Source organism: Electrona antarctica (assembly GCF_951216825.1).
Source record: "Electrona antarctica genome assembly, chromosome: 2".
Lineage (NCBI taxonomy): Eukaryota > Metazoa > Chordata > Actinopteri > Myctophiformes > Myctophidae > Electrona > Electrona antarctica.
In genome coordinates, this window is record NC_136807.1 from 18,762,352 (window position 1) to 18,906,530 (window position 144,179).

Below are 144,179 nucleotides of genomic sequence, written 5' to 3' on the forward strand. Positions count from 1 at the left end.
CCCAAACTGCACCAAATCAATGTGTCATCATGATACACATACAGTACTTACTCACCCACAGATGCTAGACACAGATAGACTTGGGTCTATCTGTGTGTGTGTGTGTGTGTGTGTGTGTGTGTGTGTGTGTGTGTGTGTGTGTGTGTGTGTGTGTGTGTGTGTGTGTGTGTGTGCGCGCACACATGCATACTCAAAAGCGAAGACAAACACAAAACGTTTGACAGAGCGCACTATCCATTTAAAGATGACTGACTGACAACATTAAATTTCAATTTCAGGTTTCATTCATTCTTTTATGACTTTATCCCAAGACCCTCGTTGTGAGACAAAGTAAATGAGCCTTTAGAATGAAAGTCGCAGAGACATGAAAAGAGGAACTGGGACGAGTGAAGCATGATGGTAGATGGTGGTAGATTACTGGCCATCATCAGGGAGGGGAGGATTACTGCATGTGTATAATATGGGACCTTGGGATATTGGATCAGATGATTCATAATCATATTTTGTGACTCAGACGCTCCTTAGAGACCTTCAGGGCCTCTCCTCTCTGCCCCTGTTGAGTAGTCTCCACTATCTTCTCTCTCTCTCTCTCTCTGCTGGGAGTGCCCTGTGCCGGTCATGTGTGAGGCATCTAGGGATAAAGAACAGAGCTCCACTTCAGTCTCTCATTGCTTGTGTGTGTGCCAGGTCATGCAAGAACAGTGAGTGCTTCTGGTGACTTGGAAAGGCATCGATAAACCATACAAAGACATACACTGCCTTATTTAGAGTCACAGTTAGAGAAATGTTGTGTCACAAGACATCCTGTGCACAGACTTTCCAAAGGACTCTCCATTAGTGAGAGTGAATCAGCATTCTAACACAAACATTAGGCTACTAACGTTGATCCCCAGGGTCATTAAACAGTGAGATAGGTATAGCCTTGAATGGTCAATTCCTCCTTGGGTGAGATATTTAGCTCCCAAGTGAAGCTAGACTGGGGGGTGAATCAGTATTCAGAATGGCTGTGTCACTTCCTGACAAGAGGTTCAAAGTAAAGTGTAATTATTATGTTTCACTTAAAAAATTATACCCGTGTGAAGTGAGGGGTGCTCTTATGATCGTACATCATCCATTCATTGTCAATGGGAATTTTGTATATGACAAAAATAGCCGATTTGCTCATCCACATATGACGTAAATTCTCCATTCATTGTCAATGGGAATTTAATGTGCGCCCCTCAAAAGTATGTTATATATTATTATGCCGTTGTTGTTTTATTGAATTATTGTGGAAGTGCAGTAATACTGATCATGATGGGGCATTATTGAGTAACATTTCAAACCGAATTATACCTCACAATTCAGCTGGAACTTTTCACTGGTTTTCTTATCATCCTGTCAGAGATGTTCTGCCTCTATCAAACATAGAAGGGAGGATATCAAAACACATCTCCCAGATTCTAGTGGTCAGTGATTCTAAAGTTATTTGGCATTTTAACCTGTTTCCGACCCAATCTGAGGTATTCTCAGGCACCATCTAACCCCTGTGGTTTTATGGGCAGACAGCCACTGGAAAGGAAAATATTTGTTCCTGTTGTTCTCTGCCTGGGTGTTCCACTATCAAAATTATTTCAGTGAGAGAGGGGAGGCCAGGCCCTATTGGTTGTCATTTTCTTTTCCCACAGGAGCACCTTCTTGTCGGCTGCTCTGGTGTGTGTAGGTGGTCCTTCACATGCTCCTCTTCAGCTGCATTACATTATTAGTACCAGTTGCTCTGCTTGTCGTAATCATGTAGCCTGCAGGAAGGGGTATTTTGTCTTTATTATTATAATGACGAGTTAATGGAATTTTATTGCGGGACATGGTAGCCCAGCGGATAATGGTGCCTTAACATGCTTTTCTGTGCCTGATTATGATACATTCTCCAACATGCATTCGACGGACAGTGTTGTGTTGTCACAACAAGTCACAAGTTTGTTTTGCAGGCGACATGGCAACACATGTCCTTAAGACGTCAGCTGTGGATTTGATTTGAAGCACTGGCAGCGCATTAGCAGTAACAAAACATAACATTCCAGAACACAAAAGCAGGAAGACTGGGATTGTTAGACTGCGTTGAGTGGTAATAGGCCTACCAACTATAATAAATGACTGAGCTATGGAGACGTGGCACTGGTGTGTGTGTGTGTGTGTGTGTGTGTGTGTGTGTGTGTGTGTGTGTGTGTGTGTGTGCGTGCGTGCGTGCGTGCGTGCGTGCGTGCACGTGCGTGCGTGCCTTGCGTGTGCGCGTGCGTGCGTGTGTGTGTGTGCGTGTGTGTTCTTTGATAAAACATGCCAAGGTCATCCAGCCAATGTGGTATCCAAAAACATGGGGGTGTGAGAGGGGGAATGGTTTTGGTATTCCACTCAGTATGGATAAACCTGCCTTTCCTGTAATAGGAACTGTTAGACAGAAGAGAATATTGTAGCCTGGAACACGCTATTTAAATTTGGCATTTCTTATAGCTGGAGTATGCTGGAGCAGATTACTATTAACTATTGTCCAAAATCTGAAAGGGCTGCTGAAACATTTTCCATAGAGATGTCCCAGAGCGCATCACTGCTCTAACAGCAATTCTGTTTTATTTCTGTGTTATTATTATTGTCTCCTCCAGGCCGAAGGCATGGGGAGAGAGTATGTTTTGCACTCCGTCTGTGAGTCCGTCCGTGTGTCCGTCTGTCCGTCTGTGAACAGCTAATCTCTGGCACTGTTCGCTTGATCGCAGCCATACTCTGCACACACACTCCCTGAATGCCAGAGCTGAACCTCTGCCCCAAAGTTTTCACATTGGCCTGTTATAGCGCCACCAGGAGGACACATTTCTTGACAGTACACCTACATATTTTGAACAAACATTACGCAAATTGGTACACAGTCTCTCCAGAGCCATTCAACTAAACAGGTCTTTCAGATTTTTCAGACTCCATCCTGATTGGCTAAGATTGGCTTCCAAAGTTCGCAGGAGTGCTCCGTTTCAAACAAAATGCTGCAAATCATGAACACATTGTGTGATTTCCGTGAAATATTACACGCACATTCCCACTAGGCCGAGGAAGAAATGCCACTTGAATATTTTCAACTCAGCCTCATGGTGGTGCTATAACTGGCCGATTTGTGTTTTTACCTATAACTGCACCGATCTGTGTATATGCACACTCCCTAGAGGCCAAGGAAAAACCTTTGCCTGGAATTTTTCACATGCTCTTTATAGCGCCACCAGGAGGCCGACATATGTAAAACACATTTTCTAATATTACTCCTTCAGATTTTATCCAAATTTCACGCAAATCGGTACACATGCTCTCCATAGTCATGTGATCGTTTGATTTCTCATAATTATCCATCCTGATTGGCTACGATTTGCTTCTAAAGGTTTCAGGAGTAGCCCGTTTTGTACCCGTTTTGTACAAATCGCAGCGTCCGATTGCGGTGAAACTGTGCATGCCTATTCCCACTAGGCTGAGGAAGAAATGCCACTTGACAGTTTTCAAATCAGCCTCATGGTGGCACTACAACAGGCCAAGTCGCGTCACACACACACTCCCCCCCCAAATAAACATGTTTATATTACTCCTAAACATTTTGCCAAACATCACACACACTCCTGGTGGAGACCTGTGCCCAGAAGGGCACTTTTTCTAGTTTTTCTCTTTTTACGTTACATGTTGCCCAAATTCCTAACAGAAACGTTTCCATTTAGGTCTATTTGTACACTCTCAGAATTAAATGATTGTGCATGTATAAACCATACCCTTAAGACTGCATTAAACAACACTTAAACAACACATTGTAATCGAACCAAACAGTAGGCATAGCATGGCATAGGCTCAGTCTAACTCTGAGAACAGGTGGAGAGTGTATGTTAGCTCTGCCGGGATATCAAAGACTGGATCAATATTATTCAAGTTCAGGATGTATCAGATTTCAAGCAGTGGGATAACCTTAGCGTTGGAACCACAATAATGTTCCTGACCCTGGACCTTTTCATTTGAGTGGACACTTCATTCCCTCTGCAGTTTACTTGTGACCATGCTTTGGTTTGTTTGGGATGTAACCCCATCCCGAAGGAGGACATGATGTGTGTCACGCCTCCGCTGACTCCTCTCCTAGAGCCTGCCCCCCAAACAAACAGATATTAATACGCCAATCATTCCCAAGACCCCTTCCTCCGGTGTTTCCGCTGAGGTTGAGAGACCCTGACTCATAGGAGGATATCAGCTACTCCCAGGCAGCTTCTCCAGTCCACCACGAGACATGACCTGCCTGTGACTTTTACATGATTAGAGCGATGACAGAATCCCTTTTGTATGTTGGTTCACACATGACCATGCCCCCCGCCTGCAGATACTCTAATGCGCCGATCATGGGCTACACTTCTGTTAGCTTCTATATAAGGCTGTGTGGGTCTGTGTGACACCTCAGTGATCTGGATTGCATTAGCATCAACATTGACTTATAAGGAGGAGCGTGCCGTGCAGGGGGGTATGTGTATGGTCTTAATGGGAAACATTGTGACTCACCCTCATAAACATTTTTTTTTATATTTACAGAAGGTGACAGTGACGCACACTCCTGCTGAAGTACGGTAGGCCTACATTCTTATGAAAGCTCTACATAGCCATGCTGTACGCTGGCCTCTGCTGCAGTCTGGACAGGACATAGAACACAATATGTCAGGAAATACTTAGTTGTTCGATAGGGTAGAAATAATGAAACCTTTATCAGCATGGAACAACTGCAATATTTAAATGTTGTGGACTATATATCGAATGACACTGCATCATTGGAAAAATGAAAATGAAAGGAATATTTATGTAATACATGTGCTTCCTGTCCATGTTGCAGGCAGGAAGACACAGCCTGGTAAACAAATGCCTTTGGAAAACAAAGGAAATTGGCAGAGCATAATTATGGTAGATAGCAAGACAACATTGTTTTTTTAAACATTCCTGTGCTAGCGCAAAGTTTGCTAATGCAATCTACAAAATAAAAGTGATAATTCATAATCATAATGAAGCTTTCTTTTGGAAAAGAGGAGCTGGGCACATTCAATTCGTCTTGTTCCATCAATCTCTGCTAGGATCTTCTTTGTCAATGGAGTGATGAGAGTGTGCACAATAGTGTTGTGTCTGCTAGTGCCATCCGCCGTTAATAACAAAGAGATTTAGATGTCACAGCTGGTCTAGTGACTTACACGCCAACTTACACCAGCTTCAAAGATTGTATGAGGGGATTCAGAGATATGATGCAATGAGTATTTTTCTTCATGTCACATTTTTGTTGAAAAAAAATGAAACAAAAAAGAATAAAACAACTGTATGGACAGTAAGGTTGTAAATGTGTGAAGATATTTGCACATTTACAAAGCTCTATTAATCTGATCTTTAGTCTTAAACTACAAATTCTACAAACTTACAGTATATTTGGCATTTTTCGTTCCCCTTCATGGAGTGAAATTGTCACTACAGCAGTGCAGTGAACGCGGATCGAATGTGTATAATTACATACGTACATGCACATGCACATGTGTGCACATGTGTGCATGTTTGTGAGAATGAAACAATACCCTCAGGCTATGCAGTGGTCACACTGATTCACTGCCCTCTCCTGCTGTACCCCCAGATACACGCTTTACAACTGCATTCCTTCACTGCAAGGCCTCGCACACCAGCAGCCCCACAGCACAGCCGCCCCAATAAGAAAACACACAAGGGGGTCAGGGGGCGCACATTATTCTGAGAGACAAATAGGCCATGCAAATAAAACATGACACCCGTACCATGGAGGATGAGAATGGGGACGTGTCTTTTTCAATTGAACCATCAACCAATCAGCTTGTTCAAATGTTTTCAACTTTTTTTTTTCTTCCATAGGCTCTTTGTGAGATATTTAGTTCATTCATAGTTGGTTTAACATCTTATATCCCTTAGCTTCATCTGATTGTGATTAATTATCTGATATCTATATTACTTTTATATTGAAGTGAATGTACTTATTTACCCATATTGAATCTTAAAGGTATATTCAGTGATTTCACTTAATTCAAATATCACTTATTTTTTTGTTTTGTTGTGATAATCCTCAATACTATAGAGTGTGCTGACCATATAAGGAGTTCCTCCCTGTCCCCAGTTAACCCCTGGGGGTCAAAAAACCTTAGGTTTCGTTTTTGTCTAGGTGGCCCATGATCAGTCATGATAGAGAGGGGCCTTCCACCAATCATGATCGAGCGGGGGTGGACCTTGGTGTGTGTGCTGTTGGCCTGTCGTGTCCCCCCCCACTGTAGTATATGTGCACATCTTGTTACCGGGGCGGACCGGGGGTTTTTCCAAATCACCCAAATCACTGAATGCTCCTTTAAGTCCAATGTTCATCTTTATATTTATATTTAGAGAACGTACTGTGTAAATATGTCCTCATACTACGTTGTTAATCAAAATTTGTGTCATTACACAAAGTTTGTGAAACATCAAACGCGTCTTTAAAAGAGACAGGGGTGAGAGTGTGTGTGATCCACATTGTGAAGGCTCACAGACACATTGTAAATGCAGACAGGTCAGGGTTGGTATTAGGAGATAGTTATGTGTTATGGGATGTGGAATGTCTCTGGCAGAGTTTGTACCCCCCATCAGCACACACACTGCTGCTTTACTGCTCTGCTCCCTCAGACAGATTAGCGGATGTGCATAAAACTCAACTGCTCATTTTCAGATGGTTTGTGGCCACTTTAACAAGGTAATTGAACAATGGACACTCTTAGGATCATGTTGCTGCTCGCCCACATCGCCTGAAGTTCATGGGGGGTTCCACAATAAAATCTCATTCTCAACAATAAGAGATGGCGACGAAATACAGAAGGACCATGCTTGTGTTAGTATTAAGGGGAGGATTTTGCCTTGTAAGGAGTCCTCCAGAGACGATCGAGTCCCCTGTCTAAAACAATGGTATGATTCACTCAACCTCTACGTTGCTAAGAGAATGTGTTGAAAACAAGGGACAGCCAAACTCAGGAGTTCCACTCCTTCATGACAAATCTGTCGTCCAGTATTAAACGTACCAGAGAGATCAACAACACAACACGCCACCACCCTTCCTCTTTCTACTGTACATGCACAAAGTTACAGGGAGAAGTGGACTGGTATTTGTGCTGAGAGAGAGAGAGAGAGAGAGAGAGAGAGAGAGTGTGTGTGAGAGAGAGAGGAGATAGAGAGAGAGAGAGAGAGAGAGAGAGAGAGAGAGAGAGAGAGAGAGAGAGAGAGTGTGTGTGTGTGTGTGTGTGTGTGTGTGTGTGAGAGAGAGAGAGAGAGAGAGAGAGAGAGAGAGAGAGAGAGAGAGAGAGAGATTTGTTTACACCACATATTGGTATATACAGAGCAACTAACTTTAATTCAATTACATTTGAATAAATTGCTGCTACTTGTCACAAAGATTTTATAAGTTGCAATTTATCACAGCTCTGTTTACACTTTTATTTTATTCCTATATTTATTCAATATTTATTTGTACATACATTGTTTTGTTTTGATTGTTTTGTTTGTTTGCTTTGGCAATAAAGGTATGCTTTCTCATGTCAATAAAGCTCCTTTGAATTGAATTGAGAGAGAGAGAGACAGAGAGAGAGAGAGAGAGAGAGAGAGAGAGAGAAAGAAAGAAAGAAAGAAAGAAAGAAAGAAAGAAAGAAAGAAAGAAAGAAAGAAAGAAAGAATGCGTGAGAGAAGTTATGTGCATGTGTGCACAGTAGTCTGAAGTGCAGGAAGCCCAGGCAGGACTTTACATTGGAGGAATTTCCTGTCAGTTAGATGTGTATCACGACATCACAACAGTGGAAGAGAGAGAGAGAGAGAGAGAGAGAGAGAGAGGATGAAGGGTAGAAAAGCAGGGAGAAGTGGAAAACATGGAGAGAGTGACAGGGATACATAATATAAGGAGGAAGGAAGGAAGGAAGGCCAACTCTGTGTGCTTAAAATGTATTTTGATACAGGTTTTAAAGCTTAAGCTTTAGAGATCAAGACCAGGTCCTGCAATGTTAAGGCCTATAGGCTACAGTAGTGAATTCCTCTCAAGTACTTTTATTTGCGCAACTAATCGGTTTTTCATGGTGTTGCAGACCTTTATCAAAAGCAACACTTGAAATTATGATAGAATAGCACAAACAAGGGACGAAATTAATTTCGCTCCTATGCCACCAAAATGTGGAACGCACTACCAACAGTCATTAAGACATGCGAATCCCTTGACTCCTTCAAATCCGCTCCCAAAGGGCACTATGGACGGCTGCAATTCGAAACTGGCCCCCGTAGAATCCCCCACCCACCCCTTTTTCCCCTCACTGTTTTGATTGATTGATTGAAGTATTTATTAACAGTTTGCAGAATTACAGTACATTTCAAGCACAACTCAATACAAAAACTGTTAACTGTGAGTGGACGACACCATAAAAGCATTACACTTGTTTACAATAGGGCCCACCGTTTTCAATTCATCAAAAATATTTACAGACGTACAAATATACACTTCTATATAGCCAAAAACAGGAGCCAAAAACTCTTTCTCCTAGTATAATCTTAATACCTGATGATCATGTTTTAGGGAGTAAAAATCACTGCATAACCTCTTTAAGAGTCAAAGGTTTGGGAAGTATTAACCATCCTACAGTATATGACAAAGTAGCTAAAATAGCTAATCAACAAGCATATACAATGTGACGTGTTGTGAGATGGTATAGATCTCCCATGTTCGCTCATTTCAAATAATGATATGTAGGGACGCCAGGTTGAAAGTGGTTAAAATTATAATATTATAGTTGATAATACAAATGTTGGGGGGCAGAGTGACAATAATCAATAACTCCTCCATAGAATTTGTCACGCTGCCAGCGATTTTTAAGTCAATGACTAGAAGTTTCCGCAGTTGTCTCAATGAAAAGGGTTCACATCATTTAACAACATATAACTGCATATAACTGTGCCAAGATAATAATAATAGTGACTGCAGGCCTTATGGTTGTGCTATTAATAATGTGTCCCAGTATATGGAAAGACACGTGCTCAGTTGCCCAAAAGAGTGTGTATGTCTGAGTGTGTATTGTAGCAGTGTGTACATGTGTGTGTTCATAACTTTGTTACTGTGTGTTTGTAAGCCCTCATATACTGTATGTATGTGCGTCCTGTATACGGTAAGTGCAAGTGCAAGTGTGTCAGAGCTATATTTGTAGAAAGGTGGCCAGCTGTTTATAGTCTTGTGAAGTGTCCTAGAAGTGTTTTGTTGCACTCCATATCTGTTGCCATAGTGGCCCTGCAGTGATGTCAATGCACAGGCATTGGAATATCCACACCCACTTTTCAACGGAAATCACAGTTGGGGGGAAATGGAAAATACCGTTCAGTTATCCACTCCCCATCATGCATCATCAAAAAGGGAACAGCATCCAACTTCGTGTAACAAAAATGCTAACGGTACAAATGTGTACACATTATTCCGAAGCCAATTCTTTTGAGGTTTTGGTTTTGGTTCATGTCTGCATGTACTGTGTGTATGTGCAAGGTTTACAAACAAATACAGGCTCTTTTCAATCAAAGACAGGCATGCTGACAGTGAGGCCTTGGACCTAGCACATAGATGAGGCTTCCAAGTTGGCAAGTCCTGGCTTAATAGGTTATCATTTTTGCATTTGGTATAGCATACCGTACGTGTATGTGTGTATGGGGGGGCATACGTTAGTCCGACGTACCAATAGTCCGACATACGTGGCCGGTTAAGACTCACGACTCCGACATACGTGGCGGGTTAAGACACATGCGGCTCATGGCTACTGGATGCTAGGAGAGATATTGTATGTGTGACCTGACCTCCACAGGAAGCAGAAAAGGCCCATAGAAAACTGTTGAGTGATAATATAGTGTCATATCAATTTCATCGACAGTATACCTAAGTATTTCACTCGCCCCCTGTAGACTGACCTCAACTAATTTTCTCATGAGGTCATGAGTCTGTGCATAGCTGAATATGATGACTAACTATGACCACCGCCAGGCTTTGGACTATCCAGACACACAAATCAAAATGACATCCAGTACCAAATTAAAATGAATCAATGTGTTTGTGGCAGGTGGAGGCACAATAATTGCAGAAGGATTAAAAATGTTTTGAAAGGTTGGTAAGCAAGCAAAACAAATTTCAGTGGGAAAGTTTGGACCCAAAATAATTTAGATGGTGACAAGGTCTTGGAATGGCAACCACCCTGTAAACTCTAGGTTTATTTCTTCTGCAAGCTTATCATGTGCTCCTAAAAACAGAGTGAGAGTAGTAGAGGAGGGCTTTGAACCATTACGTTGACCCCAACAGCTGTGGACTGGCCCCTGGGCAGTCTTCAGAAAATGACCCTCCTTCTTCTCTATTGGGCACAGAGCAGTTATAAATATGAGCAACACTTGACAGTAAAAGATACTAATGCCTGATTTAAACTTGGTTGCGCACCATGCCATGCACCAAAAATGGCAGATCGACAACTTAGCTCACAACGCAAGCTTGTAGATCAGCTATTTTTGGTGCGCTACACAGTGTGCAACCAAGCATAAATCAACCTTATGTTGCTATACTGCCACCCAGCCACATTTGGCCCTGGTGCTCAATCCTCTGGGCTTGAAGTGAATCAGCTAAATCAACAGCCACTAATTCCAGCAAGCCTGGATCACTTTATTAAAGGTCTCACTTCAGTGTGAGGCTGCTTCTTGCAGCCTAACCACTTTCCAACTGCGTGGGTCTCGTGTGACTCAGAAGCATATATACTAAATCTTCCCACACCCCATTGGCATCAGAGAACATCATATTTCAGAATCAGATCAACATTGTAATTAGTAGGGCACACATGGATCACACATTGAGCCAGTCTCACGCTATGAAATAAAGGTGTATTTAGTGGGGATTTACATAATACTTAAGTAATTATTCTGTTTTCACACAGTAGTACATTAGGCAGATTTGGGTTATTTGACCAGTATAATTGCCTTTGTTTCGCTTTTCCCAGTTTCTGACAAAAATCACTGAAATGATGTACCCAAAATGATGCCGCAAAATAGCAATGCTCTGTTATAGTATACAATGCTGTCATATCCATTATCCGCAGAGGTCAGAGGAAGTATAGTAGCTACTTACTAAAAATACTTTGTTCCTTTATTTAAGTACTTTGTACATTACGTGACATGTTTTTGTGTCTAATTTAATTTACTATACTACAATTTTAAAGAAGATATAATTGTTTTACCCCAATACATTTGCTTACTCGCACATTACTAATCTAATGAAAATAGTGAAAAAGTAATGAATGCTGACAGCATGCCCATACCTATTGCTATACCAAGGAAGATGGCATCACTCATTACTGCACCATAATACAGTATTATCATCTTAGATGAGTAACCTATGTAGTATCATATTACAATTTATTAAAGCGAGGAGGAATTCACAAATTGAGTTGAAAGTTGAAATGTTGTCTTTATGTGCAATGAGGGAATGACTTTTCAGCATTCTCAAATTTTCTCTAAAATCTGTCAAATGGTCATCAGTCCTCTATATTTGAAGATCTGAACACATTCACCTGTAAGATGACAGAATAAACATAAAGCTCAGTGAGAGAGAAAAGTACGCATTACATGATAGTTATATTTTAAGCATACTTTTGATACGCAAATACATTCAGAAACGAATGACATCATGGATGGGGATTCCAAGCTTCTAAAACTACAGCCTTGCTCTTCCTGGAAATTCCACAAAAAAAAGGTTTGAATTAAATCTTGTTTGAATTGACCAAACATGGCTGATGATGTCATTGGTAAAGCAGGTTTGTGAACTGTCAATAGCAATCCTCTGAGACACTAGGGTGAGTAGACAGAAATGGTACACATTTAATGAGCCATAGAGAAGACTAATAATTATATGGAGATAGGTTGAAAATGGGTAGCCTATTGTAAGACTTTGCTGAATTGGTATTTTAATGGGAGACTTTCACTTTTACTATGAGTATTCAATTGTGACTGTGAGATAGGCATATATATCTCTCCTGTGTGGCTTAGGTAGTTAATTTCCCCCCATACCACCACAGTGGTGGCATTCATTGAGGATCATGTCATTATTGTCAAACATATAGCCTACTTTTAAACAATCTACATTCCAGATTTATTTATCTACAAACATGTTAGCCTATCCATTGATTGTCTGACAGCAAATTCATGTTGAAACTGTCAACATAGCAACGAGATTAGCATCCAACACTTGAGATTCATTGTTCATTTGGTTAATCATGTTCGCATCAGATAAGCATCTCTCTCTCTCTCTCTCTCTCTCCCTCTCCCCCCCTCTCTCTCTCTCTCTCTCTCTCTCTCTCTCTCTCAGATTTCCGCTGCCGAAAAGGATTACAGGGACCGTCCAGACCAGGACCACACTAGTACCACCAGACCAGATTGGCAGAGGTTTGTTCTCAGATAGTAGCGGCTGAGAAGTAGAGCTGAGAAGAGTTCTCTCCGAACTTTTTGTGAATTACAGGCTCCACCTCCCCAAAAGTTTGTCACGAGTCAAGGAACTCCCTAGTCGTCCCGTCAATTAGGTGAGGAGAGGGAGAGAGAGTAGTGAAGGAGAGAGAAGTGAACTGAAGAAGAGAGAGGTCCGAGGAGGACGCCGAGAGAAGCTGACGGAGCATTTATGAGATACTACCCGGCTAGAGTTACAGGGATGCAGTTTAGATAGACTTAACCGCTATTTCAGGGGCTGTTTGGATTTGAAAGCGCTGAAGTTGGGACATTTTTGGCCTTTCAAACAAACTTTAGTGGATTTATTTATTCCTAAAATGGGGATGAAAGGATTTCGCACCAAAACGCCGGGGACAGCCGTCGTTCTTATCCGCATGCTTCTTTGTAGTATTGGGGTTCTTCTACTCCGATGTTCTCAGCCATTCTGCGAAGCGTTCAACTTGGACGTGGAGAACCCCGCAGTTTATAGCGGACCAAACGGGAGTTACTTCGGATATGCAGTGGAATTTTACTTGGCCGATTCTGCTAGGTGAGTTGGTTTTTCGAGACATATCTTATTTTGCAAGATGTTGCAACCCTAAGATGACATGTAAATAAGCAACGCCAGCAGTATGGAGGTTTGTTTATATATATAATGTTTTGGGTACGTCAAAGAGAGCCTTATTGTGTTCCTGTATCGCGCACTGAAACTATTTTTGTTACAGAACCCCCAAATGTTAGAAATCAGGGGTTACGTTCGCGAACATTACTTTCATGAGGCCTCGACACAGAGCCTACATTTTGTACATCATTTTGGAGACTTTTACGCACGCGCGCAGCTTCCATCCAATTATTATTTTAATTGAATATGTACTGAGGAATTCCATCCATGACCTTAAGTGTGGTTACAGATACATCTGCTGTGTTAAGCCCTGAGCATGTCATTAGAAAAGAGTAGCCATTTCATCATGGAAAACGCATTAACTCAGACGCAAAAGGAAAATAAACCCTTTTTGATACAATCATCCTCAAATTCTAAGCCAGTTTCTGGCATTTTAATTAAATTCTGACCTTTGAATCTGTCTTCAGGTTGAAATGTCCCGCAAAACCAATTACACATAGCCTGTAACAATCACATCTTATTGGTGTGAAACCCTCCACAGTGCAGGCTACATGAGATGCTTGACACATAGCAGGAATGTGATTTCTCAGTCTGTGTTGCAAACATGCTGTGACTATCAGCATTCTATCAGTAGGGTAGTAGTACCCCTGTAGAGCTGCTGAGACACTGAGAGTATTCTGTCTTGCATATTATGGGCGTCTCAGCCTTGCAGTAGGCAGTATAATCTGCCACACAGCAGTATAAATGCCCTGCTGTGACGTGGTCTGTGGCGAATACATCAGTATGATGATCCAAGGCAGGCACCCAGAGTGGTCTGGCACAATATCATGTCCAGGAGGAGCTGGTCTGGTCCTTGTATCAGAGAAGCTGCCACAGGAGTGAGTGGTGTGCTGGCCTGGCCAATATGGGTCGTTGCTCTGTCAGTCGGTGTGTTTTTATGAACAACAAATTTGGCTCCAAGAGGGATCTTTGTAGTTGAGTGGGTAGCCAGCATCTAGTTTCCTGGTGTTCCTTCTCCAGGCGGCAGACAAACTCACTCAGACATTGGGGGGAACTCCCCTCTCCTTGCCTCTTTGCTTTCTCTTTTTAAAGGGCTGCAGCTCTTGGTCTGTATTTTTGATTTAGGCTGTGATGTTAGCAGACACTGGAGTCAGAGGAGAGTGTGTTAAGACTAGCCCCTCACTTCCTATGTATGCTGATGTCATTCTGCCTTTTCTTTTAAACCCCTCCATCCACCATACTTCCCCCACTGTCTAGTCTAGACTCCCTCCCCTTCGTCTCCCCCCTTTCTACAGTATGTATGTCCAGGAGTACATCTCTCCGATGACTTCATCTGAACTTTTACCAGCTGAGACACAATGCTTATGGAGAGGATGAGACAATGGGTTGTGTGTGTAGATATTCCAACCCGTCCAGTCCTCTGCGATTTCCCTGTGGATGTTGTGGATGTTTTCAAAAGTTGAATGCCAAGCCAAGCGACATGTGAGAGCGGGCTTATAAGCTGCCAGCCCACCACTGGATCTATTCACTTGTTGCGTCTGAGAACTTGGCATGTCAATATGTGTGGTGTGTGCACCAACACGTCATCACTATCATCCACGTCTTGGAGACACGGGGGAGTGCAAGAGACTCTGGAATCCAAGGAGGTGGGGTAGTCCAGAGAGGGAGTTCCTTCTTCAAAGAACAGCTACACGGTCAAATCCGGAGTGTTCATGTAACCCTGAAAGGTTGAGATAAAAAGTTGATGAACACTAAATGTTACTGTGTATGACTAGGTGGGGAAATCATTCTTCTCTATAGTTTATAGTCTGTTAAATTGCTGTCATGTTTCAGCTGCATTATGACAATGAATGATGGAAGATGAGTATATATATATATATTGACCTCCCCATATCATGCCCTCTAGCACAAAGGCTCACGTTGTTCTTCTTTGACTGATGGCACTGATCCATGACAATGAGTTTATATATAGTCTGTGTGTGTGTCTGTCATGCCCCCTTGGCTGAGAGTAATAGAATTAAATGTGGACACTCGGGGCAGACCACCGTAGAGAAACGCCTGAGGATAGGATCTATCTATGAACTGTGTGTGACAGCTCCAGACACACACATGAACTTAGAGTTCAAATGCATGTTCTTGTGCATGGTGTGGATCCAAGCATGCTCACGTTGCATTTGTGCGATCATGTGGATAGTACTTGTGTATGGTAGATGTGGGAGTGTGTCAGAAAGAGAGTCTCCCTCCCTGTGCAGGTTAAGGTTGGCAAGTAACGGTTTAAACTAAAGCCGATAGCGGCCTATTATCAGTCCACATCCCATCATGCTTGGGCAGGTCTGCTCTTCTCACACACATAATCAGTAACTCATTCCTATTTGACTTTACCCCGTGCCAGGCAGGGATCAGGGAGTGGATCACACTGAGATAGACGGGGTCTAAGGTCACGGTCTGTAAATAAAAACAGACTCTGGGTCTGGTAAGGGCCGGGGGTGGTTGGAAAGACCCAAGAGGATTTTGGAGCTGGTCCATACGTCTACGTAATGATGACGTTAACAACTGGATGGCTCATAGCCTCATACGTAGTTGGACTTCTGTTCTTTGTCAGGGAGGCTGAGCACCTCCTCATGGAAAATGAACACTGAGGATTTGACTGTACGCATCCTCCCATCGGAGCTCCTCCAGTGGGACCTGCCATTATCTTCTATACATCATTGAATATGAATACGAGGTCATCATCAAATACCTCTGGGTGTTTGTAATGGAGGGTGGCTTTTCCACTGCTGCTGATGGAGATGGTAATGTGTTCCATCGAGCACGTGTTCTTCTGAGTGGTGTGTGGGTGCCGTTCTGCATTAGCTCATGTGACGAGTGCATACTACATGAGGTCACCTCGTCCATGTTGGTCACTCTCCCGGAGTTTACGCCCTCAAACAGGGTTGCCGTTAAAATAAATATTGACCTGGGCCTGGACCGGCCTGATCTTCTTTTTTGGCTACCAACGCAGAATTGTTTTCCCTACGTCTAATGCCGCAGTCCCTCAGGTGGCATTCATTGAGGATCATGTCATTATTGTCAAACATATAGCCTACTTTTAAACAATCTACATTCCAGATTTATTTATCTACAAACATGTTAGCCTATCCATTGATTGTCTGACAGCAAATTCATGTTGAAACTGTCAACATAGCAACGAGATTAGCATCCAACACTTGAGATTCATTGTTCATTTGGTTAATCATGTTCGCATCAGATAAGCATCTCTCTCTCTCTCTCTCTCTCTCCCTCTCCCCCCCTCTCTCTCTCTCTCTCTCTCTCTCTCTCTCTCTCAGATTTCCGCTGCCGAAAAGGATTACAGGGACCGTCCAGACCAGGACCACACTAGTACCACCAGACCAGATTGGCAGAGGTTTGTTCTCAGATAGTAGCGGCTGAGAAGTAGAGCTGAGAAGAGTTCTCTCCGAACTTTTTGTGAATTACAGGCTCCACCTCCCCAAAAGTTTGTCACGAGTCAAGGAACTCCCTAGTCGTCCCGTCAATTAGGTGAGGAGAGGGAGAGAGAGTAGTGAAGGAGAGAGAAGTGAACTGAAGAAGAGAGAGGTCCGAGGAGGACGCCGAGAGAAGCTGACGGAGCATTTATGAGATACTACCCGGCTAGAGTTACAGGGATGCAGTTTAGATAGACTTAACCGCTATTTCAGGGGCTGTTTGGATTTGAAATCGCTGAAGTTGGGACATTTTTGGCCTTTCAAACAAACTTTAGTGGATTTATTTATTCCTAAAATGGGGATGAAAGGATTTCGCACCAAAACGCCGGGGACAGCCGTCGTTCTTATCCGCATGCTTCTTTGTAGTATTGGGGTTCTTCTACTCCGATGTTCTCAGCCATTCTGCGAAGCGTTCAACTTGGACGTGGAGAACCCCGCAGTTTATAGCGGACCAAACGGGAGTTACTTCGGATATGCAGTGGAATTTTACTTGGCCGATTCTGCTAGGTGAGTTGGTTTTTCGAGACATATCTTATTTTGCAAGATGTTGCAACCCTAAGGTGACATGTAAATAAGCAACGCCAGCAGTATGGAGGTTTGTTTATATATATAATGTTTTGGGTACGTCCAAGAGAGCCTTATTGTGTTCCTGTATCGCGCACTGAAACTATTTTTGTTACAGAACCCCCAAATGTTAAAAATCAGGGGTTACGTTCGCGAACATTACTTTCATGAGGCCTCGACACAGAGCCTACATTTTGTACATCATTTTGGAGACTTTTACGCACGCGCGCAGCTTCCATCCAATTATTATTTTAATTGAATATGTACTGAGGAATTCCATGACCTTAAGTGTGGTTACAGATACATCTGCTGTGTTAAGCCCTGAGCATGTCATTAGAAAAGAGTAGCCATTTCATCATGGAAAACGCATTAACTCAGACGCAAAAGGAAAATAAACCCTTTTTGATACAATCATCCTCAAATTCTAAGCCAGTTTCTGGCATTTTAATTAAATTCTGACCTTTGAATCTGTCTTCAGGTTGAAATGTCCCGCAAAACCAATTACACATAGCCTGTAACAATCACATCTTATTGGTGTGAAACCCTCCACAGTGCAGGCTACATGAGATGCTTGACACATAGCAGGAATGTGATTTCTCAGTCTGTGTTGCAAACATGCTGTGACTATCAGCATTCTATCAGTAGGGTAGTAGTACCCCTGTAGAGCTGCTGAGACACTGAGAGTATTCTGTCTTGCATATTATGGGCGTCTCAGCCTTGCAGTAGGCAGTATAATCTGCCACACAGCAGTATAAATGCCCTGCTGTGACGTGGTCTGTGGCGAATACATCAGTATGATGATCCAAGGCAGGCACCCAGAGTGGTCTGGCACAATATCATGTCCAGGAGGAGCTGGTCTGGTCCTTGTATCAGAGAAGCTGCCACAGGAGTGAATGGTGTGCTGGCCTGGCCAATATGGGTCGTTGCTCTGTCAGTCGGTGTGTTTTTATGAACAACAAATTTGGCTCCAAGAGGGATCTTTGTAGCTGAGTGGGTAGCCAGCATCTAGTTTCCTGGTGTTCCTTCTCCAGGCGGCAGACAAACTCACTCAGACATTGGGGGGAACTCCCCTCTCCTTGCCTCTTTGCTTTCTCTTTTTAAAGGGCTGCAGCTCTTGGTCTGTATTTTTGATTTAGGCTGTGATGTTAGCAGACACTGGAGTCAGAGGAGAGTGTGTTAAGACTAGCCCCTCACTTCCTATGTATGCTGATGTCATTCTGCCTTTTCTTTTAAACCCCTCCATCCACCATACTTCCCCCACTGTCTAGTCTAGACTCCCTCCCCTTCGTCTCCCCCCTTTCTACAGTATGTATGTCCAGGAGTACATCTCTCCGATGACTTCATCTGAACTTTTACCAGCTGAGACACAATGCTTATGGAGAGGATGAGACAATGGGTTGTGTGTGTAGATATTCCAACCCGTCCAGTCCTCTGCGATTTCCCTGTGGATGTTGTGGATGTTTTCAAAAGTTGAATGCCAAGCCAAGCGACATGTGAGAGCGGGCTTATAAGCTGCCAGCCCACCACTGGATCTATTCACTTGTTGCGTCTGAGAACTTGGCATGTCAATATGTGTGGTGTGTGCACCAACACGTCATCACTATCATCCACGTCTTGGAGACACGGGGGAGTGCAAGAGACTCTGGAATCCAAGGAGGTGGGGTAGTCCAGAGAGGGAGTTCCTTCTTCAAAGAACAGCTACACGGTCAAATCCGGAGTGTTCATGTAACCCTGAAAGGTTGAGATAAAAAGTTGATGAACACTAAATGTTACTGTGTATGACTAGGTGGGGAAATCATTCTTCTCTATAGTTTATAGTCTGTTAAATTGCTGTCATGTTTCAGCTGCATTATGACAATGAATGATGGAAGATGAGTATATATATATATTGACCTCCCCATATCATGCCCTCTAGCACAAAGGCTCACGTTGTTCTTCTTTGACTGATGGCACTGATCCATGACAATGAGTTTATATATAGTCTGTGTGTGTGTCTGTCATGCCCCCTTGGCTGAGAGTAATAGAATTAAATGTGGACACTCGGGGCAGACCACCGTAGAGAAACGCCTGAGGATAGGATCTATCTATGAACTGTGTGTGACAGCTCCAGACACACACATGAACTTAGAGTTCAAATGCATGTTCTTGTGCATGGTGTGGATCCAAGCATGCTCACGTTGCATTTGTGCGATCATGTGGATAGTACTTGTGTATGGTAGATGTGGGAGTGTGTCAGAAAGAGAGTCTCCCTCCCTGTGCAGGTTAAGGTTGGCAAGTAACGGTTTAAACTAAAGCCGATAGCGGCCTATTATCAGTCCACATCCCATCATGCTTGGGCAGGTCTGCTCTTCTCACACACATAATCAGTAACTCATTCCTATTTGACTTTACCCCGTGCCAGGCAGGGATCAGGGAGTGGATCACACTGAGATAGACGGGGTCTAAGGTCACGGTCTGTAAATAAAAACAGACTCTGGGTCTGGTAAGGGCCGGGGGTGGTTGGAAAGACCCAAGAGGATTTTGGAGCTGGTCCATACGTCTACGTAATGATGACGTTAACAACTGGATGGCTCATAGCCTCATACGTAGTTGGACTTCTGTTCTTTGTCAGGGAGGCTGAGCACCTCCTCATGGAAAATGAACACTGAGGATTTGACTGTACGCATCCTCCCATCGGAGCTCCTCCAGTGGGACCTGCCATTATCTTCTATACATCATTGAATATGAATACGAGGTCATCATCAAATACCTCTGGGTGTTTGTAATGGAGGGTGGCTTTTCCACTGCTGCTGATGGAGATGGTAATGTGTTCCATCGAGCACGTGTTCTTCTGAGTGGGGTGTGGGTGCCGTTCTGCATTAGCTCATGTGACGAGTGCATACTACATGAGGTCACCTCGTCCATGTTGGTCACTCTCCCGGAGTTTACGCCCTCAAACAGGGTTGCCGTTAAAATAAATATTGACCTGGGCCTGGACCGGCCTGATCTTCTTTTTTGGCTACCAACGCAGAATTGTTTTCCCTACGTCTAATGCCGCAGTCCCTCTCCATATATGATCAGGCAGTTTTCTGTTATTGTTTTCATTGCTGTCCTTTTCGTATGGACCTGTTTATAAATCAGACTAGTGGGTGTTTGGTTTTCAGAAATGGAGCTTGTATATTTGGACTTCCAGGCTATTCTTCATCCAGGTTCTCAGCTATCGTGGCCCGTTAACAGCCTTCCACTGGACAATGGAGCTCTTTGTCCGGCACCAGAAATCGTTTGCTGTTCCCATTGCAAGAACTTTCCATGTGACCCATTTCTTATTTATTTATTGGCATTTTGCATAGTTATTCTTTAGTAGAGCTAGTAGCTATGTATGCCCCTATACTTCCTATAGGCTAAGCTAGTAGGTTCAGGTTGGTAAGCTGAGTAGACTGCTGTTTGAAAGGTTAATAGGAATATGCTGTGGCCCGGTGACACAAACTGCAGCAGTCTGTCTCTCACATTAAGTGCCCTTCCACTTTTATTGGTCTGATGGTTATAAGGGGGTTTACATAATGAGCCTGTGTGTGTTTCAGTGGAAAAAGATGTCAGTATGACGGTGGGTTTAAAGGGCCCTCAGACCCTGTGTCAGGTCTGCTGTGTGGGGCTGGGAATGCCCCCTGGGTATCACGTCTACTTTGGATTGGTTCGTGTCATTGTGCTGACGCATGCTTTTGTAAGATGTAATCTCTGACCAGCATCAAGCCTCTGGTTTGTTTTAACCCCTGGGGCTGGGCCCATAATGACTAATTTCTTTGGTAGCGTTATAAAGGCCATAGGCCAAAAAGTGACTTACTGAGACAAAGAATGACACACTGTCACCGGCTATTCATGAAATTCCAACAATATTCAGAATGGGGCGATGGGATACAACATTCTGAAGTGTGTGTGTGTGTGTGTGTGTGTGTGTGTGTGTGTGTGTGTGTGTGTGTGTGTGTGTGTGTGTGTGTGTGTGTGTGTGTGTGTGTGTGTGTGTGTGTGTGTGTGTGTGTGTGTGTGTGTGTGTGTGTGTGTGTGTGTGTGTGTGTGTGTGTGTGTGTGTGTGTGTGTGTGTGTGTGTGTGTGTGTGTGTGTGTGTGTGTGTGTGTGTGTGTGTGTGTGTGTGTGTGTGTGTGTGGTTTACAATTGACGGCCAAGCTACACCAGGATTTTCTCGCACAAAACGCGCACGTTTACACAAAACGCGCACGTTTACCCTAAACGCGTGCGTTGAATTTAGGTCCAGTCCTATTTTAAAAAACGCACGCGCGGGGTTCGCGTTTAGGGTAAACGCGCAAGAAAAGCCTCGTGTAGCAAGCATATCATATTTAGCAGACGCTCTTAATCCAGAGCGATTTACATTAAGCAATGACAAAAAAAGCATGGCATACATCACATATATAAAAATAGTTATCATGAAACATGCGTAAGATAAGAACGTAACAGTGGAGTATCTATGTAAACTATACATACTATATTATGCTATGACTATGACTACATAAAATGCAATTCTAGTGCTGTCTGCGTAACATGCTATAAGTCTGTTTAAAATACTATCTAAGTCTACATAAAGTGCTAGGGCAAGTGCTACGGGCCATGGTGGCCATGGTGGAGTCTGAAGGGGTGGGTTTTCAGACTACGGCGGAAGTAGTCAGTTGTTGGTGTAGAGACAGAGCTCTAACAGCTGCAGTGATTGGGAGTGATTAGAGAGAGAGGTGGGTTTGTGAAACCCTCCTGTTCACCCCCACATTCCCAAAACAGCCTCTCTATCCAGAGGTGTGAAGACCTGGACCCCCTGAGGTGGCATTGTGGAGAGGTGTTGAACCGTCAGCAGTTAAACTCCCCATCGTGAGGTTTTTGGGGTCAGTGAATTACAAGGCTATGTGTGTAGTTGAGGGGCGGGGGTAGGCGGCAATATGGTATCAGAAAATACACAGCCCGAAACCTCAGCTTGTGTTGATTTTTGAAGCTGCAAGGCATCTACAATTACCCACTTACCACTTGTGAAACCCTTCTCGGTGCAAAATGACATGGTTGGTGGTTTTGCATAAAGAGTAGCTGGCGTTCACAGTACAATTGGCAGTAAGGAGGCACCCGAATCAAGATTAAAAAATAAGTAGTCCATTGTTTCTATACATCATTGCACATGTCATGTAATAATAACGGTTACTAATTAACTTTACATAGTGAAAGAGTGACTGCAACATTTGTCAACAATGTTGACACAGCTACCAGTTTAGTTTAGTGGGCCCAAGCCCAGCACAGGTGTACAACAAATTGCGTAGCCTAAACGAAAACATGTGAAATGCCTCTTATGTCACTGTTTTTCTACCTTGCAATTTGCAGGCCACATGTTACCAGAGAACTTTTATTATCCTTTGAAATTGTTGAGGAAATGCTTTCGTGCTGCTATCTGTATCTGGTGCTTAACAGGCCAGACTGTTTATCATCTTTTGATGATGAGCCAAATATGTGGAACTGTCTATAAATTCTACTACGATGTGTGCATCTTTTAAGCGCATGGACCTGGGCTTTTGTCTGGACCTAGTTCAGACATGGATGGCTTTGGAAGAGCGCTAGTCCAGCATACAAATCCTTTCTCCAGCTCTGTGACTTGTACCAGCTGATTGTAAAATATGTGGCCTCAGCACAGTATAGTTTCTGTAGCCAGTGCACGCTACCCCAGCAGGCACTGCTACTCTCATCATTCTCTGAGGCGCGTGTGTGTGTGTGTGTGTGTGTACTTGATCGTTGAGTAGTCAACCAGCCATAAGGCAGCGGTAAGGACTCAAACAGCTCCTGTCTGGCCTTGACTCTGAGAGGATGCTAGACTAGCCTCATGGCTCCGTGCTGTCTAGAATAAGTCATCACTTAACTGCTAGTACGACTCATTTCTCATGGGTTCAGTTCCTCCAAAGTGACAATGTAAACTTACAGTAGACACTCTATTTTAAGTTGCATGACATCATATGGCATACAGTAGGTGAATTGGACTGAAGGATGTCCGTCACCAGGGTTGATGTTATGATTCCTCTTGGTGGCAAAGAGTTTTTTTTTAGAATGTCATTTGATTGCTTAAGCTTCAAATGAAGCAAGCCAGTCTTTGGTTAGAGTTAGGCTGGTGTTTACGCGTTCCTCTCTTGCAGCCCAAATCAATTACAGTAGTTTTAATTAACAGTAAATCATGAGATGCGTGTTGAGATTGTTAGTGGTTGGCAAATGGCAGCTGATTGGGGTGGTGGAAATGACTATGGCAGACTAATGTTTCAGTTCCACCCATCTGTTCACCAGTAAATTGCTCAAGGCTCTTTCCTACTAAATTGTTTTGTAATTTGTTTGCAGCAACACAAAAATGAATATAGATTATTTTTTTGGTTTTTATAAACCAGATGCCAAGTCATTCCAGTGAGGAATGTGTGTTTGCTGTGATGGCGCTTTTATTGCCCAACAACTGCAATGCTGTGTCACGTCTTGTCGCTGTTCTATCCGGATTCCAGGGCTATATCTTGGACAGAAGAAGCCCCCTGGGGCCTTTCTGTATGAAGTTGGCATGTCCTTGCCCTCAACACCAGTTTGCAGTTTCCTCATGCGCCATAGAACTTCATTACATTGATAGAACTCACTGCCATTGACCAAGACAGGCATGTTTAGGACATGGTACATACTACCATTGCCAAAGACATGCATGTTGCATGTTGTGGACATAGTACTACTCTCTGCTATTGACCAATACATACAGTACATACTGTACATGCTGGGGACACTGTAGTCGGTGCCCTTGGCCTTGACCACTGGTCTTCGAGCTGGTGTTGATCAGTGGCTAATGGCTATAGCCAGGCAAATGAAAACAACACAAAACGATTGTGCCAAAAATGTACTGCAACCGACGTGATTTAACCAAATGCTTACACTGACGAAGGCTGGATAGCCGAAACGTTGTCAATTTTTGTAAATTAATAAAAAGAGTTAAAACGTACTCTTGCCACTGTGTACTCTTGCCCTGTATCTTTGTTTATATGATGTTGACCTAAATTCTAAGAGGATAGCGCACCTATCTAGCGCAGGAAGTCGCGCAGGAAGTCGTGGTGGTTACAAGAAAAGTCATTAACAAAATGCTTATAAATTGCTCAACAGAACAGAGTAAACTTGAAAAATAAACCATGGGCCTTGCAAAAACGGTTTGTGAAATTATATGGTATTCTAGTAGACCACCACCTTTCAAGATGCCAGTGCCCGTAAAAAAAAACTAGAGAAACAGCACACACTGCAAAATCCTGTAACTGAGTGTACTGTAACCAAATGGACCCTTACGAATAAATTTGTTTATATTTGGACACGCACAACATGTATGTTTGTATCTCGGTGACCTTCCTCACACTGCCTCAGGAGCCAGTGGGTGCAGTTGACTTTTGGCAGGCGTTCTTTCTTCGGCACAATGCCGGCATCCTGGCATGGCTTCCCCGTTGACTGTGATCCCTATCAGTGCCACAATGGTGTTGACTCTTTGCCTCTCACTCCCACTCTCAGCAGAGTGTCTTCTACCTCAGAGACACATTAGTGCTGCTTGCAGATAAGTCCATAAGTACGTTGTTGAATGAAGCAGCTGACAATAGCTGGCCTGGTCCCCTATCATTCCCTGTTTGCACACCCATTCCATGGGGCAGTCAGCCTCCTTTACGTGAAACCATTCTCAGTCCTGCAATCTGTCGAATACAGTTAAGTCCTTAACAGCTACATCTTTAAGTGCATAGTTGGCAGAGGAGGTGGGGGGAGATTTGCCATTTAGAACCAGACTGATCATCACAGATAAAGGCCCATTAACTACTAATTCTTCCTTGTTTACAGTGCTTTAAGATTAGGGGGGGGGGGGGGGGGGGGTGTGTGTGTCTGTGTGTCTGTGTCTGTGTGTGTCTGTGTGTCTGTGTGACTGACTGACTGACTGACTGACTGACTGACTGACTGACAGACATGAAGCTTCATACCAATTTGCTGATTAAAGAAAGTCCCCCTCCCCACCCCGACATTTATGTCCTTTCAATTTCTGCCATAGCGATTTACAATTGATCCCATAGCCAGAACTGATATGCACATTGTGATTGGCTTCCATTACCAATGTATTTGACTACCTGCACTGCAAGTGCATAGTACTGTCCTATTGGTATTTGCGTGAGTGAAGGTTTATAACCACAATTTGTTTCTTTCCCATATAAACATCAGATTCACTATCCTCTTGAGTTGAGTTGGCGTGGAAACTTTCGCAATGTTATTGCTAAAAAAGAGCATTTAAAAAATCTCAAAACACACTGGTCAAGATGGGATTGTTTATCTCTTGCAGTTTATCCTTGGAATTTATCTTGGAACAGGCCATCTTTGTTTCCTCAGAAAACCCCTGAATGTTAGCAGCCACAGTCGTGCTGCCATATTGACCACGGAGCTTGTCCAGAGCAGACGAGCACAACATTGTGGTCTATTATCAGTGTCCATTCACTGCACTGGAGTTCAGATGTTAAATATTTTATCAGTCTGTTATGGTTTTGTATGTGAAAGAAAGATGGCAGAGAAATCCCCAGCTGTTCTCATCGTGAGAATCCGTGACAAGCTGGCTTCACTGGGATTTACATTATTCTACAGAGCAGAGCTCTGGTCGTCCTCTGGGACATCCCCTCCATCTGCACACATGGCAGTAAAGTGCTCTCTTCTTTATTTCTCTCTTCTTGCCAGAGGGATATGTTGACTTTTGTCCTTTCCAAAATAGAGTTTAGTGTTTCTTTCACACTTCGACTATAGCCTCTGTTTCATGCCTTTTCTTATTACAGAAGTGTGTTTTCAGGACCATATGCATTTGTACAGGATTATATAGGTGTAAGGTGTTGTCATTGCAGATAAAAAATGTCTTGCTCCTTGTGGGCCTCAGGACTGCTTCTTTTTCTTTGTGTTCAAGTATTTGTTTTTGGCCTTTTTATGATTTATTCTTATATATTCATTTGAATTCTCCAAATGGGAGAGTGCAGAGAGACAGGAAACCAAGATGAGATGAGATGAGAGAGGAAAGACATGGCATGGCAAGGATATGGCTGCACAGGAGTCGGATTCTAACTTGGGTCCACACGGCTCCAAGGAGCATTATGGGGTGTGCACTGATGGGCCGAGCCTCCAGGCACCCTGGTTAAAAGTTTTTTTTGCCCGTAGCATCTCTTTATAGACCCTGCTGAGCAGTTATCCTTGGGGGTGAGATGCTAATTTTAGCTGACGTATAAACTTCCACGCACTACTGGAAGATCTGGGGCAGGAAAGGGTGTGCACTTCCTGTTTGGGATGCCCCCAGCGTCCCGTCTACAGTCTGTGCCCCCATTCCGCTTCCTTCCACAGCACCATACCCATTCCTGTGATGTTAGGACGATATTAGAATGCCTCACTTGTACACCATTGACAAAGCATAAATCAGACTTAAGTGAGTCTGCAATGAGGTAATGGCTGAACTGTCTACTTCAGACAGATTGACTATTGGAAAGAAAAGCGTTCCAACTTTACCATGCCCAGGTCTCCGTTGTCCCCCATCCCAACCACTCCTTCTCTCCATTCATCATCTCCCTCAATTCATCGTCTTCCCCCATGTGCTGTCTGTCTCCTCTGTCTATCTTCCTACCTGTTCTTGGACCAGGCCAGTCACCCGTAAGCCCATGTGTTCCCGTCACGGCTGCCAAATCGGTTGGCCGTTTTTACAGTGGAGCTTCAGCAGGATGAATGTTTAGTATTGCGTGTCCTTCGGGAGACAGACAGACACACACACACACACACACACACACACACACACACACACACACACACACACACACACACACACACACACACACACACACACACACACACACACACACACACAGCTGTAGAAACAACAGTGTGACTCCACTTAGACCACCTGCTTTTTTGTTTTCCCATCAAATTTGCCCCATGGGGTGTGTGTGTGTGTGTGTGTGTGCACGCACGCGCATGTGTGTGTGTAGGTGTGTGCACGTGAGTGTGCCTGTGTGATGTGCTTACACACAGGTCTGCATCAGCCTCTCTGTGCTGTAGGTTCCTTTCGCAACGTTTTATGCGTGCATCAGTGGTAGCAGCAGTTGCTCTCAGGTCCAGTGGATTATGTAACGCCGTAAAGGAAACCTTTTCAACAGGTTTCAACACTTAGTCTGCATACAGCGGCGCATTAAGCAGTAAAACTTGTGTTCTGCACAATGTTCAAAACTGTCGAGTCTAGTGGGAGGTCTGGAATGCATTCTTTAATTGATGCCAGACCAAGATCTAATTTTGACCAACCTTATCGTTGGACAGATAAGTAATTCAGATTTATAAGGATGTTGCGGTTTGGATGATTGGATCATGTGACATTCTGGTTCTCTCTTCCTCCCAGTGTGAGCGTGGTCATCGGGGCGCCCAAGGCCAACACCAGCCAGCTGAAAATCACAGAGGGAGGGTCTGTCTTCTACTGCCCGTGGGGCCCTGAACGATCAGACTGCCACAGTATTGAGTTTGACCCTGAAGGTAAACCTCATCACTGACACAACCATATCTGTATGTGTTTCCTTTTTTATCATTTGTGTTTTTCACTGCAGGTGAGGTAGAAGTCTCAACGTAATATTATTATGCGTTTATGTTATGCACAGGACTGCTGAAATACACTGAGATTAGAATTGCGATATATCCAACAAATATTTTGATCCTCTTAGCTAAGTCACACATTTAGCATGTGGACATTAATAGTGTGCTATCCACCCCCCTTTTCAGGTTACATGACATTCATCACTACCCTCTTATTGCCTTGGCTGGTGACTCGAGAGCTTCAGGGAAGTAGGGATGGAGTCTTAAGAACTGTTGAGCCGGTCGAGCTTTGCTGCTTCTCCAAACACTTGTTAAGCCAGTAGTCCATTTCCTTTGTGCTGGTGTTAGTGGTGTAGTCAGCAGTAAGCAGTAAGGATCCTTTGTGCTGGTGTAGTCAGCAGTAAGGATCGGACGTCACCGTTCCACTCCACTGAACTGTTGCTGGCTATGCTAGTTCCTGGAAAAGTCATTCCTGTTCCTTTTTGCCTCCTTTGGGTTGAAAAGGATAATGGAGTGTCTTTAACAGTATTCCTTCCTGCCTCGAGGTCATGTTTGTGCTGTCCTGTCCCCAAAGGGCAAGAGAGAGAGATAAGCGTCCGATAAACAAATAGGTCAAACAAAGACTCATGTCTCAGTTGTAGGACAACGGAAACAGACACCACCAGTCTTAACAACAGGGCTTCTATCAGTATGCAGTCAGACTTGGGTAATTGGTTCTGGAAAGAAAGGATGCAATCTTTTACTATGATCAGTGTTTTGGTCAAAGGTCAAAGGCCCCACTGATGGAACTGATGGTATTTAGGGATAAGGTATAAATGTAAATGTATTTTTAGAGTTTTATGAGGTTTTATGTCATGCACAGAACACACACAAACACCCAGACTATTCCTAACACATGTAGTAGGACAGCAAGCGTGTGTGCTCTGCTCTCGACTTAGCAGGGGACTCTTGGCGTCTTTCCTGGGAAATCAAAGCTTCACTCCTTGGGCCAACTCAAGATTTACAGTCTATAATGCACAATAGGGGAGAAATATTCCACTGAGTCTTTCACAAGCCTCGTTTAACAGCCCCTTTGTGCAGTATTCCACCACCGGTTGCCTTGCGCTCATTTATTTTTCTACCCGATTTTCCCCTGCAACAGAAAATGTGCTGCACATCCTTGGGTGCTGGCGTAATGCCATGGTGAGTGATGTCATCCCGCGCCAGTGGGGTCTCAGGGTGAAGGATAGTCCCATGAGTTGTCAGCGTGTCCTTAATTTTTTTCTTCATTGGGGCTTTGAAGGCACAAAGAAGTGTTACACGAGAGCCAGATTCAGCCATCTGGACCATAGCAGAACTGCTATACCAGAGCTTGATACATTCTGTTCAATCTGTTGTTATCCACATCTAATATAGCCTATACTTCATAGTATGACACATGCCGGAAATAGTACATTGTGACATGTTGTGAGCTTGTAGTTTGGCTATTGTCAGCAAGTGACAACGCTGAATGACAGAGTATAAATGAAGCATATTATCTGTGCCATTGAGACATTAAATGGGATGCCTGTGGACATTCATTCCTATAGAATTCCTTTTTCAAAAGAATCTAAAAAAAGAAAAAATCTCATAAATCTGCAGTTTTTTCTGGTCAAATAAAGAACAGATGATAAGATGTTGTAGTCTCATAACATTATGCTTAGTGATGCTTATCTCTTCCTTACACTGCAAACTTGTCTTTACTCTTACTTCAACTCTGGGAGTGTAAAAATGTACTCTTATGCACCGAACGCACCAAGAAAGTGTAAGCACAAGTGCTTTATTGGGCAAGCAGGTTTGAGTGTGGCTGTTCTTGTGACTGTGGTCAACTGGTCACCCAATGTATTTCTATTTCCCCGCTCAGAGCAGGAAAAAAATCTTCATGTGCGAGATCGGAGCGTCCGTGCGTGTATGCTTGCGTGCCTGCTGGGTTTTGTGCGTTACAGGGTCAGGCACTTAGAAAGTACAGTGACTTTTCTCTTGTACTTCAGTATTGGTGCCCAGCTCTCCACCACCAGTGTGTCCCCTGCTATCTCTAGAGTGTGGGTGAGGTCTAACCCAGAGGCCATGGGCCCTCTTAATTAGCCTAACTAATTGGGTCAAAGTGGTTCGAGAACCCTCCTCCTCCTACCAACTTCCTCTTCCACTGAGATAAGCGCTTGTCTGGATCCGAGCAAAGAAGAAGGGGAGAGAGGGCAGAGGGGAGGGAGGGTCATACAGGGCGAGGGAAGGAAGGAAGGGATCGAGATTCGAGAATGGAGGGAGAAACCAGAGCTCTGGTTCTCTATTCTGTTGCCCTCTCATAACCCCCCCCCCCTCAACCCCAGCACTCCCACAGGGGCAGCTGATGTGATGAGTGAATTTGGCCATTTGTCTTCTAAGCTATTGACGCACGCATGCACGCACGCACACACACACACACACACACACACACACAGGCTCTAAATGCACTAATGGCTATCCTCTCACACACAGTTCAAAGGGTAGAGGGGGGGGGGGGGGGGGGTATACGGACCCACCGCAGGCCCCCCACACCACTCTGGTGTCCCGGGAGAGACGTGACCAGGCACCATGTCACATCAGCACGCTGCTCTAGCCAGCTTCCCAGGAGGACCTGAGATGACACGTTATTGTGACAACGTCTCTGGGTTTCTTTCTTTATCTGAATCGGACCCCTGTCGGATCTACTTCAGTCACTTGCTCTCGTTGGCCCTAATGCATGAACACCGATGAACTGAGTGATGGGTGGGAGCTGTGTGTGTGCGTCACTGATGTAACATTTCATACCGGGCACCTGCTCGGTACAAGCAGCTTCAGTTAGACACATTGGAAGTTATAGTCTACCTCTCTTTCACTGAACCCCTTTTCAGGTTCAACCTGGCATCTCTATTTTGGGCATGTCCCAAAATAGAGATGCCAGTTGTTCACAAAATAGCAGATCTAAATATTGTCTGTCGTATGACAAATTAAGTAAGGGGTGACATGGCACATGGGAGCAAAATACCTTCTTGAGTGTTTCCCTGGTTTGACTCCCGGATGGCTCGACTGTGTCATTCCCCTGCTGTCTGTAAGCCTTTCCTGACAATCTCTCACTGGTGTTATCGAAATAAAGCAGAAATGAAAAAAAAGAAAAAAGAAAAAAAAGAACATTCTTAAAAATGTTATCAGCAATGAACAGCATTTCTCATTCACATTCCCATCAGATTTTCCCACTGAATATGGGATTTGACCCCTACCCTCCAGCCACAGCTAGGCATGCTTATCTAGCGTCTTAGCTGCTGCCGTTGAATGTCAATCAATTATATAGAATACGAAGCATAACAGGAAACTGACATAGATATGCTTCCCATCTTTCGGCGTGACAGCTTCTCCTCAAGATGTCAATAGATAGTTTTACAATTTGAGACCGATACCTTTTAATCTGTTCCAATCCTGGTTGCTGTTGTGACATCACCTCAAACCTGCGCATGGCCCTCTCAACGTGTCCAAAATCCCCAGAGTAGCACTGTGTTCCCTTATCCAAACAATGGCTCCCGAGTTATGAAAATATGAAGGCAGGTATGGTGTAGGAACAAGGTTCTGTACAGTTATTGTAGATTAGTTAAAGCAACAAGCTCCTAAAGACGCTGTTTGATGTGCAGGTCATGTTAATGCTGGTACAGCTAAAGCATATCTCTTCACACATGGCCTGTTGCAGACATGTAATGGGGCGGGGGCTGGGCTGGGGGAGGTCAGCAGCCGGCCTTGCCCCACGGTGAGTAATGTTGCATGGAAAAGCCTGGTGATGGACATGGAGCAGAACTACTGTTAGGTTATTAAGGAGACATAATCCCACCGCTTACCTACTGTTAGGGGAGAGAAAGAGAGAGATGCCAGAAAAGGGACAGAATGATGGCGCATAGAAAGTTGAAGAAAGAAATTGAGAGGCGAGTGTAGAGCGATAGAGATTGAGAGAGGGGAAGCATGTGCTTGAACAAAGATGACTGTGGGGTTGCTATGAGGAAGCCAGGCCAGAGAGTGTGTGTTTTCATTGGACGCCAGCCCCCTTTTCTGTTTCTTTCTTTCCACCAAGACATGGAGCAGCCCCTCAGCCCCAGCTCCAGGCTGCCTAGTTGGCTGAGAAGTGGAGAGGAAAAGGGTAGGAGAGGCAGCGTCAGGATATAGAAGGAGCTGACACACAGCCTGCTTTCCTCACATCCACATAGGTCAAGATCTCTCACACAGAGACGGCTTGTTGCTGCTCTGTTGCAACTTTTTTTTTCTTTTTCTTTCTCTGACGAAATATATAGCAGGAAATAAGTCTGGGAGTATTTTAAATGATAGGGTGATCAGTTGTCAGCACGTCCCCCTGAATAAGGTCATTCTGTTCTGATCAACAAACCCTCGAGGTATCGGACATCACCTTGCCGGAAGCTGGGTTTGTTACTTTGAACCTCGTCCTCCTCGCCATGGCAACGCAGATGTTGCATCTGTCTCCCAATATAGTTTGTAGATCGGACTAATTTGACCATCTGTCGTGTCACCTGCTGCTGTCGCAAAGCTCAAGTGGGAGATCGGGGTTACTGGCCAGGTGGCCAAACAGAGCCTTGGGTCAACAAGGCTAAGCCAGGCTAGTACAGTCCAGACATCAGGCCACACTAAGGGAACGACCTCATGTTGACATCTGAACAGTGGCTGAGAAACCATTTCTGTTCTCTTCAAATTCTCGCCCGATCGTTATTACATGAAAAATAATGTAACTGGAGTCTGGAGGCCTGTTTTCTGCCAAACGGGGCAGATGTTTTCAAGAGCCTGGGAGACTGACGGGGGAGGGGGATGATTAGTCGCCGGGGTCCAAGTTGAAGACATACATGTTTTGTCAAAATACTGTCACTCAGTGTTGTTTTTCTCTTGCCTTCCTCCCAGGGGACCGCAATGTCTCGCTCAATGACACAGACTATCAAGCGGAATTCAAGTCTCACCAATGGTTTGGCGCCACTGTGCGTTCCCACGGCGACACCATTCTGGTAAGGTGACCCTCTGAGAGACTGGGGTCCTGTGGGTGGTGGGGGTGGGTGGGTGGGGGCATAAAGAGACTTGCCTTTCAGGTTTGCTCCATTGCAATGGTGCCCTCCCCTGTTATGATTTGTTTTCCTCTCTGAAAGCCACCCACATCATGTGGCCATGAGAAACTTGTGCTTGCTTCTTTTATAGCAGAAAATGTTGTGATGTCATAGAGGGATGTGAAATGAATGTGCTTCGGTCAAAGGTCACAGTCAATAGTGTTGTAGTGATTCACCAGTTTTCACTTCCACTCTCGCTTCACTAACTGAGAAGTGCAGTTCTGTGGCCCCCCCTGTTACATCAAAGTTGAACCGCCTGTAGCTGTGTCTCATTGTATGGTATATGTTGTGACCTGGGTTGAGTTAGGTGGTTGCCCTGCTCCAGATGTACCATCGACCTCAGCCTGGATCTCCTCCTGAGTTCAGCGGGGTGTTGTTACAACTGGAAAAACATCATCCACCTATTCTCTCCCCTGTCCACCTCATACCTCCTACTCCCATTCCCGCTGGTTCCTTCCCACATAAGCCCCTGCCCTCCCTCCTTTTCAGGCTTGTGCCCCTCTCTACTCCTGGCGAACCAAACAGGACACGCCCCATTCGGATGCCACGGGAACCTGCTACCTCTCTGTCCATAACTTCACAAAGTTTGTGGAGTACGCTCCCTGCCGCACAGGTAACTACTGCAACTCTTCGAAGTTGTCCGTCTGGCTTTTGGTTGTTTTGTTTTTATCATGCTCTCTAGCCTGAAGGGTCTAATGTGGCATTTAACATGACAGCTGTCCATTCCACTGGAAGTTTGGCGTGTGTTCAAATGCTGCACCCATGGGGCAAGACGAAGGGGATGATATAGTATCGAGTAACAGCGACTAACAGTTTCCAGAAACATCTTGTAGACAGCCTATAGAAACATACTCCGGCCCTCCCAGTTATCGGTAATCAATTATGTCACTTTATATAGACCGAGGCATTCCCTGCTGTGACATTAGACAGATGTTGACATTATCTGCAACACTGCTGAGCCGGCACCTGCATATTTATTGGACCATAGGTGACTTATCTGCATCAAATGAATTTTAAGAGGTGCTGTTACCCATTCATGAGTCATGCATGAGAATTGAAATAAGTTATTGTTCTATAAAGTCAGCCTGTCAGGGATTATGGGCAGTCTGTCATGTTGTGGGCATTGAACAACAGTTTCATGAAACACTAATGATTTATGAACTCTTTCCTCTCTGTGTTACAGAGTTATTCGGGAGGGCGGGACAAGGCTATTGTCAGGGAGGATTCAGCGCTGACTTCACTAAGGTAAAACAGTTTTTCTTCTGGAACTTTAAGCGGTTTCTTAAAATTATATTTTCTCTTCATTGCCATCAATACCTAAATTCAATCTTATAGGATGGCAAGGTGGTCTTGGGAGGACCTGGCAGCTACTATTGGCAAGGTATGCACAACATAAAAATCTGGACTACTGTCAGAAACCATAGTGATCATAATCACTTATTACATATTTTTGTCTTGGTACATTCTCAATGATATCTCTTGTTTTTTCCCTGAAGGTCAAATCATCTCTGCAGCCAAGGAGGAGATTATAAAAGCGTACTACCCAGGCTACCTATTGCAGTCTGTGACAGGCCAGGCCGAGACCACACAGGCTCCAGTCAAATATGACGATAGCTACCGAGGTATGAACAGTTTGCTGACTCAGACAATGCTAAAATATATAACAACGCCTCAGCAACCTAAACCTATTACCTGTTCTTTGCTGCAGGCTACTCTGTTGCAGTCGGGGAGTTCAGCGGAGATCAGGACGAAGGTAAGGCAAACATGCAGGCCATACATCTGCACTGCAGACTTTATTATGTGCACACACACACACACACACACACACACACACACACACACACACACACACACGTGTTCGGCAATAATAGCTATGTGTTGCATTGAAAGCGTAGCTATTTTTGGCAAACGTTCCTCCCAGAATAGGGATGCTGGGGGTGGTTAACAAAAGTGACATTTTAAGTTTTATTGCGATTAATATCATTGATCACAATTATTTTTACCACAATAATCGTGATATGTAATTATCAGATCGTCCTATCACACACACACACACACACACACACACACACACACACACACACACACACACACACACACACACACACACACAGCAATCTAATGTTTATTTTATTACACCTGAAATGAACTTGAACTGAACTCCTGCAATATTTTCCTTTACTGCTGAGCTAGAAACGTGATTTCTGGAATTCCGAGTTCCAGACTGTTTTGACCTGTGCGATATTTCCCCTACTAAATCTCTGCTCCGTTTCTCTCTCAGATTTTGTGGCCGGGGTCCCAAAGGGAGTCATGCTTTACGGTTTGGTAAGAAAGCCACATCGTTGCTCATAACTCAAACTAATTGAGAAGTTTAGTGGACAAATGCAGCATGAAATGGAAAGAATAAATACAGTCCTTTGTAATATTTGTTGAGAATAGCAATCACATAGCAGTCATTTTTCTTACGTCATACCCACCCGAGCATGATGTAAGAGCAGAACGGCCACCGTATGAATATGGTCAATGAGAGATTATGCTGAAGTCGAATTACAGTATATTACTGAGGTACTTTTCAGAACTCATCATTGTTCGTTGTATGCTGCAGTTGGTTGGTTCTCATTGACATCTCGCAGGCTGCATCATTGGTACATTTTCATTTATAAAGCCATTCTTGGTGATCTTCCCCCTTACATTTCCTCCAAATTTAATTTGGTAAGAAATGGTCTAAATCTCAGATCAAATGCCTGGCTACGGTGTGTAGTGGTCTAAATCTCAGATCAAATGCCTGGCTACGGTGTGTAGTGGTCTAAATCTCAGATGAAATGCCTGGCTACGGTGTGTAGTGCCAGCCTTCAAATCTGAGGGGGGTAAAAAGTGTCTTGCTTTCTTTGGCCCCTGGTCGTGGAATGACCTGCAGCTCACACTAAAATTGGCCTTGAAAGTTCCTTTGAGAAGTTTCAAAAAGATCATCTTAAATGCACAGTCCAACACCTGCACATGTTTGGATGTGTACTAGCCTTTGCATAGGCCCATATATTTATTGTTAGTCATTTATTGTTAGTGTACCATTGTTGGAAATGTGTTGTATACTTTGTATAGGTTTCTTGAGGTATTTCATGGATTTATTATTTGGCTGTTGAGTAAATTTGACGATGTAGCATTGAAGTGTAATTTTGTTTCTGCCTCTTGGCCAGTTCCCACTTGCAAAAGAGACTCAGTCTCGATTTGTTTTTACTGGTTAAATAAAGGTTAAATAAAAAATTAAAATAAAGGTTTTCACCATATGTGTCTGTTGTCTCACAGGTGTCTATTCTCAACGGCACTGATCTGAAGTCCATGATTAATTACACTGGTGAGCAGGTGAGTCAAACAGGTCACACATCTACTACTATCCAAAGTGTTTCCAAGGCCCAGTACACGCGTGTTACGATAAGTTGGTTTCTCATGAGAACTCATCATTTGTTGAATTAACACAAGCAGAAATACTGTAATTCCCTTTACCATATTACACCCATATTCAAGATGTTTTGTGATATACCGTAAAGCTCAATTATGGAAGAAAAGTACAGAGGCAATTTGTATAAATGGTTCTGGGAGTGGAGCGAGCGTGCTGGTTTTAACAATGCAGATTGGTTCAGCTGAATAAATAAAATTATGCATGTCTATGTGCTTTCCTCCTAAGTCTGGGAATTCAGGCTGCTTCTGCATCCTCTGTTCTGCAGGCTCTAGTTTTATGTCTGCTAATTGTAACAATGGAATGAACAGAGCTGTAACAGGCCAGCATCAAATTAAGACCCCATGCTCCAGAACTGAATTATTCACCCGGCCCATTTTAAAAGCCTTAAACGGAGGGGCATGCAGTGCACAAGATTTTCCTTTTTTAATACAAGCAATGGATCAGAATCATAGACGAGCTAGAGTTTTACGGTCGCGTGACAAAGAGCAAATGAAACTTTGATTGATGCTTTTAGTTGATATGAATTTCAATGATGACAGTCATGTTAATGTGAGCGACAATGGTGTTTTCACAGATGGGATCATATTTTGGCTACGCTGTGGCGACAACCGACATTAACAGCGATGGGTGAGTAGGAGGCTTTTTATTTCTCTCTCTCGTTCTCTCCACTGGTACTCTGTCTCTCTCACTTTTACTCTGTCACTGGTATCCGTCTCTCCTGGCTCCTCTCGGCTGGCACCAGGTAGCTGCGTCGAATGTTATCGACCCATAATCACCAGATGTTCTTATCAAGACCATGCAATGGAGCCAGTATGGACATTTCCTACATATTGATAGTGTTGTTGTTTTCAGCCATTGTCCGACGTCGCATTTGGCATGTTGTCCGACTACGTACTTACCCTAACCTAAGTCTTAATTTCAGTAAACATAAAGCGAAGTTGTTTTATAGTGCAGTTTCACTATGTTTTCACGTCGGCGGCAGTCATTTCACTTCCGCGTTTCCTAGTCGCCTACTCGCGGTAGGCAGTATCTAGGGAATGTACATACTGGCTCCATTGCATGGTCTTGATAAGAACATACTGGTGATTATGGGTTGATAACATTCGAAGCAGGTGCACCAGGAACATTTAAGCCATTGTGAAGTTTTGGGTCTCAAACATTTATTTGTGTTACCCCCCCCACCCCTACACCCATGTCTTCAGGCTGGCTGACCTTCTAGTGGGGGCTCCCATGTTCATGCTGAGGGGCTCCGGTGGGCGTCTGGAAGAGATGGGCCGGGTTTATGTCTACATGCAACGTGGCCCCCTGAACCTGGAGTCCAGCCTACCTCACCTGACAGGCACTGAGGCGTATGGGAGGTTTGGTAGCACCATCGCACCACTGGGAGACCTGAACCAGGACGGCTTCAATGGTACGAAACAGTGCTGTGGAATGGGACAAGAAATATTCACTTTTTACCCGTTTTATTCATGGAGAATATTCTAAAGCATGATATACTCTGTTGTACATTTGTGTCCCATGCCGCAAATAGTAGATCAAACTTCTCATGAGGCATTTTAAGTCGGTCGATCTGCTATTTTTGGCGCAAGACACTGTTATGTGACCAAGTATAAATCAGGCTTAACTGTACTCTACTTCTGTAGATGTAGCCATCAGCTGTCCATTTGGAGGTGAGAACCAGCAGGGGTTGGTCTTCATCTATAATGGCTACTCGGGCGGACTCAGGGACACACCGTCTCAGGTGATTGCAGGCCAGTGGGCTTCAGGGGTCATTCCTGCCAGCTTTGGATTTGCTCTCAGAGGAACCAAGGACCTGGACATGAATGGGTACCCAGGTGAGCAGGTCTTTAGAAGATGCCTATTTTGTCTTTTATCCTTTAATATCTGAATTCTTCAATAGCTAATTTTGTCTCTTTTACTCATTTCCTTAGATCTCATTGTTGGTGCTTTTGGTGTTGACAAGGCGGTCCTCTATAGGTATGTTCTTCTGAAATGTTCACATTCACAATTATTCAGTATTCATAAAATGAACATTCTTTTGCTCTGCTGGCCGTACAATTTTAAAGTGATGATGTGACCTCAGTACATGTTCTGTTCTGTTACCCACAGATCCCGCCCAATAGTAAACACCAGCGCCTCCCTGCAGGTTTACCCCACTATGATCAATCCTGAGGAGAAGACGTGCGTGGTCAACAACGACAACGCCAGCATTCCAGTTTCCTGGTGAGTGTCCAGGGATTCCTTTCCTACACTCTAGTACAGGGGTTCTCAACGTTTTTGGCCGGGGACCCCCGGAAATGCTTTGGCAATGTCTCGGGACCCCCGCCCCGCCCCCTCCCGACCCCCAATATAAATTGACTGCTACAATAACCTTAACCCATTTTGGGCGGGAACCCCTTTTGGTGTTTTAAGCATGATGTTATACTTTAGCTATTGAAAAATAGCAGATCTACAAGCTCATAGCACGCCACCGAGTGGCGCGCTACGAGCTTGTAGGTCTGCTATGAAAATAATTTGGGGACCCCCTAAAATAATTTGGCGACCCTCCGAGGGGTCGCGACCCACGGGTTGAGAACCCCTGCTCTAGTACAGTGGTCCCCAAACCCTTTAGGTCAAGACCCAAAAGAGAGTCTATATGTTTGCCTGGCACCCAAACTAGTGAAAATAGCAGATCTACAAGCTCACAACACGTCGCTTCGCGCCGCGTTGTGAGCTTCAGCTATTTTCATTACTTCTTAGACATTTGTTTTCTAATTTATGGAATTCCTGTAATTTTTATTTTATTACTTCACGAAATTACTGAAAAAAATAAAAGGACCCATAAAAATGTTTGCGTAACCCACAAAGGGGTCAGTGCTCTAGTAGCTGAGGCTCTCGAGTCTGATTTATGCTTTGTCGTACGATTGTGTCACGACTCACGACACGTGCTGAAAGTAGGCTTGTTTCAATTAGCAAGTAGCAATTTCTGATGTGGCACTCTGGCGCGCAACAAAGTATAAATTAAGCTTGTCATGCTATAGCGTGACAGCATATGTTCTGGTGCAAGTACCTGATTGTCTTTGGGTGCATTCAGAACAGTCTCTCTTCTCTATTGCTTTTCTTTATCCAGCACCTGTGTGTGCATTCTGTTGGACTTCATGTTCTGGGACCCACCTAACAGCAGAACAGCATGGGGTTCCCTGAGTCTCGCACGCATAAACCGCTCGATCCTAAGATCAACAGACACGTTACTTGTTCATTCTTTTGCAGGCGGTCAGGTCTTATCTGCCGACCTATTTTCACAGCGGGAAAGGAGCAATGAAATAACGCACTGAATAACGCCATTGTCAGCATTATTTTTTTGCCCTGCTGGAAATGTGCACAGTGTTCATTTTGCAGCAACACTGAACAGGGAAAGGAAACAGACTCGGCCCGGTCTATATGGTTGACACCATGCTTGTGCGTCTGCTTCCCCCCCCCCCCCCCCCCCCCCCCCCCCCACACACACACACACACACACACACGCATCTATCCAGGTCCCCAGTCCATAAAGGAAACTCTTGTATACACACATGTGTCTTGATTACGCTATGTTGCCTGGTGATGGGGTGGGGGGGTTGAAAGGAGGAAGGGAAGGAAGGAGGAGCCAGAAGGTTCTGCAGTTGCTTTGAATGAGATATTGTTTGGTTGGTGGAACACAGCTGGAAAACATCAGGCCACGCAGATGTGCGTGTGTGGATGTGTGTGTGTACATGCACATGCATACTCATACCTAAACGGACACAGGAGCACATAGACACACACTGCAAACTGTGTTTATTCAACTTGAATTAACACTCCTGATTTTACTATGCAACACTAGATAATATGACCCATCCATGCACGTGAACTTATTGCTACTCCTTCCAAAGAAGTCCTCCATTTGCCCTTTTGTCTTTCTTTGTTTTTCACTTCCTCTTTTCCTGATTTTCCTTCAGAAGAATTTTAATTCCCCCCCCCCCCTTTCTTTCTGTCCACGATTTCCTCTCTCATTTTGGAGTGCGGGTTCCCTTAGTGAAGGGGTTTGTTTTGGGGTGGTGTGGGGGTGGGGTTGCTGTCTCATGGACAGCGTGTTGTATGGCTGATGTCATGGGAGAGAGAGCTACAGGCCGGCCGGCCTTCGCTGAAACGCGAGACGTCGCCCAATTTCACCCTTCTTAAACATTCCTTTGTTTAGAGTGGAGTGGGCTGGGCTTTAGTGGGAGATACACCAATTTATCGGCCTGGCCAGCCGGAGAGCTGGCAGAGGCCAGTATATCTCTATAGAGCTAGCAGAGGCCAGTATATCGCTGCCACATTCCGACGTTACAGTTTCAAAATTGGTCGCCGTTTTCCCATTACGCCACATGTCTTGTTATGCCAGGCATGTAAACGAGCCTGCACTGACATCATTCATGGTGTGAGGAGGGGCTGTGTTGGTGTATTGGGGGAGAAATGGAGAATGAATTGAATTGGGTTTGAGAGGGGGAAAGTCGGAGTCGAGCATAATTTATGACATTTCTTTAAAGATTTATTTTTGGGCTTTATGCCCAAAAGTGACACAGCAAAAGCTGTCGGGATTGGGACTCGAACCCACGACACGCTGACGCTGTCAGGGCACATTGTAGCCTAGGTGCCTGGACCACTACGCCTGTGGTTCAGGCCATTTATGCCCATCTTTAACTGCTTTTCAAGCTAAAATGACGCATGGTCCGAAATCCCTTATTTCATCGTGTCTCGTCTCTTCTGTCCAACAACAGCGTCAACCTGAGTTTCTGCCTGTCTGCAGAGGGGAAGTTCCTACCAGACTACCTTGGTGAGCCTTTTTTCTTTGTTTTTTTTATTTCCACATCTGCTCTGTATTACATACAGGAGAACTTGTCACATGGTCACAAAACGGCAATTTATAAACCTGTAGCAACGTGTATTAAAGCAGAGGCCCTCCTGGATAGGTGACGTAGCTTTTGGACTGCGTTGTGAGGGATCGAGTGCAGTGCTCCTAAGTCCTGATATCTGCTCTGATTCACCAGGCCCCTATCAATCCTAAAGTCATTTCATTTAATTACTCCTCTTATATGCCTGCCATTATGTTTCAGCTACATTGATTGCATTGTCTGTTTGATTCAGAGTAGCTGCGGAGGTCTTTACAAAACCCTGTCATTATGTGACTGGAGCACATTTATCATGCCATGAATGCTCATTTGTGTGTGTGTGTGTGTGTGTGTGTGTGTGTGTGTGTGTGTGTGTGTGTGTGTGTGTGTGTGTGTGCACGTGCACGTGCGTACTGTGTTCCAGACTTCCAGGTGGAGGTGCAGCTGGATAGTCATAAACCTAAACAGAAGGGTGCAGTGAAGAGAGCTCTGTTCTTGGACACCCAGCAGCCGTCGTTCCAGCAGAGCGTGAGGCTGTACCATGGAGAGAAATCATGTCAGGAACTCAAGATCTACCTACGGGTGCGTCTTTAGTCTTTCATAATAGCTTCCCTCATCCTTTGACATGTTGTACATGACAACATGTACGATCTACATTGGCACAGTTATTTTAGGCAAGCAAAGACAATTCCTAGAAGTAATGGACCACAATGATGATTTTTCTACTGATGATCTACTGGGCTGGTAAAAAAAATAAAAGGTAATTAAAGCTCTAAAAGAAATTGTCCAATCTAGATGGTAGAGTATGTTAATACAATGTAACTTGTACAATCAGGGTGGTTGTATTTGGTCTCTCTGCTCTTCTATTGAGACATTTAGATCCTGTGTCTAGGTTGGATACGACCTTTGACACAGTCCTGTTTTTGGTTTGACACAAATGAATGACACAAATTGAAATTCTCCCCTGGGTATTAGCCCAGTGGTACAAAATTCAGCACGCGCACAGGAGACCTGTGTTCAAATCCGGGGTAGAAACGGAAAGTTACATGGTGCAGCTTTAATAAACTCTGTGTTTGTGTGTCTGTGGTTAACTACAGGAGGACAAGGAGTTCAGGGACAAGCTCTCTGCCATTTATGTTGCATTGAACTTCAGCCTGGATCCCAATGCTGCAGTTGACTCCCATGGCCTGCGGCCCATCCTCAACTACCAGACCACCAGCCTCCTTGAGCAGAAGGTACTTTGAGTATGATATGAGAGAAGAATGGCCGCCGTATGAATATGGTTAATGTGCGAGAGGTGCTGAGACTGTGAGTTACACTATATTCGCCCTGTACTGTGCTGAGGGTAATGATAATCACCGTTGGCCAACCACCGCCCAATCATCGACTGCTCCGCTGGGATGGGGTCCAGAGTGTCTGGAAAGCCGTTTTCGACACGAAAATGTGAGGCATGTGTATAGAGTGGAGAGCATTCTTTGACTGCCCTGCTAGGAATTGCTCTCGAGCGGGTTCGGCTGCGTAACAGTTCGCAGGAGGCTCGTTCCAGAGTGGCCCAGACGAGGAGGGTTAGTATATATTTCTGGGTGGGGCACAGGCAGGCCATTTACCCATCTGGTTGAGATTTGTTGGCATTTGTCCAGTTTTCCTCTGGTAGTGAGCGGGGGGGGGGGGCTGGCTCAACGTGTGGGCCTCCGTTCAGCTGTGGCGCAGCATGCACCATATGTGAGTTCAACAATAACCACTGGATCGGAGTACTTTGGGAAAGGCAACGAGGTTAGTTTGCCCCCCTCCCCCTCCTTTGCTCACTGTTCAGTTTCTCTCCTATATTTCTGTCGTTTTCCTGTAGGATCTGGCCTGAACCCTGTCATTGGTGTCCCCTCAGAAATATCAAAGCTGGTGTATTGCTGATCCAAGGCCTTGAGACCCTGAGCTAAAAATGTAGTCCCAAGTTGAAACCTGGAAAAACCATTGCCGTTTATTTCTGAACATCATTGAAGGGGGAACCCCCCCAGTTGTATATTTGAGTATACAGAAGATTGGGTGCAGTGCAAAGCTGCCAACATATTTGGCAGTGCAAATGTAACTGTGTAAACAGAGAAGGGTAGCCTTGATCAGATCCGGGAAGCTTTTTTGATTCCTTCATATCACTGAAAATGTGTGGTGGGCCTTGCAGCGAAAGTTCTCACACCCTCCGGTGTTGAGTGGCAATGAGAGATCATTGATGCAATTCAGCACAGTTGTTGCCCTCTCTTAATATAATGCACTCCACATGTCGCTGCAAGAGAGCAGAAATATTCTGACAGCTCCATAAAATTCCATGCTGAGAAACTCGGGAGTAAAATTCCTTGCACGGCCAATGAGCCAGCCAAGGCATACATTTAATACGAAAAAACAGGAACGCTCACACTTTTGTTCACCATCGATAACTGGTAAAAGGGCTGACATTATTGCACAATGACCACATTGTTCTTCAAATGAATGCAATGTGCGTATGACTTTGATTAATTGATTCCTGGTGCGACGTCATTAGTTTTTCATAACGCTAGCATGTGCAAGCAGCACATGCTAGCGTTCAGCCTTCTCCTTGTCCATATTTATCTAGTTGTTTGTTGATGTTTAACCAGAGCGACGGCCCAACGACTCTCGTTTCCCATTCACCCAGCAGCGGTCCTGCCTGTGGACCAGTACGGTTTATGGAGTGGAGTTAGCATCGCGGTTACCATGGTGTCCATAATTAGAGCCCATGGAGGTTGTAATAACAGAGGAGGTGCTTGGCTCTCTCTAATCTCCTCCTTCATTTCTATTTATTATCGTCGTCGTCATCGTCGCACCGTGTCACAATCGCACCAGGAAGCAATTTAACCGCTCCGCAGGGCTTTCCCTGCCGCGGCCCTGCCACACGTTCAGCGGTCATCTCCACCCCCTCGTCACTCCCACCCCCATTCTGTTACAGATATTCTATGTCTCAGTAGGTAGGTGCCCCTCATGACTTCAGGCTTCTCCCTCTCCATAAGATCACTATGCCGCTGTGGTCGGCTGGGTGCTGTAGCATGTGGTGGACGTGTGGCTTGCCGCACGGCACAACTGATGTGGACGTCGGCGAGCTGGGCTGGTGGCTTTGTGGCCAGCTCCATGACAGCCTCAGGCTGTATCTCTGGGCCTTACGACGGAGATACACACCCCTCATTTTCCTCTCTGTCCTCTTTTATGACACACTTAGAAAGCACGAGTGTGTGTCTGTGAGTGTGAGTGTGTAGGTAAATCTGGGTCAAGGCAGTACGTCTGTCTGTCATCAGCTCACTGAGTCAATCATTGTACCTCTGAGCAATAAGAGCGTTGTTAACCGTGGAGGTGTACATGTCTGATGTGCAGTGATGACACCTTGTTAAAATGGAACAGGGGAGAGGAGATGGAATGTATTAGTCATTGTACCACATGTCCCATCCTGCGGCAGTACACTATTTGTCTGCTTTCAAAAATGCCTTGTTTACCATGGGCCCAATTCAATTAATGTGTGTAAAAAGGTTGAATATTTGTAGAAATTGGATCTATGTCATTGTTTAGACAGCCCTGTAGTCCCTGTTGTTAAAAATGTTTTATTTGTGCCAATGTGCATCTTTCAGACCCAGATACTGCTGGACTGCGGCGAAGACAACATCTGTGTTCCTGACTTGAAGCTGGAAGTTCACGGGTGAGTCCATTCATTTCCTCATATTTCTATGATCCCAGAGTGTTCTGATCTCAGGAAATAATACTAGATCGCTTTGGATAATACGCAGTAAACTGCAGTCACAGACACTGAACTTTTGACCTCTCGTGGCACGTTATATACATATACGTGCACACACGCACAAAAACAAAAAAAAATTAAATCAAGAAATCTCCCCAAAATTGAGATTCCTGGGTTAATGTGGTTAACAGCTACAGTGCTGTACAGGAGTTGGAGGTGAAAACAGGAAGCAGCTCTGTTCTATGGGTGCTTTGATTGTCCGGCAAACTGTTAAGGGGAAAAGACGGGAAAGATGAAAGTATGGGAGTAGCGTGCCAGAGTCCCAGCCTCTTCTGCCTCTGAAGTTGTGTTATGAGCACCCTGCCACACTTTGCTTTAAGCAATCTGTTAGCATTTTTCTCAAAAATAACAACCTCCCTGATACTCCCCGCTCTGCCCTGTCATTTTGATTTCACATTTCTATATTTATCTGCCCTCCGCCAGCATATTTTCAATGTATTGCTAATCCATCTCATAGGCAGACTTTAACTATTAATGCCTAGTTCTTTAACAAAAACTACAGAAGGTGTCACTACAACCATAGCCTGCTTTCTAGTTGCCAGTTGCTTAATGTATCGAGCCTTGGGGGTTGGGTGTATTTTTTATTTTATTTCAGTGAAATATATCCATCATTCTCTGCTATGTTATTTTTTCTATTCTTCTTCCAAAGAACAAAACCTAGTTCACCCCAGGGAATGTTTAAGGTTTTGAGGTTGTTTTCGTATGTTAGTATTGTCTTATTTTTGAAAATGGTTGATGCCTGTTTGAATGGATGTAGTTTGAATTCGTAGAATTGCTAGTAGAATATTAGCTTTAAGAATTTGCTCTTTGCTGCTTTTCCTGTGTTGCTTTATGAGATCGAGCTGTAATTAGAAGCGTCTGTGTGGCCCTCATATGGAATTTCTCATTGTTCCAAGCTGTGGAGGGGTACGGGGAGGGAGATTGGGGAGGGGGCGGTAAGTCAGTGAGAGAAAGTGGGAGGGGGAGGTGTTTTACAGTGCTTGTCTGTGCTCTGTTTGCATGTATGACTTTATTGCTACATTGGAAACGTTTTCATTTGAGGGGGAGAGGAGTGGGCTTCCTGAGATGAATCTAGCTGCTGTCTTTTGGGTCATGTCCCATTTCTAAAGCTAAAGCTTGAGTTATACGCGTGAGACAGAACAGAAAATCACGATTAATTAGTTTTTTAATAATGCAACAATATATTACACAATCTGTTGTTGGGTCTTGCAAATAATCACATGGTTACTCTATTTTTTATTTTACTTGTGTGTTATATCCTGTTACACCTTTTTCCAAGTTTATTTGTTAACACCGTGTAACCTGACTGTTGACCCTATTTGTAATCAATTTTTGTTTGGTTGGATCCTCAGGGACAGGAAGGAAGTCTACCTAGGCGATGACAACTCGCTGACCTTGACTTTCCACGCCAGGAATGAGGGCGAGGGAGGGGCTTATGAGGCAGAGCTGTATGTGGTGCTGCCCCCTGAAGCAGACTACAGTGGAATAGCACGCAACAATGAGGTGAGTGGAACGGCAATGTCAAACTCAGTTCCTCACATTTGAAATGATATATACATGCCCTACTACAAACAGAATTGTATACAGTAGCCATGGTTAAAGGTCAGTCTGGAGCCTGTTTAAGTCTCTTGTGATATGATTACAGTTTCTAAGTCTTTTGTGATATGATTACAGTTTCTAATTCAGTATGAATGACTATATAAAACCTTGAGGCTGTACTGCACCTGAGCCTCCTGTAACAAATCATCTTGTCTTCCAGAGCCTGGCCCAGCTGACATGCAGCTATGAGACAGAGAATCAGACCCGCTACCTCAGCTGTGATCTGGGCAACCCTATGAAGTCTGGCACCAGTGTAAGAATACTACAACACCTTGTACCATTTAATGCTTGGACGGTCAGGCACAGATGTTTTCCTTTGACCCAATGAGTGAATAGCCATTTCTCTCACCTGCTACTAACCCAGGGTATTTCCTGGTTGCTTGAAGACCCTGGTGAGTCCAAGGCCTAGTAAACAGGGTTTATAGAACACCACTTCTGAAAGGTGCGTTATGGTCAAGCGGTCAGCGTGCCTGACTACACACCATTAGCACTTCCTCTGCACAGGAAAGGATTGTGTGTCATCCAGGGGGTTGGATACAGCCAGCACGGAAAGGTCATCCATTTCATATGTGAGGCAGAGTAGTGACAGGAAATGGCCTGAACGGCTTGCAGGAAGTGTCTCTCCGTCACTACCCTGGCTCCCTGCTGGCGAGAGTTCCCCTCTTTAATGACCCAGTCACGGGCTGGCACCATTTAATGGATCTGCAGAGTGAAGACTGTCGATTGGATGTTTAATATGAAGCATTACATGTATGTCTCTGACTGTGAGAGAGGGCGTCAATTATAATTCATATTCCCAGAAGGCCTGCGGTTGTAGTTTTGGCTAGACGGTAGGTGTGATTTGAATCATCTGTAACTCATAAGTGTGTAGGTAGCTGCACATAGACTTGATGATTATACCAATGACTCAAGTGAGTCATGGACCAGCCAACAGTTTTATGGGCTGTATTTACATTTAAATTAGGACTGGGCAATATTGACAAACTCAAATATCACAATATTGTTGACAAGTTACTTTTAGCTAAATTAAGTGCTTTCACAAAACATTTTCACAATGAGAGTTTTTAATAAAGAATCAACAGTAAAGTCATACTGTAAGTGGGTAAAGGCAAATAGAAAAGTTAGATCAGTCAGGCAAGTAATCACTTTAATGTAATGCAGCTTTTAGACGATATCTAGTCTCATATCACGATTGCCCTAATTTAGATATACATTATCTTGGCCCTTTCCTCCCATACTTATAATCAAGTCAAAACGTCTTTCTGTGTCTCTCTCTTTCCCTCTCTTTCATGCACAGGCACATAAAGTCAAATTAAGCCGTAAAACTCGCTCCACTCAAGCCTCCTGATTACAATTACAGTGCTGAACAAGCTTGTGGTCCGGGTTGTGAAAACAAAAGGCTATGAAATTAGACTTGACGAAAGGGCAGCAGAGTGTGCAGATACTCTCAGCCTTCATGTGGACCTGCACAGGTGTACCGCAGCTGCCTGCCAGCCAGGCAGGCAGGCAGCCACCGGGTTCACAGACTGGCTGACCCCAGAGCATCAGAGAATATACAGGGGAGGGGATGAGCAGGGTGGAGAGGAGAATGAAGAGAGAGAGCAAAGGCCCGCATGGCTGTCTGAGAAATCTGGGCCGCCAGGGTATATGCTGTGAAGTAGTTACAGAGACACTATGTTGGCCATCACTGTCACAAGCTGAATGGGCTTTTCAGCACTTGTTCTATACTGCTCCCAAGCTCACTTTCTGCAGTTGTAATTACTGCTCCCATGCTCACTTTCTGCAGTTGTAATTTGGGCACAGTCTGCTAACTTCTACTTCTTTATTCAGCATTTGGTAGGTTATAAATGGGATTATTCCGTCTGGTTTAGGGTCTGTGTGATGATGGAAGAATCTAGTCTTGGCATCATGAGCCTGATAGTGCTGATGATTGACGAATGACGATACATTTATATCTTCATTGCAGCTATGGGCTGGCCTGCGCTTCACAGTGCCACGACTGAAGGACACACGCAAGACAGTGCAGTTTGAACTCCAGATCCGCAGGTAGGAGGACTTGCTGGAACGTATGCTGTAGTTATGGTTCCTGTGGGTGTAGTGTTTCTAGAAATGAAAAAGAGTGCACACTGTTGTTGGCTCCCACTGTTTATTGCAGATCAACGTTTCAATCCCCGAACGATCTTCATGAGTATATACCATATATAATAATAACATATCCGACAAAGATAGTTTGAGGTTTGAAATGTTGATCTGTAATAAAAAAAAATCACGCCCGTATGAAGTGAGGGGCGCTCTTTGTTATCATCATAAATCATCTCATTCTGGCCAATCACAATTTGCGTCCTCACGTTTCCGTCTTCAATGTTTGTGTTTACACAAACCCGGAAAGCTGGGCATAGGAGGGGCTATCGCCCCTCAACAATGGTGAACAACAACAGTGTGCTGACTCTATTTTAATTGTTATGCTTATTTTCTGTTTGTCCTGTACCTGATCACCATAGTAGTGTATGTGCATGCTCTACATTCCTTATTTTGTGTCCCAGGACCAACGGCAATAATTTGCCTTGTAAACTCAGCTAGCCACTATTTTTTTAATCGTGTCATTTTAACAATGATTGAATTTGCTCTTTTCACAGCAAAAATGAAAATAATTCCCATAGCGAGGTAGTTCCCTACAAGCTGGAGGTGGTGGTTGAAGCTGACGTTATTCTGCAAGGGTGAGTGTTCCTGTTAGATTTCCCTTATTTGAGTTTGGAAGTTGGGGGAATTGACTAAGCCTTAAAGTGTGTGTGTGCGTGTGTGCGCCTGCCTAGTAGGGGATACATTTATTTAAGTCATATTTTGAGAACAGCCATGTTTTAGACGGGTGTCGTGACCTCAAAACGCATTTTCTGTTTTGTTCTGGGGATACATACTTAACAATATCACAATACACCCCCTTTAAGTTCCTTATTTTAATGCCAACCCCACACTACAGTCCTTCCTTACATCCCATTTCTCTTTTTAAAGTGTGTCCCGGCCAGATAAGGTATTCTTCCCACCAGCAAACTGGAAGGTGACCAAAAGCCATCAGGTGGAGCAGGACATCGGCCCTTCTGTGGAGCACATCTATGAGGTAATCAGCCAGGAGCTCCTCCTCCCTGTTAGCTGTACAGAACCATCAGGGCTGAGCAGATAGGGTTATAAAGCAGATCCCATCCATCATGCTGCAATGCTGAGTTCACCACAGTTACAAAGGAGATCTTTGTATAAGCAGTAAGCACAGCTGACTTCACAGAGTGACAAAAAAACCAAGGAAGATGTTTTCCAGATACAGTGATTTATTAGTGTGCCGTACTTATCAACTATTTCTCGGGAGAACTCTCAGAGCAGCACTTAATGTATTTGTCTATTTCATAATTTCCCTTTCCTCCCTGTGACCTTGCTCTCTCTCTCTCTCTCTCTCTCTCTCTCTCTCTCTCTCTCTCTCTCTCTCTCTCTCTCTCTCTCTCTCTTTCTTTTCTCTCTCTCTTTTCTCTCTCAGCTGGTGAACAACGGTCCCAGTCAAATCAGCCACACCCTGCTTCAGCTGCATTGCCCCCTCAATCTCCAGGGTCATCGCCTCCTCTACCCCCTGGAGTACTCCACACAAGGACCCCTCAACTGTACCACCAATCACACTATGAACTACCTAAACCTCAAAGTAAATAAAAACACACACACACGCACGTCGCACGCACACCCGCACACCACGTCTGAGGGTCAAATGAGGCTAGGTCCAGCTGTGTCTGTGTGACGGCTCACTTCATAGACAGAGCAGTGAAGATGTCCCACAGGTTCTAATCCACCGTGTGATTCACAGATGGGCTCTCCCACTAGTGGGCCCACACCCACCTTCTCCTCCCTGCCTCACAGCCCCACCCAAGACACTCTCCCCACCGCCGCTTTGAAGTCCTAGCTCTTTGCTACACGTGGCACAGCTTGACGAACCACCCACTTCACCAACGATACACTCCCTACTAGTCTTTGACATCAGACGATGTGCCATGTTGTAGGGTCGGGTTTATGTGGGCAAAGGGCTCCTGTGTAGTTGTTTGTTTTTTGTTTGTATTTGAAGCCAGCCAGATGCCGAGTTTAGGCTTGAGTTGGTTGTGTGTTCTGTCTTATATTTATGCCCAAGTGAAGTGTTAAGTACAGTGCGCTTCCACGGGAACCCGTGTAGAGAAGAGCGCACATGCTTCAGATTAATGGCAGAAGCTGTGGGTCATGCTAACATTAGGTCTTCTATTGACAGAGAGGGTGGCGTGCTCTTCTGCCTGTGAGGTCAGTGTCTATGTTGGCCTAATGGTTGATGTGTGTGTGTGTTTTCTCCTTAGCTTCAACAGACCTCGACAGAGCTGCCGCCTGTCCTTGCGCTGCAGGCCCATGAGCACCACGTTGAGAAGAGGGACGTCCAGCTGGCTCAGTTGACTAATCTGGTGAGAGACCTGGGATTCATGGGATACATAAATATACATACGTAATGGTGTTCTTAATTTCTGTCCAGCTTCTGCTCGCCCTTTTTAAATACCTCGCATTGGTATAGGAATGAACCTTTCAGGCCAGGTTTGAACTCTAATGCAATACAGTAGGTGACAGAAAGGTCGCAGATTAGTGTAATACATGTCATTATACAGTTCAAACGGTGATTCTATCACATTGGATAGCAATCGATTAGGGTAGAGGGTGAGACTTGAACCAATGGGGTCGAAACCATACATTTCTCTGGGCAGCCCGAAGTCAAGTGTGTTAGGTCTGGAACTATTTTAGTGGTACTAGCCCTTTTTTACACAAGGCTCCTGGGATAGGATAATTAGGTTATGATGTCGTTAAAGGGGTGGGGTCAGAGGGCGCGCGGTGGGTCCTGATGTAGTGATTAACATTAAAGGGCCTGCACTGGCCGCGGTTGGGGGTTGGGGGATGGAGCAGAGTGGACCTTGGAGGACCCCTGGAGAGGGGAAGGTGGCCGTTATGTCTGATGCATAGGTTGCTTCATAGACTGCCCTCTAATTTTGCACTTTGGGTGTTGTTAGGCTCAGCGCCCCCACACACTGGCCCCATTGATCCGCCCAGCTGCAGGTAGCCACTCCATCTCGCCCTCTGTCTTCAGGCTACCTGTTTCTGTCAAAGACCTCTTTGTCTATTGGCCTGTCGCTACCAAATGTCCTCGTTCATCAAGCCTGCCTGATGACATGCTGGCATAAAGGAGCCTATTCTCCCGTTTCGCCAGACCATGCACTTTTGTTTTTATGTCCAGACATCTCTCTCTTTCGACGAACAGGATAAAGTGTGCTAGTGTTTGGTGTTGTCAGTCCCGGTTGTCTCTGAGCCAGTGCATGAGAGCAGTTCATTCTTTTTAACTAAATGACTTGTCAGGATTATAATTGTTATATATTCATAAACATTTAATGCTCATGTCATGTGTTTGCTCTGAATATGCTGTAGCCTGTAGTTATTGTTTATTTAATTGGTAGTTCATTATGGTTATTATATTTTGACATGATTATTAATCATACAGTAGCCCTCGCATTATATGCCTTATTTTATGACTGATGTGGGAACAGCCTCAAGCTCATGGCCACATAATCCCAGTTGGGTTTATATGGAGGGCTTTGGACTGTGGCAGCTTTGCCACTGGACCATATATTCATTCTGGGTCCACAGAACCCGCCAGTCAGGCCCCTGTAGCCTGGGCCATTAGGGAGGTCTACCAGGAGGAAGTGGAGTGGACCGATATGGCCCCTGTAGGCTGGGCCATTAGGGAGGTCTACCAGGAGGAAGTGGAGTGGACCGATATGGCCCCTGTAGCCTGGGCCATTAGGGAGGTCTACCAGGAGGAAGGCCCCTGTAGCCTGGGCCATTAGGGAGGTCTACCAGGAGGAAGGCCCCTGTAGCCTGGGCCATTAGGGAGGTCTACCAGGAGGAAGGCCCCTGTAGCCTGGGCCATTAGGGAGGTCTACCAGGAGGAAGGCCCCTGTAGCCTGGGCCATTAGGGAGGTCTACCAGGAGATGCTCCGCGCATGCCTGTGTGCTCTTGTTAAGACCGACTCTTTCCGTGTTTGCCCTCCTCTGTGTAATAAGTAAACTAATGCCCTCCCGCAGGAAACCCACCAAAACCTCTCCGTCTGGGGGTGGTCTGGCTATAACAGCAGCTCTAAAGACAACGCAGCCTGTAGACCAAAATATATATATATATGTGTGTTTAAAAGCGCCAAGCTGCATTATGGGGTTCTAATTAAGATGGTGTATTCTACAGTCTTGTGAAAAATGGGCTGGTTTTAGTGGTCGGGCCATAATGTGGAGAGTGGTGACTGCATGCTGCATTTTTACAGTCTCGTGACATTCCCTCAATCTCTCTCTAATTTGAAGCAGGCCTGGAATAGAGATCATAACATTGGACTCTTTGTTATATTTATTTGGCCTGCAACATTAACATCGCTGTTATTTGCCTTTCCCATATCACCACTTTAACTCCTGTCAAGTTTTTAGTGCAAGCATTTAATGACTGAGTTATGTTTTGTGCAACGGGAAATAAAGTTGCTGTGATGCTGTGAAAGGAAATGAAGTAGAAAAATCATTCAGTTTTCAATTACATTATGTGTCATTGCTATGTGTCATTGCATTAACATTGTTTCACTAACCCCTGTTTTTTTTCATTTTTTTTTTCAGTCGTGCTCTAATGTGGAGTGCTGGACACTCCAGTGCAATGTTGGTCTTCTGGAGAAGGGAACCACTGCCATCCTCAAAGTTCGGTCCCGCATCTGGGCAGAGACCTTCACTGAGGTTTGTTGGCGTAGAACCCTCACAAACACACTAAACATGCACTATACTGTACAGACACATGTTTCCACCAGATGACAAGGGCATAGTACAGGAAAGGCTGTGCTGTGCACTCTATCTCTGCGTTGGTGTCTGTGTATTTTCTCATGTCAGGGTTTGGCAGAAAGTCAGTAGCCACCATGCTTTAAAGTGGCAAGAAGGAAAACATTAAGACCTAAAACCTAAATTCTGAAACCGGCAAAGATGGATATCCAGTCAGTCTTGCACACATGATTGTATTGACTGGCTGTCAGCATTGGCTTCAGGTCCTTCAGGCATCCAAATGTCTCAAATATTTTGCTCAATGTCAGAGAAAGCAGCAGCTAACTACAGTAAGCGTGGAATGGCTCTATGCAGGATTAACTGCTTGTGTAGTCAGGTATTTTTTAACGCAGCAGTAAAGTGTGAGTGTGTGTGTGTGGGGGGGGGGGGGGGGGGGGTGTGCACCTATTGTACCTCTACAAAGGAGCGAGACCTTACATGCTCCTCTACTGTAATACAAGGCTTATGAGTGACTGTATTGAAAATTCATTAGCTGGTGGTCATGGCCTCTCATGATTGGAATGTCACAGTGGCTTTTCTGTGCAAGTTTCATCAGATTCTGTGAGACTTTAGCACCACCTACTGTGTATGTAATGCAACTCATTCACCCATGTAAGCTTAGTTCCTGGTAATTAAACAGTACAATGCTGTTATATACCATATATATATATATATAACATATAGGCCCTAATATATAAAATTAATATTAATAAAGTTTTTTCAGGCAGGTCTAAAATGTAACATATTTCTCCCTCTTTAGAATCCGTATAAGAGTTTTGTGCTAGAGTGTCTGGCCAGGTACAGAGTGATGAAGATGCCATATGCCATCCTGCCCAAGTACTCTCCCATGGGACAGAAAAAGGTACTTGCGCTCAGTTCGCAACTACATTGCAGTGTTTACTGTATTACTGTATGTTTGTGATTGTTTGAGTTTAAAACGGAGGAATAATGCTGTGTTGCTTGTCAGGTGGTGACTCCAGTGGTGTGGAACAAACCAGACAGCCAGTACAATGTTCCTCTGTGGATCATCATTCTGGCTATTCTAGCTGGATTGCTACTCCTGGCTCTCCTTATCTACGTCCTCTACAAGGTCGGTGTTGCTCACACTCAAAGCTTTATTCATACATCATTGTGCGATGGCATCACTTGCCGAAAGGACATTTTCAAAAATTTAAAGTCCGTTATTTTCAGCAAGCAAATGTATACGTTTACATGTCTTAAGGAGAATTCCATGCTTTCTTACCTTTCTTTGTAGTTGTTACGTCCCCACCAAAGAGGTCCAGGTGTTTTTTTGTGCAAAAACTCCTTATTGGCTATTTCCCCTACCATAAGCCCTCAATGAATTGCATTGAATTGAATGGGGCTATGGGGTGTTGTGCTAATTCGCTTATTTCCATCGAAATAAGTAGTAAAGTGTGCCGCTTGGGATATTATTTACATTATGAAGAGAGGATATATACAAAAAAATTATAATTTTGAGCGATGGAAATAAGCGAATTAGCACAACACCCCATAGCCCCATTCAATTCCCATTCAATGCAATTCATTTAGGACTTATGGTAGGGGAAATAGCCAATAAGGAGCTTTTGCACAAAATAACACTTGGACCTCTTTGGTGGGGACGTAACAACTACAAAGAAAGGTAAGAAAGCCTTTTAGTATGGAATTCTCCTTTAACAAGACATGTTACACACACTACACACTGTTTATATAGTACATTACATAAACCATGATCCATACAAACCTAATTGAGAATTGAGTTTAATTATTGATTCAGTCAGTGTGAGTGATTGAGTTAGTGTTCACGTCTCCTTTCTCACTCTTGTCCTTGTAGCTTGGCTTCTTCAAGCGATCTCTGCCATATGGCACTGCCATGGAGAAAGCCCAACTCAAACCACAGGCAGCCTCTGAGGCCTAAATCAGCACCAGAGCTTTCGGAACCACATAAACTACCCATATGATTGCAATGGAGAAACATGATGAAAGAGAGGGATCAGGTTGCAGTTGAAGACTTAGGAGGAGAAAGACCACTGGAACTCCACTATGCTGCACTAGAGGAAGATAAAAAAACAAACAAATATGAGGTCTCCAAACCAAATGAATGTGCTTTATTTAATATATGTTTTTTTGTTTGTTCGGCCGGTTGGGATTGTTACCAAGTAGACCTTTTTTTTTAAAGTCAGACTGCTTTGCGATGAACATTGGACTGACCATAACCTGCCTGCTGCACAGGAATTGCAGTAACAGGCAACATTGGTCCCATAGCATGGATTAAGGAAGAGGTCTGGTGTCTAAAAGACTTCTCGGTTTGAGATACCCTGTGAGAGAGAAGACCTCTTGGACACTTTTGAACGGACGCATTTTGGTGCTAACGATGGCGCGTTCTCTCCTAGCAGGATTCGGCCACAGATGACGGGAAGGCGGTGTGAATGTGCAAACCTTTTTGTAGCATAAGATGAACCTCCTGAGAGGTTCTGTTAACACGTCACAGAGGCCACAAAGTTTTGCTTGAGAACATTGACCTGACTGACAGTCACAGAGAGGGCATATTACCTGCCCAGCTTTCAATACCAAAGTTGTTGTTTAATAGCTCAGATTTTATTTTACATAATTTTGTGTATTTTACATAATTTATACCCAAAGTGCTACCAAAGTGTTCATCAAAAAAGATCTCTCTCTGCCTCAGGTTGGTGGACGGTGCTGGGTTCAGCTGTTTTTGCACTCAGAGGAGAAATCTACTGATGTTACAAAAAAAAAGAGACACCAAAGACTGATCTTCCTTTGAGTTGTTGACTTTGACTCCTACTGATGTCTCGTTTGCTTCAATCCCAATTGTACGCACTCAGAATAACCAATGCTCGCGTCATTGTTGTCTTGTAGTCAACTGGGATACGACTGGAACCACCACAAACCTATGGAACCTCACAATTGGATTGAAACATTGTGGTGCTTCTGTCGGAAAGCTTGGCTTGTGGTTTTCCTATTGCGAAAGATTTAGCATTAACTTAACAATATGCCTGGGCTAGGTCTAGGCTTGTCAGTGGCAGCATAGACTGACACAAGTTAAGAGAAACCACAATATGGCCATGATTTTAAGTAAAGACTTGACAATCTATTGTAGCCTCCATGGAGAAGCGGGAGGCTTCAGTCTCACTACAAGTAGGATCATGCCCGTGTGGTGAGCCTGAGGCCATTCTCTGCCTATAGTGCATGTGACACTGTGAGACAATGTGAGTTTGATTGTGCTTTCAGGTGAAAGTTGCCTATGTTTAGAAGAGCAGAATACAGACTATAAGCAGGAGGAGTTATCCCAACACCACCACAAGGCTACAGCCATAGCCAGGGACTGAAGATCAAAATGCCTTGTATTTGGTGCATTTATATGCCATGTAAATAGGTTTCATGTGCCTTAAAATGTAAATAGTCAATGTCTGCGAGAGAGAGTGTCTGCAAGCATGTGTATGCAAGTCTGTGTGCACTTGCATGCACCCATGTATGTGTGAGTGGTGTGCTTTGTGAATGTCTGTTGTGTGTATGAATTTGGCATATCTTTCTCATTGCTTAGTCCTGTCCGTCGCCATCAACTTTGTCGCTGACATCAAGCGATTCGTTTAAATTCTTGATAATGTTAGCACAAGTACCATCAGTGCATTGGCTGTTCAACTTCAATGACAGAAAGTAGGATAACTGATGACCATGGTAGCTATTCATCTATGTCGGTGAATAGAGAAAGACTAGAGCCTGTTTTATACTTCATTGTACAATGGTTTGTAAATCAAGCAGAACGCAGCCGTCCACACATGTTGCATAGCATACCAGTTAGTACCTCAAACAAAGGGACAGCAACTAGGCACTGGGAACTAAAGGTTGTTTGGAAGTGCAATATTTGTATTCACTTTTGTTAGTATTACAGTTTTGAAGGTTTTTATTTGTTTATTTTGTGAGTGAGTTGATAAACCGTGTGTGTGTGTGTGTGTGTGTGTGTGTGTGTGTGTGTGTGTGTGTGTGTGTGTGTGTGTGTGTGTGTGTGTGTGTGTGTGCGCGCGCACGAAGGGAAGTGTGTGTGTGTGTGTGTGTGTGGAAGTCTGTGATGATAACCATTAAGACCTCCTGTAAGGATTTCTGGCTTTTAAACTATTATTACAAAGCACAGCAATAGTGCAAAACCTCTCTTTTGAGAATGTTTCCCACTGCAGATGTACTCACCACTTCGCTTCTGCACCACTTTTCTGTTTTGAGTTGTTTTAATGCCACTGATTGAGAGTGAAACATGGCTTCTAATGACCTACACAACACATCTTAAGTTGAGCTTAAAGAATGTTGGTAGTGTGATAATTTATGTGCAGTGCAGTTGTTTCACCTGTGCAAACACCACCATAGTATTAACCACATGTGTTGGCTATGTTTTGCCTCATTACACTTTTTACAATCCCCATTGTGGTGTTCAAAGTTCTAAATGGCCACTTCATTCAAAATTGTCATTTTTCAACAGCGTCTGTATGTTTATACTAATAGTTACATATGGACTGATGCCAACCTATTTATAATGAAAGGGGATTATTATTCAATTTCTTTCATGGTTACATCAGGAGAAGGCACTGGGTTTGTATTTTATTTTTTAATGTTTGGGCCCATTATTGCTCTCTGAACTTTTTAAAAGAAGTTGTACATATTTCTGAAAGGAGAGTATTTTTTTTTTTACTTCAAATGACAAACGTATTTGTTGTGAATACATTTCTCCCCATATTGGGGAGAATGTCTTTTGAGGATATGTTGTACCTGCTATGGTTTGTATTTTAAATAAAATAGTTCCGTTTTTACAGATGTCTTGAGTTTATCTGAAAACACAACTCAAAATAATTTATTTTGAAAATAAACATACACAAATAACATACTTACACACTTAGCATGTTTAGTTAGTTGCCTGCCTACCAAACATTGTTGTGATAATGTGCTCTGTACAATTGGTTTTGAAGGAAAGAATGATATACAAATATATACAAATTATGTAAATGATACCAGGCATCTAGAAGTACACACTCATCTAAACTCAGCCAATGAAACACTTCTTATTGGCAGATTTTTGTTTCCCCAATACTTGCTAACACTGCTAAGATTAGGTGTTCAACTCTTAATGGGGCCACTTGAGTTATGTGCACATGAGTCATGATAGTGAATGCTTTTCAGGTAAAAGCGTCTGCAGACATCTGCAAACCTTTTCAACAGCCCTAGGATATCAGTACAAGTTCAACAGCCCTAGGATATCAGTACAAGTACTGTGGTAAGGCACTAGAGGTCGCTGCAACCCACACTGCAAACTTTGTTCATTCTGCAACCCAGGTCCAGGTTATGGTAGCTGCCTTGAAATAGTTAATTCACCAGACAAGTAGTGACTGACAACACAAACACATACAAAATTGCTTGTCGATCCAATGTCCATTCTCTGATTCAGAGATTAAAGGCAGTGACTTAGGTAGGTCACTGCCTAATTAGGTTCCATTGTTGTTGACAGTTGCGTTAGCGAGCGCTGATTATCAATCACCTGGAGGTTCTGAATGTACTGCCGGATGTTGGTTGGACTCCGCAGTGGCAAAGAGTGGTCCGAGTCTATGCAAGAAGAGGAACATAAATGGACTTAATTGACCTGACAGACACATGAAAGCCCTTTGGAATGCACTGCACTATTGTGTAATGATAACGTTCTCATAGTAGTCTAGCCTAGGCATGATGACGAGTTTATTGGCCAATGGGGCCGGGGGCCTGTTGGAATTATATGGAGATGGAGAGTTTGTTTAATTATTGTTATTGTAAATGACATCTTACATGTAGATATGCGAATAGCAGGTGCCTCTGAAAACATTCGATCTGCCAAACTTTTCTGTGGTGAAGAAGGTGCTAATGAGAGAGAGGGAGAGAAGACAAACTGAGTTCCACATTGGTTCAACCAACAGAGAATCTTTAATTGATGTTCATTGAAAGTGACTGACTGAACTTTCTGGTCTGACCAACAACTTTGCTGCATAGAGGATCCAGAGATAAAGGGCCCCTGGGCCACCAACATGCAAAGGCCCCCCCCCCCCCCCTTGTTTTTGGAGACCTCCCTCTGGAAGCCTTATGGATAAACTGAGGGTTTGAACACTTGCAGTAACATGTATGTGTGTCCTATGGTTGAGGACAGGGGTTTTCAACAGGTCGTCCGTGGAGGTATTGCATGTGGTCCCTGACCATGCATTTAGTAATGTAGGATTTGTAGATTGTTTTTTACATTAGTAACATAAAATCTCAAGAGGGGGACGTTCACCGGAATGTCTGGATGAGTATTATTAGGAAATTATTAGTCAATGGACCATTGGTTGAGAGTTGAGACACAGTGGGATGTTGTATACACATGGGATGCATAGCAAGTGATACAAAAGCACTAATCTTAGCCCATATCCCCACCCAACACAACAGTGGTCCCCAGGTTGATTCTAAGTCAGGGTGGCGGTCCCTAATTCACAATCAGTTGAAAACCACTGGTTTAGGACATTTGGGGTTATTTTATTGACATGATAAGCCCATCACTGTCAAAAGGTTCAAAGGTAATAACTGTTATTAACTTTGCACTTTTTGGGGGCCCCTAAGCTTGAGCCTCCGTGTGACTGCAACACGGTCACGTGGAGGCTGAAGCTCAGGGGCCCCCCTAGCTCAGAGGCCCCTGAGCCCAACACGCCCGTTGGATAATCCTCCCCTGATTGGGGCCTGGGAGGGCTGGCAATTAATCATGTTTGTTGTTTTTAGGGAATTGAATGTTGGTGATCTATGTCTGATGTTTGTAGGATTTGTTTCTTTTAAGTCTGATGTGGAACTGGCATGTGGCACTGGCATCATCACTGGCATTATCATGTCATGTATGTGGCACTAGGGGTTTTATTGTGACAGGCAGTGTCACAATAAGTGAGATTTCTCCAATTTGGTGAAGTCTTTTTTTTCCTTTTTTTTACGGTATATTTTTGGGCTTTTTCTGCCTTTATTGGATAGTGTACAGTGGGGTGAGAGATGGGGGGGTGACACGCTGCAAAGGTCGTCGGGATTGGGAGTCGAACCCGCGACACGCCGTCAGGCTGGCTTAGCAGCCTAGGTGCCCGGACCGCTACACTAGCCGCCCGGGCCTATTTTTATTTTATTACCAGTGATAGATGTGACCTTTGAGGAATATTTGGAACCCATAATTCGTCATAAGTCATATTCAATACTGTTTGGACTAGTAATGTGTGTTCTTGTGTAAATTACATATGCCTATTCAGATGTTGCCACCTAGGAGGGTGTCACCATGAGAGCTTGTTTAACATTAAGTTCCCAGCTGGCTCCCCCATGGTGTTGGCCTTTGATGATCTAGTCAAGTGTGTCACTTTTCTCCGATGGCGTTGAGGCCGTTGGAGGGTCGCAGTGGCTCCTGCTTTGTACTCTAAACCAGCGGTTCCCAAACCTTTTCGGCAATGCACCCCCTGTTACCTCCCGACCTAGCTGATGCACCTCCCGACATGGAAATATAAATTGCATAAACTATCTAGAGACATATATTTCATTTTTATCCACATATATGCACATATATGAACCTGAATATGGCATAATATATGCAGCATAGGATGTATATGCTGCATTACTTGCCATATATTGGCATAATATGTTAATATATTTAAAATAAGTTTGGGAACCACTGCTCTAAACCACTGCTCTAAACCAACCGAGGAAACATCACATCATCCGTTGTGTCTCTCAACTTTCTCTCCGTTAGTCTAGGATATCTCAAAGTCTCTGTACAAAGTAAGGACTAGGGGGTGTCCAATATTTACAACAGCTTCTCACATGGTTTGAAAAGAATGTGAACTGATCCACTGAGGTATTTGTTTGGTGAAAGGCCAAAGTTCAAGAGAAATGTATATATGTGTTCTGTGTTGATCATATTTTTAATAACACCAACAACAGCACCCCCATTACACGATTAATGTCAACGCGCATCCCAGGGGGAATCCCTGCTTTGTCTCTTCCCTGTTATTCATTTTCATATTCATTCAAGTCTCATTGGTGATATGCATCTGATACAGTATTTATCTCAGCATAGCAGTGAGTTTTGAATTTGATAGTTTTAGCCCAGCCGGGCTGATGAACTCACTGTATGGCTGGCTTCTGCATCCTCGTACTATCTTCACTGTCTTGGCAAGCATGCGCTGCAACATGAGAGAATGAAGCGTTCAAAAATCAATCTCCACTCTGCTAGCGGAGCAACGCCACAGCTTCAGCAATTAAAATACAGTTTCATGTGCAACTATTCTATTTATCCTACCATCTTCTCAAAATTGATCAGTTTTTGTGCCGTGTAGCTCTTGTTTCCCTCATGGATGAATGTCATATCTATGTACAGAAAAGAACATAAGTTAGCAGTGAGTATAGCTTGATTTATACTTCATCATACGCTTTGTGAACTTGTTGGGTCTGCTGTTTTTAGCATGCGATGGAGTATAAATTAAGCATATCTCAGAGTAGTAGTCATTGATTATTGCTGTTGGTGATATTGGTCTTGTGTGTTAATATCATTAGGAGCTAGCCGTATACACTAGGTACAGTTGGGTGCCACCGATATTGTCCCTTATCATTTGACCCATTTAGGCCTGACCTCAAAATTTAAAAAAATCCTTCTAAATCCTCCAGTTTTCTGAAATAAATATTTTCACGATTTTTCAAAAATAGCAGACCTACAAGCTCGTAGCGCGCCACTCGGTGGCGCGCTATGAGCTTGTAGATCTGCTATTTTTCAATAGCTAAATTATAACAATGTTTAAAACACCAAAAGGGGTTCCCGCCCAAAATGGGTTAACTGTCCTTTTGCGCAGATCACGCAAACCTCAGCAAAAAGAAAAGGACAAAATCGATGGCCTCCAACTGTAACTGTAACTGTTACTGTAACTGTTACCTTTTAGCAGCAGAGGCATGAAGGGGATGTAAGGTGGACTCAGTTTAGCCACAGCCAGCCTGTAGGCTCTGTGGTTACGTGAGGGATCCTAATTGGAACAGGAGATAAATAAAGGAACCTTAGACTGGAGACTTTCTTTTAACAGTGTATGAAAAGTGTTTTGCTGCTTTGGGGTACAGAAAATGAAACATTAATTTATATAGTGTACTGATTAGAGTCCAAATGATATATCGGTTTGGTCGATATATCAGCCATTACTTTTTTGACGTTTTTGACGACATCAGTATCAACCCTGTTAGCCGATCAATTTCAACCTGGCACAAACATTTTAATGTCAGGGCTTATCTGGTTAAATAAAATAAAGTTCACTTTGTTCTTTTTCTTTCTATTGTTAGGTTAAATGTTCTCAAAACTTTATTTTTATTTTTTTTAATTGATTTGAAAATATTGCACTTTTTGAAGAAATATCAATGGGCTCTGTAACTGACAGTTCTCAAGCATTTTCCAAGTCATAGATGAGAGCACTGAGTTTAGTGGGCAAATGCCTCTTACCAGCAACCTCTCGTAAGTGCAGTAGACTCGTTTTGTTTTACTGGGAATTCTCTGTAACAAAAAAGAGAAATCATTTAAAAGGTTATCCTGTTATACTGTGAGACCAAATAAATTCTGATGAAGTCGATTAGTAGTTCTGACCATCATGTTGAGTAGCTATCTATGCTTCTTTTTTTTTTAATTACTTTTTATCCCACGATTTTGTAGCCCATTTTTCACCCCTATTGTGTCAATAAATGATCTAATGTGATCCTGGGCTCTACACACCCTCCGCCAACCTGGGGAGAGCAACGGACTTGAACTCATGCTTCCTTCATGCATGAGTGTCCAAGTTGCTCCTTTACACCTGACAGGGGGGAGTTTCCCTGGTTGGACGTAGCACGTGGAAGGAACACGTTATTCCAACCAGTTCCTTTCCCCTCCATCAGGCGCCCCGGCTGGCCAGGGGGAGGCAGTTTAGAGACCAGGATTACTGCATATTGTTTTGTGAGCGTACCTACCCTAGGCCAGGGGACACGGAGAGAACATGCAAACTCCACACAGCTATTTGCTTCTTAACCTTTTCTGAATCAGGGGCCACTTGAAAATCTTGAATGTGTTTGCGGTCCACCCATCTGACCACTTAAGAACGGTCAGATGGGTGAGCCGCACGCATTTTCAGAGCATGTTTATTTTAATGATCAATCAATGGATTGATCATTAATCAATTAAACTAACATAGTGAAAACTCATTTTTCAAGGTTTATTTTTTACATTATTTATATATATTCTATATATTCAATTAAAATCAATTTTATTCAAATCAAATTATTTGGGGGCCCACTTGTGATATCTTCATGGCCCACCAGTAGGCCCTAACTGGAGCAGCTCTTACCTCCCAGGTCTTGTGCAGCCTTTGCACTGCACTGTGGCTCAGACCACACATCACCGCAAAGAAAGAGTTCAGGTTCCTCTGCTCCTTCAGTCTGGAATAGAGAAGAAACAAGGCTATATAAGGCTTCTTGAAGCTAGTGTTGATATTACAGGTAATTTGCATGACTGAGTGCACAGAAACATAACAGGGGCTGACTATTAACCAGAATGACCCTTACACTGCAGCAATCTTGATGAACTTCTTGAGAAGCATTGCTCTCTTCATCAGGTCTTCACACAGGCACAGCTCAGTCACCACCCAGTACTGGACCTCATTGAAGCGGTGCACAAACCGCTCCAGATTAGCCGTGGTGGCGCCCAGAAAATTTTGGCGGCCAAATATGTAGTAGAGTAGCTCTACCTGGAGAGGACACAAAGCTTATTCAGCAAACATACAGTATACTGAGAACTTAGTTTATATTATAAATATACTGTAAACAAAGTATACATTTAACATACCATATACATATTTTTTAGAATATGAGTGAAAAGGGTAACTACACAGCAAAATCCTTAGTGTTAATTGAATCATTTTCATTTATAACTCTGAGAAGGTACAAATGAAACCAAGTGGATCATATACAGGTCAATTTGCAGAACAATGTGGTGCATGCAATAGAGTAGTTGTTGGCCAGATGATCTGATCTCTGATCTGTCTTGCACAGGACATTTCAGATCTACAAGCTTACACTGCAGCTCACTGCAAAGCATTTTGAGCTTGTAGATCTGCTATTTTCTGTGTGTGAGATGGACCAGACCGTGTGCAACCAAGTATAAATCAAACCAGCCGTAACACTACCACAATCAGATAAAAGGCACCAGAGACAGTGACTCAGGTGCATGACTGACCGACCAGACATCTCAGCATTCTCCTTATGCTGATATGCGCTGGTCTCTGACTGCCAGTATCGGCTTTGATAAGCAAACAAAGAACAAGCTATTAAACCACTTAAGTCCATATACTTCATTGACCGGAGTCCCCCGGGGGCCTATTATACTTGGAAGTGGAACCCCCTTTCTTTCCTCTGAGTCTATACAGACGACTACTACTACTATAAATGTCTTTGCCGAAAATAGCGATCTATAAGCTCACAAAACGTTGCTGCCTGCAATGCAACAAATTGTGAGTTTGTAGATTGGCTATTTTAATCAAATGACATGCCCGGATAAGGGACGCTAGGGTTCAAGTGGTTAACCATAAATACCCAAATATAAAATAAACACATGAACAACATACATGGCTGTATCCAATTCCAACGTGATTGCACGTGCCCCATGTAACCTAAATGTCTGAGCTGTCATCAGGGCTGCGCTCACTGTGTTGTGGCACTGCAGTACCTCATGCATGGCAGCGAACAGCTCCCAGTCATAATTGGTGAGTTGGCTGGCGATGTCTTTAGAACACATCTGTTCCAGGGTATCCATGGTTCCCTGCTTTGGTCCTTGCTGTTCCTTAAGAGGCCTCTGTTAGATATGGGTGTGTGTGAGAGAGAGAACGGGGGGGGTGGGTGGGGGGGATTGGGGGAAAGGAAGAGAGATACATGGGGGATACATGGGGGCAGAGGGGGGAGGAACAAGATGAGAGAGGAGACGAGAGAGGGGGGAGAGAGAGAGAGGGAAAGATTGAGGGAGAGAGAAGAAACACAGGGAGGCAGAAGGGGGGGGGGATTACATCATTCTGCACTGACTGCACCCTGGAGAGAATCACTCATACATCATTTCAGATTCATGGAAACTGCAGTATGGTGGCGGTTTTTGACTCATGAAGTTTAAGTGTAAAGTGCGGTTAAGGCACAAATAAATTGGGTGTAATAATCATTAACTTGCTGATGTGCTGTGCCTCCATCCCTGGCTTGCAGTAAAAAAAGAGCAAAGCACATGGTTTGTATTAGATAGAAGCAGTTCTCACCAGTTGTTCCACCTGACTGGCTGTGCAGAGGAACAGTCTCTCGTTCAGTCCTAGAGCAGCACTGGCATCCATCTTCAGCGGAGTCCAGACTGAATGTATAGATGGATTTCAATATAACTTAACCACATTAAGCCTGGCATCCCTATTTTGGACATCCCCCCCCTCTGAAAATTCAAGCTCACAAAGCCTCGCATCACAATGCATTGTGAGCTTGTAGATGAGCTATTTTTGCTACTTTTCTTGAAATGTTGGACTTGGTTAAAGTGACACAATAGTCTTACAGTATGAATTGAATTTAAAATTTCCTCTCGTTTCCAATTTGTTCCCCCTGGTGACCTCCACTTTGAAAACATGTGCAATATACGATCCACACCTCCCATGGAGTTCATTTTGAACAGGATGTGGTCACCTCCTGGTTTGACCATGGCTGCCATCAATTCCTGTACAGTTGAGTTGACAGCCAGCATCAGTGAGAGAGATTTGTTGTCTGGTCTGAAGATCTCATACAATACTACAGTGAGGATGGAACAAACAACAATAAGTCACGATTATTTTTGCGTTTTTTTTTTATCACTAAATGTGCGTGTTTTAATACTCACAGTTCTGAAAATCTCTAACATCTTAGTGTTTAACAACAGTTTTGAGCAAGGGCAAATTATGCTGTTTCATGCGTGTATGCAATTTGCCTGTTAATTCACCCGTTTCATTGCCTGAGCCATACTGACCTTTATCCTGTGCTCTGATTGGCTGTATCATCCCCACTGGCTCCTCACAGTTTGAGAACCAATCAAATTGTTGGTTTGGCTGATAAAATCAAACATCTTAGACTTAGTGAGTGAATCTGACACACTGTGACATTAAAATGACAAATGACAGTAAGCTACACGACGTCTACTGGAGTTGACATTCCGGTTTCTACTATTGTCTTTAAACATTCCCTGGATGAGATTACCTTGGCCAGTGTTTGGGATCCATTCTCCGTCCTGCACATGCATTATGAAAAGCAAAATCAGTCATATTTAGGTCTGTGTCTAATATTATGGTTGCTTCAAAGTGTATCCAAGAGAATTTATGGTATGCATAATATTGCAGACATAGACAACTTACACTGACACTCTACAGGTATTTCTCCTCCTGTCTCTAAATTGTTCTTTCAGCATGTTTGATAAACGAGAATCAGCTGCCACCTCCTTCTTCAGTCTCTGCCATAGCGAGAGAGTGAAAGTTAACGCCCGAGGCACAACTAATATATTACCAGCACAAAATATGTGCAGCTCAAACACGCAACTGAATACTTTAGTCATATGGTTTTCTTTGAATGTCAGCCCGCTCACCTCTAGGAAGTCACGAACAATATGGTCTTCTTTCAGCATCAGGCCGTACAGCGCCACCCACTGGCCAATCAGTTTCACCACCTTCTGCTTGGCGTTGAGAGTGTAGGCAGCCTTCTCCAGCTCGGAGCCTTCTGATAGCTCCGCATGATAAGTGCACCCAGAGTTAAGGACAGCCATTTGTATATGCATGCATGATTTCAAATGTATGTGTCTAGCGAAGATGTCTGACTCTGAGAGAGATAATTATAAATCCAAACTTGTATGAATCTTTAAGCCTAAGTTTACTTTGGGCTATAGTGTGCTGTTTTGTGTTCTGAGATTCACATTTAATTCAGGTTTAAAATTATCTTTACTTTTCCTTAGTTCATGTAATTGTACCCTGCAGTCTCCAATTTGACACTATGCTTCTCTACAAAAGAAAGCCTATTGAAAATATAGGTCAATATCCTCATCATGTGCTATATCATTATTTGTATGATCATCAGCCCACGTTTTCATTCATATGTTGGTCACATGACCATCAGTGGATATTGGTGTTGTAGAGCAGAACATAACTGGCTGGAGGGCATGAACACTCTGTGAGTGAGTAGGAAGTCACTCACGAAGGAATCTGTGGGCAGAAAAACAACAACTATAACAACGTCGCTGAGTAAGCTGCTAATTACTACTAACAACACCCTCACAGTGTCCCCAAAAGCACCAGACTATCCGAGTCATCTGACTGCATGAAAAGAATATGCCTCATTTATATTTATACTGCTAATCGTACCGCGCATTGGAAATAGCAGATCTACAAGCTCACAACGCGTCGCATAGCAATGCGTTGTGAGCTTGTCGATCGGCAATTTTTGGTGCATGTCAAAGGCGAGCCAGCAAGCATAAATCAGCCAATACAGGAGGAAGCACGAGGAAATGTGCTGACCCCGAAGAACTTTACACGCACACAGCCTTCACTGTTTTTCTTTTTTGACTGGTTCCAAGTGAAGCACCCAGACAAACATTTCCCATGAAACCAGAGGGTAAATCGTTATGTAATCCCTCTTTTCCACGACACATTTTGGATTGAGTTTAGGCATGAAGCCACAAGTGAGCACATACATGTCTGTACAGCAGGTTCCTACCTATTACATCGTTCCCATTGGTGTCCAGCTTCAGCGTTTCCAGCAGGTGTTCTAGAATCTTCTCCGGTGTTCCTGACATGACTGTGCACCTGCACGTTTGAGACGGAAGATTAATAGAAAAGGAAGAAGAACAGACAGAAGAAAAACATAATGATGCCTGTTTGGTTGTTTGTGAAACGAGGAAATGCCTGCATGGGTTTCAGGGTGGAGACAAACACTCCAAACTATTTTATCTCACAAATCAAACAGGTCAGCTGTGAAGGGAGAGAAAGGGCTGATGAGTGACTGTAGTAAAAAGAATATAATATTGGAGGAACAAAGGAAATCACAGGCCAACAGTCTAAAGGGGAAGTCAGTATCTTATTAATTCAACTTTTTGTTTGCTGACACACTTGATGGCAGATAAAACGGTGCTCGTTCAACAAGGCAGGGTTGAAGTCCATTTATTGTTTTGAACGAGTCATTGACGATTAGGCAGTTCGGCATAAAAAACCCACATCTGAAATATTTGCGTTAGTTTCCCACATTGTTCTGCAATCAAGACAATGTTTGTTTTAACGCCATTGTTTCTGCCAAATGCCAAAATACTGTGTGTGTTGTCTTGGATCTTAATGACTGCCATCCTAGCTCGTTAATGAACTGCTATATTGTCTGAGAGGTGGGTGTGTCCAGGTTGCTCACTTGCTCCTGTTTCCGGTGCCTCCCTGGTCTGCCGACTCGGCGGTCTTCTCCAAGACCAACACAGCTTTCCCATGTTCCTCCAGGCGAACTGTATTAGCCTCCACATCCTAAAGAACAATAAACACAGGCAGAGATGCGGACACACAAATTGTCATTGGCCATAATTGGGGGGTAGAATTTCTAGATAGATAGACACAAATAGACAAAGAGCAGTTGTAGAGGCAATGGTTTACAACAGCACGCAGTAGCAGCTGGGCTTTTGCTAATTCTGTGACCGTAGCTGGCTTGGGAAAACATTTGGCTCTGCACATCCTGTCAACCAGTGTTCTGGGGACCACCAGTGGTCCTTGAGGGGGTTCCAGGTGGTCCTCAGCTAAATGATGGAGAGTTGGTAACCAAATTGACCCTCATAGATCTTTAACTCTTGAGAGTATAAAATTAAACCAAATGGACCCATTTGTTTTCCATCTTACACGCTCAAGAGTTACATTATTGTTAAACATTTGCATTACTTAATTTACAAGAAGTCTACACAATTAGAGAATGTACAAGAATTGTTATTTTGATCAACGACAACAAAATATTCAAAGTTTTGTGTCCGAGAGGCTAAATGTCATCAAATGGTGGTCCGTGGCTCAAATGCCGAATAAATAATGAGCCTTGATATGAAAAAGGTTGAAAACCACTGTTATAATCGATATCTTGGTTTACCTTTAGGATGCGTATAAAGTCCTGTTTGTCAACTCGGAGGAAGTGGCAGTTGTCTTCTCTCAGGATGATAGTGGCAGCACGGGGGGCGTCATTAAGCAGCGCTAGTTGTCCAAATTCATCCCCCTCATGGTAAGTTGTAACTCGCCCCTACACATTGATGTAAGAGCACAATGATGTAGCTGTGTGACTATGGCCAAGTAAAAGACTGATCAATTCATGTTTTATATTTTGGAAGAATTGGGAGCAAGGTATGTTTTGGTAAACTTGTTTACTATATTACCTTGTTTACTATATTACCTTGTCTACTATATTATTACCTTGCCATGTATGATCACGTCGACAGAGCCCTTCCAGATAATGTACCAGGATGTTCCTTTGTCCCCTTGACTAAACACTGAAATGAAATGACACGTAACTTAACCCATTTAGGCCTGACGTCGAAATTTAAAAAAAATCTTCTAAATCCTCCAGATTTCTGAAATAAATATTTTCACTCTCGTGAGCTCGTAGCGCGCCACTCGGTGGCGCGCTATGAGCTTGTAGATCTGCTATTTTTCAATAGCTAAATTATAACATAATGTTTAAAACACCAAAAGGGGTTCACGCCCAAAATGGGATAAGGGAGGGTATTCATATGGTTATTAGTTTAATAACTAATAACAATATGACAACTCCGCCAACAACTCCGCCAGATTGCGGCAGTATTGAGTTCACCAGTTCCCTCTAGTATTGAGTTCACCAGTTCCCTCCTCCTGCCTGCATCTGGGATCTCTCAAGCAGAAACGATGAACCCGGAAACAGCGGGACAAACATTTGATATCTCTATAATAATTTCGAGTTGTAGTCTTGTTAGGTTGTGTTTACATTTGCGCTGTGGCAGCGCTTCAATATGTCATAAGTCTCGCGTTGATCCCGCATCTAGCGGCCTCTTACAGCCGCATATCGCTCCGGCCAGAATTGGACCGGAGTACATCATCTCTGCCTGAGACTTCCCAGACTCTCCCTGCTGGCAGAATGCAAATGTTGTCCAGCAGGGGGAGTGGTTTCACCAGGCTAAATATGAATACCCTCCCCAGAACAACCAGCATAACAATGACTAAGTCATCACATGTTCTCATGTTGCAACATTGTCTCATCATGATTACCTCACCTTCTGACGTTTGGCAAAATACTTCAATTACCTCAATTCTTGACGTATTTAAATAATACGTCATGGCGTGACTTAAGTGTAAAAAGGTCACGCTCTGACGTTTTTTATTTTTCTGTCTAAAATAATCTGAAGCTATATTATTATTCATGTCATGTTAGAGCAGGTCTGAAATAAATGTCAGAGCTGATATCGACATATAAATATGAAATAAATGCTTAAACATGTCACTATGTCTAATGTTATAACCATTGGGTTAACCAATGCTAACAACTTCCCTGCTAAAGTATGCAAATTCCGCTAAAATCCGCCTTTTTGTACACAATCGTTTTGGAAGATAATACTAATCTTTTACTAACTGGCTAACAGAAATAGCAGATAAAGAAGTATTAACACTGATAGTTTGTAAAAAGTGTTTATGTTGGTCCGCCTAAATAATGTAGCTAACGGCTATCGTTGCGGCGTTGCCAGTTTCTGCGAGAGAAATAAGCAACCCGCCCGGTATATGAAAACAAGCCTCCCAGAAACGCAACCTGCAAGGCTGCAACTACCAATAAGCTCAAAGTCGCTTATAATAAGAGGACTTGGCAACCCTCGCTACAGGAAGTTGGTCCTACATGTTTTTATTATTATTTATATTCACCGAGTAGTGTCAAATGACTTAACTTCCTGTTGCGAGGGTTGCCAAGTCCTCTTATTATAAGCGACTTTGAGCTTATTGGTAGTTGCAGCCTTGCAGGTTGCGTTTTTGGGGGGCTTGTTTCTAAAGTTTCCAGTGATTTTCACACATTTCCATGTCAAGGACCCCCAGAATTATGTATTGTCCAAGAACCCTACATCAAAAAATGTATTTTGTGCCAGGGACTGGGACCCCATATCAGATTTGGACAAGATTTGTGTTGTTAATTGCTTGTAGATCGGCTATTTTCGCTTATTTTGGTCTTGTTTTCATTTGCTTATTTCTCTCGCAGAAACTGGCAACACCGCAACGATAGCCGTTAGCTACATTTAGCTAATATATTGATATCAATCCTGTAGCTAAACAAGTGCATTATCGCACTATATTACATATCGATGCGATCTGCGTTATTATGACCTTAATTTTCATGGCAGGTACATTCCAAAGCAACTAATAATAACCACGTTATGGTGACATAATGTTACAATGTTTACACTAAATTCGTTCGAGTCTTCTTCTTCTGCTATTGGAAATAGGAAGCCATTTCCGCATTTTCCACCAGTGCCCCCAGCTGGAACATTAGCATGAATTAGCTTTAGGCGGACCAAAATAAACACACTTTTTACAAACTATCAGTGTTAATACTTCTTTATCTGCTATTTCTGTTAGCCAGTTAGTAAAAGACTAGTATTATCTTCCAAAACGATTGTGTACAAAAAGGCGGATTTTAGCGGAATTTGCATACTTTAGCAGGGAAGTTGTTAGCATTGGTTAACCCAATGGTTATAACATTAGACAAAGTGACATGTTTAAGCATTTATTTCATATTTATATGTCGATATCAGCTCTGACATTTATTTCAGACCTGCTCTAACATGACATGAATAATAATATAGCTTCAGATTATTTTAGACAGAAAAATTAAAAACGTCAGAGCGTGACCTTTTTACACTTAAGTCACGCCATGACGTATTATTTAAATACGTCAAGAATTGAGGTAATTTAAGTATTTTGCCAAACGTCAGAAGGCGAGGTAAAATTATGACATGTGTGAGAATGTGTTGCATGGAAAGGTGACATTTCCAGGTGATCGTGATGATTTTGTCATTTTAATCTACTTCTTGCATGCACATGACAAACTAGGAAGAATTTGATGATTGTAAAAGATGCATTACTTCTAGACTGTCAAGAACGCAAAAGGAATGCTCACACACTAACATACTGTAACAGAAGGAATGTCCACATGTTTCTTTGCTTGCCTCGTTGCAGAAGAAAGATGTATTTTGGCGCTGCACTGTGGCGACATGGGCATAAGGGCTACGCTTGCATGCGGGCCCTTTGTCTAAGACACATTTCTTCCTCGGGAGACAAATAATAAAGAACCTTGAACCACAGAGATTTGGCAGATTAAAATAAATATATATATTATTTTTTAATTGATTTGTTTGGCTTCTGCACCTGGCTGGAAAACTCCCTTTTGGACGATTCAACGAGAGCACAAACCTTTCTATCATCTTTGTTATTACTTCTATCTAGAGACTGACCATGTATAGTCTGTCTTGTGTCTTTGATGTCTGTTCTATTCCATTTGTAAACTGGAAAACCAAATGTCTTGTCTGACGTACAAGTGGCATGCATGTTTTTGATTGATTGATTGAAAATTTTATTAACAGTTTGCAGAATTACAGTACATTTCAAGCACAAACTCAATACAAAGGCTGTTAACTGTGAGTGGATGACCCAATTAAGCATTACACTTGTTTACAACAGGGTCCACCATGTTCAATTCATCAAAACATTTAGAGACGTACAAATAGACACTTCTATATAGACAAAGAACAGTACAGGAATTCATCATAATGGAGGTAAAAAGGGAAAAGAAACATATACAGTGAGGGGAAAAGGGGGGGGGGGGGGCGGTGGGGGGGGATTCCGATTTTACGGGGGCCAGTTTCGAATTGCAGCCATCCGTAGGTGCCCTTTGAGAGCGGTTTTGAAGGAGTCAAGGGATTCGCATGTCTTAATGACTGTTGGTAGGGCGTTCCACATTTTGGTGGCATAGGAGCAAAAATAATTTAGTCCCTTGTTTGTGCCGAATCTGGGTTGAACATGATTCGTTGCACTCCCTCTGGTGTTGTGGGTGTGGACTTCGTTAACATTAAGGAAGTATCTACACAGGTACATGGGTATCTAACATGTTAGTAGGACTCCATTAATTGTGTGTGTGTGTGTGTGTGTGTGTGTGTGTGTGTGTGTGTGTGTGTGTGTGTGTGTGTGTGTGTGTGTGTGTGTGTGTGTGTGTGTGTGTGTGTGTGTGTGTGTGTGTGTGTGCGTGTGTGTGTGTGTGTGTGTGCATTTGTGCAATCTGTGTATGTGCAGTATTTTCTTTTCTGACCCAAGTGAAAATGCCAACAAAGCTGTGACACTCACATGTTGTTCCTGCTTTGGCATGTGACTCAAACACCAGCACCGCTGCCAGCTCCTTACGCACCTACAGACACACAAAACACAATTGGACTTCCATTGGAACATCCCTGTTTCTGTCATGGGTTAGGCAGACTGCAGGGGTCTATACTTAAGTCCTCACCTTATTTTCATGCAATATAGTTTGACGCGCATGATAAAAACTGTCTGGGGTGTTCTGTTCACATAAGCCTGAGTAGATGATGAAATTACCAAATGTTTTTTTGAAAGTGAAATATCCCTTTAACCAATGAAAAGTCTTAATAAGGGCTTGTAACAAAATAATAACATTGGAACACTTTCTTGATTTCCTGAAAAGTTATGTTTTTGGACATACCCCCCCAAAAGAAAAAAATATAATACAAAATAGCAAGAATAGCCGACCAACAAGCTCTCAATGCGCTGCATCGCGACACATTGGGTTGTAGATCGGTTATTTTATTTCTGCTGTTCATTTTACGCTGAAGTATATAGGGCATAAGACAAGTGGTTAATTTTACTCTTCAAAAGTAAAAAGGGTGACTGACTGAGGAAGAGAGGTCAGCAACAGCCTTGACATGGTGCAGCTCTTCATAGATCACCTCCAGGTCCTCAGCACTCCTCTGACTTGGACTGCACATGGGAAAACACACACAAACACACAAACGCTGCATTCAGCTGTATGTGGAGGACAGTTAACCATAAGGGAATCCTCAACTGTTTAGCAGCCTTACTGGAAAAAGGGCAAACCCTATAAGGCCTATTCATACGCTATATATTATTATATTTGGACAGAAATCTGACAGGGCTGGATAGTGTAAGAAACTCTTAAAGGGTGTTAACAATGCTCCCCTAATCTTCTTATATTAATTAAAATTCTTCATGATGTTCCTCTCTAGTACTGAGTAAGGTTGAGATTTTTGCGGCCCCCCTCGAGGACCCTTGGGGGTCCCCGTACCCCACTTAAAGAACCTCTGATCTCAGTCGTCAGTCACACAGGAGCAGTGTAGAATGCTGACCATTTGCGTAGAATCATAGTGAGAAGAGCATCGGGGCCAATCTGAGACAGCAGCGACAGGCCTTCCTGGAGCTCATCCTCAGAGTCCTTGTCATTGGTCGTGTGGCTCAGGCCATACTCTGAGTCCAGGAAGCGGTAGAACTGGGTGTCCTTATCATGGAAGTTCAACTCTTGTTTCACTTGATCGTGGGAAGGAAAAGACATGGGAGATTTAAATGCAACCAAGACTGTAAACTGGAAGAGATGCCGACAGCTGGAATAAGGAAAACACAGGTAAAGGTATGAACGTAGAGAATATGTTACGGTAAAGAAGAAGTAAGAAGGGTGATATGGGAAATTTCCCAACAGACCGGGAAATGTCTACATTGAGAAATGGCAACATAAACATTTCCCAGAAGACCGGGAGAATCAGAATAATTAACTAATGTCTTGTTAAACCGATCTCTCTTGTGCCGAATCATGTTTAAATCAGTTTTTCCAAAGGTTTTGGAGGGAGGAATTTGGTCATGACAGGGATGGGTGAGCGTTTATTTTGTTTTAACTCAATGTCCTGTGCTGTGCATGTGCAATTTCAAAAGCGGTGAATCTATTCAGTCCACCACGACTTGCCAATTTGCACAGCATGTCCTCTGTCAGGTGGAAACCTCTGTCCAAACCTGTTACTTTTCAGGACTCAAATTAAAAAACACAAAAAGTTAAAATATGGAGGTTTCTGCCCGACAGCAACGATGACATGCACCCGAGCGAGCTGTTATTGTGGGGACCGTGTGCCTGCCCTGCGCAGCCGTCACGCACATTTACTGCCCGCCTGCCTTGTTTTGAAGTGATGTCAAAAGCCATGCATGTATAAAACATTCTTTATTCTGTTGAGAGCAAAACAAAACAAGTCCTCCCTTCACTCCCGGTCCATCCAGTCTCACCCTAACCGCCTCAGAGCGTTCTGACTGACCCCTCTCTGGTGGATGTCGGTGTGTCACCGACGGTATCTGTACAGCATGTTCCCACATTTCTGTTTTCCAGTGGTGGCAAAACGAATGCCAGTGAATTGACACCCATTTAGGGTGATCTTCTTCCTACTATGGTGAAATGTCTCTTCTCAGATTACAGTGTAATCCCATCAAAAGGGCATTACAGTGTACCCATCAAAAGGGCATTACAGTGTACCCATCAAAAGGGCATTACAGTGTACCCATCAAAAGGTCATTACGGTGTACCCATCAAAAGGGCATTACAGTGTACCCATCAAAAGGTCATTACGGTGTACCCATCAAAAGGGCATTACAGTGTACCCATCAAAAGGTCATTACAGTGTACCCAATACCCATACCCATCAAAAGGGCATGAGTGGTCGCTAAAAGCTATTTGGCAGTCACTGAATGGTTCCCTGCGGCAAAGTGTAAGTACAGTATGGCATTGCACACTCACTTAATAAATGTCAACCTAATTCAACAATACATTTTTGAAGCAAGTTTATGTGTTTAGTATAAACACCAAATGTGGAACTTTGTTTCTGAGGACTATTTTCCTTTTCTACTTCTAACTAGTGAATCTGTTTGTTAGTTGCCGAAAGAGAAGAAAATGGTTTCATTTTGTTTCTTACCACACCACACCGTACAGTCTTTTTGACCATCCAACTGCACTTCACATTCACTTATTCATGCACAGCGCAATGGCAGAACACTGTTACATATTACGTGTTACACACACATGGTAGACATTCACACAGCGACGGTGGAGGCAACGTGAATTGGGAGCAGTTAGTTAGGGGTTCTGTGTATTTAGTACATGTATATCAAGGTCACTATTTCTATTTAGCCCAAGGAGACATTGACCGTCACCACATTAGGACCAACACACAAGCAGCTAGTACAACATGACTGAAGACCGCATATTGTGATTTGCATGGCTTTGTTCATAAAGTACACACATGGCATAGTAGTGACTTACTATCCACACTCCACAGATAAAACGCCTTATGGCTTTTCTTACCATGAACAATGATTCCACCATCCACCAAGACTTGCCACATTCCAACAGCCTGGCTCCTTGTCTGGACGCCTTCATTTAGCTTCATTAGCCAATCAACAAGTCCCTTCCCTGAGCAACACTGTCTTTAAAGGGGAGAGGGAGAGTACAAAAGTAAATTTACATTCATTTCGTCGACTAATACTACGACGAAGAATTGTGCTGCGACGCGTTGTGTGCTTGTAGATCGGCTATTTTCAGCAAGTGTAAAATGAGCCATTACGACGGCATCAAGGCCCCCCAAAATACATTTTAGTCGACTAAATCAACTGTAGATTTAGTCGCCTAAAATCTTATGATATTTAGTCGACTAAAACTAGACTAACTCTACAACATTCCAGGTGACTAAAATGTGACTAAAACTAAATGAAAACTATTCAAAAGACTATGACTAAAACTAAAATAAAAATTTGCTGTCAAAATCAGCTGCGTTCATGGTTGGATATGGACAAAGATACAGCACTAGTGTATAGGTACAGCACCTGTAGGTTTTGAGGAGATACTTTCTGTCTCGGATCAGACTGCGGTTTCGTTCCATCAAGGCACCGTACACGGCCCTCGCAGCCTTCAGAATACGTTCTGACAGAAACTGTTATAGGAGAAAAAGAAGCAAACATTGCAACAAAGACTATCATAAATGCATAGACTGCCATAGCCCTTATTTGCAGACCTTTTTTACTACTGTGTGCTGTGAAAATGAAGGGAGCTTAACATGAGTGCATATATGTACTGTAACAGATGGTCTTGTTTACTGAGAGAAACAGTCCAACTTCTGTGTTGGTGGCAGACAGAAGTTACTATAAGAAAGAAACGGGTTCAGTGTGTGTGTGTGTGTGTGTGTGTGTGTGTGTGTGTGTGTGTGTGTGTGTGTGTGTGTGTGTGTGTGTGTGTGTGTGTGTGTGTGTGTGTGTGTGTGTGTGTGTGTGTGTGTGTGTGTGTGTGTGTGTGTGTGTGTGTGTGTGTGTGTGTGTGAGAGAGTGTGCGTGCGACGTGCGTGCGTGTTTCTTTGCATTTCCCCACAATCTGTGTGATGCCATGCACATACGTCAACTGTGTGAGTACAGAGTTGTGTGGGGGTTGGAGTGTACTGTGACATGTGTGGGAGGCAGGATGGTGAGAAAGTGGTATTAAGAACTACTGTGCTAAACTCCCACACTTTAGCTGCACTCTCCCGTCCTCCACAATGCAGTAACTGGCATGGTACAAGTTGGCGACGACGATTTTCTTTTTTTTAATATTTTTACTAGATTGCTCTTGAGCTCATCTCTTAGTATTCCTTTGCGGCCTGGCCTGCCCTCTCGCACGTCTCACCCGGACACCCCACACCCTGTTTGGAAAACCAAAAAAGGGTGTGGAGAACAACACAAGTGGAATGCACAAATCTGTATCAGCCAGTGGCCACTGATCCAGAAACAATATTTATACAATACAACGGAGAACATGCCGAATGTGTTGCTAAGCAGCCACTATCTGACTTCCTGCCCTTTAGCATGGAATCCCCTTTGTAAGCGATAAAACGGTTGACAAAACTACAACAGATCAATATTGAATTAATTGATCACATCATGAACCCCAGCAATGCTTCGCGGTGTGAGCTTGTCGGCTGGCTATTTTCAACTAAGGGATGTTTTGTAAAAGGAAGACCCTGGGGCTTTATACTCTTAAACTCAATATACGCCATTGACTGGAGTGGTCAATGACGTAATCTGGGTTTAAGTGGTTAATTAATGATTGACTGTGGTAGACCTCATGTTTCTATCTCTTCCTCTTTCTTTGCCTTTACTTATTTCTCTTCATCACAATCTTGTGATTTACAAGTAGTGTCCTGTTTGTTCTTTGCTGTCCCCCTCTCAGCAGTGTTATTAGTCAAAGCGACGGTCTCAACGATGCACAGCTCTGGTTCCCTGCTGTTCTCAGAGTGGGGAAAAGCCCAGTGGCAGAAACTCCATAAAGCTTTCCCTCCATACAGTACGTAGAATGTCTTATGAGTCAGTCTGTCATGATGAAGATATTGCTGGTGAAGCTAACCTACGGCTCGTCTGGTGAACCTCGGCAACCTCAATCTCACACAGTCTGACCCAAGCAATAAAATACCACTGCCATGTTCAAACTATGTGTGTGGGTCCTGTGGGAGCAAATGAAACAGGACACAAGCATGCACGGTCAAAGTTCACACTTCACAGTGCTACTCACTGATTGTAATCTATAAAGTGTTGCGACCTATCTACAACAGCACGCCCTTCAACCTATCACATGCACGCAGACAGTTACAGTTATAGTTATAGTTATTCTTATTGTTATTCCACTGGCCTGTTCCCAAGACATGACATGTACAGATAACATCTGAACATGTCCCCAGACACCAGCTGTGTATCGTGAAATGATGTTGTGCCCTAGCTGCCTCCCTTCCCATTCCCAGGGGATGGGGCAGACTCCCAGTAGGGGTCACCACTATTCCCAGGGGCTTGTTTCCCCCCTGGTGGTCCCCTCAACCTCCATTCTCAGGCATGTCATGTCACTAAACCTGAAATATGGAGCTCAACATGCATCAATCTTCAACAGCTAGTGCTACTGCTGGGGGAAGGGGAAGTTCTGCATCCTGACACGCTCGCACGCACGCACGCACACGCGCACGCACAGTCACGTACACACACACACACACACACACGCACGCACACGCGCGCGCACACACACACACACACACACACACACACACACACACACACACACACACACACACACACACACACACACACACACAATTAATATCGGGACACAAACATTACAATTGAAAGCTATGTCTGCAACACAACACAGGTGTAACTCAAAAGCTCTATTCTGTGATTCCACTGTCCACCATCTGTGGTGTACTACTGTACTGTAGATTGTTCATTGTCTGACTGTATGTGGGCCACCTAGTCATACTTATCTACAGACTATAGTCCATGTGTTGAGAAGCTAGGCTAATTGTTCTGAGTCAGGTTACAAAGCAAACAGCAGGTTCTCACAGGTGTGCCAGTCAATGACACAGGGTACAATACACAGTACTGACATAGACTGTTCTTCAGTGGGAGAGGTCATCTAAAATGTTAGAAGAGCCTAAGCCTATCATGACCCATAGTCTGATTGAGTGTATTTCCGCAGTTGTGTTCTGCTCGTCAGATTTGTGGCTCTCACTCTATGTTTCGAGTTTGTGTGGTTTGCTTACAGTAGGCCTACATCATGTAAATGTGGGTGAAGCTGTCACTCTCTCCCTCTCTGTCTCTCACTTTTCTCACACCACTTTGTGGTGTGAGAAAAGAGGTGGGTTGACTCCCCCTCTCTCTGTTTCCATCCTTACACTACCCTGTGAAATACACAGTTCATTTAACTATGAGTGTAAAAATAGACCCGAGCTAAATTAACAGTGTATCATTCATTATGGAAGGAGAGGTCAAATTGACCTTAGAGAAAGTTGTTTATGCAATACAAACTCTTGTACAGTCAGGTCAGGTCGATGCTGATGGTTAATCACGCCATTCTGTGGTCAGTTATTTCTCGGTAGAACCGAGGCCGCTGTTCTCAACTACAAGCCGTTCACTTTCAGCTCAATCGCAACACCTGTTGCAAATGTAGAATTTATATCAGTGGAAGCAATTACCTGTACATCCTTTTTCCTACTACTTTAGCCCAAAAGTCACACAAATTGGTATATAAGATATATATAAGATATATGATATATCAATGAGATGTTTTGTAATTCCATTCCGATTGGCTATGATTGATTTTCAAAGTTTACGTAGCACCCCGTCTGGCATAGATCTGTGCTCCAAGGAGCACACTTTTCCAGTTTTCTTTGCACTAGACGAGGTGTAAAACACACTAACTGCGGTCCTTAACCTCCAAAGTAAACTGCAAATAAAACACACTCAGCTTTGACAGCTCTATGAAAACGGGTCACTTTTCCAGGACAAGCACGCCTGTGACGCAAAATAAAAATCTCATATCTCAGTTCAACAGCTTATCAGCTCTGCCTGTGATCAAATATGATCAAGACCTCTCACGTTTCATGTTTGCTTTGCTTTCGTTAACACCAAACTAACTGTGTTTCATTTGTTTTGTCAGCAGTGCAACGAGAGCTCCATGGGCTGAAGTTATTAAAATTCATCCATCTCATGGAACGCTGTCAGGATGCACGATTAGAAGCTGCTACTATGTGGGAGTCTCTGGCCAACACTTGCTAAGCAACCAAACAAAGCACAGCGATGTTTGAATAAAGCAAGACCCTATGAAGACCTGCCTCCTGCAGCCTCTCTTTCTCCCATTAAAGTCTTTATCTCCATTATCCTTTCCTAAACACAAAAAACACACAAAACCCCTCTTGAAAAACCTTTAGAAATTAAGAGCATCCCTCTCTGCTGACTAGAACATTTACATAATGTGTTCTATTGGGGAAATAGGGGATAGAACTGAATCTTTCTTTAAAGAGATTAAATATATCTTTAAAATACATTATTAATGCTGCTTGCTCTCTGTGCCAACTTTTTCTCTCTCTCTCTCTCTCTCTCTCTCTCTCTCTCTCTCTCTCTCTCTCTCTCTCTCTCTCTCTCTCTCTCTCTCTCTCTCTCTCTCTCTCTCTCTTCCTGTCTGCCTATTTTGATGGTCTGGGGGAGTCTGCAAAACCCTGTCAGAGATCTCGCTTTCCATATCAAACCCTGTTATCAGAGTCTTGAAAGTTCTTTCCTCTGCGGGTCATTCAAGGAGCTGAGATAAAGGAGTATGAGAGGGCTGGGCTGGGCTGGGTTGAGCGAGGAAGGGTCAGGGTCAATTAGGTGTAGACCCTGGAGTGCCCTTTAGACTGCTTGACTGCCTGCGCTGCCAGGAATGTGTTTTTTACTTGGCTTGAGTAGTACTGGTGGCTATTATGACAACAGAAGAACAAGTTCAGCAGTTTGAGAGGATGCAAGCGCTGCACTGTGAATGGTCAGCAGACATGCACCACACTGCCATGGGACAGAGAACTAGGCTCGAACTGCATTAACCTGAAATTCTAGCGTCCCTATTCTAATCTGGGCATGGCATAACAGGCAAAATAGGCAAAAATAGGAAAACGTTCAGCAAAAAATAGACGAGCATTCTGCAAAAATAGCAGATCTACAAGCCTGTGGGCTTTTTAATTAGCTATTTTCGCTAATTGATGTGTAGACAAACTATAGGGGTTTTATAGTCATACTGTGTAACAATACCGTAGTCTTTTTGGAGACGTCTCTCGTAGCTCCGTTGTCATTACATTGTTTGTTTATGTGGAATAGAGTTCTAATTTCTGCCCACAACCCGACCCTATCCGACCCGATGGACCCAAGTTTTCGTGTAGTTTTTTTTTCTTTCTTTTTTCTTTTTTTCTGAACAATTGGACATATCTGCATCACTTCAGAGGTGGAGCTGCTACTTCAGAGATGTTTACTCACCCCTGGAATCCATATTAGAATGGTGCAAATGGAGTTGTGGACTTGACAAAAGTTGTCAAAATACACAACAGTGTGTGCAAAAGTAAAAACGACATGTGAGCTTGTAGATCAGCTATTTGTGGCAAAGAGATTTGGTGTACAGTACAGTACATAGCCAACTCAGGTCCAGTTGACTACTGTAAGTCTAGAGGGTTTAAGTGGTTACGGAGATAACGGGACAGTATCATGTTTTTGATGTGCATTTCAGTTCATTGCTGATGGTTATCATCATAGTCTAATTGACAGAGAACATTTTCCTTACTATCAGTGTTACTACAATTCCCTTGATGTATTTCAATCACAGGAAAGCATTGGACTGGCATGCCCCCATACAGTCTATGGTTGCCATATATGAACACAGGTTGCCGGCCACTGCTACAGAGCTGACAATGCGGTTATATCGTCCCTTCTTCTCTGGAGTCCTGCCTCAAAGCAGACCAGAGGTAGAAAACTGTCGTTCCCTGATGTAATCGCTAGGGACACATGCATCAGTAAGCAGGAACTGGGGATGGCAATGAAGGACCGGGAAGTCTGGCGTGGCATTGTGAAATCCATGATCTCGACCGCGGTCGAAAAATGATGATGATGATGCCATATATGATCATCAGGATGGTTGTTTTTGTTTGGTGAAAACACAGAGAACAAGGACAATGTCACAGCCACTGGAAGAAAGGGTTGTTTTCACATTCACTGATTTTACTCCAATCAGTGACGTCAACATTTTCTCAGTTTGATAGCGACAGCTTCCCTTTAGCCAATCAAGCCCTATTTTATATTTCGTCATACGCCGGTGTCGAGCGAAAGTGGTGAAAATAGCCTACCTATGCGTTGTGAGCATGTCATCTTTTGCTATTTTTGAATGTATTTTAATGACAAAGCCAAAATATCTTGCTAGAATATCTTGATACAAACGTCATCATGATGCTGATGCAACTTCAGATGTGTGTAAAATGGCATGGAGTTCATGGCCCATGTCCCATGACTGAAGCTCATTACATCCCAGAAGCGATGCTCAGGTTACATTTGTACACTCTCAGGATTTGCCTGTGTAGGTTCAAGGTTCCTGCTATCAAGAAGCGAGTCCATAAAAACAACAACACTGCTATTTTTAAATATATGTTGCGGTGCCCGTTGTCCGGGACACAGACATAAATTTAGTCATTATGCCAATGTATTCCCTCCCACATACATTTCATGTTGTCACTTGTTGTAATCCTACTGACTCACCTGCCAGTGAGGAGCCCCCACTGTCAACGGTTGACATCATATCCCCCATTTGATATTGTGTCAGACTGACCACCAGAAGCATAAACAACACTGTGACATAAGAACATTGGCAAGCTGTGGGAAGGTCATGTACCACTGTATGGGTCAGTAGTTTGTGCAGCTCACAATGTCAATGGCACACATACACACCTGCTTCATGGTGTTCTTTGAACCCAGGGCCTCTGGCAGGGGGGTCTAAAGAGAGAGAGAGAGAACAAAGTCTGATAAATCATCAAGGCTTTTATAATGAAATAAGCCATAACTTTCTTTGCTCGACAGAACTGGCCGGACTGGTTGTTCAGTACAATCTCACGGGAAGAGAGATAGTGTTTGCCTCTGTGTAGTAGCAGATATGTCCAAGCTGGAATATCCAGATAGAGATATACTGTAAATGGTTTGTTTTTCATTTCAAGTCTGTTTCTCTTTGGTCTCATCCTGTGTGTCTGTCTGTGTAATGCAGTGGAGGAGTGCATACTACTGTCACTGCCATGCACTTTATTGTGGGAAGGGGTTGCTTTAAATTCCAGGCTCTCCTTTCTTACAAATGTCTTTGGAGTGTGCTGCAACAGTGGTTCTCAACCTTTTTTGACCTAGTCTGGACCACTACCTTCCCATAACAAATCACATCATTTGTATTTCATTGTTTTATTAATATTTAACATTAATGAACTGAAAGTCCTTAGTTGAGCGCACTTGTGTATAGCACACTGAAAATAGCTGATGCACACAAGTGCGCAACAAAATATATCAAGCCCACAAGAGTAATTATTTAATTATAAGCTTAAATTTGGGTGCTCGGGTGGAGCAGTGGTAAAAGTCCCTGCCCACCACAATGGAGGTTGTGGGTTCGAATCCACCGTGGTGGGCAAACCGGCTTTGTCGGGCGTCTACACAAACACAATTGACCTGTGTATGGGGGAGGGGAGCTGGGCAAGGAGGGTGATATATTGCTCATTGCATGTACTCCTGGGGAGTGTTGGACGGGAGGAGTAGGATGAAGGCTCTACGTCCTCCTGGTGGGGGCTCCTTACTGGCAGGTGAGTCAGTAGGATTACAACAACAAGTGACAACATGAAATGTGTGTGGGAGGGAATAAATTGGCATAATGACTAAATTGGGGAGAAAAACGGGGTAAAAGATAACCAGTAAGACGCCTGAGGGCGAGGTCCCTTCTCGCGCTAAAGGGCAAGGTCACGTGCATGCATCCGCCTGGGCAACAGCAGACTGCTGGGTGAGTTGCTGGCGCTTTGGAATGGGGGGTCAGATCAACATATCCGCCTGGGTGACAGCAGACTGCTGTTCGAGCGCTGGCTGCACTAATAACTTTGGGGCAGGCCTGTCTAGAGTTTAAATGGACAGGTATCAGTCACAAGGGCGACATCGAAGAGGAAGGATGGATGGGGAAGGATCAACATATGGAATGTCAGAACAGGTCAGCTCCATATATGGAGATCTAATGGTTTGAGGTTTGAGGTCAGATGTAGAGTTGCTGGCCAATATTGATGACATCAGGGATCTCCATATATGGGCTTAATATTGATGATGGATCTCCATCCCTGATGATGTCATGTGATGTCACATGCTCCATCCCTGATGATGTGACCGACCAACCACAAACTGACGGGAAATGCACGATTCCATAGTTAACTGCAACCTTTGGTTGCAATTATACGTTTAGAAATGAATTATAAGCTTAAATTTGAAGGACTTGAAATCACTTGCGATAAATTATATGTTTGATATGTTTAACAAAGGTACAATATATATTTAAACATTTTCAAACATTTTCCCATGGACCACCTGTAACTTAAGTAGTATGCCATGGACATCGACCACAAGTGGAGTGTGCTACAGCACTGATTATCACAGTTCTGACTCTGATATAGTATGGCCTCATTTGGACTTCTCTTTTTGCTCTGTATTTATCTACAACTCTTTTATGACTACCGTCCCTGTTTTCCCAAGTTGACTGCTTCCTATGGACTCTGCCAGTAGAGGTGTCAGAAAAGGTGCAGCAGTCTTCTGCTAGAAGATTGCTTTTTTTCTGCACCAGAGCAAATCTGGTTAACGTGAGGGCCTTTTGTGTTTTGCTTGGAGCCCTCAGAGACAAAATTGCACTGTGCCAGTGTGCTGTTCCAAGCTCAGGTGACCAGGACAAAAGATTTATGGCACGTGATGATAGTATCTGTCTCTGTGTGTCTCTGTGATATGCTTGTTTATGATGTACACTCCAGGTATTGTTTGAAGAGAATAAACGGAAGGTTTAAACATGCATAAGAATCACATGATTCAAAATGTCTGACACTCATTATTGGAGAGTTGTTATCGTCCACTCCATATTTATTACGTATTCAATCAAATATGTACGTTGTTTCTTTTTTCTATCCCAGCATGCTTTGTTCATACAGTATGGAGCTCCACCCAACCCTTTCTGTTGACAGAGTAAATTCAGTATGCTTGGTCTATTGTGCAGCTAGTCATGTCATGTCACATGATCTTATACCCTGAGTGGTACACTGCCCTCGTTTTTAACTAGCTCCAATAATAAATAGAAAATACTCCTTCAGTACCCATTACGAGTCTGCCTCATCTGTCTTGTAGAATCACTTGACAGAATTGAAAGCCTGAAATTGAATCCGTTTTGTTGGTTTATAATTACAGTCCAGAGACTAGAGAGGTCAGTCTAATGTGACATTACATAATTAGGATGATGTGTGCACCATTGAGTGGAGAAACAAAACAATGTAGACAAGCACTCATTATGAGGACCCTAGGTGAATGTGAGGCATTTAGTTCTGCTTTATCTCCATGTCTCAGCACCTCACCACCGGTATGAGGACGGAGAGAAAGTTCCCTGGCATCCCCTAATGACTGTAAAATGACCCTTAGCTTTCTCCTGTTTGCTGGTATCTGAATGCATGTGTTCAGACTAGAGCAGCCAGATCCGCAGTGTGGAGCCACTTTAACTGCCAATCTTTCATGCCAATGACAATGAGTAACAGATACAAGAATCAGAGACATGTTTTGGAATAATGAATGTCTTTTCTCAAAACTAAACCATGTAGGCCTAACTGTAAATTACGAAGCATAATTGCAACATGTTTTTTAAATCAGCACTATGCAACTTTCCTCTTCTACCCCGGATTTGAACCCAGTTTCCTGCGCAAGTGCTGGGATTTTCTTTTTACAATTGAGCTAATAGAGCCTGCCTGCTTGCTGAGGGGATGAATTGAATCTTGACCACAGAAAGAATTCCGTTAGACTCTGTGTCTATAGGTGAGACATGATCCTGGCTTTGACATGATCTAAATGTCTCAATAGAAGAGCACGGAGACAAACTACAACCACCCCAATTGTATAAATTGTATTAACACACTCTTTAAGCAGATCTCTTTGTCTCATTGCCTTGTCATATTATAAAGAGCAATCTTCCCCATGCAGACATGGCAAAGATGATCCTGTGTGCTAATTAGATTAAGATGTCATGTGTGTCTTCCAGGATTATTATTCCGACCACAGACTGCATCTGGTAACTGGTAGTGCTGCTGGCCTTGTGCAAAACATGACATTGACTTTGTTTTGATATACAGTGATAGTAAACATTTTATAGTGTACTTTCTAAATTATTCAGGTAGATATGGGAGATAAACGGACACACAGTTGCAAAGACATGCTGTATATTACTGTTAAAGAACGGTTTTGTTTTTTAATGATACTTAAGATATCATAAAAGTTGACAGACATATTCTTATTATTTTCAATAGTTCTATTTTATAAAGACTTTGCATATGCTTTACACTACTGTACTGTATGTCCTGTGTGTTTAATGTGAATATTTTTGGTTAGCGGCTTGACCCATTGAATAATAGATGCTATAACTCGAAGTAAATTTAGACAATAAGAGCTCCATTCTGTGTCTTCCGGTGACCTGGAGACAAAAGACTCCCCTTTATGCATTCTGAACTGTGTAAACTGAGTTGGGGGGAATGCAGGTGAACAATAAACAATGCACTATTTATAACTTTGGTTTGATACAAACTTTGGTTGCACTTTGCTACCTTCCTGTGCACCCGTCCCACACCCAAGTGGTTAGACAATAGTGAAACTTTTCTTGGCATTCTTGAGATGTTTTGGGAATGTTACTTGTCATATTGAAAATCATTTTGTTAATAATAGCCCCTCCCCATGTCCTTTTGACACACTGTATTCTCTGACAAGGTTCTTGCACTGCTCCTATACAACTGACATTCGTTTAACAGTTTCGGTTAAGGCTACTGCACAATATAGATGCTATCTCCCCAGATCTTGTGCTGAAGGGTGGCTGATATGTTTAGAACAGCCATGGCAGATGTTTAAAGCTTTCTGTTCTCACCCCCCCCCCCCCCCCCCTTTCCTTTAAAAATAAATAAAATTATATATATATATATATATATATATATATATATATATATATATATATATATATATATATATATATATATATATATTCTGACTCTCACCCATCGTTTTGCCATTTAGGATACAATGTTTCTGCTGTTAATTGAACGAGGTCAATGCAGAAAAGGGGGAACAAATAAACTATAGAATTCCACAATAAGAGGGCAATGAATGATGGTATAGCGGATGATAGACAGTCACCATCATCAAAATAATCATCACCATGAATCAGGATTATAGGCTACAGCCTATGCGGTCTAATTATCTTTTCTATAAATAGCCTATACATTCTACAGGTTTATAACTGAGTGAGTGTGCGTACCCAACTGATGCCTCGTATAGATGCAGTCCCCACGGAACATCGGTCCGGGAAAACTTGGTAGTTATAACTCCGAAAAAGATGCATATCTTCTATAAGATCAAAACGAATACGTTTCCCAGCCAGGTAGGTAGATGCTCCGCAGAACTAAGTCAGCGCCTCCAAACACTGTTACTTGAACGTCGCATACCGATAGTGAGAATCCAGTGTAACTTCACATTCCCTTGTATTTGATAGCCTACATGACGTCCGCACAGTTGAATCGGTATCTCCTCTTGGAGGAATAATATTTTGCGTCTCTTCTTCTTCATACAAAATCATAACCTGTTGTTACCCCGCACAACGTTACCGCTTGTTGTGTGAGGACGATCTGCCGGCTTGAACTTCAGCCATCCCTCTCAAGTCTCACTCTCAGCTCTCAGTCTCAGCACAGGCGCACATTGTTGATGAAGTGCGTGCGTGTGCGTGAGCGCACTCTTCACCTCTTTGGCAAGAAACTCCAGTCATTAAAAACTGCGGCTTCCTCAGATCATTTCTGGTCAGTTAAATGGGTCTAATTCTGGCTGACTAGCATTGTCACGCGCGTAGCCTGCATGATTTTTTTTTAAAATATCGTTTTTTTTTTAATCCAAATTGTGACAAATCTGACAATTGAAATAAATGCAAATAACGAAATTTCACATATGTCTATTTTACTATAGCTACACGTCATTCAAGTTATTTTAGATTTTCTGTAGAATATATAGTGCTATTAAATGACGATTAACCACTTTCAAGTTTCAACATAGGCTATTCCTATTTTGGACATGTCATATTATGGGGCATATCAACGTATCATTTAATTGCCCAGGCATCAAGTGTGCTTGCAGATTAGCTATTTTTGTGCAGCACCATCATGACGATTTGAAGAAGTAGCCTATATGTTGCCCTAACGCTAACCCGAGGTGATTAATATAAGAGATGTAATATTCCTGGCAAAATATTATATTTTCTTTTTAGTACTTTAGTGCAGTCCAGTCAGTGTGTGTACGTGTGTGTGTGTGTGTGTGTGTGTGTGTGTGTGTGTGTGTGTGTGTGTGTGTGTGTGTGTGTGTGTGTGTGTACACATTTGACAAAGTGTGCACATGCATGCATGCACAGTTGCACACTTATCAGGTAGCACAGCTGTCTGGCTCCCTGCAACATAGACACATGTGCACACAGATAAACTGTTCCAAGGACAGTCGACAGCCAAGGCATGATGGCCACGGCTGTTGACTGTCACTCAACCACTGTCACTGGTCACTTTAATTTTCACAGATGGTGTAAAACCTGAGTTTACCTACTGCACACATAGCCTATTACTAGTATATTGTATTTATTTATTATCAGCAACCATAAATCTCTAACTAAAATGCTACAGTGTATACCTACTGTATATCATGTCAGTATGCTGAATGGTGTTGTGACGTCCAGGTATGAGTGTGATGGTTCATCTTATTGTTGTGGACTTGATTGAATGTATAATTTATAAACAGATGACTTACTTTCTCAAGCCCTGATCTCACCCGCCTGGGTCTGGGTCGGAATTTTCTTGATAATGTTTCCATAACGTCGGCGGTGTCTGTATAGAACATGGAGAATGTTAAAAACATATTTTGGTTTCTTTAGTCGTTTGTCAATTTATTGGCATACAGGTAGTCTTTTTTATTTATTTTTTATAATATTTATTTTATTTGGAAAAAGCAGTACAATAACAACATTTCTATGTATACATAGGACACAAGTGCAGTTCCCAGGATTTCTTTTCTCACCCCTCTTCCCTCCCTCCCCCCTCCAAGTGACTCCATCTCCAGTGTCTCTGTAACATCCTTGCTTTCTTCAGGACTACATATGGCATCAAGTCAACACTTAACAGGGGCAAAGGGCAATATCGCTTCAGAGTGTACATTTCAGAAGGAGAAAAAGACGAAAGAGTGGGCAGACAAAAGAAAAAGACAAAGACAAAAAAACAACAACAACCAAGAAACGAAAGTATTTACAATATTGCTGCGGGGAACAAAAACAAAACAGCTTTGGACTTCGACCATGAGAAGAGGAAGGGTGTCTTAAACATTTTCTACAAAGATCATCATACAGGTAGTCTTGCAAGCCAGACTGTTGCTTACCACATTTTTCAAATGCTGTCGTCATACATAGCATTCGTAGATTGTGGAATATTGTCTGGCTACGCGAGACTAGCATGCAGGTGATCTTAACATTGCTTAATGCTTATACATCACATGGTAAAGATTTCCAGACGTGAGGGAAGAACCACTCATTTCACTTGGTTTTCCACCAACAGCATTGTGGTCATCTGTGTCCTGCAGGCTGGACATGTTATGTAAGACCTGCTTAGATCCCAGCTATTGTTCCAGCAATGGGCTGCCCTTCCTGTACAGACCTCAACAAAGTGCCATGTCTTTCCACATGAAGTACATTGGCAAGTATAATTGTGCTGTCCTGCTTTCTACAAGCAAATGTGCATGCATATTCCTGCTTTTCAGGTCTATGTTGAAAAGACGTTGGTGTACTGTATGGTATTTTGTAATTTCCTCGCACATCTATTTCATCAACAAAACTCGATCATCTCGATCACCTTTTCCAGTTATTTCCATCTTAGATGTGACCATTGTACTCTTTCACATCCGTACCCACGCTCCCTCCCTGATTTGAATTCAAATACCCCCTTAACAAACTAACATTATTCTTAGAAAACTGCAAGAGAAAACCATTCGAGCATAAATATGCTATGAATGAATGGCCTCCTGAACAGACTGTGCCCATAGCATTTCAGAAAGTCACATTTTTGGTCAATATGTTCTAAATAAAACAGCATAACATCAATTGAGTATTGCTTTGTATTCAATACAGCTGTGCTAGTTACATTTTACAGATCAACAGATTTAAAAACATTTGTCAATGTTTCATCATTAAATTAAACTTAACAGTAAAAAATGTTTTCCCACTTTCTACTTTCTTTGCTTTGTCTGTAGTAACATCGACCTCCCCTTGGGGTACATGTACCCCCATCTGACAAACATTTATGATAGAAAGAAAGGGCCATCGAAATCAGTTCAGATGCCTACGATAGAAATTATGTCACCTCCCAAATAGCAGCCTATAGGAGATGTATCGATTCTCACAAATCAAGAAATATCCACCATTACTTGAAATAACAACTGCTTACCCAGTTAGACTTCCTTTGCGTTACAGATGGTGTATTGTTTGCCTTGTTGCGTCTGCAGAGGCTTAAAATGCCCCCAAACAAACAAATAAAGAAACAAAAATACAATCTCAAGAAACAGTATTCATGAAACACCAACCAACTCACTGGTTCTGGTTAGTCTTGTATAAGCTCTCTTGTCTTTTCTGAATGCCTCCCGGGGCGCTGTACTGTGTACTAAGATTGTTCATGGTGAAGAAATGCAGTTTTCCTTCTTATGACCCAAGAGAATGTAAACATGTACTGTAGGTTGATAAAGAAGAGCACATAGCTGAGATGTATGTGATATAGTATTGACTGTCATTGTGTTCTGTGCAAAGAAGAGTGTTTTGTTTGGATTATTAGTTTTATTCGTATCTTATTTATTTATTTATTTATTTATTTGACAGGGACAATGCTCATTAATCAACATTTCAGTTTTCACTTCCATGTAAATGTGCCAGTTAGCCATAAGCTAATTTACATCTGTAGTCCCTGAGTCCCTATCAGGAACTATAACCGAGATTCTCCTATAGGCCTACTTGTAGGGAACCGTCTATAAAGGCTCCTATTTGGGGAAGCCTTATGACTGAAGGATCTGTATTTCTTCTTAGAGTACTTTAGAGTTTAAAGTCCACCTTTAGATACCTCCTTTGTTATGCTTCTTATATCTACTAATACTGCACTAATGCTAATCCCTTCTATTATCTGCATCTCATATAAAGGTGATATGACGTCGTGCTGTGGCGTCACGCTATCATCCGTTTCCGTGGCAACAGGAACTATGTGCAAAATACATGAATCTCAAGCAGAAGAGAAAATATGTTTCGTTGCAGATTTATATACTAACTAGCCCTGAGCATTTCCACTACAAATGGACCAAAAGACGAACAACCACGCACGCACGCACGCACGCACACACACACACACACACACACACACACACACACACACACACACACACACAGACACACAGACACACACACGCACCAATACATAAATATAATATGGGACTATATATAAGAGTCATTGAGAACAATCAGGCTTTAGGGTACCTGTAATTTATACAAGTCAAAGTACTGTATAATGAGACTGTCAAGTTACAAAACAAATGCTGCCCTCTAGTGAGCATACATACAAGAATACTCAATACTAAAGGAGTTTTCAATAAATCCTTAGATCTTAGCATCCATTAGGGCAGTGGTTCCCAAACTGAGGATCAGGACCCCCAGGGGGCGTCCCCAACCTATTTTGGGGGACTCCAGATGATTAGCCTCGGAAACCCAGACGTTTTTATTTCCAGGGAGGAAAAAAAAGTCTGGGACCGAGTCCACTTCAATTCGGCATAGAGTAGCGCTAGCGCAAACAACGATCACTCTCTGCTGATTTCTGATGATCTGCACCTTTGTTAAATTGACGCACACATGCACACCCGTACACACATGCACACCCGTACACACACACACACACACACACGCACACACACACACACACACACACACACACACACACACACACACACACACACACACACACACACACACACACACACACACACACACACACACACACACACACACACACACACACACACACACACACACACACACTTCTCTCTCTCTGTTGCTCTAATTAATTAGTCTCATGTTGCGCAGCTGCGTCTAGATTCTCCCTGCGGATCCTGCCAGGAGCTGCCTATGCCATAGAAAGCATAGGTGGACCCCAGGCTATACCAGATGATTAGCTTAATGTGGAACATTGTTTTCTCACTCAACAGTAAACAAACCAACATACAATATAATACAATGAATATAAGTGCATACAGGGTATCTGCACATTTCCAAAGTTACCATTTAATGACCTTTAAGACATTTTTAATACCAAATTGGTCAAATTATCAAATATAACCCAGCCATTGTGAAAAAAGCGATCTTCAAGATCACAATGCCTCACACTTGACCATGTGAGCTTATAGTTTGGCCATTTTCACAATATTCATCTGTGGAAATGAGTCAAACTAAATGTAATGCCTAAATGCTGCTTGTCAGGGAGGGGGTCCCCAGTTCAAATATGTAATTTCATCTTTACGTGTAATGTAGCCTATAGTGTCTCAGTTAAACTACAGTGTGGAATAATACACACCACGTTTGCGTCTCCGACCATTCCATGTGACAACACCACCACCACAGTGGCAGATAGCCGCATTGTGAGCGTGTAGATCTATTTTCTGTATAGGTTTTGCAATAAAAATCCAAATGTACAAAGTAAGTTAATTTTCAAATAATTGGAGTGGAGTAAAAGAACAATATTTACCTGCAGATGAGATGTAGTGGAAAGGAAGTCTGGATATCTCTGTTGGAAACTTGGAACTAGTTACCGCTGCTGCTGGGAGCCCGGTTCCAGATAAGCGGTTGAAGATGGATGGTTGGCTGCCCATATTTCGCCGCAGGTTGAAAACCCACCTCTTCAGGAAACACTACCCTTCCTCTCTGCCTGACCTACTTGTTGTTAACTAGTTGTACGAACGCTTGTTTTCTATTGTTGTATTGTTTATTGGATCTTGTTTAGTCGATACACTTAATTGTTTTAGCTCATGCTCATTTGATTTAGCTATTTTGTCTCATCTGTTTAAGGAAATAGGTAGCTGATATATTGCACTTTTACCTTAGCGCTAGGTATACTCTTGGTTGCTTGTTTTTGCAGAAAATGCACTAAAGACTTCTGGTGATTAGTAGTTTTTGTTCCCTACCTATGTTGAATACACTTATTGTAAGTCGCTTTGGATAAAAGCGTCTGCTAAATGACTGTAATGTAATGTAATGTAATGTAATGTAGTTTGAGTGGAAGCAAAAGTATTGAAAATTAGAAACACTCGAGTAAAGTAATAAAAGGAAAAAAACTCAAAACTGTAGTTAAAGTACGCCTACAGTACTTTACACCCCTGGTCTCCTCTCACACTGATATACCTGCACCCACGCAGGCCTCCTTATATAGTACCATCACCCCTCCCACCCCCCTCTCACCTCACTTCTCAAGCAAATTGAGATCTTTTGTTTGTTTTAAGCCAGTGGTTTTCAACCAGTGGCCCGGGGACCACCAGTGGTCCTTGAGTGGGTTACAGGTGGTCCCCCAGCTATGAAGCATTGGTAACCAAATGGACCCCTGGTAGATCTTTAACTCTTTTGAGAGCGTAGAATGAAACCGTCCATTTGGTTTCATTTTACGCTCTCAAGAGTTAAGTTATTGTAAAACATCTGCATTACTTCATTTGCAAGAAGTCTACACAATTAGAGAATGTAGAATAATTCTCATGGCTGTATTGATGGCACCACATCAATACATGGAATGATGCATGGAACCACAACCAAATGTCTTGGGTCTAAGAGGCTAAATGTCATCAAATGGTGGTCCGTGGCTCAAATGTTGAATAAATAATGGGCCTTGATATGAAAAGTGTTGAAAACCAAGTGCTGTTTTAAGCCATTATAAGACCTGAGGTTGATTCTACAAATGTCTTCTGAATCCCAATTGTTTTCGGAAACATCAGTTTCTATATCAGTGGTTCTCAAACTTGTCAAACATGTCAAGCATATGTATTTGGATAACCCACAATCTCAAAATACTTTGGTTCCAGGGACCTCCAGAAGCAAAGATTTGAAAGATGTATTCAAAGATTTGCACACGTTTTCACAATTATTTTTCAAAAATAGCAGATCTGCAAAACTTGTACAGCAGTTCCGCTATTTTTGAATAGCCAAAGTATAAAATAATGGTTAATGTAGGCTAATTAAAATGTAAAGTGACACGGATGCTTTCCCAGTTTTAATGGGTTAATGACAGTGAGGTGATTGACAGCTCTCCATAGAAGGAATAACACTAGACAACAGATGTATTATATTTCGACTGCCTTTTTTCACTGACGAAAACAAAACGGAAACTAAATTAAAACTAAGCTATGATGACTAAAAGCAAGACTAAACATATTGACAATTACGTCAACAAATGAAAACTAGACTAAAATGTTTGCAAGGGACTAGTGGACAAAAGATACAGGTCATTTTTACACTTGGTTGCATGCTGAAAATACCCGATCTACTGTATAAGCTCGACACGTTGTGAGCTTGTAGATGGGGTATTTTCAGCAAGCGTAAAATCAGACATTACGACGGCATTAAGGCCCGCCAAAATACATTTTAGTCGACTAAATCATCATGGTGGAAGTGAACGGAACACTGTCCCCCCTGTTCGCAGATGACTCGGCACTGCTGGTCTCGGACAGGGACAAACTGCAGGTTGAAAATGCCCTCAGCTCTGAACTCGGTAGAATCTGCACCTGGCTCGCTGATAACAAACTATCTTTACACCTGTTAAAAAACTGAATCCATTCTCTTTGGATCTAATAGTAATCTCAGCAAGGCAAATGGCTTCTTGGTTAGAGTGGGTGACAATGTTATCACACGTAAAGATGAAATTACCTAACTAGGTTCCATCCTGGAGGCTAATCTTTCCGGTGATAATGAGAGTGCCCTGGGGCTGTGATCTGTGTGGATACGTGCACGTGCACGTGTGTCACGTGTGTCGTGCGAGGCTACCTAAATGGAGAGTAAGTCGCAGCTATACACTATAACTTCTCTAAAATGATGTGGTTTCTCATCAGGATATGACTTTCCTGTACATCTGTGTTAACATCAAGACAACCACATGAGACACTTTGACAACGATTATTTGTATCCCAGCTACCATAAATGGAAACAGTTGCAGAAAACGTCATATGTGCATATTATGCACAATTCCTGACCTAGGTTCTAACAGAGGTCTAGAATTGCAAACTCTCTTGAGTCCACTAGAGGCGCTGTATGTAAGACTTGAGGTTTTCTCTGCGCAAAGATGTTTCCAAGCATTAGTGATAGTCAACTTAATGTGTGAAATTGCTAGTATTACATAATTGTGGTTTGTGTCCACAATATCAACGTATTTACAGAACAGCAACGGTATAGGCTTATAAGAAGTAGAAAAAGGCTATTGAGGATATGTTTGATTACGGTACCACTGAATACGTACATGTAAAACAACAAAGCTATATCCGCACAGCAACACAAACTCTTGCTGATTCCCCCGACGACTGGGATGTGGGATCTGATATAAACACTTTATTTTACTGCTGTTTTTTTAAACGATCGAAATAACGTGGTCATTGTTCGTGTCCCTGGAAGCAATTCGTTTATATATTTCATAAAATACTCGTATTTGTGAGAGCTGTCAGACAAGGGGATTTTTGATGCTCTGGCATGCATTTCCCCATCACCTCGGTCTAGGGATCGTAAGGAATATTACATAATGTGTTAAGCCGCTGTTAGCATCCAGCACAACTTCCACAACATACTTTTATTAAACGTTGATCTTTTTGGTCAGCTACAAACAATAGGTTCTAATATAATTTTGAAATGGGGACCAACAAAACATACATCAGCATTGCTTATGCTACCTTTGGTACGCTGGTTGGATTTTCGGCATTTTTGGTCTGGAATATTGCATATAAACAACCATGGACGGCGGCTATGGGAGGTTTGTCAGGTATAAAAACAGACTTTGTTTTATACACATTTTGTTATTATAATTAATATTCGAGTTAGAAATGTTTAAATGAATTATTCAGTTAACATCTTAGCATTAGCATAAGACATAGGCCACATTAATACAAAAAAAGTTATTTGAATTTTTCATCATTGTTGTTATTATTAGGCGTGGTGTAAAAAAAAAGAAAAGATCATTATTTATACCACACCTTATGGAATATAATTATTAGTAATAATAATAACTGCATTATTTGTCATTTCATTTTACTTTAGGGTTTAGCTCTTTAGGCAGTCACACACTTCATGTGATCACATTTTGAGCCTTTTAGTCTACCATACACAGTACCATGATCCTCAGGGTCCATTTGGTTTCATTTGCACTGTAGGCTACAGTGATTTAAATGAACACTGAGGATTTTACTGTGTACACAGAGTAGTTTATCTGATGGAGAGAGTATAGTGTTACAGTTTATGGCAAGTCTGTTGTTAGCCAAGGATCAATGATAACATAAGGACTGGACTACAGATGGACATGATGAGCTAGTAAATAAATCTAGCAATTGCATCTTTTCTCTTTGTTGGTGATCAATGTAATTAAAAGTCTAAACTGTTTGTCCCCCTGACAGGAGTGCTGGCACTCTGGGCTCTCATCACGCACATCATGTACTTACAGGTAGGGCTATTCCTCATCTTCTTAGCGATTATTCTACCGATTTACATAATAATAATAATAATAATAGAGAAGTGGGAGATTTCTTTAGATTTTCTTATTGTCTCCACCAGGCCGAAGGCATGGGGAGAGAGTATGTTTTGCACTCCGTCCGTCCGTGTGTCCGTGTGTCCGTCCGTCCGTCCGTCTGTGAACAGCTAATCTCCGGCACCGTTAACCCGGTCGATGCCAAATTTTGCACACACACTCCCTGGATGCCAACGATGAACCTCTGCCCCAAAATTTCCAGAACGGCCTGTTATAGCGCCACCAGGAGGCCGCTTTGTGCAAAACAAGTTTTTGGACAGTACACCTACAGATTTTGTCCAAACATCACGCAAATTGGTACACAGTCTCTCTAGAGCCATTCAACGAAACACGTCTTTCAGATTTCTCAGACTCCATCCTGATTGGCTAAGATTGGCTTCCAACGTTCGCAGGAGTGCTCAGTTTCAAACAAAATGCTGCAAATCATGAACACATCGTGTGATTTCCGTGAAATTGTGCACGCACATTCCCACTAGGCCGAGGAAGAAATGCCACGTGAACATTTTCAACTCAGCCTCATGGTGGCGCTATAACTGGCCGAAAAGTGTTTTTACCTCTAACTGCACGGATCTGTGGATAACTTTGATGCCAACTCCCTAGAGGCCAATGAAAAACCTTTGCCTGGAATTTTTCTCATCTGCTCTTTATAGCGCCACCAGGAGGCCGACATATGTAAAACACATTTTCTAATATTACTCCTTCAGATTTTATCCTAATTTCACGCAAATCGGTACACATGCTCTCCATAGTCATGTGATCAAGACTGGTTTGTTTCATTTCTCATAATCCACCCTCATTGGCTACGATTGGCTTCTAAACTTTTCAGGAGTAGCCCGCTTTGCACCCGTTTTGTACAAATCGCCACAACTACTCAACGCAGCGTCCGATTGTGGTGAAACTGTGCATGCATATTCCCACTAGGCTTTGGAAGAAATGCCACTTGACAGTTTTCAAATCAGCCTCATGGTGGCGCTACAACAGGCCAAGCATCACACACACACTCCTATCCTCCTGGTGGAGACCTGTGCCCAGAAGGGCACTTTTTCTAGTTTTATTAATGAATTGCCATGATTTTTTTTAAATGTATTTATTTTCGAGTTGACTAAATCGATTAAAACCTATTTGTTGTACAAGTTCACAGCACCTTGCATCACGATGCGCTGTGAGCTACAGTAGTAGATCTGCCATTCACACAATTTTTGAAAATACATCATCGATTGTTTTTTTATAATCAATTCAATTGATTTGTTCAATGAAATGTTGCACCCCTACCTTACAGGACTACTGGCGTACCTGGCTGAAGGGCCTCAAGTTCTTCATCGTTGTCGGAGCACTCTTCTCTGGGTTGGCTGTGGCCGCACTTATCACCTTCCTCACCCTTGCCATCACAGAGAAGCAATGTAATCTTCCTCTCCTGCTCATACAGTAGTTTCTAAATTGAATGTGTAGTAGTCATGAAAAATGTAATGTGATTCGTGTTATCCTGATAATAATGAAAGTCTGCTCTGAACTCTTGAAATGGAACAGATTGTATATAATGCCTTATAACGACAGGGGCTTTCATTAGAAGAGCCCATACTATATGCTGTGTGAGCCAAAGATGACTGGATTCTTAGATAATTCTTTCGCTGATGTAGAAAAATGTTTGATTCACAGGAATATTTCACCTTTCTGTCCCACAGCTCCGACCGACCCCAGAAGCCTCTACCTGTCTGGTGTGTGGAGCTTTCTAACCCTCAAGTGGGCCTTCCTCCTGGCCTTGTACTCTTACAGATACCGCCAGGAGTTTGCAGACATCAGCATCCTGAGTGATTTCTAAACGCCACTGGTTTTCTACACAAGGTTATACAAAGGTTTTTGGGTGACCAGCAGGAGCTGGTCAAAGAGCTTTTTTGAAAAAGAAAGAACTGGAGGAAAAGGGGATATTGCTGGATAAAATGTCATATGACGTTTTCTGCGTGCAGCTGCACTTGTTGGACTTGTAGAACAAGCCCTATATTTGTCTTGTAACCTGTTCTAATCACTCATCTTTATATATACCTGTCACAAGTCATATTCAACTTTGTAAAGCGCTGATTGGAAACGGCTTAGATTAGGATTGACCTCTATACTATAGGATGTGCTTTAATAGTAATATCTTGTCGAGCCTATTTGAGAACTTGCATACAAAAAGGTGGCTCAAATCTGAGCAACATGTGATTTATATACTTTAAGAATTGTTTTAATTCTCTCCATAATCTCATTGTCATAATATTCAAAGGGAAATTCCACCTAAACAAGACGGACGGGTTCTAATAACTGCATGACTTCTCTGTGGAGCTCTGACGTCATGTTGATGTCATCATATTGACACTGACGTTATATTGCCGTTAACAATATATTGACCTCCAAATATTTGCTTATTTGCCTCCACTGATTTCCAGTATTACAAGTTTTAAAAAGTTAAATATTTCAAAACGTATACAACATGAAAAATATCAGGGATTTGCTTCCTTTGCCGCCTGGCAGCGTGCACAAGAATTTTGACTGAGCTTCAGTGGATTGCGAGATTAGCCACAGACAGGCCCTCTCAGTGCTACGCCATAAAACAGAATGTTTTTCCTATGATCATGTAGAGTTCATACTTATAGTATGAATGTTATCATAGAGCACGTTCTCAAAGCTTGCATTTAGAAAAGCCAAAACTGACAACGTATCAATAACTTTATTGTTCTGCTGAGACTGAATATGCCCGGAGGACTGAAGAAGAGGGCCATTGTGTTCAAAGCTAATTCATACCCGACTTATCACGTCACATTTTTCTGTTGAATGTCAGGCATGTTCGTGGAGTCATTATTCATTTCCAACAAAGATGTCTGTCAAACATGTACATTTTATGCTATTCATCTTTTATTCCACTAGAGGGATACTTGCGCTATTATAGTATCTTTGCAAATTTGACATCCCTCCCAGAGAAAACAAGGATGGATTTGATAAATGATTGCACTTTAGATTTTTATATTGTTGCCATTGTTTTGCACACACATTGCTGCCATTTTATTCCACAAACAAATATGTCCTGAAATATTGAATGTTCTTCATATTGTCATCTCTATTTCACGTTAATGAACATTGATAAGCACGATGTAGTATGCCATTTTTGTTTTGTTTATAAATCTAATAGGGTTTTGTGTCTGTTACAGGATTAATCTTTTCAATGTCATTGTTTAGTTCCGATCTTAATGTCTACCTTTTATCATGAAATGTTGCATAAAGGTGTGTTTTTGTTTTAATAACATAAGTGAGAAGGCTGTAAAGAGATCGAAAAATATTAAAACACATTAAATAAAATGATCGTGGCCGTTTTTCCTAGTTTGTACAGATTAGTACCCTTGCCAATCCGCTGTGCCATGGACCCATTTGGTACATTTTCTGCTTCCTATATTTAAAACATTTTTCACAATAGTTTTTTTCAGATCTAAATCAAATATTCAAAGGAATAGAATTGTGTGTGTGTTTTTTTTAAGAATTCCAAACATAAAAAACGTCTCAATGTGAGCTTGTAGATTGACTATTTGCACTCATTTTGAAATCGGCTTAAGGTATTAATTCATAATGTATTTTTGGATTTTTGTTGCAACAAAATAATCTTTTGGGTGACTTGGGTCTCAGCTGAAAAGGTTCAGGACCACTGAAAGAGTAGCACCCTCACCAATCGGCTGCACAATGCAAGGGGTACGCAGTGTTTATGTATACATTTGTAACAAACTACAAATCAACCAAATGGCTCCTTATGGGTCCTTTTACACTCAGAGTTATATTAACCCTGGAATTTACTGGCTAGTTGTGAACAAGTTTATCTTAAGCTCCACCCAGATAGGTGTGAGGTATAACTTCATTCGAAGAAGTGGACAGTGCCATAATCATCACTGAAACAAATCTTTGCTCCAATTGTAAGGTATTGTACTATTTCTTTTCCACACTGTGTCACAACTGTCATTAATGGAACAACAATTATAATCACTTGTTAATACAGGAAACAAATTTGACATATTTATGACATTACTGAGCTTAGATATTACATAGTTTTGTCCAAATCAATATTTGTGAGAAAACTCTAGCGCATTATTTATTGTAAATTATTAAGCTGATAATGTATTACAAAGACCAATGTATATATTTAACCTTGCCTAGACTCTTCTAACAGGCTAACCATACATTCATAAGTCCTATTGTAGCACAATACCATTGTCGTATTGCGTTGGAGTACACCAGCAGTAATACTATTAGATGTATCTAAATTATGTAAATGGGATTTTAAGGGTTTTGGTGATAATGCATCAGATGAGCAATCAATATTATTCAGTATGAACTTATGAATGGACCATTGTTTACCTGGTACTTACAAGTAGTCTACTCCACTGACCTGTTACCAACACTTTCAAGGTTAGATTAGGAACTCGCAGGCATTATACCAGAGTCACCGTCACCTTACCTTACCCGACCTTACCTTATGTATCTTGTAATGTAATGGCACTTTCACCACAATACTGAATGTAAAATCTATTTGTCATAACAGAGATTTTGTATGTAGGCTATTTAGTTAGCCTTATCCATGAGAACCGGACGTCTAAATATGCTGTTCTTTATTTTTGCTCATACTATACTTTTTGGGTTATATGTACACATACAGTATTAATAGTAACTGTGTTAACCTTAAGCTGTCTTCATTGAGCATTCATCATTTCAGTTGGCTGAATGTTTCCTGATTCCTGAAAGGCGCAACCATGCAGCAGGACTGCCCACGCTATGTAATTGATAGACCTGCTTATAATGTCCACGATTTTGATAAAGACTTTGAAAAGAAGAACAGACAGTTTCCTATTGGTGAGAAAGTGAAGAAGCTCTTCAGGTACAGAATTTCAATTCATTCTATCTGTTCTATTGCCAACTCAGTGGCTTTGTGGTTAGAGTGTCTGCCCTGAGAGTAGGAGGTCCGGGTTCAGTCCTTGGCCGAATTATATACCAAAGGCTAAAAATGTTTCAAAATCCCTCCCTGCTTGGCACTCAGCATCAATGGTTGGATTGGGGATAAGTTCCTGTATTAAGTTCCTGTCTATGCGCTGCATGCTGCCTCACGCTACGGAAACAGGAGATGGGCTCCTGGCCAGCTGGCCTATGGGCTATATGGCTTGGGTTCCCAAGGCTACTTCCTATCTGTGGTGTGAATTTAAAAAGCATGTTAATTATTTCAGTGTTATCTATTTTATAAATCAGGCTTAATGATTCCTTCTTGTTTCTGTTTCTTCCTGTCAGATGCTCTGGGCCTAGACTTAAGGCGTTGTTATCCAGGCACCTGCCTGTGCTGAGCTGGCTGCCCAAGTACAAAGTGAAGGAAAACCTATTGTGTGATACCATCAGTGGGGTCAGTGCAGGCACCATTCAGGTGCCCCAAGGTCTGTCAATCAGTTTTTTTTTTTTTTTTTTTTTTTTATCTCTGATGGTTCTGTGGTCCTCTTCCTACAGCATACTCACTGCTGATGCAGCATAGCTTGTCTTTGTTTTGTCTTTTATCATGATATCATTTGACTGAATTTGTTTTTGGGTTCCTCCCAGGTATGGCATTTGCCCTGCTGGCAAACCTGCCTCCCGTCAACGGGCTTTACTCCTCATTTTTCCCCCTCATCCCTTATTTCTTCATGGGCACTGCTCACCAGATGGTCCCAGGTAAAGCAAGAAGATTTATCCACACTCTCATTTCATATGATGACAAAGATTAGTTGCCAGACCCACACAATGCTGATGCCATGCTGCATACACCCTTGTTGACCTTTCTGTGTCCAGGTACGTTTGCTGTTCTCAGCATCATGGTGGGAATGGTGTGTCTCAGGCTGGCACCCGAGTCTGACTTCAGTCACTTCAACACCACTCTCAACGCTACAGTAGTTGACACAGACAGGATGAATGAGGTTCGACTAGGCATATCAGGAACCTTGGCCTGCCTCACTGCAATCATACAGGTACTTGCACACTTTTAGATTTGTCCTATTTAAGCACTTGAGCCATAGCATTCCTATTCCTCACTCACACTTGTAGGCAGGCTATTTTCAGCAAAGAGGTTTATGTGGAGAGAAATACTTGTGGACGTCGTAGAGCCCTAGGGGAACCCGGTCAACTAGGGTTTTCACCATATTCACACTGCGGCCATTTTGATCTTACATCACACTCAGACGGTGGGAAACTTCATCCTGTTGGGGGGTGAATTTGGTAAATTGAGAAATAATAATTCACATAAAAATTGCAGAGAAGGAAAACTGTTGAAGTCACTGACATGATATGTTCATAGATGGGGCTGGGCATGTTGCAGTTTGGCTTTGTGGCCATCTATCTATCAGAATCCTTTATACGAGGCTTCATGACAGCTGCTGGACTACAGATCCTCATCTCGGTGCTGAAGTATATCTTTGGTATTAAGGTGCCACCCTACAGTGGGCCCCTGGCCGTTATATATGTAAGTAACATCTCAGGTAAAAAAAACAACAACAACATATATGTAATGATAGCAGAGCATGGTAACAGTTACATAGACCACTATTATCCCTTGTTATAAAAACATCCTTTTAGCTGTTAAGATCATCTGTTTCTCTCTTAGACTCTTGTAGATATCTGCTCTGGCCTGCCGGATACCAACATAGCCTCTTTAGTGTTTGCTCTGGTGAGCAGTGTTGTTCTCATCATAGTGAAAGAACTGAGTGCACGCTACCGCCACAAGCTACCGTTCCCCATCCCAATGGAGATCGTCATTGTAAGTAGCCAAAATTTTCCTTTTTGAAAGCATATGCACAGTAAAATCCTCATTGTTCATTTAACTTATACAACTCAAACGTATACCACTCAATCAATACGGAACCTCTGCTTGACCAGGAGAGATGCAGTTTCAGACAGTACAACATGTCAAACAATGTGTCTCTTACCCAACTCCAGTGTTGACATTTCTTAAAGGAAGAGTATGGAGACCACCTCCAACCTCTGCAGATGTGCTAGTTATTTTGTATTAACCCTCCCTATCCCGGGCATTACACAGACCGATTGGCATGTGTGTACCCTGTGACATGGAGGTGTGCACTGTCTGCACCAACGGTGTCCGAGAACCGAAGAACCACAAATATCTGTACTGTATCTGTCCATGGGTCTGTGGAGGACCCACCAAAACTCTGTGTGTTGTAGGCATTGTTTTCCCTGACTGGCCAACCCGACTCATCGGCTTTGCAGAATGGTTCAGCTTTGCATACCATTTGTGCCGCTGGCCAGAGTAGGCCAATGCTCTAGTTTTATCAATTAAAATATGTTCCAAATTGCAACTCTGAAAGCATACAAATGGAATCACATGGACTTAGAGTTGAATCAATACTCAGGATTTTACAGTGGATTTATGTTTGTCTCATGTGATCATGTAACCTTTGTGCAACCATTGTTGTAGACTGGTCATGTCATTCCATTTATGAGATACTGTCTAACCAGTCTGGCTCTGACTATGATGAAGATGTGTGTGTGAAAAATGGGTTACAAAAATCATGGGATGAAAATAAATAATGTTCACTCTATTTGTGCTCCAGTATATTGCTGGGTCCATTTTCATACAATGCCCTGAACGCTTTCTGAACTATACATCTTCAAGGCTGGTTCATCTCTTGACCCCTTCTGGCACAGGTGGTTGTGGCTACAGCACTCTCAGGACCCCTGGACCTTCCGGAGATCTATCACATGGACGTAGTGGGAGAAATTCCATTGGGGTAAAGCTCACTCAACAATCTCAAAGTCAGTGATTGTTTCAGAGGTTAAATGACTGATCGCACAACCCATTTTCACTGTCACATTTTGCTGCATTTGTTTCCCTGTCTTCATTCTATAGATTCCCAACACCGATACTTCCAACAGTGAGTCAGTGGGAGGACATGTTGAGCACAGCTTTCTCCCTGGCTATAGTCGGGTATGTCATTAACCTGGCTATGGGCAGGACACTGGCAGCAAAGCATGGATATGATGTGGATCCCAACCAGGTAGAAAAACATAGCGGTTAACTGCTGTTAATTTAACTCTCTGAGTGTACAAATGCAACTTCAATGGATTTGTACTCTCTCTCTTAGTGTTACAAATGCTTCTGGGAAGTCTTTATTGCATGGTCCTTACATTTAACACTCTAATGCACTTCCCCATAACAGGAGATGTTAGCTCTTGGCTGCAGCAACTTCCTTGGGTCCTTTTTTAAGATCCATGTCATTTGTTGTGCCCTGTCAGTGACACTGGCTGTGGACAGCGCTGGGGGAAAGTCACAGGTGGGTGATGTTCTGCCATTCAAAATGACTGGAAGTGTCATTTATAGTGAGCATAGGCCTACCACTGCCTTTTTGACACAGGTTCTTTGTCATTTTATGATGATAGGATTTCATTCCTGCACACGATGCATAAAGGGACAATTTGTTCTGATGCGGCAGCGACACTGTAAGAAAGTTGATTTGAATTCTGTTATTGCGGCATATTCATGATTGTAATGAGCATCAATGCAATGGCAACTCACCAGCAATGTAACTGGCCACGCTTAGTTGTTTCGTAGCTTTGTGAATGTAGCATCAGAGTGACAAAGGACCAACATGTCAAAACAGCCTGCAGGCATTCTCCTTTTAAACAGATCGCTTCTGTATATGTCATCATCAAAGAAACACCACAAATATTGCAAAGCTTGGTTTGCGTTACTAGTGCTCTTCTGCTCTACCCTCTTTTCTAGTTTGCCAGTCTATGTGTGATGCTGGTGGTAATGGTCACCATGCTAGCCTTAGGAGCCTTCCTGAAACCACTGCCAAAAGTATGTAGAAAGTTATTTGAATAAATTATATATTTATTTTATTCATAGTGTATGCAGACTATGCACATGCCAGTAAACCAGTTGCTTGGCACAGTGCAGACAAAGTAGAAAAAGAAAATACTTGTGCATGATAAAGTAATATCAACCAGCAGTAATTATTATATAATTATTCTTTTCTTTTCAGTCAGTGCTTGGAGCCCTGATTGCAGTCAACCTGAAGAACACCCTCATGCAGCTCTCTGACCCATATTATCTGTGGAAGAAAAGCAAACTGGACTGTGTGAGTTAAGCCTTGAATGAAATAGTACCATCGTAATTCTCATAGCCGGATTTATATGGTGTTGTTTGCCGTGAATAGCCAATATACAAGATCACAATGCGTCACAATGCACTGCGAGCTTGTAGATCTGCTATTTTTGACAAGCAACATCATACCTTATATTTTCTCATTTCATTCATTGTTCTTTCTCAGTGTGTGTGGGTAGTGTCATTCCTGGCCACGTTCTTCCTCAGTTTGCCTTTCGGGGTTGCCATTGGAGTGGGATTCTCTATCCTGGTGGTCATATTCAAAACACAATTGTAAGTGAAATGTATGCGACTTTCATTATTAAAATATGGGGTGCTAATAAATCAATGTCCTGAAAATGAGATCTGACTCATTAGAACAATATTGTGTTCCCTTTAGTCGCAATGGTTCTGAAGTTGTGCAAGTCATTGATACAGATATCTACAAAAACCCCAAGGTTTACAGTAAGGTATTGCAACTTCACATGTATGTGTGTTCTTGTATACAGCAAAGTATTGATTTGTGTGGAAAAATCGATAATGATTGGAAAATAAAAATTGGGCAAACTCATCATATTATTCTACCTTACAGGTAACACCTGTCAAGGGTGTGAAAATAGTCAACTACTGTTCCCCCCTCTATTTTGCAAATGCTGAGATATTCCGACAGAGGGTCATTGAAAAGGTACGATGGGTTAATGACCTCGTCCGCTCTCCGCTCAAGGTCAGCTATGTTTGAATAAGTGTGTGTGTGAGTGTTTACCCACGCATGTTTGTGTCTATAGACCGGACTTGACCCTGGCAAACTAATCCTGGCCAGGCGTAAGTTCTTAAAGAAACAACAGCAGGGAACAGAGGATGTGGAGAAGAAGGACAAAGCCGTAAGAAGAAGGACCCTCGGCTCCCTGGTGAAGTCTCAGGAGGTGGGCAGCCAAATTAACCTTTTTGAATATAATAGCGTACAAAGGGAAGGGATTAACTTTATCATTAACTACAGTATAAGCTGCAACTGGCAGCTAACATACATATAGCCTACATATTCTACATATTCATGAACCGTATGGTTATAAGTGAAATATTACCTCGGACTGTTTCCGTTTCTGTCCCCTCTCCCCCCCAAAAAAACAATCCAGACCACATCACAGCTTGAGCTGCAGAACTACTTTGAGTCGCAGGACGGTAGTGCCAACAAACCAGAGTCGCCTTCCAGTTATGTCAACTTCAGCTGTAGTGACATTGAGATAAGTGAGAAAGCAACGAACCAAGGGCTGCCCAGTCCTTCTGCAGTCGCACCAGAGACGCAGCCCATGCCCTTCCACACACTGATCCTGGACATGTCGGGCGTGTGCTTCATCGACCTCATGGGCATCAAAACGCTCACCAAGGTCAGCCTATGTGCAGTGTCACTTTACTGGCAGAATCACAATACCTTGTAAGAAGAAGCTGTAGTTATTGTTTATTAATACATATTATTATTTATTTATTTAATTATTTATTTATTTTTGGGTTTTTTAATCGTTGGGGATAGATAAACAGCACATAGCATCTGGCAAATAAATCATTGCACATCGTGTCACTCATTTTTTTTAAATAAATCGTTCAATATTTTACAAAACCTTCCCTTTCACATTGGAAATCTTTCAAAAATAGCAGATCTACAAGCTGCTTCTAGATCATCTATTTTTGCTACCTTTGCGTAACACACTTGTATGACAAAGTAGTTGAAATTGAAGAAGACGTTCAAATATGGATAGTTTTTTGCCCAACAGCCAAGGTATGCATGTATTCAGTGTACGTTGCCTTTCTGTCTCCCACACAGATGAACTCAAGCTATCAGATGCTGGGGATTCAACTCTACCTAGCTAATGTACAAGGTAAAGATGACGCAAGTGCTTTTCAGACTCATTGGCTTTAGTATAGATACAATATTGTCATGGTGACTTACGCGTTGTTGCCGATACAGTGGATGAAACCTGTGGATGCAATGGGCCACAGTTCCCACTTCTAAAACAGAAATTCATTGTCTACATGCTCACACTACACAACACAATCCAGAGTGTTACCACTACAGACCAAACTGTAGGATATGTCTTTTTCTTTTCTTCATTACCCAGTCAGATAGAGTAGTGATTCATTATTAGACCAGTTCAGATCGGTGTATTTAATCAGGAAATAACAACCTGTTCCCCATTCTTGCCTGTCTTTGTAACATATATTCCAATGCTGCTGGTCCTCAGGCTGAATTCAATGTTGAGGTCATTTGAGTTTTAGCATTGTGTGCAGCTGTTTCCTTTAGAGTTTTATGGCTTTGCCTCTTATCTACGTTCTTTTTCTTTGTTTAAACCTCCTGGTAAATAGTCTTGTGCTTTGATGTTTTCTCAAATCTCAATGAATCCAGTGTAAGACTCAAGGTGGCTGGGTTACGTTTTGTCCCAGCTCTCCTTGTATGATTTGCCTCCTACTGTACTTCATTTATATTCCATTGTATGACAGTGGCACTCACCGAAAATAGCAGGTCTACAAGCTCAAAAGGTGACACATTGTGACGCCTTGTGAGCTTGTAGAGCGGTTCTTTTGGTATATCACCATCCTATGCTGCGTGCAGCCCAGGTGTATGAGGAACTGGAGACAGGAGGGGTGTTTGATGAAGGCAGCATTGCACAGAGTCACCTCTTCCTATCTGTCCATGATGCCATGCTCTTTGCCCAGCAGAGCTCTGCAGACAGAAGAGCCTCCCAAAAGGCAAGTGCCTCTTTGGTTCTTTATCGTAAAAATAATCTCATGCGAAGTTATCTGTGGTCAAATGTTTGGGAAATGCAGGAAACTGATATCTATTCCCCGACTTATAAATTCCTTCTTTCTTCCTTTCAACCTTTTGTCAACCTATCTAGGCCAACGTGGGTCAACAGAAAATATCACAACTAACCAAAATTCTGAATTTCACCTTACTGACACCGTTCAATGTTGTTTCTTTTCACCTATAACTCTAACTGCCTGATGATGTTTTACTTGTGTACTCTCAAAAGCAGTGGGAACTAGAAAAAGTGCCCTTCTGGGCACAGGTCTCCACCAGGAGGATAGGAGTGTGTGTGTGTGTGTGTGTGTGTGTGTGTGTGTGTGTGTGTGTGTGTGTGTGTGTGTGTGTCGCAATGTGAATGGTAAACAAGGCAATGAAGTGAGTGAGCTTTTAAAAGATTGCATCTGCAGAGAAGCCTGAGGCAAAGTGATGATGGCAGTCATGGCAGGCAGCACACCTGTTCTGTGTGTGCGTGTGTGCGTGTGTGTGTGTGTGTGTGTGTGTGTGTGTGTGGCGGCTTGGCCTGTTGTAGCGCCACCATGAGGCTGATTTGAAAACTGTCAAGTGGCATTTCTTCCAAAGCCTAGTGGGAATATGCATGCAGTTTCACCACAATCGGACGCTGCGTTGAGTAGTTGTGGCGATTTGTACAAAACGGGTACAAAGCGGGCTACTCCTGAAAAGTTTAGAAGCCAATTGTAGCCAATGAGGCTGGATTATGAGAAATCAAACAAACCCGTCTTGATCACATGACTATGGAGAGCATGTGTACTGATTTGCATGAAATTTGGATAAAATCTGAAGGAGTAATATTAGAAAATGTGTTTTACATATGTCGGCCTCCTGGTGGCGCTATAAAGAGCAGATGTGAAAAATTCCAGGAAAAGGTTTTTCCTTGGCCTCTAGGGAGTTGGCATACAAAGTTATCCACAGATCCGTGCAGTTAGAGGTAAAAACACTTTTCAGATTTGCAGCATTTTGTTTGAAACCGAGCACTCCTGCGAACTTTGGAAGCCAATCTTAGCCAATCAGGATGGAGTCTGAGAAATCTGAAAGACCCGTTTCGTTGAATGGCTCTAGAGAGACTGTGTACCAATTTGCGTGATGTTTGGACAAAATCTGTAGGTGTACTGTCCAAAAACTTGTTTTGCACAAAGCGGCCTCCTGGTGGCGCTATAACAGGCCGTTCTGGAAATTTTGGGGCAGAGGTTCATCGTTGGCATCCAGGGAGTCTGTGTGCAAAATTTGGCATCGACCGGGTTAACGGTGCCGGAGATTAGCTGTTCACAGACGGAAGGACGGACGGACACACACACGGACGGACGGACGGACGGAGTGCAAAACATACTCTCTCCCCATGCCTTCGGCCTGGTGGAGACAATGAGCAATGGAATATTGACATGTGAACACAGACACAAACATGAAACAAATAAATTTGTTCGGTCAGGGGATTTTAGTATAATCTGCACGATCGACAGTAGGAATTGGCTTTTAAAAAACACCACTTTATTTCTGTTTTGTTTGTTTCTGAACAAACTATTGGCTCATGTCCCCAATTTTCTAGCCCACAAAAGAAATCTGGATAATACTCCAATTTTCTGACCCCCGCAGGGGATCTTTTATAGTATAATCTGATCGACAGTAAGAATTGGCTCAGAACAAACTGGATAATACTCCAATTTTCCAACCTGTTCTAACAAAATACTAATTTGTATCTAATCAAATAACAAACAGTTATTTATAAATACAGCACATTCTGTACATTATAATGTACAAGTTGTACCAAAAAAACACTTTTTCACCTAGGCTTTATGCCCTCACATGATTTTAATGTTTTAATTGTACTGTATGTGTAAAAATAATCTCTGTGTTGGTTACAGGCAGCGCGAGAGAAACAAGAACTTGCCTTTAACATGGACGAAGAGAAAGACCTGGAACAGGTATAGTCTATGGTCACGCTGTATACTGACGTGAAATATGTTAATTAGATTATAATTAATTATCAATGCATCATTTTTATATAAGACTTATTTTGCTTCCACAGAACATGTTTTGAGCACATAGTGTCTTGAAAATAAACAGGAGCATGATGTTGAAGAGAGTTTGCTGCAGAAGAAAAATGCACTGTCATCCTAATTTACATAAATTCATTACAGTTTCTGAACATAAACAAGTATCGTTTTAATGCTGATATCCAATTAATGATCCTAATAAAACATAATACACTAACTGGTGCGCTATCAGTGCTTGGCTCTGATGACAGGGGGCAGTGTGTTATAGCACATGAGCCCTTTTGTAACACAAGTGAAAGCATGAGCAGATAATGAGGGGACCTCTAAAGACAATTTGCCCACTTCTCACAACAACTGTTGAGTAAACCTGCTGACTGAGCAGACATGCAGACAGCGGTGCTGTAATTAACTGAGAGCTTGCACGGCCACAGCTGTGAGGTGTAGCCAGTTGAGCAGCCCGGCTGGGTCCCCGTGGAGACAACGAGACTCAGGGAAAGGCCAGGCAGGGGAGAGAGGGGGGCGGAACATATAGCATCAGCACTTTCACGCAGCTTTGTTTGTCTTGCAACTTCAATTTTACCTAACACCATTATCTCTTTCCATTGTGAGGACAGGACACTCCTACCCCCCCCCCCCCCCCCCTATCCTCACACCCTAGAGGAATAGCCTACCTACAGAATACAGTTACAACAACAAAGTCACACCTCTAATTGCAGCCAATCATACCTGTGTGTGTGTGTGTGTGTGTGTGTGTGTGTGTGTGTGTGTGTGTGTGTGTGTGTGTGTGTGTGTGTGTGTGTGTGTGTGTGTGTGTGTGTGTGTGTGTGTGTGTGGTGTATAGTAATTCTGGAATGATGTTGAACTAAAGAAATGTATGGGCTAACATGCAGTCACGCATCAGATGCTCAGAAAGGCCTGTGGTGTCTCGCGTGGCACCAGGCTGATGATGGCGTTGGGATGCCTGTGATGATGCATGAATAGATTTATGAAGCTATTAAGAAATCATCCCTAAGATATACTGGCGCACACCTGGTCCTCCGCACTCCTGCTTCCGTGGAGCCAAATTGGCACCACAAGTAATTACAAGGCTTCCATGGGCATCAGATTTAATTTAGAGCTCTGGGAGATAGCCTCTCCCAGTTGAAATTGCCAAGTGAAATTGCCAGACGGGGAGAGGTTTAAAGTGATGTTGAACTTTGGTAGAACCTTGGGTTGTACAGTTTCCTGGGTGCTGATATGAATCCAAATAGTGTTGAGAATAAAAAGAGAAGAGGGGTTTGTTTGTCATCCAGGTACAAGCAGCGAATTGTTGATGGGACTTGTTCCACATCGACTGTGCTAACAACGCAATATAATATAAGTTATATAATAAATATATTACGTTGAGTAAGTTGATTGTTGTTATCTGTTGCTCCTGTGGCCCATCAGCTAGAAACCATAAGTAAACCATTTTTCTTCCTGTCCAATTAATATTAACAAATTGGGGCGTGGCATGGAGGTGATCAGCCTGTGGCACTGTTGAGGTGTTATGGGCCATAATTCACATGGGGGATTTTTGCATTGAAAATGCAGGGTGGCAACTTGCCACCCTGCCATTAACTTAATGGCAAGATTGTCGCCGTGTCAATATGGTCTGTGATAGCAGCCTTAAGATAATCTATATTGTTGGCTCTGGTGTCCCCCAGCTTCCTCTTCTCAATACATACAACAACAGGCCAGTTTGCTGGTCAGTCAAGGCAAGCATACTGTAGTAATAGCATGGTCTGTACCCCAGTTACTAGTACTGTAGCTTACTAGTGTTAGCTTTTGTCTTGTTGGCAATGTACTATTATAAGCAACATAATAAAGACATGGATTTTTATATCCACAATCCCGCACAACTCTGCTCATCTGTTTCCAATGCTATTTGTTAATTGCATGGTGTTCTTTCTCTCAGGTTCAGTCTATTGCTTTTCTATATGGCTTTTTGCGCATATTGCATAATACATACATACATATTTTATATTGCATTGTGCATTGCTTAGCCCTCGTACTGCTGCAGCTATAACAATAATATAATAGGCCAATTGTTATTATTATTATAGTAGTAATGGTAGAAGAAGTAGTATAATAGTATTATGACTTTTAATTCATTCCTATAAGATGATTCTGTAGGCAGGCAAACCCAATCATTTCTGAGGATTGCATTAAATCATAATGATTCTACCCAAAACCATTTTTCAAGTAAGATAGGCTATAATGGAGTGTAGGTACTCAATCCCTGTAATTGCAAGTTCACCAAGAAATTAATTTTACACCCATTGCACTTTCATTGACCATGATGGTTTAATTAGCAAGGTCTCCTTTGTAAATTTGAGGCAGAAAGATTTATGTATTAATTTTGTTTACACGCCCAGTGGTTTCACACCATGGAGACTAATTGCATAGTGTCAAGGGCTATCTCGTTGATGAGTCATGGAACCTTGTCGTTTAGCACTTGCCTGCCCTGGGAAAAAGTTATGTTCTGACCTTTTGGAACAAAGATTTACATTTGTGGCATTTGAATAACAAGACAGAGGGCGACATTTTATCAGATGACTGCTGCCCAAGGGGGTGAGGCGGCGGCCTATCTTTAGAAAGAGGAAGAGTCATTTCCGCATGGACAGAGGAAGACAGAGCATCCCAAGCTCACTCTGGAAATGTAAAAAAATAGCTTTTTGACATTGATCAAGTGAAAGCAGTTGGTGCGTTGCATATGCATTTCATAAGCTTGTGTAGGCGATCTATTATGCTTCATTAGCTAAACAGTTTGCAACCAGGGGAATCATAAATCTTGATTGTGCAATTTCAGCAAAATGCATGGGCTTTGGACAGGGTTTGTTTACCCAGTTGTTGGGCAAGTCTGACCACTGATAGCTGATATTAATTAATGTTGCCTATTGTCTAGTTCCAGCGGTCCAGTGGCAATTAAATACACTAAGAATGGAACATTCTCTGGTGATTAATTAAGGCAAAAAATAGCTTCAGACGCTGCTCCTTGTAAGAGGATTTTAATACATAGGCATATGTATCTAATGCACATTACTATTATATCTATCTCCTAGTTGTTTTGGGGGTTAGGGTTAGTTTTTTTTGTTTTTGCTTTGTTTTACTACTTTGTGAATTACGTTTATTGGTTTCATGGAAGAAATATAGTATTATTAGCTTAAATCATACATCATACATCATCTCATTCTGGCCAATCACAATTTGTGTCCTCACTTTTGTCTTCAATGTTTGTGTTTACACACTTATGTCTTCAATGTTTGTTTACACAGACCCTCAAAGCTGGACATAGGAGGGCTAGCGCCCCTCAAAAAAGGATGGCCTTTGTGGAGAGGCCATTCAATATCAAAGTTATTTAGATGGATTCCAAAGAGCAGGGTTATGCTCTTATCTACTGCAGAATACCTTTTGTGAAAGAAATAATCACTTACAGATTTCTATATTAGCCTGTACTGGAGCTGAAGCAAAGCTAATGATGCATACCAAGCAAATGCACAAGACATATGAATTTAATTTGACCTTTACATTCATTCTGTAGAAGTAAGTGAACCCGGCAACACCTATTTGTGCTTATCACAATATCACATAGGGCAGATGTGAGAGAGATTTATTGCTAATTTATAGTCGACAAAATATAAACTACAAGCTTTATATTTGGGTCATTAGCACGGCGTCAGCATCATTATCATCAACTAAACTGAGTGGGCGATAGTCTACTCTACTGGATGCTAGTATCCTGTCTTCTAGTAGATAAAGATCCCAGTCTGATGAATACAGATACTAGCTTCTTATTGGGCTGTTGAGCATCAGCAGGGAAATTAGAGTCGACAATCCAAAGTGATGGCATGTGGTGCAACGCTAAGCGAACTCATTAGAACACCACAACTTGGGAGGAAGCCACCTAATGCTTTGCAGCGACATGTCATCGTGGGTGTTGTGTGTTATCATATCCCAGTAATTTAATAACATTTGCGCAATTACTTCATTAATGTTATAAATCATGCATGCTATTCCACTGGGCCAAGACGCATGTAAATAAGGAGCAGTGATGATGCAATACACTGAAGCGGAAATCCTCGTGAGTGCTAAAAGCCATCCAGTCATTTGTGTTGTTTCTGTGTGGCCAGTTGCCACAAAATCCTTGCCTGAAGAATGATTTTAAAATTGTAAGATGAAGCTCATAAATGAACATGCAGGGATAAGCCATTAGTTTCAAAAAGTGTAGAGTGGTCTCGGCCAGTATTCAACCAACAATTAGTTTGAGACACTCATGCCAATAGTCGATGGAATGTGGATGGATGATGGAAAACAATCTCATTCTTGAGGCATCATTGCTTTATTAAACTGTGGTCGTATGCTTGAGATAATACTGTCTGTCTGGGATTAAGTAACACCTCATTATATCACATTTGATTGAAATATGAATCTTTTGTATGTTAATCAAGGCCTTTTTGTGGCTAATAACTTACTAATCTCTTGATACTCCTGTCCTGATAATGGTTGAGTTGAGAGACTCTTGAAAATTACCTACTAGACACAGTCTATTCAAGCAGACTAAAGAAGTGATTAAAATCAGATCAGCTTGGGTCTGGTTTGTCCTTGGCTTGTGTCCAATCAGAAGGACTGACAATATTTTTTTCAGATACCAAACCCCATTGGTGGAAAACGTACTCACATGTAAAAGTATCAATACTGCATTTTAGAAATAGGCTACTTTGCTAGTAAAGTCCAGAATTCAAAATTTACTTGAGTAAAAGTACAAAAGTATTGGTATCGAAATGTACTTAAAGTACCAAAAGTATAATGTACTTATTATGCAGAATGTCTAATTTCCATCTACAAGCTCGATCTACAAGCTCATAATGCAACGCTTGGTTATATTGGTTATATTGGTTATTTTCGAATGGCCGAAATGTATATAGGGCCGCTGAAGTGGTTACTGTATGTTTTGAAATAATCCAAATCTACAAAATAACTAGTAACTAAAGCTGTCAAATGAATAGTAAAAGTACAATATTTGATTCTGAGATGTAGTGAGTAGAAGTAAAAGTTATCGAAATTGGATATACTCAACTCAAGTAATTGTATTGTATAGTAAAAAGTACAGTACTCAAAGGTATATTCAGTGAGTTCACTTAATTCAAATATAACTTTTTTTTTTGTTTTGTTGTGATAATCTTCCCTACTATAGAGCGTCGCAGTCCCGCCTCCTACCCTGGACCAGGAAATTAAACCCAATGCATTTTCCTCATAGACATTTCTTAAAGTATTTATTTAAAGACGGTTACGCCGCGGACAAAGCCAACTCGAGTCGTGACAACTCATGACAACACAAACAATATTTTGGACCAAACAAATAATTAGAAAGAAGAAAAAAACGGCAGGTTACAACACTTTTTTTGTTGTTTTTCTTCTTTGTAATTATTTGTTTGGTCCAAAATATTGTTTGTGTTGTCATGAGTTGTCACGACTCGAGTTGGCTTTGTCCGCGGCGTAACCGTCTTTAAATAAATACTTTAAGAAATGTCTATGAGGAAAATGCATTGGGTTTCATTTCCTGGTCCAGGGTAGGAGGCGGGACTGCGACGCTCTATAGAGTGTGCTGATCATATAAAGGAGTTCCTCCCTGTCCCCAGTCGGGCCCCTCTGTTCTGTTGGGCGCCACAGGGGTGCCTGAGGGGGCATATCCATCCATCCATCTTCAACCGCTTATCCGTAGTCGGGTCACGGGGGCAACAACTCCACCAGAGTGCTCCAGAGCAACATTAGTGACTTCCTCCGGGGGGATTCCGAGACGTTCCAAGGCCAGCGAGTCGATGTGTTTCCTCCAACTGCGCCTTGGTCTGCCCCGGGGTCTCCTCCCAGTGGGACGTGCATCGGACCTCACTAGGGAGACTCCCGAGAGGCATCCTAACCAGATGCCCGAACCACCTAAGCTGGCTCCTTTCCAGGTGAAGGAGCAGCGGTTCTACTCCTGAGGGGGCATAGCAGTTGCAGAATGTGCACCCTCAGTTTATGTTCTAGGGTTGCCACCCGTCCCTTAAAATACAGAATCATCCCTTATTTGAGAATTAAATGATGCGTCCCTTATTGAACCAATAAGGAACACAGTTTGTTCCTTATTTTCCTAAATAGCCCCTACACGTCAACACTGAATTTAACAATAATGAACAAAACAAAACACAGGAAATATTAAAGTCAGCACAATTGTTCTAGTCTGGGGACCCCCAGGGGTCCTTGAGAGAGTTCCAGGGGGTCCCCAGCTAAATGATAGTTTGGAACCAAATGGACCCTTATGGGTCTGTAACTCTGAGAGTGTACAAATGGAACCAAATGGACCCTCAGAGTTAAATTAACATTGATTTTACAATATGAATTGGGGGTCCCAGAGATAGAAATGCCATTAAATGGGGGTCCGTATACTAATGCATGTCAAACTGGTACTTTAAATTAAATGGGTTGAGAATCACTGCGTAAAAATCTTCTCTTATGGGGGTCGCTGGCATATATTTTCTAATGGGGGTCCGCAGGCTAATTTGTGTCAATTTGGGGGTCCTTGACATGAAAGAGTTTGGGAACCACTGGCCTAAATTATATTGGTGTATGTTTTCTGTGCCGCATGGGGACTAACATTACTCATATACTGTATAAGATCACAGAAGAACCAAACATTACAGTAGTGTCAGTTATATTGATTGATTGATTTATTAACAGTTTGCAGAATTACAGTACATTTCAAGTACAACTCAATACAAAAAACTGTTAACTGTGAGTGGACGACACCATAAAGCATAACACTTGTTTACAATAGGGTCCACCATTTTCAATTCATCAAAACATTAAGAGACGTACGGATATATAGTCAACAGCAAATAATCATAGAGGAGGTAAAAAGGGAAAAGAAACATATACAGTGAGGGGGAAAAGGGGTGGGTGGGGGATTCAGATTTTACAGGGGCCAGTTCTTTTTTTTTTTTGGGCTCTACACATCCTCCGCCAACCTAGTCCCCATATATGGGGGACATGGGCAGAGCAACGGACTTGAACTCATGCTTCCTTCATGCCTGAGTGTCCAAGTTGCTCCTTTACACCTGACAGGGGGGAGTTTCCCTGGTTGGACGTAGCGCGTGGAAGGAACACATTATTCCAACCAGTTCCTTTCCCCTCCATCAGGCACCCCGGCTGGCCAGGGGGAGGCAGTTTAGAGACCAGGATTACTGCATGTTTTTTGTGAGGGTACCTTATAGGGGACACGGGGAGAACATGCAAACTCCACACAGAAAGGCCCTTTCGCCAACCCCGCCTCGGGTATGGGCACTGATGACGCGGAGGAGGAAACACGCCGCCAGCACCCACAGCGTCCCGAGCGGGAATCGAACCCAGGACCTTCTAGCTGTGAGGCGACAGCACTACCAACTGTGCCACCGTGCCCCCCAGACAGGGGCCAGTTTTGAATTGCAGCCATCCGTAGGTGCCCTTTGAGAGCAGTTTTGAAGGAGTCAAGCTGGATTTGCATGTCTTAATGACAGTTGGTAGGGCGTTCCACATTTTGGTGGCATAGGAGCGGAATGAATTTAGACCCTTGTTTGTGCCGAATCTGGGTTGCACATTTGTTGCACTCCCTCTGGTGTTGTGGGTGTGGACTTTGTTGACATTAAGGAAGTATTTAGACAGGTACATGCATTATCTTGGTGGTGTAGCGAATCTTGTGGACCAGACCCATTGCAAAATGCTGTACTCTGCCGTCAACCCTAAGCCATTCCAGCCTGTCAAAGTGGGCAGGGGTGAGGTGGGTTCGGGGAGTGAGGCCAAGTAGTAGCCTGACCAGTTTTTTTTGGGAAGTCTGGAGCCTTGTTTTAAGGGCCTTAGAGGTGCTGTGGTACCGTCCAGGAGGTGCATCGTGCATGCATAGTCGAAGAAACCTTGTACGAGGGCTCCTGTTAGGGTCTTCAAGGTGTTTTTGTTGACCAGTGAGGAGATCCTGTATAGGAATCTTGTTCTTTGGTTGACTTTTTTGATTATGTTGGTGGCCATTTTATCACCGGAAAGATTTGACTCCATGATGGAACCTAGGTAGGTAATTTCATCTTTTCGTGTTCAGTTAATTTTCAGTTCTTCATGACCCAAACATCTCCTGAGATTGATTCGGTATGGGACCTATTTCAGTAGACTATAGAGTTGATTGTTTAATAATGTTGAGTTTATATTTATAAGTCTAATATAAATATAAATCAATATAATTAAATATTGTGCCCATTTAAAGAACCACTCGGATTCACAATCAGAACTCTTTATGTTGTTATGCTCATTTGGAAAACAAAATTCTACTTCAAAATAAGCAATAAACAATAAGTTGAAGGGAAACTTCAACTTATTGCTTCAATTAACTTATTGCTTCAACTTATTGCCGCCTTGCCGCACACGCCTGCACCGCAAGGCCGTGGCAGGCGTAAAGAGTGTCCCTTATTTCAAGATCTCAAAGGTGGCAAGTAACCCTAGTTCTATGTAAAGTTATGAAAAAAAAAAAATATTGTCTGAAGATAGAGATCACAATAACAGTATTGAAACACGCAGTTTTACCCAGTAATATTATATAGCATATTATCTCAATTGCTCGTTATAGTTGCAGCAGTTCCAGTCTAATTTTCCAATTTACAACCACGTACCTGGGCAGCGCTGTTATTCAGCAGTGGCACCGCATGGACCGAGCTGTTTAGTTGATTTGAATTTTGACCCTAGTTACACCTCGTCCTGACTCCAGGCTGTTGTGTTTTGTTGTGGTAAGTAAAAGCGCGCAAAACAAAGTGATTCAAAGACCGAAGATCTGCCCCTCTCTCCTCTAGCTGTGGAAGAGCCCTCCACTCCACCTCGCCCCGGTAAGCCTATCCAAATCAACCGCCGGTTGAAAGCCAGGAGCTAATTTAGCAGAAGCTGGTTTAATGAATGGGAGTGGCAGTGGCTGGAATATTCTGTGGTTGCTGGTGCTGCCTTTTGCTTTCCATGTCGGAAATTTCACAATGGTTACTTATATTGGTAGGCTGCAACTCTACTGACTGGTTCAGTTGGAATTTAGCTGTTTTAGGTTATGCTATAGGCTTAATTCTTTTTCACTATTCTATTTTTTTGTATCATTGTAGCTGTAGCAACAGAATGGTAAAGGAATGGCTCTCTCTAGCCGCAATTTGCAACTCTAGATTTTTTTATAATGGGATGAATCTAGAGTTGCAATACCCTCCATTGACTCCCCACTCATCATTTTGCGTTTGCGATCTGCTTGTCTTAAACGACGTTAAACTCACCAACATTGCAGCTGTAGTCCAAGCTTGAATTATTCTCTTTCAATCTGCAAAGCTTGTTTTTCATAAAAATCCCCCGTAGACATGTTATGAGCTACTTTCTGTCAAGAAGAAGAAATGTTGGAGTTTGGAAGCGCTCGTTTGTATTAAGGGGTCGCGCTGCTGCCTCCTGCATTATGTGCAAATGCGAAACAGATGCATGCAGGGACGTTCAGTGACTTACGACGAGCGCTTCCAAACTCCAGCACTTAGAAAAAGAATCACTTGCACAGAATGTCTTGACAGAAAGTAGCTCATAACATGTCTACGGGGGATTTTTATGAAAAACAAGCTTTGCAGATTGAAAGAGAATAATTCAAGCTTGGACTACAGCTGCAATGTTGGTGAGTTTAACGTCGTTTAAGACATGCAGATCGCAAACGCAAAATGATGAGTGGGGAGTCAATGGAGGGTATTGCAACTCTAGATTCATCCCATTATAAAAAAATCTAGAGTTGCAAATTGCGGCTAGGCTCTCTCTCTCTTTCTCTCTTTCTCTCTCCACTACCAGGCACTGAGCTGCGTAGAGTCAGCGTGACCCACAGAATAGACTATAGTATCTCATCTTATTTTTTATTTTTTCCCCCCCGCCATGGCCACATTGATGGATTGACAGATGTATAATGTTGAACTTATGTTGGTTTAGACAATGTTGTGTCCTCCTGGGTCTGACTCCTGGCTCACTGGCTGGGCTGCAGTTCAGGCAATCCGTTTTTGATACAGTGCCAACCCCTAGCAATTTGGTGCCCTAGGCAGGATTTTTCCCGGTGTGCCCCCCACACGAACACGATGTCAGTTCAGTCAGAGGGTGTGTTGTGATGCCCCAAACTTTTTGAAATTTGAAGGAGCTTTTTCAATTAATTATATAAAAATATGTATATATGAGTTAAAAAAAAGAAAAATAAATGCATGCTTGGTTGTTTCCCCCCTCCCCTTATGGCGCCCTAAGCAACTGCCTGTTCTGCCTATAGGAAGGGCCGGCTGATGACTGAATAGGTTTATAAGTTTGCACAGTGTACACTTAATGCTTTATGCTGGTTACATGCTTTAGAAAATGTGTCCGACCTGGCTGCGGCTGCAGTTCAGACAATTTCTTTTTATTGATTGATTGAATACTTTATAACAGTTTGCATGCAGATTGTAGGCTACACTTAATTCAATAAATGCTACTGCAGCTGCAGTAGAAACAGCAGAAACTCAGGTTTTTGATTTATTGAATACCGTATAAATAGTTTGCAGATTGTAGCTATAGGCCTACCACATTTAAGTAAAATAAATGCTATGCCTATTTAACAGCAGTAAATGTTATTTTATTTCAGCATTCAGATATTCATTGTTAAATCAATCAACATATGGCAACAGGCTGATCAAAGTTTTACTAAATGTGCAGTGCAGGGCTGCGGTCACGGACAAGCCATTCTTATTCTGTAACAACCATCCTACACTTCTCCAAACCCCAACACAGTCCAGGCGCCTTGGCTGGCGATCCGGTCTGGCAGTGTGTCGCGGGTTCGGCTCCCGCTCCCGACGGCCTTTGCTGCATGTCTTCCCCCCATCTCTCTCCCCATTTCCTGTCAGCCTACTGTCTGTCCCTCCATAAAAATATAAAAAATAAAGGCGAAAGCCTAAAAAAAAAAAAAAGATTACACAGTCGCCGTTCAATCAATCTTAACAAATTAAGCCCAACACACACCGTCTGTGAAGTGGGTGCGCAGCGACGCGGCACAGTATTGCCGCGCGTCATAGCCGCACAGCAACACCCACAGGACGCGGCGCGCTACCGCACGGTTGGCCAGCCACGCCCACGGATTCCCGGATGGAGGCCGCGCGGCAACGCCTGGAAAATAGAACAGCGGCGTATCGGAGCGTCAGGCGAGGCGTGAACGCGCGTCTGACGCCGCCGGTGTGGGATAGGTTCATTGAAAATATCGGAGGCGGCTGTTTTGACGCGCGGCGTTCACAGACGGTGTGTGTTGGGCTTTAACTGCTCGTGACGGAAGGTTCCGCCAGTTGGAATCCAACCGGCAACTGCTATTGGCGCAACGTTCCGTCAGATAAGCTTTATTATTGAATCAAACCGGATCGCTGATTTCTTTTTGCTTGGCCTTTCCTTCTTTAGTGATCCTAGACCGGATCGCTCATCCGCGCTGTCGTTTACCTTCCTTTATACAGGGCATACCTATTTGAACATGGGTCTCCTCCGCAAGTGCTGAAATTCCTACCACTGAGTTAATAGAGCCTGCATTGCTTGCTCGGGTGAGAAATTGTGTCAAACCAGAAATACACAACGTAAGACACGATCCTGTTTTGATCCTATAGTATTTTAGTTCAGTACCTATACATTTTTGTTGGGATGTGCATGCTTCCCTTTGGTCTCTGAAAGAATATACACGTGAAAATAAAATAGTAGCTTTTCTTTCCCAGCAGTAGTGCACTGCACTGACAATAGACCACAATTTGGTGGTCTATTGTCAGGCCAGGCTTTGGAACTGTTCATTTTTTGATTATATCAACAATGCTTCCCACTGAGCATTTTTGTAGTCTAATAGTCGTCTAAATGGCTAAAGAAATTGTCTAACTGGGGTGAAAATAGTCTAAAAATGAAAGGTTTTTTTTAGCAGTCTAGGCTAAAAAACTCGGCTAAAAAAACGTTGTTTCAACATCTAATCTTAGCCTAGACTGCTAAAAAACTTTCATTTTTAGACTATTTTCACCCCAGTTTTTAGACATTTAGACGTCTAAAAGCCGAAAATTGCTCAGTGGGTTATTTGTAACACAGATGTCAATATAACTTGGAAAAGTATAAGTAATGATATTGAATTTCTCAATGAATATGCTCAACAGCAGTCATATTACTTTCTAGCTCTGGCTGCGGTAATGAGTCTTCAGAACCACAGGATGGCACTGTGGCTCCATTCTGTACCTGATGATTCCTGCCAATCGGATCATTGATGAAAACTTTGAAAAAGTGTCAGGGCCCCCCCAAGGAGAAGGAAACCAAGAGAGAGAAAAGTTGTGAGAGGCGATTAAAAAGAAAGTACCTTGACTTAAAAGAGCTTGCGTTGTGATCTTGTTTTCTGTGATCCATATATATTGAGTAAAGTGAGAGTGATGGCTGAGCAGGGACTCTGTGGCCCCATGGATGAATGTCGATGCAAATGGTGGGAGGGGAGGAAGTTAAAGCCTTTAGTGACACTAAGCACACTTTAGGACTGGCACACTGCTGTGCATCAAGGACACGGCTTCTCTGTCTGAGTGTCCCCTTGGCACGCATCACATCCCGTCCATCTACATTTTCATCCAGACCCATGAAGCACTTGATTCCTCATGTGGAAGCCGAGGCAAGAGACAGATGTGCTCGCCTCCGAACATACCATCCCAGTTTGATAAAATCCACGCTCTGCAAACTGTTAAATAACCAAAATAAACCATGAGAATGAAAAGAAAAGAGGCCCTGTTTTACATGAGAATGGATGAGCCTGGAAAGCGTCACCTCATACATCGACTGCGCCCGAGCTGTAAATGTCAATTTCATGTAAGAATCTCTCTGTTCACCCATGACGTCTGTGATTGCTTCAACCCTTTGCATAAGAATGGTTTGAAATGAAAGTTGGCTTATTCGGGGGCGGGGGGAGCCTTCAACGTCTATATATAAAATCCATATTCAAGGACCCTGATGCCAAACAAACAAATACATGAACATAGTGCCCAGTGGCCTATACTGTAGATCAAAGCGTATAGTATTCGCAGACAGGCTCCATGCTTGTGTCACACAGTTATTTTCCTATAGAAAGAGCAGTTTGTTGGAGAGACCTTGGCTATTGCGGAGTGGCTGATGATGACGCAGGCCCCATGTGTCATGTTGTTTCTGTGAGTTACTCAGGCATACAGTACTCTGGCTTTCCTCTCCGCTGGTTACAGAAACACAGGTGAGCCCGCAGCAGGTGAACCTGTCATAGTCAGCACCTGCAGGATGCTAAGTGCCAACACTGGAGAGCTGAAGGGGAAAGGAAGTTTTGTTGTGAGTTCTGTTACGCTACCTGGGGAAGCTTTATGGGATGAAGGTGAGATAGACACAACCCCTGCAGAATGACATTGGCATTCCTGACTTGGGTTTGGTTTCTATAAATCTACCTCTCCTGTTTTCAAGAAGAAAATAAGAAATGCAGTAATGCACTGTGGATGGTTACTTGGTTAGACATGCATAATATTGTAATTTCTCTGGTCATGCGTGTTATAGCTTGAATCCATGCACTCTTGGCCTTTAAGCACTGTGCACATAGCTTGGTCCTAACTTGGAAATATAATTTGCCTACTGTATGTTGATTTATGAACTAATTGCCTGTAATTGCTACTTAGTAGCACTGTTAATCCATGCTGTCTCTCTCCTGAAGCATATTAGGGCAGACTTGTATAATGTAATTAGTATAAAGTAATTAGTTCAATTAAGATTTAGAAAGTAGGGATGGGGTAGAATAAAGGAATCACGAAGATAGAAGGTATACCCCCCGAGTGCCATGAGGATACCGGTATGTTCTGTTTCTGTATCCCTATTATGAAAGTGTTTGTCTCAGCAGCGCAGTATATTAAAAGGGCCTTGTTATGAGCAAAGCGGAACATTGCAATTTTATTCTTAATTAAAGCCAACACACACACACACACACACACACACACACACACACATATACACACACACACACACATACACACACACTCTCTAATGCTTTTCTTTTTTGGCAACTTTTGGGCCCGGGGCAACATACCTCTCTATAACAACTCATACTGTATCACAAGTCATTTCAGCTTGCTACCAAATATTTGCAACTTCATACCGGCAACAAATATTGTTCTGTATTTCTTATGTCACCCTCTAGAAACTGCCATCACAACCATTGTCTGCTTGCATTGTCATTGTTATTAGTCTTTTTGGATTGCCTGTGGAGGTATCGGCAGGCTTTGCGGGAAGCGGGCGCCAGGCTGGATAATTAGCTGTTCTTCGATGCCAGACGGGCACGTTGCCGTCACTTGGAGGGGAGATGGAAAGTGGCATCACTATCACAGTTACACCGGAACAGCCCTTGGAATAAGGGCTATAGCTTCCAGCACATCTGTCACACCCGTCACCAGCCATCCACCCACTGGTAAGACAACAGCACTTTGCAATTTGACTAGAAACAGCGTGGATAATCACTTTATCTGAAAGTGGCTTATTCTTAATCTTGTCATATTGGATCATAATTAGCTGTGGTTTCAGTGTAACCAATGCTGACCACAATCAACAGAACAACAAAGCACAAACTTACTTTTATTTGTACATGCATAAACACACATGAATGAAATCATCAGGTTATCATATTTCATAAGGCTGGCTTGAGATAGCTCTTTAAGTAACATATTTGGAAACCCCTGAACACACATCTACAGACATACACATCACCAACAATCAGATGCCTTGACTCGACCTCTGCTATTCCCTTCTCTATGGTCCTCTGCAATACCCTATTGGTCCTCTGCTCCTCTATGGAACTCTGCCTTCTCTAAGGGAAATGTGGATGATAAAGAGGAGGATAGAAATGCTGATCGGTGAGGGTCTCCAGAAGCCCATTGGGATGAAATAAACCAGAGGTCACACAATGAGCAAGACTGGGTTCAATTTACTTTGTAGATTGAGAGGATCCAGTCTAGAGCCCACCTAGCTACTCCAAAACATTGGTGTTAGATGGAAACTTTTGAATCCGGCAAGTATATTTTGGAATACTCTGTCCATCGTTTGGCATTTACAGTGTGGTCGAACAATAACATCACGGCACAAACCAGACACAGATTTCTAGGGTAGGCAGGGTTTAGACCAATTCTCACTGCTTAATTTGGAATAGAAACAAGGCTTTCCACATTATAGACACATGGTTACAATGTCCAGCAGTCTCCTCTGGGGGGCGGGAATGTGTTTCATGATCTAATCCAAATGATGCCATGTCGTATTCCTCAATAACAAACACAAAGTAAACGTCAGTGTGTTACCTGTCCATTCAGTCATTGCTGTGTACACACACATTAACAGTTCTGTCACACTGCTATCTCACAGGACCATGGGACTGTTATCACTATCATAGGATGCCACCTGTTTCTTTGTTTTTTGGGGGGTGTAGTGCCCAGGAGAATATGAGGGGAGAAATTGACAGGTGATAATTACATTTTTTGAGTTTGTGTGTCCTGGGAACAAAATAAGACTTCATATAGTGAGGGTCTGATGTTGATTAGTAATGAGTCGGAAGAAAGCCCACGGCCACCAAATCTAATCTTGCATCTAATCTTAATATTTAATAGATGTACAGTAAGCGAAACGTTACAATATTTGACATTCATACAGTCTCCTGCAGGAGGACAGGAGTGTCATGTATGTCATACCTCAAATGGCCACAGTGTGAATGTGGTTAAATAACCTGAATACCAGTGGTTCTCAAAGTGCAGTCCGGGGACCCCCAGGGGTCCTTGAGGGAGTTCCAGTGGGTCCCCAGATAAATGATAGATAGTTAGGAACCAAATGGACCCTTATGGGTCTGTAACTCTGAGAGTGTACAAATGGAACCAAATTTGGTTCCATTTGTACACTCTCAGAGTTATATTAACATTGAATTTACAATATAAATGTGGGTTCCAGAGATGGAAATGCCATTAAATGGGGGTCTGAGACCTAATGCATGTCAAACTGGGGGTCCTTGAAATTAAAATGGTTGAGAGAATCAGTGCTAGAGCTACCCTTCTCTTATCAGGTCCCTGGCATGTATTTTCAAATGGGGGTCTGTGGGATAACAAGTATTAATTTTGGGGGTCCACTGATGTACAGTACAGTATACTTGTTCTTCTTTGGGGCTGCTGGCCTACAGTAGAGTTGCAGTTTTTTGTCCCTGGTTGGACCACTGAGAACTTCAAAGAACCAGAACGTCAAGACAACAATCTTGTCACAAGCACCGTCAATAGAATGCATTGCATGGTGCTATTTGTTGTAATGTTGAGGTGTTTCTCTGTTTTGTTTTTTTCATTCGGACAGCATGGACACTGGACAGTAGTGTTAGCAGTAAGTTAGCACAATTAGTGAGCTTTGTCTATCATTTGTCTGTCTAAAGTTCCATACAGTATCTGTCTGAGTAGAGTTGTTCATAGCCACCAAATGCTTGATAACTGTTGAATTGTCCCTCCTCCACACATCCCTTTTTGATCTAACCATAAATAGCTTTTGTCAACTTGTCAACCACTGTCTGCACCCCCTCCCTTCTCTTCTCATCCTCTTCCTCTCTTTTCTTCCTCGAGCTCTGCTGATGAAAGGAGCAGATGGTTTGTTCAGAGGCTGGTGTCAGCTCCACTGAGTCCTCTGTCAGATCATTTACACCTCCTCCTATCCAACGCCACTCAGCTGTGGAGTTCCTTGCACACTGGACTGTGCCACCTGCCAGGGACTGGCATTATGCAAAAATGCCACTACTGAAGTTCCAATTAAAAAGAGTCTCAAAGTAATGAAGCAATTATACAGACAATATTGTTAAAGTCTCGAGGAGCCCTTTTAACGGAAATAAACTCATTTTGAGATTATACACAGGTAATGCAGCATAGACCTATATCCAAATGAGACTTTGTTCCAATTTCCCTTTGTCATATTGTTGCTGCAATGTTCACCCATGAGATGTGCAGTACTGTACATAGAAAGTAAATGAGTTCAGCTTGAAATCCATGACATTGTAGTAAAACTGCTCTGTTTGAATAGTTGTTTACTGCTGCAGAAATACTGTGCGTGCTGCCATACAAAGTGCTGCGCAATTGTATTATAATTTACATTGAAGCTATTGTGTTGTGGCAATTAATTTCAGTCTCACCCACGGAGATGTCTGTCCTGCCGACATGCTGCAAGGCGCGAGAGAGACGGTTGTTGTAGGTCTGGTCGCAGTACCAGCCTGTCAGAGCCGTCCGGCACTGAGTCTCCCTGTCTGGTAAACATAAAACGTATGCCCCTTAGACTCCTCAGACAGACAGGCCTCTGACAGTCCCCTCACTCCCAGCGCCTCCTCCTGCTGTGTTGAACGTGGGAGAAACAGACAAGGTCATACAGTGGGCTCTCACAGACAATGAAGTTGAAAACTTCTCATTGGGGTTTTGTCTCATTACACACCATAGTATGCCCACTGAGTAGGGCTTTCAGTTATTTGATATTCACATTGCGTGGTTAACTCTTTTGGAATAATTGGTGCATTGCTGCAAACCTATGGTTCGATGTGACCAAAAAGTCTAAGGTGAGATAGTATTGTATGTTGTATGTTTTGGATGTTGTGACACTGCCACATAGATTTGTGAAGAAATTTATTTCCTGTCCTGGTAGTATTGAAAGAAACTGAAACATACTGTGTTAACAAGGGAATATATTGGTTAAAATTAGGGATGTCCCGATACACATTTTTCATTTCCGATCCCGATACCACAATTTCTGTGTTAACCGATACCGAATACCGATATCAGAGAATGATGATGTAAGCAATAGTTCCAGGAAGTGAGGTACCAGGAACAGCTATAAAAGTACAGGAAATGAGGCGGCTCGGGGTTCCATTTCAGTTATCAAAAAGAGTGTTTGGTGGTGGTTTGTGAAAAAGACTCTTTTAAGGCAAATACTAAATCATAATCAGACATTTGTAAACGATAGTGTAGCGGGGCCGGAAAACTTTGAGATCTGGAAGAAGAATTAAAGTTTGTTCAAGGAACATTTCTGAGCGTTTAGCTCTATATCCCTTCAGAGCTTTTGGACAAAGGGGAACCTGCTGACTTGAAGTTGGGTGAGGAATATATATATATTCTTTTATTTGTTTTAATTTTTTACTTTTTTATGACTTTATGGATTACCGGTACTTGATTTTTGTCTATGAATAATAGAAATGGCATCTTTAGTGCTGTGGGTCTTGAGGTCTAGCTCCTTTTTCTTTTCTTTTTCTTTTCTTTTTCTTTGGGCTGGTGACGGGTGCATGGTCCAAAAGCTGGAAGTTCTCGCCTTTGGCCCCTCAATAGGCCCTCGCAATTCATTAGATGTCAGCATCTCTCTCTCACAATTTCACAAATGACTGCTAAATGCTATTATAAAACTGTTATTCCCACTCAAGTCTTGTGTAACAGCAGTTGCACATGGTAGTAGCCTATAGGCCTACTGTAATATTACCGGTATATTACTATTAGGTAGGTGTCAATTGAATGGACACTTTCCATTTGCTGTCACAAAGACAGGACCATGTAGCCTACACTGTAAGTGTAACACTTTTACAGGTAGCATATATCACACTTAGTGAGGCTTATTGCTAATATTACATGACATTACAGCAGCATGACATTGCTGGCAATTAGTGAACGCTGCTGCTTGTGTGTGTGAAACTGTCACATTATCATTCCTCAGCTGCAACAATTAGGAGGCTGAACAATCAACATTTCACAACAGGGAACAGAGTCTGTGTGCTGCAGCTAATACCTTTTTTCCCCATCTGACTTCTTAACAGCATGCTATATACTGCTCTTACCTGTGGTCTCCCCAAAGCTTTTAGTTTGGAGTAAAATGATGGGGAGAAGACCGGCAGTATTAACAGATTGGTCCAGTCCAGTGACCGCTCGCTGTTTATTTTAAGTGATCAACAATTCATCGATTTGCTGGCTTGCACAGAGTTCTGTTTTATCAAGCCGCTAATCAGTATACAAGCAAATAAAAACAATCACAATGGGAAAAATACAATATTGTAATTTTGAATTAGTTTGAAAAGCATTCCTCTTGAATGCTTTGGCATGTTCACACAGTATTGATATTCATGTAACCTAATCCATTCTCAATTTTGTGTGCTGTGCTATCAGGTAGCAAGTAGTAACATTCTACCATTCGTATGTGGACATTGTGTGTGAGATATGGGCCTACCGTATTAGTAATACAGTAGAGCATCGTTCAGATGTTTGCTTCTTTTCCCTGATGAAACCGTTCTTTACCTTACCCGACTGACAGACCGTGTGGGAGCATCCTTGGTGTGCACCATTCTCATACTCCTCACTGTGTTTTTGTGTTGCCTGACAGGCCAGCATTGCTGTCTGTACAACAATATCAGTGCACATGAAAGCCTGTCATTGTTTAGCTGCTCAAAGTCTTCATGAGGCATATGGTAAACTAATCCATGTCATGCCAATGAGAGCAAGAGGGTGCATTTATGTTTATGTGAAAGGACCCACAGGCATAACCATAGGCCAAAGGTTTGTTGCCCTTTGCTTTGGTATTATTGTTTAATCTCTAAAAAGGCCCCCAAAGGGGAATTGATTGAATGGAACCAAAACAAAATACCCCAACATCGTAGGGCCACATTCACATACCACTACTAGTATATCGTCTGTCGGGTGGAAACCTCATATGTTCAGAACTGTTACTTTTGAGGATTCTAATTCAAAAATGGCAAAAGCAGCAGATCTACAAGCTCAAAACGCGTCGCTTCACACCACGTTTCGAGCTTGTGAATCTGCTACTTTTGTGTGATTATTTAGTATCATCAAGTTAAACCCCAAAACCCACAATTTAAAATATGGAGTTAAAAGGTTTCTGCAACAGTGATGTGACTAATTTATGCTGATTATTCTGTGTACCGCTCTACTTATTCAATGTCCTATTGCACTTTCAAGCTTTGTCAAGACTAGTTGAAAAGCCCTGCATGACTTTGAACTTTAGAGAGAAATGTTTGTTTCATGGAACAAGCGTTGCATCATTGAATCACTCATTATTGCAAACGGTGTATACCCATATTGTGGTTTGAAAATGGAATACTATTCAAATGAGAACCCCTAGCAACAGGGAGACATGAGACATTTGTGCTTGACCTATACCTCTTAATGTAATAATGGAGAAATTGGAGCAGGGATATTGCTAAGATGCATATTTTGAGCCGTAGAAAAAAAGATTTAATGACATTATAGCACAGGATAGTTTAAGGCTATGTTTATAGCCTATTTGTAAAAGATGTCGGCAGATTCTCTACTGTACAGTTAAACAGAATTTGATGAACTGTAAAGGTTGTTTGTGTGGGCTGGTCGGCTAATGAAAAAATCATGCTCTGGGGCTGAGGGCCACAATATTGATGTGGGTGGTGCATTGGTTACATGTAAATTATGGAACTATATTGTAGAAAGACAACACACAGGTCACACGGTCAGGCAATTTATTCATGTCACTGAGTTGCTGTAGCTAGATGAATATAATATATGCACAAATACTGTACATTCTGTACATGTCAGGACTTACTATAGTAACTCGTGTAGTAAATGTATTTATCAGATTGATTGAATACTTGATTAGACAGAAATGTAAACAGTACAGTCAAACACTTGGTCTAAAAGGATAACACCAAAAAAGTCCTTGCAGTCTTGTTTCCATTCTTCCATTCAGTCTATGTATTCAATTAATAAACATGACAAAAAAAAAATCAATATCATTACAAAATATAAAACACTATAATATGGTATCATACGGTATGTGATTACATATCAATTACTGTAGCCTACATACACATTCATTTTGATAAAGGACATCATTATCATACAACAATATCAATATTCAATAATACAAATATTATCATAAGAAACCATGATTTTAACAGGTCATATAATTTGCACTGGGTTGGGTATCCCATTAATGTCTTGATCTCCGACTTGGATGATGTCTGACGGTGTGACTGCTGTGATGCTATATCTCCATGACTCTTACTCTTCACACCACTGAAATCTGGTTGAACAGATACAGACTCCGGTGGAATGAAGGATAGAACACATGGAATGGCCTCGCTGATAGCTTGACAACATTGTCTGAAACACACAATAAACATGCAATGTACATATTAGTGAAACACATTTTCAGCTTTGTTGAACTCCAGTCCCTGCATGGGATATCTATTTCCCCTTTCACATACAAATGTACAGTACCAATATGTGTTTTCTGCACACACTGAGTACTACCTTATATTATGGAAAACCTTAAACTTTCCATAGGTTCTAGAAGTGAATCAGACCCATGATGTACCTGGTGCAGAGTAGGTATGGAACTGTATGATTTATGAGAAAGCATGCGAGAGAGAGGGGGTGGCAGGGAGTGGATCTGGGAGGGGGACCTGGCCGCTCCCTACACTGGAGTCTGAACCTGAGCTTGTGCGAGACCAGGCCTGCCCTGCTCTGTGGCTCCAGGGCTTCAGGCTGCTGTTGTGATCCTGGGCTCTGGCACAAAATCACAGGCCTGAGCCAACAGCAAAGCCACTGTTTAGTCATCACTCATGCCTTCCCCCAGCCAAACACTGCCACCATGGCCTACCTTGGTGCCTGTCTTCCTCAGAGCCCCCGTTGTGGGGGGAAAACGCAACAATAGCTCAACAATGGCCCTCTGCTCACGCCCCACACATGCAGAGACGCGTTGATATAGATACCTTTCCCGTTTTCGGGAAAGGTATCATGAACTTACGGGAACGCAAGTTCATTTAACCCCACCCTGCACCACCCAGGAGACTGTTGCAATACATCTCAAAAAGTAGCTACTTGTGCTTTCTTTGTATCCTCACAAAAACTAAATATCCTTTTGAAACATTTGCAATGGGTTATCATTATAGATTGAAAATATAAATAAGAAATCTCTTGTCTTGCATTTCAAATATTAAGATCCTTCTCCTGTGCATGCATGGATGTCTTACCTGGTTTGAAATGTGCCTCTTACCTCTTTTGCCGTTTGATTTCCCTATAAGCAAGCAAACACCATGGGTCTGAAAAGCAGAAAAATCACACTATTCAGAGGATAAAAGATTCTTGGAAGTGCCCTGCCGATAGACAAGAGTCACATCACTATCCTCTTCCCCTCTGACTTTTTTCTCTACCTGACTCAGGTATTGGCATTTTAGAGTACTGCGAGGACCAATGGGACGCTAGCACCTGAGTTAGACCATCCCTCTTCTTGGCAAGAAAAAACCTAAAGAAAAGAAAAAAGAGCAGCCACACCCTGCAATGTGGCATTGTTTTATGCCCCCCCCCCCCCAGACTTGGTGCAAGAGAATTCTAAAGTCTAAAATGAAAATGAATGCTCAAAGTGAATCTAGTGTAGCAACTAGCAACAGTTACCGCCATGATTTTAGAAAAAGACAGAAATACAATAACTTAACTACTAAAGGTTTTGAGACATGTCATTGGTTTCATTACATGGAAGAACCCACAAAGGAATCAACAACGTGAAACAAGGGCATAGCATCCAATACATCTGCCCTCAATATGTCAGCTGCAAGGCCCTAGTGGTCATTCAAACTGTTTGATGGGCTAGAGAGTCTGGCTCATCCTCCAGAGGTTTCTACTTTCTTCATTAAGCTGTAGCGTTTGTTTTGTTTCAGAGCCCTGCTCTACTCATATCAATTCTCATAACAATATTTGAAAGATAATTGCCTACCATTTCTACTCTTTGTAATTAGTCACATCACTGAATGGTCTATCTCTCAGCAGCAATCATCCCTAGAATTACTATAATCCGCATGGAAATGTGATATTAACATAATATTTCCACAGTGAAGTTAGCTGTATCTGCCTTTAGGCTATGCATGCTGTATCTTTTTTTATTTTTTGTAATAACCATCTTCTTAAAATAATATAAAACCGTATGACTTCTTAGCCATTGCTGGCTTTGCACTGTAGCTTTCTGGTAAATCTCATTCTTTCAGAATTAAATGAAAAAAGGGCGACACCCAACATCCCTCAACGTGAAAAGGTTGTGGCTGGGTGAAAAGCATTCCTTCCCTGCACAATAGAGGGGCCAGGGGGTGCCAGGGGGATGGGATCAGGGGGAGAAGAGTACCGGCACATTCCTGAGGTCTAGATGCAGCCAGCCTCACCTGACTATATTTCTCTCGAGAGCACATTCATTTGAGCCCAATCTTCTTTATATGTGATTTTATTGACAAGGACACCAATATCTTTGAGTTATGAGCTGTTGTTCTCAAGAGACAGACTGGGTTATACTGCGATATTCTGTGTGGGCCTGATAGGTCTGGACAGTGCAGCCTGTCGAGGGTAATCTTTGGGAGCATGGCGGGGTGACAGCTGAAAAACGAGCCTCTAAAAGCACTCAGATCTTAGGCTCTCTATCTGGCTTAGTAACTGCAGGAGTGAGAACTTCACCCAAGTATTTCATGGTTGCATCGGCCAGTGATTCTCAAGCTTTTGAATTTCAAGTGCCCCCAGTTTGAAATGCCTTACGCCGCTGACCGCTTTGGACCCCAATCTAAACTTACGCCCGGCTCCGAGTCGGCGAGCCGGGCCTCTTACCCATTTAAATCATCAATGTTTGCGACCGAAGGTCCGTCAGTGTATCACTTAAAATCCCCATACATGGGGAAGCCTCCATATATTGTGCCCAGGTCTCGTGACATCACTATGACATCATCAGGGATGATAGTAAATCAGGGATCATAGTAAATGCGACCTGCTGTCGCAATTAAGCCGATATATGGAGATCCCTGATGTCATCAATATTAGTATATGGATATGTCAGAACCTGCTCTGACATTCCATATGTTGATCCTTCCCCATCCATCCTTCCTATTCGGTGTCTCCCTTTTGACTGATACCTGTCCATTTAAACTCTAGACGGGCCTGCCCCAAAGTTATTTGTGCAGCCGTGCCTGGCAGATGGCGAAAACCAGAGTTCTCAACAGGCCCGAAAATTAAGTCCCAGCCCTACCTGGGCCCTCATCAAACCCTGTACACTCAAGACACTGCCCCCGCTGTCACCCTTAGATCTCCATACGGAGCTAACCTGTTATGACATTCCATATGTTGATCTGACCTCATCAAACCCTGTACACTCAAGACACACTCCATATATGGCCAGTGCTTCTCGCCCTAAGGCGTCTTACTGGTAATTTAACTCTGAGAGTTTACAAATGCTACCAAATGGACGCATGTGGGTCCATTTGGTTCCATGTGTACACTCTCAGAGTTATAGACCCGTAAAGTCCATTTTGACCCCTGGAGGCCCCGGACTCGATGTTGAGAACCAGTGGCATAGGCCATCCTCCATGAAGTCTATAACTAGCTACTGCTGATCATAATACTGTACTGTAGGCATATCAAACTGGATTGTCTGTCCTGTCCTGTCAGGTGCAGTGTACTGTATATCAAATGAATCAATCATAATGGGTCTTTAGTTATCATGCCAATCCCTGACCAGGTTGCCCTTTCATTTTGGGGAGTTGTCACAGAGGAGATAAACATCTCTCTTAGGTCTTTTATTATAGCACCAATGCACCATAAACATAGAATATCCATATAAATCAAGATTTTTGTTAACTAAATGTCACACATTAACATTCATAGTCATTTGACATTTGTTTCACTGTGTCACCAAAATATCATCAAACAAAGACTGAAACACAATCAGTTTCTCTTAGAAAAGATTGTCTTAAATTGACTTTTTTCACCAGTTAAAAAATGAAATATAGATTACAGGAGGGGGGAAAAAAGATATTGTGGTTTGTATTTGTGGAGCAGACTATTTGTAAGAAATGTTGGTTCCTGATTTACCTACCATAAATCATACACGTAGTCACGTACATGTTTTTCTGCAAGCAACCACCACGGTCAAAAGTACTGAGATGTTGTGGGGAGAGCACTGACCTATGCAAGAGAAAGACGTGTTGAATAAAATAGGCACTACGCTCCTAGAAGGCAACACAAAGAATGAAGGCTCCGTCTGAACACGTCACTATGAGGAATGTGTCCTCCCTTCAGGCGCTTTACACTCTGATTTATTTAAAGTCCCAAGACACCAGATCAGCAAACTGCTATTTATGCGTATGAGAAAAATGTTGCATACTGTATGAGAAGAAAATTGTGTTTACTCTGGAACTCAGCAAAATTAGCTTTGCACTGTTGTTGTTCTGTTTGCTCTTGAATTTGATATTTTGTTGCTTTATAGAATTATTTGTACACAAAAGGCAATTTAATTGTATCAGTATATTATGTAACACATTTTTAACAGTTTAAGGGACCAGGACCAGGACATGATTTGTGACTTAACAAATGAACAATCAACATTTTTAACTTCAGTGGACTTCAAGGACTACCTTGGACCATAGGTCAATAAGGTCATATCTGAATGGTGTTTCCACCACTCTACATTACATGGCATTTAATTAAAAAAAAATTACATTATTTTAATCCCTCAATGAAGGAGAGGTAACAGGATAGTTAATGGCTTATACTACATTTATCCCATAATGAGATCCTTGTCGATCATTAACTTGCGAATCGGTCTAACCTACTGTGAGTAGTATGAAGCAAGGATGCACCTGAACGGCATTTTGTCCCCCAAAGGCATACAGTTTGAGCTCAATTCACTGCACTCTCAGCAGGCCCACCCGTTTTCTGCATGCCCCCCGTGACATCATGTGGCAGCCACAGTGGGCGCCCCTCACTTCAAGTGTGATTTTATTATTTAATCAACATAATCTTTGTTTCACCCAACTGTTGAATGTTTTTTCTGAACCAAAGATTGGTTGTAACCTTTAACATGAACCATGTTTAACACACACAGTATGTGGAAACTAACCTAGTCTTATTGTCTCCGCCAGGCCGAAGGCGTGGCCGAGACTATGATTCTTGATTGTCTAAGATTTACTTCTACTACCTGGCTTGGTTGAGACCTGTGATCCGAGGAACACAGTTTCTTTGTTTACATTTTTCTGAAAATGGACTTGAGCTTTTCATTACAATACTAGCTACATTATCCATCTCTCCAAACCCATTCAAATGAAATAAATTCAAATGTAATTCAGTCATTTTTAGCCTGTGTGGCAGACACAATATACAATAGCACAATAAAGTTTGTATGGCATATTGCAGCTTACCCTATCAGTTTGTCTATCAAACGAATGGCACAACTGCAGAAAGGATGGCTATTACTACTGCTTAAATATACCTATTGAGTCAATTTATAGGATAATCAAAATGCAAATTATAGTGGTCTATGCTCTATGTTAATTTGGTAAGCTGCAAAGTGAACAACATTACATACATTTTTCATAAATGTTTAATGAGGCTGTAATAAAAACTGATTGTTTATTCATGAATGTGTCATGAAACATGTAATAAGCCAACTATGTGCAATGCAAAACAGCACAGTCAATATTACCAAAGCCAAAGATATTGCTCTCAATTTTGGCCCGAAAACCCTACCCCATAACATGTTATTAATAATTAAACAAAGGAGATTTTCATATTGAGATGATGGCATTGGTTTGGAGGCACTTGACATTTACAGTGATTTGAATGTTTATGTGCTGTGTGTGTGTGTGTGTGTGTGTGTGTGTGTGTGTGTGTGTGTGTGTGTGTGTGTGTGTGTGTGCGTGTGCGCGTGCGTGTGTGTGTGTGTGCGCGTGCGTGTGCGTGTTGTCTCCGCTCCGTGTGAATTCACACAGCTCTTTAGCCTGTGGCTGTCCATAGGTTGTTTCACGCCCCCGATCCTCCTATCTCTTTCTTTGACTGTGTTGAAAGAATAGCAGATCTATAAGCTCACACCGTGTCAGCATGTAGATCAGCTACTCGGTGCACAACCCAGTTGTAAAACGAGGTATACATTGGGCTTATCAGGCTTCATGCCTCTCTGTCCCTGCTTCCTCACTCCATCCCTCCCTCCTCTCCTCCTCCCTCCCTCCCATTCTCTCTCTCTACCTTGTGGGAATCTGATGCCTCATTGACTGAGCCCGTTCTGACTTGCCTGGGCAGGAATGCACCTACCGTCTAATGCACTTTTATGTTCAAGCAAATTGACAATGAAGAGTACCATCATTTTGCAGCATAAATATTTCATTCCCCATTTGGATGCAGATTCAAGATGTCACGCCCAGAATACAAATGGGCTCTCGGGCTGTCTCTTGGACCCTGTGAGAATATGATTTGTGTGCTCTATGGGAGTGTGTGTGTGGAATATTCATGTCTGATTAGGTGTTATTGGAAATCCATGTTTCATTGTAGAGAAACAAAATAATAACACTCTAGGTCATGATCAAATTGCTGTTATTGTTTGGTATAAGCAGTGAATGAGTGGATATATGCACACAGACAAAATCCTCTCTGGGCTGGAAATGTGTTGCAATAGCTCCTCATTGGAAGGCAAATCAAAAATATTGTAGAACTAAAGTATATGTCGTTTCTCAGACAGGCACTGGGTTCCGGGGGGGGGGGGGGGGGGGGTGGAGAGGTCAACTGGTTTAGATTCACCTTTTGACGAACAGACACTAAAGGCCTCTACATAGTCTGTTTTGTTCCTTGCGTGGGGGAGTCAAACGGACACAAAAAACGCAAGGTTATTTTGGACATGCATACTCAAGACTGCGTCTTTTGCTAGTGCTGTAATCAATTAATCATTGTCAGTCCAGGCCTGATAATCACAGACGAGTTTGCAAAGCAGTGCTTCGAACGCTGATGTCATGTTGTCCTGTTTAACCTCCAATGTGATATATCCATGCCGATCGTGTTTACGTTTACAACTCAATGTGCCGGCGGAAGTGTTGTCCTCTTTCAAGAGCGGTCGAGCAGAGGAGGAACTCCAGGTGGGCAGGGTGTCCTCGACGCAAGGTAGGCTTGGGATCAGATCTCAACCCGACAGAGCGAGACAGATCACGTAACCGACGCAACGCAAGGGAGGAATTTCTCTCACCCTCCGTTCCTTATATACTCTTGCGTCGATTACGTTCGACTCTGTCAAGCACTTAACCACAACATCTGGCTAGCTAGCCCGTCGTTTAACCTTTCAACCTGTTTTGGCCATGTCATTATGGGCGAAAGAATACTTTCTAGAATAGCTAAGATAGCAAATCTACAAGCTCACAACGCATCATGTAGCATTTTGAGCTTGTAGATCTGCTACTTGTCCAATGCCTGGCTTTCGAAATTGCGTCATATGGCAGCCAAGTCTATGGACTTTTTTTTCTTATAATTTTTATCCCACGATTTTGCAACCCATTTTTTCACCCAGTGTCAATTATCTAATGTAATCCTGGGCGATAAACTTCCTCTGCCAACCTGGGGGGCAGCGGACTGACCTCATGCTTCCTTCTATGCATGAGGAGTCCAAGCTGCTTCTTTTCACCTGACAGGGGGGAGTTTCCCCGGCCGGACGTAGCGCGTGGAAGGAACACGTTATTCTGACCAGTTCCTTTCCCCTCCATCAGGCGCCCCGGCTGGCCAGGGGGAGGTAGTTTAGAGACCAGGATTACTGCATGTTTTTTTGTGAGGGTACCTACCCTAGGAGACACGGGGAGAACATGCAAACTCCACACAGAAAGTGCCCTTTCGACCAACCCCGCCTTGGGTATGGGCACTGATGACGCGGTGGAGAGAACACGCCCACAGCATCCCCAGCGGGAATCGAACCCAGGAGACGACAGCACTACCGACTGTGCCACCGTGCCACCAAGTCTATGGACTTTTGGATGTTCTGGATGTTCCTGGATGTTCCGGGGACCCCCCCGGGGATCCACGGTGACCCCCACACAGTAACTCTGTCGTTTCTCAACCGTTTCGGACACGGGGCAGCTCGCCGGTTCCGGCGAGCTGCCCCGTGTCCGCCCGCCGCCCGCCCGGGCGGCGGGCGTGTTCCAGTGGGTCTGGAAGTTCCGGGGACCCCCCGGTAACCCACACACAGTTGCACCACTCACTTCACACGTGTGTGTGTGTGAGTGAGTGAGTTCACAACCTCACATCTACCTAGCACACTGCCTAGGCTTGTATAGAATTCAGGTGAAGTGTGTCTCGTTTTGCCCTGTCTGGCTGACTCACATGGGAGTAATATTGCTAACTTGTTATTTCTGCTATTAACACAGATCCAAACTTAAATTCAACCAAAACCTGTTATTACAGCAGGCCTAGCCCACCTTGTGGTATACCTTTACCCAATCCTACTCTGCAAAACCCTGCTGAGTGTTGATTTAGCTATTGAATGTAAACATGAAAATAGATTAACACTCAAGAATCTCCTGTGTATTTTCCAAATGAATCATCCAGTAATGGACTGCTGTTCCACCTAAACACAAAAGACTGAACGGGGTCAGTTAGGGCCAATTTGGATTCCTCAGCCTCTCCACAGTCAGAAGTTAATCCACAGACAAAACAAACCGTAGAAAGGTGTGTCATTCAGACTGCTCTCATTTCACAGTTTATTCCGGCCCCCAAATGCTGAAAGGGGGCACACAAAATTAAAGGCAAAAGGAAGGCAGGAGTGTTGCTACGGTACAGGACTCTACATCCCATCCAAGTACTTATTGGGATTGAGCAGTGCACTAGTCCTTTATACAATAGTAGCTGCTGCTCCACATTGGCTCAAAAAGAGTGTAATAGTGCATTAACATGGGCACATGCAAAGATACACAGCATATTTCTCGCTTTGTCACTTTGTATGTGTTGCTCACACAGATGTTGATGTCATCAAGCGGGTCAGAGGAAGTCGAGTTCCACAAGCGTCACTGAAGTGGCAATAATCACGATAAAGCACACCCTTGAGTGTTATATCGCGATTATACAACAGTTACCCTTAAAAAAACACAAAAAACTAAGATATTCGATAGAAATTTATAATTTTGAATGCCAGATTAGCCACTACGACCGCAATGTCCCATGCAAACTGCTAGCCTAGCCCCATGCTGGCTCTGCTCTGCGCGACTCCGTCTCATCAGCACAGCAGCACGGGTAGTATCTGGAAGTTGAACCCAGCTCAACTTCAATTTGTAGCTTTGTATATTTTGTAACAGCTACAAACGTCGGATTTGCTTTGTTGCTTCACGTTGCTACAAAAATACAGGCTACTATTCTTTTTAGTTTTTACTAGACAGTTAAGAGGATTACTATTATTGCTTAGCTAGCAAAAGCACATAAACACCACATTCTACTGTCACAGTATTCAATATGAGATGATCTTTTATCAGACAAGTTCTTCTCATCTTAGGTGTCAACATTTTTAATCAAGAAGCTAGGGTATTGAATTGACAATGTTTAAATTAGTATCAATATGATGCTTAAGACTCGATCATGCATCATGAATTATTGAATGATCCTGATCCTATAAAGAAAATAGAGGGGTTGTTATTGCAACATACAGTACTTCCAGCTGGAGGTGGCTCAGAGGTGATTAATCTAGCATTCATTGTCATTAAATTGAGCATTTGTAATCTGGCATTGGCTATTTTTTGGGCCTCTGCTTATCTGAATGAAACATGAGGAGTAGAATGAGTTTCCAACTTTTAGAAATAAGAACAGCCGCCCCTTGGCTTTACATATTTATTTGGTGGCAAAGGTTGGATAACCCAGGCTTGGAAACCAAATGATACATAGCTAATGCTGATTCCTCTTCATACAGTTGGAGGCCATCGATATTGTCCTTTTCTTTTTGCTGAGGTTTGCGTGATCTGCGCAAAAGGACAGTTAACCCATTTTGGGCGGGAACCCCTTTTGGTGTTTTAAACATTATGTTATAATTTAGCTATTGGAAAATAGCAGATCTACAAGCTCATAGCGCGCCACCGAGTGGCGCGCTACGAGCTTGTAGGTCTGCTATTTTTGAAAAATCGTGAAAATATTTATTTCAGAAAACTGGAGGATTTAGAAGGATTTTTTTTAAATTTTGAGGTCAGGCCTAAATGGGTCAAATGATAAGGGACAATATCGGTGGCACCCAACTGTAGGCCAGCCTCTTTATCTGAAGAGGGGGTAACAAGGCAGAGGCCAGCCTCTTTATCTGAAGAGGGGGTAACAAGGCAGAGGCCAGCCTCTTTATCTGAAGAGGGGGTAACAAGGCAGAGGCCAGCCTCTTTATCTGTAGAGGGGGTAACAAGGCAGAGGCCAGCCTCTTTATCTGAAGAGGGGGTAACAAGGCAGAGGCCAGCCAAGGCAGAGGCCAGCCTCTTTATCTGAAGAGGGGGTAACAAGGCAGAGGCCAGCCAAGGCAGAGGCCAGCCTCTTTATCTGTAGAGGGGGTAACAAGGCAGAGGCCAGCCTCTTTATCTGAAGAGGGGGTAACAAGGCAGAGGCCAGCCTCTTTATCTGAAGAGGGGGTAACAAGGCAGAGGCCAGCCTCTTTATCTGAAGAGGGGGTAACAACAGCCTCTTTATCTGAAGAGGGGGTAACAAGGCAGAGGCCAGCCTCTTTATCTGAAGAGGGGGTAACAGAGGGGGTAACAGAGGGGGTAACAAGGCAGAGGCCAGCCTCTTTATCTGTAGAGGGGGTAACAAGGCAGAGGCCAGCCTCTTTATCTGAAGAGGGGGTAACAAGGCAGAGGCCAGCCTCTTTATCTGAAGAGGGGGTAACAAGGCAGAGGCCAGCCTCTTTATCTGAAGAGGGGGTAACAAAGCAGAGGCCAGCCTCTTTATCTGAAGAGGGGGTAACAAAGAAGGCAGATGTGAAGCCACGCAAACGCTTATTTATCACTCTGAAATACACAGTGCTCAAATATTCCCTATTTTACATGTGGATAAGAATACTTTAGTAGAGAGGGTGGGATTTGATTGAATACACTACCATCTAATCTATGATAAATATTCATCCCATGGCCCCTGTTATTCATTCGGTGTGGTGCACCAGAATAAATGAAAACCTATCTCTGAGATGTATTTGAGGATTCATGACATTTTGATTTTTCCAGATGGGGAGGGCTTTGACTTGTATTGTGAGGGGTGGCAAGGCAAAACATATGCCTGCAATTTTCTTTTTCAGTATTAAGGGTAAAGTTTTGAAGAGTCATATAAATTAACAATCAATTCACGT

General features: G+C 42.7%; 4 protein-coding genes across 4 annotated transcripts; 3 read left to right on the plus strand and 1 right to left on the minus strand.

Annotated features, from left to right (window-relative positions):
* Positions 1–16,648: 16,648 nt before the first annotated feature.
* itga5 (integrin, alpha 5 (fibronectin receptor, alpha polypeptide)) lies at positions 16,649–58,327 on the plus strand. The gene is made up of 30 exons (XM_079521071.1): positions 16,649–17,136; positions 27,605–27,735; positions 32,716–32,816; positions 33,402–33,525; positions 34,096–34,157; positions 34,248–34,293; positions 34,409–34,534; positions 34,621–34,665; positions 35,194–35,237; positions 36,216–36,272; positions 36,944–36,996; positions 37,572–37,780; positions 38,013–38,204; positions 38,301–38,346; positions 38,479–38,592; positions 41,127–41,182; positions 41,662–41,819; positions 42,335–42,472; positions 44,861–44,928; positions 46,380–46,530; positions 46,787–46,879; positions 48,593–48,672; positions 49,263–49,343; positions 49,636–49,741; positions 50,150–50,308; positions 50,982–51,083; positions 53,314–53,427; positions 54,266–54,367; positions 54,473–54,595; positions 55,340–58,327. The coding sequence occupies exons 1-30, from the start codon at positions 16,925–16,927 to the stop codon at positions 55,421–55,423; spliced, it is 3,177 nt and encodes a 1,058-aa protein (XP_079377197.1). The 5' UTR covers positions 16,649–16,924; the 3' UTR covers positions 55,424–58,327.
* On the minus strand, positions 57,419–88,855 carry rapgef3 (Rap guanine nucleotide exchange factor (GEF) 3). The gene is made up of 28 exons (XM_079521084.1): positions 88,501–88,855; positions 83,892–83,936; positions 77,472–77,578; positions 76,954–77,075; positions 74,966–75,143; positions 74,495–74,579; positions 73,935–73,995; positions 69,996–70,072; positions 69,679–69,825; positions 68,968–69,074; positions 68,287–68,375; positions 67,697–67,775; positions 67,166–67,316; positions 66,939–67,033; positions 66,784–66,814; positions 66,557–66,635; positions 66,205–66,342; positions 65,832–65,920; positions 65,261–65,386; positions 64,102–64,283; positions 63,885–63,975; positions 63,011–63,061; positions 62,459–62,546; positions 61,832–61,899; positions 61,661–61,715; positions 59,329–59,400; positions 58,758–59,112; positions 57,419–58,720 (listed from the first exon to the last, which is right to left on the minus strand). The coding sequence occupies exons 1-27, from the start codon at positions 88,582–88,584 to the stop codon at positions 58,991–58,993; spliced, it is 2,619 nt and encodes an 872-aa protein (XP_079377210.1). The 5' UTR covers positions 88,585–88,855; the 3' UTR covers positions 57,419–58,720; positions 58,758–58,990.
* Positions 88,856–96,749: 7,894 nt separating this feature from the next.
* Positions 96,750–101,386, plus strand: slc48a1a (solute carrier family 48 member 1a). Its single transcript, XM_079520529.1, has 4 exons — positions 96,750–97,294; positions 97,923–97,969; positions 99,333–99,453; positions 99,736–101,386. Exons 1-4 carry the CDS (start codon positions 97,165–97,167, stop codon positions 99,870–99,872), a joined length of 435 nt encoding a protein of 144 aa, XP_079376655.1. The 5' UTR covers positions 96,750–97,164; the 3' UTR covers positions 99,873–101,386.
* A 1,433-nt stretch (positions 101,387–102,819) lies between these two features.
* On the plus strand, positions 102,820–113,133 carry LOC306932366 (solute carrier family 26 member 9-like; the record flags this gene model as incomplete). Its single annotated transcript, XM_079514146.1, has 20 exons — positions 102,820–102,944; positions 103,349–103,488; positions 103,649–103,759; positions 103,877–104,052; positions 104,379–104,543; positions 104,685–104,837; positions 105,743–105,825; positions 105,945–106,092; positions 106,255–106,368; positions 106,818–106,895; positions 107,080–107,175; positions 107,368–107,474; positions 107,581–107,650; positions 107,773–107,865; positions 107,966–108,103; positions 108,314–108,565; positions 109,000–109,054; positions 109,786–109,926; positions 111,862–111,917; positions 113,050–113,133. 20 exons carry the CDS (start codon positions 102,820–102,822, stop codon positions 113,131–113,133), a joined length of 2,385 nt encoding a protein of 794 aa, XP_079370272.1.
* Between the last annotated feature and the right edge of the window lie 31,046 nt (positions 113,134–144,179).

Coding starts and splice junctions, on each gene's coding strand:
- rapgef3 (XM_079521084.1), bottom strand. CDS start 88,584: ATGCATCTTTTTCGGAGTTATAACTACCAAGTTTTCCCGGACCGATGT. Junction 63,976..64,101: donor TTCATCAAGATTGCTGCAGT/GTAAGGGTCATT, acceptor TCTCTATTCCAG/ACTGAAGGAGCAGAGGAACC. Junction 61,900..62,458: donor CATGCCTCTGCTGCTAAAAG/GTAACAGTTACA, acceptor TTCTGTACATAG/ATATGACATTCATCCATGAG.
- slc48a1a (XM_079520529.1), top strand. CDS start 97,165: ATGGGGACCAACAAAACATACATCAGCATTGCTTATGCTACCTTTGGT. Junction 97,970..99,332: donor CGCACATCATGTACTTACAG/GTAGGGCTATTC, acceptor CCTACCTTACAG/GACTACTGGCGTACCTGGCT. Junction 99,454..99,735: donor TGCCATCACAGAGAAGCAAT/GTAATCTTCCTC, acceptor TCTGTCCCACAG/CTCCGACCGACCCCAGAAGC.
- itga5 (XM_079521071.1), top strand. CDS start 16,925: ATGGGGATGAAAGGATTTCGCACCAAAACGCCGGGGACAGCCGTCGTT. Junction 49,742..50,149: donor CTGTGGAGCACATCTATGAG/GTAATCAGCCAG, acceptor TTTCTCTCTCAG/CTGGTGAACAACGGTCCCAG. Junction 54,368..54,472: donor CTCCCATGGGACAGAAAAAG/GTACTTGCGCTC, acceptor GTTGCTTGTCAG/GTGGTGACTCCAGTGGTGTG.